General features: G+C 38.2%; 4 protein-coding genes across 5 annotated transcripts in view; all 4 read right to left on the bottom strand.

Moving 5' to 3' along the window:
* Positions 1-42,005, bottom strand: part of si:dkey-237i9.1 (SEC14-like protein 1) — a 56,878-nt gene extending 14,873 nt beyond the window's left edge. For both annotated transcript variants that reach the window (XM_036571369.1, XM_036571370.1), the window contains exons 1-6: positions 41,732-42,005; positions 35,304-35,390; positions 6,335-6,484; positions 5,200-5,331; positions 1,096-1,224; positions 313-559 (exon numbers count right to left, since the gene is read on the bottom strand). In XM_036571369.1, the coding sequence (XP_036427262.1) occupies positions 313-559; positions 1,096-1,224; positions 5,200-5,331; positions 6,335-6,484; positions 35,304-35,366 (721 nt within the window). In that variant the 5' untranslated portion in view covers positions 35,367-35,390; positions 41,732-42,005. The remainder of the gene's footprint in view (positions 1-312; positions 560-1,095; positions 1,225-5,199; positions 5,332-6,334; positions 6,485-35,303; positions 35,391-41,731) is intronic.
* Positions 42,006-80,258: 38,253 nt separating this feature from the next.
* On the bottom strand, positions 80,259-86,684 carry LOC118807656 (membrane-spanning 4-domains subfamily A member 4A-like). The gene is made up of 7 exons (XM_036569691.1): positions 86,633-86,684; positions 83,263-83,445; positions 83,070-83,180; positions 82,874-82,930; positions 82,393-82,518; positions 80,942-81,054; positions 80,259-80,265 (listed from the first exon to the last, which is right to left on the bottom strand). Exons 2-7 carry the CDS (start codon positions 83,419-83,421, stop codon positions 80,259-80,261), a joined length of 573 nt encoding a protein of 190 aa, XP_036425584.1. The 5' UTR covers positions 83,422-83,445; positions 86,633-86,684.
* Positions 86,685-87,565: 881 nt separating this feature from the next.
* Positions 87,566-112,760, bottom strand: LOC118807655. Its single transcript, XM_036569690.1, has 15 exons — positions 112,597-112,760; positions 109,672-109,848; positions 109,467-109,577; positions 109,276-109,332; positions 108,943-109,092; positions 107,658-107,779; positions 97,904-97,971; positions 97,590-97,818; positions 96,617-96,668; positions 92,994-93,137; positions 92,761-92,871; positions 91,100-91,156; positions 89,765-89,875; positions 87,851-87,994; positions 87,566-87,607 (listed from the first exon to the last, which is right to left on the bottom strand). Exons 2-15 carry the CDS (start codon positions 109,822-109,824, stop codon positions 87,566-87,568), a joined length of 1,551 nt encoding a protein of 516 aa, XP_036425583.1. The 5' UTR covers positions 109,825-109,848; positions 112,597-112,760.
* Positions 112,761-113,335: 575 nt separating this feature from the next.
* LOC118807654 (membrane-spanning 4-domains subfamily A member 15-like) lies at positions 113,336-116,578 on the bottom strand. The gene is made up of 5 exons (XM_036569689.1): positions 116,539-116,578; positions 115,761-115,913; positions 115,526-115,636; positions 114,052-114,162; positions 113,336-113,392 (listed from the first exon to the last, which is right to left on the bottom strand). Exons 2-5 carry the CDS (start codon positions 115,890-115,892, stop codon positions 113,336-113,338), a joined length of 411 nt encoding a protein of 136 aa, XP_036425582.1. The 5' UTR covers positions 115,893-115,913; positions 116,539-116,578.
* Between the last annotated feature and the right edge of the window lie 27,601 nt (positions 116,579-144,179).

Genomic DNA, 144,179 nt, shown 5'->3' with positions numbered 1-144,179 from the left:
TTAATAATGATTCTTTAGGAAACGATTCAACATAAAAGTAAAAAAAATAAATAAATATTATGTGAATATTTACGCAGCAGTGGAAAGTATACATTATATTTAAAAAATATAATAATCTGTCTTTTAGGTTTTAAAATAGCCAGAGAACTTAATTTTCGCCAAAAAAAGGTTCATACTTAATAGAAAATTATCAGAACGGATTAGACTCCAACTGATTAGACTTAATAGACTCCAAAACCGATGTAACTGAATCACCACCATCGGATCAACGTATCATGACATGTCCACGCACTTTTACACTGCAGTACTCACCATCGGGCGTGGCGGAAAGCGCCTCACTGGGGCTGCCCACCGGACTGTTGCTCTCTTTGACCCCCAGAGCCTCTTTAGAGCTCTCCGTAGGCGGTATAATAGTGATAGCGGGCGTGGTAGGCAGCGCAGGGCGGCTGACGGGCAAAACAGCCTTGACGGGCGAGGCAGGACTGGCACTCCACCGGGGCACATGGGTAATACCCTCCTCCTCCAGCTCCCGCAGGTAATACTCAATGATCTCTTTACCCTGAGGATGTATCAATTCAAAATTCAAACACACTTAATTTTTGTTCATATTATTGTCATGATTTACTACTGATTTCTATGCCCATAGCATTTATTAAAACTAGTTTTCATACATTATAAATGTAGCTTACAGCACAGTACAAATACAAACTCAAAAAACACTACAATCCCGACGCATTAGCATGACTTAAGTCCCTAAAAAGAATAATTACAATACTTCAAGCTTTGGTTTTTGCCATGTTCTAGCAAACTAGTAATTTGTGCACAAAAACCTGCAAATAGTGGCACGTGAGCCAGGAACATCATGGTGACTTGATTAATAATTAATTGAGAAATAGAGGGAAATATGGAATTCAGAGGGCAGTGAGAGCAGATGCTATAAAAAATTAACCACTACAAAGATCATTAAGACTCAACTGAAACAAGAAAACCTAATAAAATTAAAGGCTGTAACCCCTTACGAGTAAAAAGAAGAATCTGTTTATATCTTGCAAACCCTAATGAATCCTTAAACTGATCACAGACATGTTCTCGTACCTTTTTGATGCTGTTGGCGTACTGCTTCATGGCAATCTTCTCCACAGTGCTCTCGAAGCCAAAGAACGATTTGATGTCCAGGCTAGCCGACTGCTCAAAACACGTCCAGTCCTCATTCTCTGGGTGCACCTGCCATGCAACAAACACAAAAAAAGCAAACTTAAAGCTTTCGGGAGTTTTATTGGTGCAAGAAAAAGAAAAGCACAGAGAGATATCCGAACTTAGTGTATATGAAGGAAGAACTGCATTATTCATACATGAAATATACACTATTCAGGTATATAGGCCACATTTTATGCTCCATTTTTGTTAAATTGTGTAAATAAATAGTAATTGTGCATCAAAATGTGCAGACGTGTGTTCTCTGTAGAGGATGTGTTAACTTATTTTCACACAGAAAATCAACAAAACGTCATTTGAGCATAGGTGCACACACTTCTGCACACTTTTCATGGTGAATGAAGTAGCAAAAACAGTCCAAAAAAATAATTTCCCTCAGGTACATTAAGATAAAATTACATACATACATTGTATGAACGTTTAAATGACAAATGGAGCAACAGAAATAGTCCAAGTTCAATATTAAAGCTTTTTTTAGTTCCAACATAAATAATGACCAGAAGTTTTTAGAAAACAACTCAGGAACTGAGGTAATAAACCTAAAATAGGGAGCGAAGAACCGCAGACATCAGCAGAAGCAAAGAAGACAAACAGCATCTTCAGCAGACACTTCCTGCTGAAATAAAGACAATAAAACTGCACTGCAAAGTGCCAGATGCTGCATCTACTGTGTAATTGCGCAGGTTTTTAATACGAGGCCAGTTCAGGTCAGCTGCTGACCCCAGGAGCCTCACTCTGCAGCGGCGCGATGATGTGTGCTTCAGTGAAGACTATTCTTCTGCACACGTCCCAAATTAGAAACTTCTGGAAGGCCTTTAGAGGCAATGACCTTATTAACTCACTCCTCATTCATTCAGAGCACTGTGCTATTACAGCGCTGAGTGCTCACAAACACATATGAAGGTTTGAGGTGTATTTATACTACAGAAATGCAAATGTTAATGTGTTTTTCAATAAAGTTGAGTAATTTGTAGGCTGTATTTGCTGAACATACCTTAAAATGTTGTGCTTTATAAAAATCATGTATATATAAATATATTCCTGTCATCATAAAATCTGATTTCTATTAATTGCATTACACTAAATGTACAATTATAGGCAAAGAAAAAAAACAAAGGGCCTGTACTAAAAAAAATTAATTTCTCTCAATTTTTTTAATTTAAATTTTAAAGTTGAATTCATTGTTGCTGTGATGTCACAAGTACCAATTCATTTATGTATAAACGCCAATTTCACTCATACTGGAGGTTTTAAGGATAGTTAGCCCAGACAGCTTTTTGAATTGGGCACAATACAAGACAGCCAATGAGAAAAGAGCTCATTTACATACATCAATCTTAAAAGGCACAGTAATAAAAATGGCCTGTTTAATTCTAGGGAATAAAAATATTTCCACATAGTTGTGTAAAGGTGAATTATAACCACATTTGATACACAAAACCACATAAATATTATAAAAGGAAAAAAAAAAACATAGAAATTGGTCTTTTAATGTTCACATGATTTACGAGCTGACATTTTTAAACTTTGTAAAACTTATATGTTTTCTATTTGATCACTCAAAGCATTATTGACAGCAGTTATATAAAAGGTGTTATCAAAAAGAAAATGTTTTTTTATTTAAGGTAGGAAAGGCATATACTGATATTCACCTTAGATTTTAGTCATTTTAATATGAAGCCTCTTTTTCATGTGTCATTTCCTTATATTTGGTACTGTATTTCTGCTTTTCTCTGCACTCTTGAGTGCTCACAGCAGGTAGCATCTGCCCAGTACTGATTTAACAATCTGACTGGTTACTGATAGTGTTGTAGTACCGGAGTTTGCTCTTGAGAGCAAGAATAAATGTCTCGGTCTTGACATCATTTTCAATCACTTGCCTCTGTCTTGAGGTAGTGAAATTCTTTTGTACTACCACTACTATGAAAAACCCATCTAAGCAAAACAAACCTACATGCTTAAAACAAAATCTACACTCAGATTGTCAAACAGAGCTAAAAAAAGGGAACTTCTCTCCTCATTAGCATTCAAATCAATCAACATGTTTTATCTTCTATAGTTTACAGACATAAAAAACCCATGAACAGTGAAAAGGTGACGTTTAAAAACTAATCCCCTCTAGGGGGATCAGGAGTGGCATTGTCCTTAGAACACTTCAGTAATTTTAACATGAAAATTCATGCAGTTCATAAACTGTGCAACTATAATTTTTTTTTTATATATATATTTGCTAAAAATCTGTTGCTTAATGCATTAAGGTCAAGATGACAGTATTTACGAAATTTGGCATTTGACATTTTCTTCTGAGACACCACATGCATTATAAACACTGTAACAACCTGGCACATCATTTGTGCTCTATTGCTCCCATAAGATACACAGTGCTTGGACCCCTAAGGTCACCACTTGCAGTGTAATTTGTCTATCAACTCGCGGTTACAATTCACAGATATCATGTTCTACATCACTTTTAGACAAAAACTAACTAGATGGTAACGATAATCATTTGGATATGCTAACCTTGGCCACTGATTAAATGCTACTGAAGAAAGAAATCTGAATATGCAAAAAAGAAGCTTAATTCAATGCTAACGAAACATGGCTCTCTTAATTTGTTGGTATGTATTGGGTATAGTGAACGTAAAACAAATCTGAATTATTTCATATTTTAAATGAAAAAAAAACATTTAGTTTCGACAACACCACCAGTGGTGACTCTGCTATGATCACCGACTATTAGAGAAAATTTATATTTCATATTTTTGATGCCAAAGCCATGAGGAGCACTGAGGTCATGCTCAAAAAAGTGACTGTACACATTCGGAATGCTGCTTCGAAAAGCTTTATTTCCACATGCAGCAGAGATTTTTTTTCCCAAGAGGAGAGGAGGTACTGGGTTAGCAAAACTCTCTTGCTCTACTTACAGGGCAGCTGCGTGTATATAAAGTGTTTGTGTATGTGTGGGGGGGGGCACGTGGTAACTGTCAGTACCTCGCTGTGCACATGATTAGTTGCTGCGCATGTGGGAAAGATTTAGGGCTGGATGATGGAATATGAACATAAGCTGAGATCATAAAGTACCCCACTGTTACATACTGCAGACACAGTAAAAGCTCCACAGCCAAGCATTCCTGGCTGTTAGGGCCCGCCTGATAGGAAAACTGTCACCGAAACAGACACCCAACTAATAAGCATTTACCAAAAATCACTCAATGTATATTAGATGATTCACATTTTCTAAAGATTTCTGCATCTTTCAAGTCATTAAGATTTAAAAAACTGAGATATAAACAGCCATTTAGAGTGGTTTGATGAGAAATGCTCTGTTCTAGAGAAACTGACAGTATTTTTTATGGTGGTGATGACAGGAACAGGGGTCACAATTTCAACTAGACAAATATGGTCATTTTATTTACTATCCAAAACTACCAGTGAACCCAGACGTGGCTGAGTTTTTATACGTAATTTTGAAGTGATAAATCTGAAAAAATAAGATTTCCTTGGGGGATTTTGCCTCACCATGTCCTGTATGTACCCCTCCACCATAAATGTGTTTATTTTTGTTTGTTTTAAAATATGTATAAAATCAAAACCTTCTCAAAACTCTATGAGTGAGCTTTTTGAGGCATTAAGCTCTCCAAACATCAGGTTCCTATCACCACCACAACTGGATTGGATTCTATTTAACCCAGCCTATTAATTTTTTTTAACCATATAAAAATGATACTGGCAGACAGTATTGTCTATCTGAATTTTTAGCTCATTAAAATCAATAACAGTATTAGTAATCGTATTCAGAGTGGTTTGGTGTGAAATGGTTGATTGTAGACACTCAGGTTTCTTTACAGTGGTGGTGATGGGAACCAGGAGTCACCATGACTACAATGCAAATATAGACATTTACATATATACATACACACGCACGCACACGCACGCACACGCACGCACACGCACGCACATGCACGCACAGTGTGTGCATCTCACCGAGTAGCAGCAGAGCTCGTGGATGATGACTCTGTTGGAGAAGGTCTCATTGTGGGACTCGATGTGTAAGGTTCTCTCACGGCGGTTCAGAGTGTTCTTCTGGATAAAGTACACGTAGTCCACCCCAGCAATCTGCACACAGTGATAATAGCCCTAAATTAATCTCATTATTCTAACTCTGGGAGTACTGAAGTTTAACTTTATCAGCATCAGAACACGTACGCAAATAAGTGTTACATGGACACAAACGTCACTGCTGAAAGCTAAAGCTGAAAGAGCAACTATTCAACAGCTAACTGTCAGAGACACCAACAGATAGAGTCAGTGGCTTGCTGGTTGAGTTGGCACCGATCCGGTACTAGGTATTGGGCGGATATCGCCAGAAAATCAGATTTCGATTCAATCCTGTACCAAATCTATACTGAGATGGCACACATTCGACATGTCATGTTTGTGTATTTTTAGCATTCATCTTAAGTCCTTTAATTAAAAACACAATTTTAAAGCTTATTGTTTGTAAAGAAAAAAAATACATATATACAATCAGTATTGGCCATATATCACATTTCAATATCAGAATGAGTACCATAAAAGCAAACTGGTGCTGTGCAGTCTCTTCTTGTCACAATACAGACTGCTGCGTATAATAATAAATTTAATTTTACATTTGAGCATTTTTAGCCAATGGATCACGCAGTTGTGCACAGTACCGTTTTGTAAGCAGGGAAAAATTAATCACCTTGTTTTCACAACAATATTGTAAATATTACAAACAAGTGACTAAAGTGAATGCCAAAAAACTGTAGGTCACAGGTGGCAGATACAACAGGCAACCTTATTCAGGACTGTTGTAGAAGCCAAACGCTAACATTGGAATGTTGGAATTCCTAAAGCCAACTGCTGACTTTGGAATGCTGGAACTGACCCATTCATGCCCTGCCCACAAATGTACTCTGTTGTAAAGCTAAACAAAGCTGGACAAAATACCTTTCAACCCATTGAAGTTATTCATTTCAAAACTATACTGTAAGCAAACAGGTTTGCTTTGTTGATAATTGACATGGAGAAATCAACTGCTGAAGCCAGCAGCTGGCATTGAAATGTGGGAATTCTGGCCTTTAGAATGCTGCTTTACCCTTTTCAGAAGGCGCGGAGCATCAACGTCCAGCTTGCACCTCCTCTCGATCTTGTGCGTGGAATTGTCGTCACTCTTCTCCTCACTAATTACATCACTGGCCACAAACATGGGGATGAGATGACATGTAGGGAACCTTCTCTCATAGGCCTGAGACAGAGACAGACAGAGACAGAGAGACAGAGAAAGAGAGACGCAGAGAGATACTTTTAGCACATTTTCACTGTACTAGTCAAATGACTACAAAACTGATCAGTACATCAATCTAAATAACCCACTGATGTCCATTTCTAAAATTTTACATTTCCTTTGCCTGAAATGTTCTTAAAATGTTGCCTGAGCACGAAGCTTAAGATTTTTTTTCAAATCCATCAAACATACTATGGCTAAGAAGTTTAATTTATCATATTAGATTCAGTCTTTTCGTCACATGGGTCATTTTAACAAAACAGAAAATCTTTATTTTCTAAAACTGGATTTTGAATAAAACTATTAAAAAAAAAAAAAATCATTAAAAATCAACAGACTATAGCTAGATGTTTGTCCAAGGTATAACTAAACAAAATTCCACAAACATTAGACCAATCAGTCTAATCAGTCTTCACTAGAACTTTTTCTGACAATTTTTAATCTGTACAATTCAGTCACTGAAAGTATTTCTGATGTGAAACGGTGCGAGAAAGCTTACTGACTGAGATTTCTTCACAGTGGTGGTGATAGAAACCATGACTACAACAGGGTTAAACCTTCTCAAAACAATCATAAAACCATGTCTCAGACATCAGGCAGCGTATTCATAACCACCTTACATAATAACTTTCCACAAGAGCCTTTAAAGGCATTAAACGCTTCAGACATCTGGTTCCTATCACCACCACTGTGAACAATACTGACTTCTGGTTTCTCTGGCTTATTTCACACCAAACCACTCATCTTAATGATTTAATCATACATTCCCCTTTAAGTGTACGGTAGAACCCTGACAAACTTAACAGATTTGGTAATTGCTCACACTGCAAGAGATTAACTGCATGTGAAAAAAATAATGAAGTATAATAAATCTCAAATTCTTAGCTGTGTGGCAGTAGATAAATGCAGCTGATACGAGAGGAAACTGAGTGAAGCATAGAGGCGTAGGTGGGTTTCAAGGGCCTTTATTATTATCACAACTGCTGCTGGATACAAACTCGCTGGACGACCTTGAACGGGGGAGGGGGCCTTCGCGCAGGACTCAGCTGGAGAGTGTCAGTAAAGCACTTATAGAGGACTGTGTAGAGGGTCAGGTTCTTTATCTGTCATCACTCTGACTCTGATCACTGCAGCCGAGTTACGCAACATCAACATTCCCTCAGGATAGGACTTAAGGGCAGGTCTCAGATCAGCTTAAACTGCGCTCCCAGAGGAAATAACTCAATCTAAATCTGACAGCGCAGGTCTCACACCAGCTTAAAAAGCAATCCCAAAGGGGATGGCTCAAACTAGCTTTGGTTTGACCCCAAAAGTGAGAATTCATCTAATTCTAACAGCACATATCTCAGATCAGTCTAGATGGTTTTTGGCCTCTAGGACTGATCTCAGGTCAGTGAGCAGAAATGGTGACATTTGTTATTCATTATCATGATGTTGCCATTTGTAAAGGTGTAATATGCAAATGAACTCTAACCAAATCACAGTGTTGTGTGCTGTGTGCTGTGAGGGGTGGGTGATATGGCGAAAATATCATCTCTCTTGACATAAAGACTTTTGCAAGATACACAACACGCATCCCTGGTATTTTGACACACAAGACAAAATGTGCTAGTGGTGCCATATTTGATGACTGCCATCAAGAATTTTTAGTACAAATTTGATTCAACATTTCACATACTGTGCAGTACTGAACCTAATTAAATAGGAGCAATTAAGCTCCCTTAAAAAACAAGCATGAATCTTTAAGTACTGATATCTATAATACTCTCAAAAAAGCTTATTGTTTATCACAATAAAATACTGTCATGCTGCTCACCTCCAGCTGTGAGCATCCTGACCAATCAGAACTTCAGAAGAGTTTCCAACAAATATAATGGTCAAAATAAATCAGACTATGAGGCAAAATCATTTTTAAATCAATTTACACAATGTGTTTTTAAAAACATTTCAAGGAGTATCTCAGTCACAATGTGACTGTAATAATATAGTAGGGCTGGTAAATGAGACGATATTTATTGTTATTATGATAAATTGTCACAATAAGCTTTTTTGAACACACCATGGATATATATAAAAACATGATTCTTCAAGCGTTCTTTATTAAAATGTTCCATATAGAACGAAGGGTTCTCTGCATCGTGAAAATTCTTCAGTTTGATGGAGAATGTGCTGTAGATGGTTCTACATAAAACCTTTTTGGAAAAGGGTTCTATATAGCACCAAAAAGGGCTCTTTTCCAGCAAACTTGAACAATAGTAACAATAGAAAAACCCTATCTGGTGCTAAATAGAGCCCTTTTCAAAAAACAACACATTCTCTTACAACACTTACAACACATTCTCCATCAGTCTGAAGAACCATTTCAACATACAAAGAACCCCTTAACCATGCAAATCGTTTGTGTTCACAGTTCTATAAAGAACAATAATCTTTACCAAAGAAGCCTTGAAGAACCATCTTCTACAAGAGTGTACAGCATGTAAAGCATTGAACAAAATCATTGCATTCATAGTTTTAAATTAACACTCCTGGAGCATTTTTGACTGTTGCAATTATGAAACCACAAAAAAAACTGCATTTCATGATACATATTGTGTATCGTAAAATGTGTTCAAGTATTGCAATATTATACTTTTGCCATATCTCCAACCCTTCCCTACACCAGTATTTCATCCATATCCTGCAGCCCCAGTCAGCCTGAATGATTTTCAGGCCTAAGAATGTAGCAGGTAAGACTGACCTCAGGTCAGTGAATCTCTGAGGTCTACTGAACTGACCAGATTAGACATAACTGACTGATCTTAACCTTAACAGGCTACTGCAGTTCATCTTGAGGCTTAGCTTTTGCTCCTGCATGCTCTGCAAAGGTGTGAGCGCACAGAGACAGCACATAGCATTCATTCAGTTCCTCTAATAAACCCAGCTCAAAAGGTCTGTGCAATATGCATTAGAATGTATATCTCTATAGCTTTCAGTGTTGTGGAGATAAACGAGACTCATTAGGGATTTTGGGCAATTGTGGGCAGATGCCGATATCCCATATTTTTCATAATAGCACACATCACATGGAGTACACGATATCAGAACATTTAAACTGGCACTCCATCTACCTGGATTAGCATTACAGAGAAATAACATTTACTGGTGTCAAGTTACACATGCAATAAATTAATAAAATGTAGACATTTTAGTGCATTTATCCAGCTTCACCCAAACATCCTGATTTTCCAGAGTGCAATAAATATGTCATCCAAAATTGGTCAAATCTAAACAATCTATCCACTGTCAATTTTTTAGGCAATTATCTGCTAATACTGATATGAAATGACTTAAAAGTGATTTTTCCAGTTGGAAGAGCCATAATAATAGCCTTTATTAAATGCAATAACACTTAGCTAACAAATTGTTGACGAGCAGATTCAAAATGTGAACCTCAATAACGAATAATGTACAGTTTAAAAAAAATTATTATGATAATATCAAGGTCTGTTTTTCACTAAATAATTTTAGGAAACTCAATTGTGCATAAACGCGCACAGAATGGGAATAAATTGCACATGATGTATTCACAATACAAAGAAAAAAAAAATCAATCAATGTGAATATATTGCAAATGCTTGATATTTTACCCAGCAATTACATGTGTAAGATTATCAGGGACAATGAGGCTGAGAGTTGTGATTAAAGCCCTTCTAGAACAGAGGTCGTCCCTGAATGAGCAAGCATGTATCAGGCCAGATCAGGCCCTCTAACACAGAGCTAAAATAACCAGTGCTGCTCTTCCGCACACAGATTAGTGTAAGCGCACGCCAGGACAGAAGAGGATTTCAGATGCAGAATCCCCATTAACCCAGGTGGCAAAAATCTTCAGCAGTTGAAGATCACGACTAATAATATAAACACAAATAAAATCACTGTAGATCTGGCATTGTGTTACACCTCATAGAGTGCAAGACACTCACTGATTAATCCTGGATTGCTGAGTCCAGAACTGCGTACATTTGCGACTTTATACTGGATTTGACATACAGTCGCATGCACAGGTTTGTACGTCCCTGGTTAAATTTTATTTTTTGTTTAAATGAAAATCAGGTAAAAAGTTCTCTTCAGGAAACACATCTCTGCATATTTTAATGCACAATTATTCTTTGTTTACTGAATTTAACATATTGGGGCAGAAACCTGAAAATAAAACGTGGCCTGTGCAAATAATCAGAGATTGTGTATTAAAATTTGCAGAAAATGTCATATTTAAGATCCCTGTTGAGACTATGTTAACTTATTTTGACACACATAGGTGTGTGTTTGTGTTCAAGCGCATTCCTGAACAAGTCTGGACCGACACACCGGTGTCTTATGGAGCCCTGAACAGCAATTTGGCAGTCGTACCAGACCACGAGTGGGGTGTGTTTGTGAGTGCAGAGTACAATATTTCCTCAGTCACAATCAGTCCGGCTACGAGGGTAAAGCCTCCTGCTGTTTTCAATAATGGAGTTTGCGCCTGCCAGTTCAGTCTCAGCTAAAAGCAATGCTCACACTTTCCCCATTAGACTCCAAACAAACAAAAACAAAGAATAAACAAACACAGGAAAACCGGGAAGAGGAAAAGGGCTTCCGAGGAACATGACACAGGCTTCTGGAATGCCGCGTCTGCGCTGAAGGGGAAATACCAGGGCTGGAACGATTTCGGTATGTGAGCCCTCGAGGGCTGCTGTTAGAACAGTTTTGCATGCCAGTGTGACAGTTTGAGGAGAGCATCAACCTTGTGAGCTCCCAACTGACACCAGGACTCAGTTAATCACAGCTGTAGTCCTGATCAGCTTCCAATACTGTTAAAGTTATTAGAAAGATGCAAGGATAAACAATAACATGCTCGCCTCAAAAAGCATGGAGTAATCTCAAGACTTGCTTATGTGGTTTCAGAGAACGTATGACTCACTCTTGGCCTGAATTTTGTCTTTATACTCCATAACCGTACATCATGCACAGTGCTAGAAGTAACGTGGTACAAAGTAATGGAATAAGAGTAATGCAATTGCTTTTTCCCCTGCTAACAAATTAGTGTAACACATTACAGCTTAAATTACTGTGATCACACTACTGTTACTGACCTTGTAAGAATACTTGCATTACTTAAATCTCTAAAAAAGCAGTATTACTTAATGTCCATTGCACTGAAAACATAAATTTCCTCTATATAGACTTTCTGAGCCTGTCCTTCATAATTTGCATGTCTGTGCTACGTGCAACAGCTGACTGCAAGCGCAGGAAGCAACTCACTGAACAATCTAGTGAAGCGTCTACTCACGCTAACATAAAACTGATGGATAAAAGTGCCCGTGCTAATGAAGAGATAGACCCAATTTCACCTAAACAGACCAAATTCTTTTCATGAAGATTTATAAATGAATCCTTGTACAATGAAATCAGCGTGAAAGGGTGCAAAGGTTGAAATCACAAGAGCAGCAATTTTTATTACATCCTACATCATTTAACACTGACTTAAGCTTTAAATGAAAACATTTAAAATGATAACTTAAAATACTAATGAATGTGCTCGGCTTTCTAGAGGGAAAACTAACAGGCCCGGGGCTTAATTTATAGAAAATAACCACATTTAAAATGCGATCACAATTTTTGTTAGAAAAAACACAATTAGCTCTATGAATGTTTTATTTCGAGGTTTCTAGTGGCTAGATTTGAATGGATTTTACACAGTACTGTAAAAGTAATGAGTAACAAGATTACTCTTCCAGGAAGTCATATATAAAGTGATGATTAGATTATTAGATCTAATTAGTAATAGGTTATTTTTTTTTACCCTAAATTCACACCGGCAGCGACTTTTCGCCTCTTGTTGCCCAAATCGCTGGTCGCTCATCGCCTGTGGGCATTTCTAAACTCGAACGGACTGTTGGTTGCCATGGTTTCACTGACGCCAAGCACAAATCAGACGCGTTAACGCTAAAAACAAAAATCCTGGTGAGAAATTGCTTGTGTGCTTATTTGTTTTTAATCTTTGTGTCTGTGCAGTCAGTTTGTGAGGAAAACAGTATTTGGTCTTTGTGATTACTGTCTAATTGCGACAAATGCACCGAAGCCAGTATTCCACCTGTAGTAGCAACAATTATCTAGGAACCAAAAATGGAGCATACTGTTTCACGGTGGCGGAGATAAAGCGCGTACTACACTGCTCAGTGCTCAGTTCCTATTGGTAATCACCACATCGCTTCGCTCCTTATTTGCGTAAAATTAAACTCTGCTCAACTTTGTCGCGCTGCCTCCTGTCACTGGAAATCGCCAGCTCTCATTGCCAATGAATGACCTTCAGGCGCTTTGTCGCATCGCGTCCCTGCCGGTGTGAATGCAGGGTTAAAAACTAAACTATAGAAGCAAGCTTCAGACAAAATATCTTGGCTAATCAACTGGGGTAACAAGGAAAACTGCAGCAATCTGACTTTACACCAAACTATTCCTTTAATCAGAGCAGCAGTAAGAATGTTCTCTTGGCTTCTCTCCTGGCACCTTCTCAGGGAGATTTCCCTCACGACCTGTGCTCACTCCTCTGGGATCTGGGCCTCTTTAAAGCAACTTTGTTTTGTACAAGCCTACTGTTAACAGTGCTAAACAAACAACCAGCACCGAAATAAGAGAAGTGTGTCGCTCAGCATCCTGAACCATGATGTAGTATCTATGAGGAGCGAGGGTGGATAAGGACACATCCCAGGTGGTGCAACATTTAATGTTCAAGTTTAATCATGTCCTCAAATCTGGCATGAAATAAAAACAGCTCATTACAAAACAGGCTCGTACAGAAGCCGCCCACACATCACAACATTCCTCAGTGTGCAGCCAGCAAAAGATACGATACAATCTCACAAAATCATAAAAACCTGAAAAACAAACCAAATGCCTAACTCCTATAAACAGCCTCATCATATGACAGACCCATATCTGATAGAGTTTACAAGTTATGACTGTTATAAAATTGCAACAGTGCAATGTTCTAAACCAAAAATAATGATTAAAAAGGTGCACAATCTGGAAGAGAATGTTGATGCATAACTGTCTTCACTACATTACATTAGCCGTAGTATCTTTATGTTTACACTATCGTTCAGAAGTTTGGAATCCCTGTTTTCAGCAATACAAATCCAATTTAGTCGCTGATACACGTGTAAAAGTGTGTAACCGGCACTGATGGCTGCAGTGGCCGTGCAGCAACTTGGCCACACAGCTTCCTTTCCTTACATATTATGGGATTATTATCTTACTACTCTACAAAGCGCCCACTTTGGTCTGGACCACTAGAGGTCTGCACTCCCACGGGACCCGCCACAATATCTTGTGGCACTAAGTTTCTAATTTTCAGTGCTGTGCACAGGAGCGGGCGGGAAACCAACCCACTGCAGGAGCAGGACAAATGATTCCCATTTTCTGCGGGAGCAGGGCTGAAAAAACCCACCCAGACCTCTTCATACCAAATACAAGAACGTTATTAGCATTATTCAGCTTATAAAAGACCTCTTAAAAACCTGTTGCTGTTTACAAACAGCCCCACTGTTTGTTAAAGTCCATACTGTTCAAACAGCTTATTTATAGGCAGCAGTGGCAAGTTCTTTACTCCATTTGGTATTGGTCATTGTTTGTGATAAAGTCCGGAACATCTATTAGCCTCAGCAGAAGTAGCTATAAACATTTTAATGGACGTTTTCTACACTTGAACGTGCATTTTTCTGGATTTAACAAACGCTTAAATGTCAAATTTTAGGATTTATGTAGTTATTATTCCTATTATTATTCCTATTATCATTATTATTATTATTATTATTATTATTGAATAACAATTATTATATGACCGGTGACTCCTGTCTCAGCTCAGTTCACACATCAGAATCTGGGAGAGAAAAAGTTGGATAATTTCTGAATGTCATTGTGAAACATCTCTACTCCTCTTTAATAGTGGCTGTGTTTTGATCCACTGTGCTCTGGCTGAATGTGTGTCAGCTACAGAACAGCCTGCAGGCCTGGTCGAGCTCCCAGTTGGTGGTTCCCACACTTCCACAGCATGTGAATGGGGCCAGTAGAGCAGACCAGTCGTCCCAGCAGAATAAATATTGATTCTGCAGGCTGGCACTGGTTTGGCAAAGGAGGATGCCGCTTGAGGATGATTATCGAAGAACTGACGATTGCAGATTCAAATAGTGGCGGGATCAGTTAGGACAGCAACAATACGTTGTTGAAGATGGTTATATGTCGACAATGTTGATTATGAAATCTTGTTTACTTGAGAACCAACAGTGCTTTAGAAAGCTCACCTCAGAAAAAGAACCTGCTGAGATAAGCTCACAATTTTAATTAACATGCTCAGTAATATCAATTATGGAAAAATGTCTGTGTATTTTTTATTTTAAAAATAAAAACGCTGTCAGGCACACATCCTAATCAGTAACATCACATGAATGAATCACGTGCGTCATGAACAGCAAACTAACTAACGAGCAGAACAAGCCTTAATTGCGAAGATAATTAACTCTGAACAGCTCTCAGCTGTTCATTATTAGAGCGAGATATGTTGCTTTTTCAACGTTTACAGGCTTTAAGTTCTGTTCGGTGCTGCTGCCATGGTAACGCTGAATGATGGCACACGCCGCAGTGGAACGAAAGCTCATGAATACGAATCTGAGCGTTTTCATTCAGGTCGCCTGGCCACGAATTGGATACGTATCCAATCTAGGACCACATATCAAAGTGGCTCATGTCGGATTTGAAAAGATCAGATGTGTCCACACAGCTCTGAAAAACATCAGATCCGAGTAACACAAGGGTAAATTCAGATTTGTGCCATTTCAAACTGGTAACGTGAACGTAGCCAAAATCACATCAGCAAGTCTACTTCAGATTAGATGTGGTTTGAGGCAAGTATGTGATGATTTAGGCATGCAGTCTGCAACACTAACTGGGGTATGTGTAAATTTGGTTTTAAATCACAAAATTTTGCTGCAAAGTCTTTGTCTGCACACACACACACACACATCCTTGCATACATGTTTTACATATTACACTTTCATTCTGGTCCCAAAATGCCTCCATATAACTGCCTGTATTTGAACTGTACAATTTAAGAACCACCCGATTTCTCCAATGCTTTTGGAATCGAGTCAAATCTTCAGCTTTGGCATGGGCTACAAGTTTTCCCTACCGTGAGAAAACGTGCTTTATAGAGCGATCAGCTGTTCTCCACAGGGCCAGAGCACACTGAAACGATCGCTATGGAAACGAAACAGCGGGACAGACTGAACACAACAACATCACACCAACGCAGGGCAACACCTCCAGGAACAGCAGCTTGAGGCCAGCTGAGAACCTAACCAAAGTATATAAGACTTGTTCCTCCAACTTCTGTAAACATGCTTAAGAACTGGTTTGCTTCAGGACGTTCAAAAAGACAACCAGCTTACACATTATGCTGTAAACAAACTGAAAACGCCCAACGTCAACAAACTACCTTACGGTAGATCAGCGTATCACCCCATGAGTGTCACAAGGTTCACAAGGGGTACACAAAAACATCCCTAAATACACAAGACATGCATGCACAGACTAATTCTGGCTTTGGATACATACACACAAACATAAATGCTTACTCAAATAGTATAGGCCTAAAGTAATCCATATGCAAACAACCCCCAGACATACATACGCAAGGATTCAGATCATAGCCACACAGAAATGTGCAAACAAGTCATCAAAAAGGGAAAAAGAAATTATCAAATCAAAAGACACTCTTTACATCAAAAGGTTCTGTGTAGCGCACATATCTCCAAACTGCAGGATTCACTGGCCGAAGCAGACTGCAGATGCAATACGTTAAACTGACAACAGCAGCAGTGCCCTTGCCAAGGTCATATAGCTGCATCTCTCCCTCGTTCCTCTCGCTCTCCCTCTCCTTTGGCTACTGCTCCCACTCCTTCCCGCTTTGCCTGCATTTCTATGCTTCTGCTTTGCCTCATTTTCCTCTCTCACTGCAGATTTCTACTCATCTCTCGTGCTCTCTCCATCCTCTTTGCAAATAGTCACCACCACACTAGAGCCCTCAACATGGAAACCAGCAGAATTCAGAGATTTGGTGGACATTATGAACATATTTCACATTTTGTGCAATTTGTTGTTCTGCCATCCAAATGACATGTTCACACATATTTTATCATTATCATGATTAATTAATTTACAACATGCTTTCCTCAGCATATCATGGACACTGTTTTTGTCGTCATCACAACATTAATTCAATAATACATTTCAGTATTTATTTCATATAAACAGGATTCAAAGTGAAGATTCACTATCATTTGTTTCTTTAATATTTTTCACACCCACTTTCAAAAATCCAAAAAAACTTACATTATTAAAAAGATGAGAGAAAAACAAAAACGGGGAAAAAAGAAAAAGAATTTGGAAAATAAATAAATAAAACACATGACAGTGGCAAACGTCAAACTCTCAATTTCGCCCATGTAATCTCCCCAATATGCTCTCACACACATAAGCCTAACCCTGAAGGTCAGTGAAGCTTATCCAGAGCGGTACAAGTAGTCCTGGGATCTCCAACTGGCCTGACCTCTATCTCTAACCTTTATCACAAAGCCGGAAAAATTGACCAAAGACTGGCCAAAATCACTCCAGGACAAACGCTGCTGAGATTAGGACAACAGTTACTTAGATTAATCGATTCATCAGTCAGACAATTGTTATATAAACAATAATGTGGATTTTCTTGATCAAGAATGCAGCAGCATGGTTTCTTCCCAATTCATTTGTCACTCCACTACTGTCACTGGATTCCTGTAGCTGCTCACATCAGATTTAAAACCTTGATGCTTGCTTACAAGTCAAAAATTGACCCTAGCTTACAGCAATGGTCAAAACTCAATCTGAACCTCGAGCCCTTCAAGGTTGAAGTACAGCTCCGCCTGACCTGCCATCTTTCACGGCGCATGGAAAAACGCATCAAGACTCTTCTCTGTCCTGGCACCCAGGTGGTGGAACGAATTTCCACTGGCTGTCCGAACAGCGGATTCTCTCAAAGTCTTCAGATGCAAAATAATGATCCATCTCTTTTATGAAGCACTTACTACTACTGTAGCACCCAAATTTCCCTTTTGGGATCAATAAGGTCCATCCATCCATCCATCCATCCATCCATTTAGCTACCCCTCCACCAATCCATCCATCCATCCATCCCTCCATTTGCTACCAATCCAACCGAACCTCCATTCAGGTAGCTATCCATCCATCAATCCGGCCATTTACCCAACCACCCATGAGCCATCCATTCTGCTACCTATCCATCCATACCTCCATGAATCTACCGATTCATCCTTTTATCCACCCATCCAGACCATTCAATATCCCGCTAGCTGTCTATCCATTTACCCATCCATCCAACCGACCAAGCATTTATCCATCCACCCCTCCATCAACCATCTATTTATCAAGCCTCCATCCAACCAACTGACCATCCATCCCTCCGATTATCGATAATCGATTATATAAGTAATTTCCATCATTATTTGCAGGCCTTATTGATATTCCATATGCCTGGATTGGAATAAATAGTTTCAGAACTCTCACAGGAGACAGCGAGTGAATCGCCATTATTATCCATGCAATACTGTGAAGAAGCTACACAGCTGAAGCACACAACCGGGATTGATATGCAAAGCATTGCCGGTATTACATAACATAGCAAATGTGAGAGAGCGAGAGACCAAGAACGATCCTACTTAGGGAAATGAGAAATCAGAGCCAGCTGTGTATTCTCTCCCTCCCCAACCTGGAGCTCATCATTTCACCAGCACACTGCATGCAAACCTCACTGCCTTTAACCATTTAATATCCGACTGGTGTCAAAGTCTGACCCATTTTTGTTTAGAGGTAAGTGTTTAACATTATTTTCCACATCTACTGCATCAAAAAACATGCATTTTACAAACAGTTTTTTGACGTAAAGTTTGGCTGATATGGCCAAAAACCTCAACATATTTTTTCAAATCATTCAATATTGCTGATATTGTTTCTAAACCTATATATGAAGTTGTACTGAGCCAAAATGCCGAAGGGTCTTTATTTAGCATGGACCAGGCATATGGCTTACACAGCCCAACAGCTAAGCCCAGGAAACACCCATCACACCGACAGGAATTCAACACACTCTGAAAGCTGTCAAAGGTCAAAGACTATTTATAAGACCAGCTTCTGACCAAGAGCCAAAGACATTACTAATGGCACTTAGAAGATACAGACAGTGGGGGAAAAAAAGAGAAAAGGAGAGAAAAAAGTGGGAGTGTATGCAGCTTGTCTGTTGCTGTGAGACTGAAAAACTCAAAACAACTGAAGGAAGCACCAGAAACAGAACAGAACAGCGCGCTCAGCCTGATATCTTAAACACACGCACACACAGCTCTGTGCGTTTAGCAGATCAAGTATTACAAAAAATAGATTAGAGTGACACAGGGCAGAAAAGGGTCATTCTGGGGACCCTTACATAAGAGATTTAATTGCTGGCCCCGAGCCGGTATTTGTTTAGATATCATTTCATCATTTCAAACAAACCCAGCCTCTATCTCCGTGTTCCGGACTGTGTGCACGCTGTACAGAGAGAAAAAACAAAAAACAACTGTTCGATTCACAGCTGGACTTAAGCCTTCATTGTGTTCGGCAGGACAGAGAGACTACTGTACAGCTCACATCACGTTCCAGGAACACAGCACCACACTTAACGTTTAAATATATATATATATATATTTAGTTTCTATCTATTTATATCTATCTGTGTATCTATATCTATATAGACACACAGACACACACATGCGCGCACACACACAAAAATATAGAGAAGAGAGGACAAGAAGAGAAAGGGAAAAATAAATACGAAGAGAAAAAGGACAAGAGAAGAGAAAGAGAAGAGAATCATAAGTGAAGAAGGGAAAGAGAAGACCGAGAGAATTAGAAGAGCAAGAAGACAAGAAAAGAGGAATATTGAGTCCTTAGTGAGAATTTTAAATCGACTCTTAAAGAGTCACTCCATCCACTCCAGTCTGAGTCATGGTGAGAAAACTGAGAAAAGTCCACCCACACAGTAACCGAGCGTATTTTCCTGAATGTATCGGTACACGTCATGCTAACACCCACGCCGCTGTGGTCTGTGGGCAGGTATGCATGCATTTGTTTTACACAGATGGTAGACCACACTGCAGAGAGAAAACCCAGGAGCGTATACGAGGCTACTGAAGGCCAATGTTTGGTTCTGTATTCCAAAAACATGAAAACTGTAAGATGAAGGATTTTAAATGACAACATTTCAAACAAACCTACCTCTATTTGCGCGTTACAAAGCCGTATTATGTATGATTAATCAGAAAGAAGTATAAATAATAAAGTACTTTAATAATATTGAATATGTTCACCATATTGAGTCTTGTGTCTTAAGCTTTTAAAGCTCAGTAGTTTTTAAATGATAAAAATAGACACTTAGGGTTTCAGAATTTGTATCAAGAGTGTAAGTAGTATCTTACCATCTCTAGAGAAAGCCTAATAAAAAGGTCAAAGTAACGTTGAATTATGAAGGTTTGAAGAAAAGGGCAAAAACTGTACAAAACAGAAAATTACAACAAGCTTTTAACCAATCAGCTAGTCTTATGCCGTGTTCATTCATACTGAGAGATTACTCACACAGTGACTGGTTATACAACATGATTATTAGTGGACCGCAGCACTGGACGAGACATAAAGGAGGTCAGAGCTGGGCTTAAGTAGGTGTTCAACAGAATAACTGCACATTATGGAGAACAAAGTCTCAATTTCAGAGCTATTTTAGGCCTTCGGTGATGTAATGAATTGAGAAAGTAGGGCAATGGGAAAAATACAGCAAGTCTGCTTCACTGGAGGAATCAGGGAAACATTCTAAAGAGAGAAAGTGAAGGAATGAGGAATGTTTATGTCAGTCTGTTTGCTGGAAAAAGAACCAGCCAACCCGCAATTCATATTCATGAGTCTGTGGAATGTTTACAAGAATATGACTGGAGAAACACGTTTTAGCAGAATGCTTTTATTAATATAAACCAGGTCTGTGCTAATATGTTGGGTGTATTTAGCTTCAACAGTTTTCCCAGTCTCTTCCTCAGTATGAAGAGTAGTTCTCACCTAAATAGTGATTTTCGTTATAAAACTAGACTGAGCTTTTATCAGCTGCACCTTCAGTTTTACAGTTTACGCCAAAATATTCTGGAATTATATAGCATTATAACTACTGCTAATATTAATTTTAATGAAAATCTGTTAACATTTAATGTAAATTACTGTAAACCTAGAAAGAAAAAACATGGTCATTTAATTTCACTGTGTATTAGTGCCTTTTAGAGGGGCATAACATCAACAAATTGATTTATTATCTGGTATTGAAATTACAGCTGATTTTCAGAACTGATAATTTAGTCCCATGCTTTATAGGCATCAACCAAAACATGCTGTTAATTAGCGGCTATCGTATCAACCCAGAAAGTCCATATCGGTGCATACCTAGCACTCTTTAATAACAATTTTTAGTATGTATGAACAATTTACTGCAGTAACACTGACTAAAACTGGTCAGCAGCACGATAACTGAGCCACAAACTATGCTCAACCTTTCACAAATAAAAACAGATGTGATTGTGTTGCACTTCCAGATCCTCAGTGCTCCCGAACTGTGTGGGAAAACTCAGCTCTGAATTCAGGAAAACAATAAGTGTTTATAAAAAGAATGTTTACTGTAGGCTCAGTGTGGAGATTCCCTGCCACATGAAAATACACACATCAGTGCTGCTTAAACAGGTCAGGTAACTTCATCTCTGAATAGCTGGAGGCATGTGCTTCTGTATAATGATGCAGAAAACTACACGAAACTGTGCAGAGCAATAACAATAAAGGAAAGTGAGCCCCAGCCCATCTCTCAGTGAAAGAGACAAACCCAACCACAGAGAAAACAGCAGCAAAAAAAGTCAAGTAGAAAACGATATTACTAGAGCTGTGTAATACTGCTTCATATTACGATAGTAATAACATGAACTATTAAATAAATGTTACATGTCAAAAGTCAGTGCAATCCTGGCTACGTGCTTGTGAAATGTGTTAACGCTAGCCAGCTGGCCAATGAAGGTGCTGACCGCTGCTGAAAAAAAACCTGGAGGACACACTGATGATGCCTTTTTGCTTTCTGATATCATTTTTTACTCATCTCCAATGTTTTTCTATGTTAATAGCCCCAATAACGTGTAAATATTGTCCGTTTATTTATTTTTAATATCTTGACTGAAACTAGGTGTAAGCTGAAAATCAGCAAATGACATGATGTAGGGCAATATGTGTGAAATAATAATGTTAATTACATCACTACAAATAATAATAATAATAATAATAATAAATAAACTAGTGGATTTTAGCCATTATGCTGCTCCCCACACTCACTGCTGCTTTGCCGCAGCCCAGTATCAATCGATCCACAGGGCCTGTAGCCCGGTGGACACTCGACATGTGACTCAAGACACTCTCAAAAGAGACATGTTAAAACCAACACGTAGTGCACGTTCAGTTAAGGAAACCACATTTTGGGTTACTTTTAGGGCGTGCCAGGTTTGGTTAGCTTAAAACAAACCCTAGTGTCGCTCTATTGGTGTGTTTCATTAGAACAAGTGCGAACGTTATTGTTCAAACCCTGGAGTGGACCAAATAAGCAGTCCGAGACCCACTAAGGATGTTAGTCTCAATCTGCTTCGAAACAAACTTTGGTGCAGTTCTTTTGAAATATGATGGCAAAACAGATTAAAAATGTCAATACAGACCCAACACAGAATGAACAGTCATCTGCTCTCTACGGTCCTTCTTTGCTATGTGCAACAGACCGATTCTTGATGCTGTTCTGATACATTTTATCACCTCCTGATGAGCTCTAAATAGGTAATCCTCCAAAAAATATAGTTCCAGTTTTAAACCGTGGCTGAGGCACTGTAAAACAATCCACACCCGTGCATTTGACTGCACATATCAATTATATTATGTATTAGAAAACTGACAGTTCTGGTCCTAAAATCTGATTGGCTTGCGTTCAAAGACATTGTAAAATCCACAATATACACACATCCATGACCGCCTCACGACTGAATTGTGTGTATATATATGTATATATGTATATATATATATATATATATATACACACACACACACACACACACACACACACACACATACATATAAAAACTACACCACAGCATGGAAAAAAAAACAAAAAAAAACCTTGTGCTGTTGATGGAAGAATCTTTGACTCATGCTGCTCATGTGGACCACCAAGTATATTGATCAAGTCAGAACTATAAAAAAAGTATAATTACTACATTTCTTGGCGGAATACTTTTATGTTCATTTATTAATGATCACGTGAATTATTTTCTAAATAATTATGCATTTTGTTACATTTTATGTTGGCTGCCGTTTGATAAAAGTAATAAACCACTTAAGGCAGTGAGTCACTGCGATTCTATCACAGGGGAGGGAGTTTTAGGCATAATAATAATAATACCCTTCCTGTGATAAAATCGCAGTGATGCAAGACCTCCTGTGGCTTACAGTAAGATACTTGAGGCTGTGTTTCTCCAAAAGATCACCAAATGTAGGTCACGAATTCTGCCTAATCAGTTGTTACTTTTTCTTCATATAACTTGTTTACATCATTTGTTTCAAAGTCGAATGTCAGTGTGAATGCTAAGTGAACCTAAACTAAAATGCATTAATGTATCATGTTCTGTCTTTAGACAAAGAGAACTGATATACTACAGATATACTACAGATATAAATGCTTATTTAACAGAGTATAATACAAAAATGTGTTAAAAACAGTGATAAACAGTAAACATGAGACGTGTGTAATGTGGGGAGCCACAATATAAGTGTGTATTTGCTTGGAAAAATGTTAATGTTTAAATAAATTCAAATAATATTAATAATTAGTCATTTTATGTATGTCAATGTGTTTAACTCTTTCCAATGACAGTGCTTTAATGGCAAAGAGACACCTGCTGACAAGATAAATCATTATACATAATGTGCTTAGGCGCTTTGCACACCAAGCAGTGATCAGTTTTGAAAAAGACCGCAGCTCTACGTGAAGCAGAAATGGCTTTCAGTTGCTGACCAAAACTGTTAGCTGATCTCAGGGTAGAGCGTGATCACACCCCTGCAGCACTCTGCAGGGACGCAGTGAAGCTTGTGTCACCAACACTGACAGCCTGAGGTTTATCTGTAGCTTGATTGCAGGCTAGCATCACAAACCACCCTGTTATTGGATGTGAACACTGCAGTAATTTTATGTTTTCAGATTTAATAGTTAGTTTAGAGTGTTTAAAACGCTACTGAGCTATTAATTATCACCTTTAGACGGCAGGTTTGCTTGACACCTAATCCACAATAGCAAGTATAATCTTATAAACGTGTCAGACATACAAAGCTGGCAGGGCATGGGCAGTCCTTGGCTACAGGCATTGTTCTGGCCAAAACGTAGCCTATATTTAGCACGTCCACTGCAGCACACTCTTAAGCTGTAATAATAACCAGCGTGACTGTTTTGCCTGGTGAAGGAGGAAAAAAAAAATAAAAATAAAATGTCAGTTTGATAACAGAAGCTTTTCAGCACTTTGTTAATTCCCAAATCCTTCCTGATGCAGCAGAATAATTGAATGGTTGGTTTAGCTATAGCTGCAGAGGCATAGAGGGCTGTGGCTATACTGTGATTACGCACTTCTTTTCCTGGAAAGGAGAGTGGGCGAGAGGGCACACATAGAGAGACAGAGAGCACGAGAGAGTGAGAGAGCGCGCGAGGGAGGCATTGTTTATGGAGACTCTACAAGAGTTTATGAAACAAATGTCTAGTCTGTGAGTAACAAATCTTATTGATAGCTATTATATTGAACTTAGTCATGTTATTGAGACAGACAGACAGACATGCCCCAACCACATCTGGCATTAAAGGGTCCATATCCTACATTTTTCTTCGATTTATTTTTCCCCCTTAAGTCCTTTCAGGACTTTTGTGTTGATTTGTGTACCAAAATCAGTCTTAATTCATTTTTTTACAACCACTTTCCAGCCTCTCTTTATCCATAGAATTAAACAGATGTTTGTCACAGGGTCTTTAAGGCTGATAAATGTAAATAAGCTCTGCTCTGACTGGCTGCCCCTGTATCATTTCAGAAAGCAGCCCAGGCTAAAACAGTCCTTATAACTTGACCACGAATAGGCAGACCTTAAGTACTGCAGGCTGAATCGGTGGTAAGTGACATACACTTTACTTTTCTTAACTTCACTAAAATTTGTGGCAAACATTCAGAATTTCTGGTCAGAACAATATAACATGCTAATTGTAAGTATAGGTGAATATATAATAAATAAGTGTGCTTCAGTACCAGTACCCAGTCAGGTTTTACTTTGAAAAGGGATCTTTATCGGGATCTGTTCTAGGTTATGTCTGACCAAAGTGTAGGTGTAACGCCAGCTCATTCAAAACCTTAATTTAAGACCCTATTTCTAAAGTGATATTAGCAAATGTAACTCATGGAACAGCATCTGTGATGCCAGGTGGACCAGCTGAGCAGGAGAGGACCACCACGGTCCCTACAGCGCCACATTAGCTATTAGTGGGTAAAATTAATGAACTTCTGCAAAATCGAATATGGTTTGTCAAAAGGCAAAAAAAAATGTGTATATTCTCTCACACACACACACACACACACACACACACACACACACACACACACACACACACACTCTGTTTTGAAATGAGCTGAGAGAAAGTGAAAGCTCAAGTGTGGGACTGCATGGTGATAAGAATCACATGAAGAATCAACAGTGCTCTGTCATTTAACTCATTTTTTCTGCCTGCATGTATGTAAGGTCGCTTATGTTTCATGTGAAAGGTTAAGTCAGAGATCGCAGATGTGGGTCACACCAAGATACAAGGTCATTCAGCTCCCCCTCCCACCCTATCGAGAACGTGTGAAAGAATTATCCTCCGCAGCCTGTCGCTGACGCATCCTTCCAAACATCACCATCACATTTCTGAATCGAGCTCAGAGCTCATTGGCAGCCTGTCAGCAGCAGCCTGCCAGAACCACGACGAGACATGGAATACAGGACCGTCTGTACTATGCTACTCTACATCGCTGTTTGTGAATGAGCGGAAACAATGAACAGGCTTTAAAGAGAACAGATGCAAAGACGAGCACGTCCCACGGCAAAATTGCAGACAATTCGAAATAAAATCCATCATTAGTGTACTGTAAAAAGATACTTCATCCAAACAGTTAAGGCTGCTAATGGAGAAAGAATGCTAACCAGAAGAATGCTATATCTTTTGATATAGGCAACTGAGACTGAGAACTTTGGCAAAAAACACAAATGCATACTTTATTAGTGATTCGGTAATATTCGGTAATCATTTATATTGTTTTAAAAAAAATATGCACTCATTATGCTTTCAATAAAGTATCCACTTATAATCTATTCTAATCAATTTTAAAACAACAAAGGCTAACGTATCCGCACAAGATTTCAATCAATATTACCAACATCAACATTTTAAAGTTGAAATACTCAAATGTTAATGAATGAGTGCACAACTGTTCAGGCCACATGAAACAGTTTTTAAGGTCATACCAAAGGATTAGCCTGGGCTCTTTTGATAATGGAGCAGAAAAATATTTTACAGCACAGCAGGTTACAGGTGAAGCACACAGCACGTGCCAAAGGGATTAAACCAGAGGAGATGAAAGAACGATCAAAAAGAACAGTCCGGAACAGGGAGAGCCCAAAACATCTGCTCCAGTTCAGACACAGCAAAGGGGCAAGCGCTGCCATTATCGAACACGGGCGTGTGATGCGTTCGTCTGGAAACCCAGACAGACTGACACCTGGCACAACAAAGCAGGTCAGAGGCAGCTTTTACAAACAAAAGAGTAAACAAAACTCAAAGCCCCATCTACCAAAAAGAGAACTAAATCCTAGAACATGGAACAAAGCAATTGTGTGAAAAAAAATCCACAGGAAGGGAATCACAACACAAACAGAGCTGGTTTTTACTGGGCTAGTGCAGCGAACACTGACAAGAATGTGGAGAATGAACGTGAACTCCGCCGCTGTGCTGTTTTGTAGGACTGAAATGAAAACCTCCATTCTCGAAAATCAGACAGGATTCGGCTTAACATCAGCACTCCAGAAGAACAGACAGTGGGGGTAGCGTAGGACGCTGGAAATAACAGAGCATTTTTGGAGAACCCGTCTTGTCTTACGGCTCAAAACAACAACAGACACCATAACCACTTCCCCCACCACGCTAACCAAGGAGAGCTTCTCAACACAATCTGACTTCCTTCCATTGTACCAGGCCTGCAGACACAGTGTGATCTTATTCAAAGCAACTTGTGCAAGCCAAAAAATTTGTACTCATTTTGCATATCCAAATGTCCAGGCAAATAAACATCGGCGTCATCACGCCAATCTGTCTGTGCCCTCAGAAAACCTCCGGCGACACCAAGAGCCCTCTTTTTGGGTAAATTCATATTGCACAAGTTGTGTTTTTTTTACAATTTTTTGCCTGATTCCCACCGACCTTAAGCCAGAGCACCTCTCCCCATCTGTACGGCCTTCAGAGATGGAAGGATTTGACCGAAAGACAGGAACAGATCTTTTTTTTCCTCCCCTGATGTTTTGGGCTTGGGGCAGGCAGGCACATCCTGTGCTTGAGAGCATTAACATGGCAGCCAGCGGTGCTTTGTCCCCGCGGATTACTGCTGCCTCATTTGAATGGGTAAAGTAGGCTTAGCATGCTAATGCTCTCTCTTCTGTGGACGCCGAACAGGAGTTGAAGAGGTTGCTACAAGGGCTGCAAGTTCATATAGTTACGAGAGCACGTTTAACAGGTTCTTCATTAATAAGGTATGCCCACTGCGATCGCCACTTGCCTTCTTATATATTAAAACACAGAACATAGTAGTACAGGCTGAAGCACAGCTGCAGCGCGCTGTATGTTGCTATGACAGAATCCAATTGGAGTCCAATCGCTCAAATACAGCTTATAATAACAACGGGCCTCAATCACCAACCATTCTTAAGAAGAAATTGTTTCTTAAAACTCACCTACGCAGTTTTGCACGAAGATTCTGACATTTCACCAGTGTTTTCTTATTTGGGATAAAAACAGAATCTACACACACTAAAGAGCACAAAGGTGAGAATAATGTTGCATTTTAGACTATTTCTTAGGACCTTTCTCGAGAACACATTTAAGAAAAGAAAAAAAAACAAAACTCAAAGATATTGGTAATATCTTCAGCTACAGTGGACAGAGCCTTTGGAAAAACTATTGATAAATCAACAAGTAGCAAACTGATAAAAAAAAGCAGCTTGATGGTGCTCCAGTTCCACTGTAAGAAGAATCCATGAGCTGTATGAACGAGAGCGAGAGGCTACAATCGTGGAGGAGCTGAAGCACTGACTACATATGATATATACACTCTTACAAATGTTGCTCTCAATGGACATTAGTGACAAAAAATGGAAACAGTTCACTTTGTGGAGATTTTTTTAATGAAAATAATTTTAATTGAACTAAAGTAATGAACACAATCTGATGCAGCTTATTATGTCCACTTACATAGTCAAAACAACAACAAAATGCACTGCTTTTCAATGGAAAAATCCTGTAGAGCTCGATTAGTTGGATCAGGTGTGCTGGAGTAATGCTGCAGGATGGCCTTTCTCCACGAAAGAGCTTGGACAGGGCTACTTCAGTACATAAATTATGAACCATTGCCATTTCAGTGTTATAATGAAGCACTGAAGTGTGGTACATACTAACTTACATGACCTCTCTGAGTCTGCTCCAGCCACACTGGTTTGCATGTTGCTAAGTGATTTGGCAGATCAGGCTCTCAGTTTCCCAGACAAATAAAGGCCAGGCATAGAATAAATTACACTAGCAATGGGAAGTAACCAATAAGACTGATGATTATAAAAATAAACTTCTGCTTTTTCAGAAAGCCAGCAAGGACTTTTTACCTCTAAACCAGTACAGGCTGTCTCATTAAAGTCCCACAATTGAATGATTACTTAAAAAAAAAAAAAATCATTAAAAATGTAACTCTCAAATAATTTGAAGCAATTAGTTGGCAATTTGCATGAGAATGCATATTTTTAAGTTCTCCTACTGCTCTTTTACAATTTTCCCCACATAGTGTTTATTTTTTGTCTTTCTTTAGGTTTAGATTTGTGCCAAAAACGGCATAAATAATCAGCTTTATGAAAGAAAAAAAAATTTGACATAATAAGAGGAGACTTGAGAAAGAAAATCTACATTCTTGCAGAGTTACATAACATACGGTGATGTTTAAACTCAACACTAGTCCACCATTATTCCGAGACACAGTGGAATGTTCCACCTGGTCTAGTTGGAACATCTTATCCCAAATAGCGCAATCAGAAGAGATGTTTACACAACATACTGGGAACATTTCCATATTTCCATATAACACTAGAAATTATTTATCCGGAATAACGAATAGAAAACTGGAGAATACGTTATATCTGAATATTACTTCTGAAAAAGTGGGTTTTCTGCTAAATGTAACCATTCACACAAACTAAAGTTATTAATTTCTGAAATATAAAATTATTAAGAGTATCCAGGTTGTGATGTTGGGACACGTTAGCTAATCAATTCAAAGTCTTTTTCGCTTTGAACAAATCAAACTTTTCAATTTACAGTGTGGCTCTCAATTCAGGCTCATCACACTTTGCTTTGGTGCAAACGTCTTCATAGCCTGTCTTTTCTGTAGTATTAATATTTACATGCAGAAGTGGGCCTGGGTTCGAATCCCCGGCCGGGTGACCAGGGTCCTTTCTGTGTGGAGTTTGTATGTTCTCCCCATGTCTGTGTGGGTTTCCTCCAGGTGCTCCGGTTTCCTCCCACAGTCCAAAGACATGCAGTCAGGCTAACTGGACATGCTAAACTGCCCCTAGGTGTAAGTGTGTGTGTGTGTGTGTGTGTGTGTGTGTGTGTGTGTGTGTGTGTGTGTGTGTGTGTGAGAGAATGTATATGTCTGTCTGTCTGCCCTGCGATGTACTGGTGACCTGTCCAGGGTGTATCCTGCCTTCCACCCAATGACTGCTGGGATAGGCTCCAGCTCGCCCCGAGATCCGGAACAGTAAGCAGCTTAGAGGGTGTGTGTGTGTGTGTGTGTGTGTGTGTGTGTGTGTGTGTGTGTGTGTGTGAGTACAGAAGTGGTCTAATTTCAAGGCCTGTTCAGTTAGAGATAACCGTAACTCGTTCGTCATGCTTGTCCTCTTTAACGAATTAAAATCTGCTCCTAGAGTAGTTGATGAGTGTTCATGTTGGTCAGCAAAATGGATCAGCATGTGGAATTGGAGTTTTTATGTGCTGCCGTGTTTCCTATCATTGAATAAAAGAATATCTATGCTGTCTTTGCTGTTGGTTATAATGTGCGCACACACATTCAGATCACATTGCTATGGAAACATTTGTTATTGATTTGTTTATCAGTGTAACAATAAGTGTGAAGTATATCTCTACTGACTGCTGTTTGAGCCAATAAAAACATGCACACTTCCAGCTTTTCAGATCGTGTTTTTACATGTCAAAACAAAATGCAAAAACAAAACTGACAAATCATGCTGCCAAAGGCAAAGAGTAGATTAAAGCCATTTTCGCCTGGACATTGTGGGCTTTAACATCATAACATTCACAGTTAGGTTTGGCAAAGATTAAAGATGTTTCTGATTCCGTCAGCCTTTCAATTTTGAAGTCATGCTTCTGCTCATGGACAGTACTCTTTCTACCATAAATTCCTATGGCATTTTACACAGCGATACCAATACTGATACCATGGTATCAATATTGATTCCTAAAAGGTCCTTTTTAAATTACAAACCAAAACTAAGTGTGGCTTCAACCAGAAATGTGTGTGAGGTGCTAGAAGTGAATATATTTACTAAGTATAATGGACTGTATTAACATTAAAGGGCCCATAAGCTACATTTTCCTTGCCTTTTGTCAAAGCAAAAAACAAAGAAGGTCAAAATTAGGCCTGTCACAATGATAAACTTTGAGCTGGCAATGAATTGCCACATACAACTGCGATTAATAGTTCAGCTGTGGATTCTTTGTAGCTCTCAATTGACAGCAGAAACAGCTCAAGCCCAAGTAAACAAACATTGCTCACTGTCACCCTCTAAACATGTTGTATTACCAGAAATTTGAACTTGACATGTCTCAATAAATGCGTTTTCTGTTTTACTTTTTTGCTTTAAGCCACAGGACGAAATTCTAACCACCCAGGCAACATAAACATGAGTGTAAAAGGTAAAAATTACAGAAAATAAATCACAGTCAGCTCAAATAATTGTAATTCTGCAATAACTGATATGCATTTTCAAAATCGTTGATTTTCAATTTTGATTTAAAAAAAATTTGACGTCCTGTTTTACAGCTGTAAAAACCGACCTGTGTGTTAAGAGGAGTTCAGGGAAAAGCTTTTCGTCACTGCAGTACTGTGGTTGTGCTGCAATATTTCCCTTACTGTACCGTTATGCTGTTAACTCAGCATTTCTGTTCTCAGGAATAAGGAAGTTGCCAAATTCAGCTTCTCTGCACTCATCAGCGTCTCTGCACAGACCATTGAGTTTTAGAGCTCGCTCAAGGATAGCATAAGACAGATGGCTTTCAGACGACAGACGGCAGTCATATCCATAATCTTTTTCTCCCACACACGCTTTCTGCAAGACTTAAGAGGTGAAACAGAAAGCTGGATTCAACGGTCAGCTTAAGGTGGCCCAAGCGCAAGAGATACAAAACAGATTAGCAAAAAAAAAAAACCTGTCTGACATAACTAGTGATAGATGCTCAGATAATTATGCTGGAATGTAAGCTAGAACAACGTTCTGAACATTCCTCAGACCAGCTGACTGATAAAACATTTAGATTAAAACACTTTCACTGTTGTATACGTGTGGGGCGTGTTTAGCAGCGCATTTTCCTTAAGAAGAAGGTGGTTAGCGTGACAGCAAAGGAACGCAGTGCTTTGCCCCCTAGCCACAAAAAAAAAAAATGAAAAACCACAAACACAGCTAAAATTACTTGTGAAAGTGTTTAGTGGTCCCTTATTTAAGAGACATGGAAGCGAAACACTGACTTGTGGGTCCAGTTCTCATTGGTTTTCAAAGAACAGCTGTAAAAATGTCATTTATGGGCTCCTCATAGCAAAACACAACAGCTAAACAGAGCTAGACATCTGTGTGTTTGGTTAAGGATGACGCATTCTGCATTACTTTTAACACGTTTAAACATAAATCTGACATAAACTGTGTTAACACACCAAGAAAGAAAATGTCCTTAACTTTGACATATTGAGATCCTATTTCAAGTAATTCTGGATTATTTCTATTAGTCCATTCATCAAGAAAAGTTCATATGGTAGAGGTGGGTGACATCACAGGTATTTGATAATATGGATGTACAATCTTATCCACAAAGGGCTGGTGTGGCTGCAGGTTTTCATTCCAAACAAGCAGGAGCTCACCTGATACTAAATGCTTTGTGAGTTGGTCACGGTCTATAAACAAGATGAATAATCCTGGAAGAATGTTTTTAATAAAAAATTTTAGACTACACTGAACTAAATCTTTAGCATTTATAAGATGTAGAAACTGGGACTAAATATACCTGTATTAGCATTACAAAGAAATGTAATATTCTGTCTGTTACAAATAAAAATAAAATGAAAAAACCTAACCATTCTGCTATACCAGAGTACAATAAATCCATCAAAGTGATATTAAAATATCAGTCTACACCAATCGTCTGGCCATACTGATACGAGTCAGATATCAACATGCAAGTAAATTCAATAAAACAGGCTCTCTTTATAAAGAAACATGTAGTTGTTCTGCGTTCTTTAAGGATCAATGTCCACGATATGCCCAGAAACCCATTCTGTGATGTAACATTATCAAGATAACTATAAATATTGTACCTTTGCCCACCTCTGTGTAAAGAGCAGCTGGCATTTTCAAAAAGGAAACATAAAGCAGAAAAAACTGAGTCATGGGGTTTTAATACGAGAGTAGATACAAGCACATTTTACACATGGCCTGCAAAATACAGTAAACAACCACAGACACTCTGTCCTCCAGCTTCAGTGAGGAAGCATCTTCCATGTAATGTAACAGCTCATTAACTTCACACGTTTAGTGCCTGGGCCTACAAAAGCACTCACAACTCCAAAAGCACAGCCAAGACAGCACAGCTATAAACGTCATCATATTCCAATCAAGACCTTCCTCAGTTTAACACAGACTAACAAACTTTGCTACAGTTAGGCCCAATCCCATTTCACCCCTCACCCCTACCACTTATCCCTTAGCCCTTAACGTCTAGGGGTTGGGTACTATTCAAAGGTTTACACATATGAAAGAATAGGCTGTCATGTCATGTCACTTAAAACGATAAACTGCAATATAACAAATTTTGCTAATGAATTGGCTGAATCATTTCGATGAATTGTGATTTTAATTTTGAGCACCATAATTATTCCCCATGGTGAAGCTAATGCACAGCCTTGTATTTTTTATTTACAGTGCTTTTATTAGTTGTGCTCTCTGCCCCAGTTAGCATCTCACACAGCAGTGACCCTCCCCACAGCAAAAGCCTTGTCCTTCCTAAGCCCCTCCAGGTTACCGAGCTATTTTAGTGAACACAGATCCACACACAGGGGGTGCTGCACACATGCACACAGATATACACGCCCTACTGGTGTCGCCGGAAGGTGAGAACTTGGAGTTCGAGCTTTAACTCTGGGTGTGTTTGTGTTATGACTCTGTGATTTATTGGAACTACTGAGTCCCAACAAGACTTACGCATTACATAAACTGATTTCAAATAATATTTTCACTTTCAAGATCGGAAGATCTGTCATGAACTCACAGAGCTAATTTGCTATAATAAAAAAAGGTGAGATATCCAATTCATCTAGTTACTGTCTGAACCTGTCAAAACCTTCTATCTCCAAAATTGTAACTTTACAGAAGAAAGAAAAAAACATATTTTACTTTTAATGCAAGTCAATGTAACCAGACGTTTTCCCCAAGTAATTCTGGACCATTTTTTTTTCATCTATTCATCACGAAATTCACCATTGAGGGGCCACAGACATTTTCAAATTATGTCAAAAACTTAAAAATGTAAAAAACAAAAACAAAAATGGAGAAAAAAGTTTTTTTTTCTGACAGCAGTGATATAGTATAATATATATTCCTTTTGCATTTGGCTAAACTTTGGGTACTCCACTGTTAGTGGGTAGTCCATCTACACACAACCTACAATATCAATAGCACGAATTAGGCTGGTGCAAGCTGGTTTTACACCAGACGAACCTTGGCATCATAGCAAAACCAAACACTTTGCTTTTGACACCAGTCGTGAGTGCATGCTGTGAAAGCATTTTGTACACGCCTTGATCAGCACATCACTCACATCACCTGTAGCCAGAATAAAAAGTGACCATGTCCGAATTTTTGAGCCCAACTAAACTAGTGGTTGGCCATTAAGAACATCCCAAAGTACATACATCACATGAGTATCAGCAAAAACAGTCAATGTGATAGACAAAGGTAAAAAAATAAGATAAAAAGACAAATCAATCTGCTAAACTTCTTGGCAAAATTAAGCCTTGAGCTTAACTTGTAGAAATGGCCACATTTAAAGCACAATTGCAATATAAGTCAGAACTATTACAATTCGATGTTTCGCCCAGATCATTCAACCCCAACTTTTAGTACGTTATAACACTTTTTTCTATAAAACTTAAAAAAAAAGGACAAACATGAGATAATTAACACAAAAAACAAACCAACTTGTGAAGAATTCTGGGCAGCTCCATCCCAAGTGCTACAATATTTATATTATTTAAGATTTTAAATAATTATTTAAGAGTTTCTGCTATTTGAGGAAGTAGGACAGTGGATTGATATCAGTCAGTAAAGAACAGTTTTAACTAAAACCTCTAAAAATATACTGGAAAATGAAGACCTTAATTGTAAATATAAAATTATATTGGCCAATATTACCAGTTATCAGAATTTTAGTGTGTAAAAATCACTAAGTCGCTAAATTTTCATAGCAAAGGATTTAAACTGAGTCTGGAAATTCTTGAAAACAGGTTCCTGCTCTATATAATCAGCCACAGAGATCAGCGCAACATCAGCACTCCAAGACACATTTTTCCACCCTTTGCTCCTTCCATACAGATTTGAGGAGAGAAAAGCTAGCGTATTCACTAAGAGCATATGAGCACAATCAACTTTTAAACCTGCAAATGGAACTAGCAGGCGCTCTGCAGCCTTACTGCTGTAAAACATAATGGCAGCCCATCTCACATGCAGACAGAGTGTGAGATAACAAGGTCAGGGGTGGGACCATTAAACACATGTGCGAACGGGGTCATTCAGGGCTTTTTCAAAAGCACAATCACTTACATAAAGGTTAGGATTTACAAGAAATGGCACGCTTTCCATTTTATGGCCTCCAGCGGCCAAAAGAGACCGGTCGGCACATGACCTTTTCACTGCTTCCAAAAACACGAGGACAATAAACGGATGATTGGTTAGAAAAGGCCACACTTACCGCCATGACCAGTTCAAAGGGGTGTTTGTACACGCGTACGGGGGATTGATATTTCTGCACCATTGTGGAGCCTACGTCTGTGCCAACCTGAAAACAAAGGCAGAGAAAGAGAAAGAGAGAGCGTGAGTTAGGCGGAAAACAAAAACCTTAGCTCAGAGCTGCACAATATGGACAAAATACTAGTACTGTGATTGCTACATACTGCAACTACAGAAAATAGTTTACTTTTATGGCCTTGATTCAATAGAAACATTCACCTAGAACAGGGGTTGGCAACCCAAATGTTAAGAAAAGCCATTTTGCCCTTTCAACAAAAATGAAACCACCTTGAAAACCACAACATTTTATTTCCATTTTACCTGTAAACATGTCTCAGTATGTGCTAAAGTCCTAGTATAGGCTAAAAATATAACATAATATAAACAAAAATCCAGACCAACTTTATTCTGCTTTCAGCTTTAGCTCCGCTATAGCCGCTTTTCTCGCATTTCCAGCAGGAAACTTTTCCGCAAAGTTAAATAGCTTTTTGTCAATGTTCAATTTTTTAATGAGGCTGAAGTCAGCTTTTCATTCGCCAGCTTTTGGTTCGAATTCTCCCGTTCCACCTTCAGTGGTGGCTGAGGTGCCAGAATGTAATTGCTGCACCATTTAAGGTGTAACAGGACAATTCGTTAAGCTTCGTGACTTTAGTGTTTGACAGTTTCTCACTGCAGATTAAACGTATCAGGAAACCAGTTTAAGTGAATATAAACGATCGATGTTTGTTTTAAATCTCTCTTTGCCTTTTCATTAGCTTCTAGCTAGGCAAGAATGTTGTCTGTGTTGCTATGGTGACCAGCAGTCTGCACGCCAATCTTTAGGGTTAAAGGGTGAATTTGCAGTTCTTCAATAACCAGCATTTAAGACAATTTATTCTCAAAACCATGTTAGAACGATCAGCAGAGCTTTATTTTACTGCAAATGAGGATTATTTTATTTTTACCTAAAAACTCTAATTCTGTTGCGGAGCCTCAACAGCGCAGTGAAAGAGCCGCTTGTTGCCAACCCCTGACCCGGAACCACGATTGGACGCTCACATCACAAGGACTCTGTACCATTCCAAAAATTTCAATACAAGCACAGATATCTTTGCTGAAACTGATTCCTCAACAACACCTCTCTCCAATTCTTTCTCTTAAATTAAAGCTTGAAAGTAGATGTGGTTTAAACCAGAAATGAGAGTGAGGTGCTGGAAGTAGGTGTATTTGTTGAACGCAATGAAAGGCCCAATTTTTAACAGAGGGAAAAACAATGTTTTGAAAAATGAAAAAAATTGCATATTCATGTCATCTTCCACGGTGAGTCTGAAACTGACTGGCTGCAGAAAATTTAATTAGACGTAGCTTTATAGTCAGTGCTTTACAGAAGCGTTAAAAACCAGGCTGACCAGTCAGCAATCTGTTGTCATGGTTGCAGTCCAAGCAAATGAGGTTTGTTTGCTTCTTTTTAATGAAAGACATTATGAGCAAATCAAATCCCACCCACTGACATGAAAACACCTTTATCGCTCAGTAAAGACCTTCAACTCTTGTATAAGTTGATGGAACTCCATAATGCTGTCTTTTCTGGTAGAATGAGGTGTTCCCATCCCAATATGAGCGCATTTAGTTACAGTGCTTATAAGAAGAATTATTTGAGGACTACTATGACTGCCACAACTCCATCTTCCTCTAGAACATCTTCCACCCTTGTCCTCAAGTGTCTGGTCTAATAATGTCAGGCCTCAGGGACAATAGTTGAAAATTAGCCAGATGGCTAACACTGTCTGGCACATTCACTTTGTGTTGTGTATTTTTCCTGATAAATAAATTAACCAATTAATACTCAGGGTACACAAGCCTTAATCAAGAAGCAGTGAGGTTGACAACATGAATAAGAAATGCAATGTACACAGACAATCCAGTATCCAGAATTTGGAACAAGCATATTTATCTACTTAGATATTGAAATTTGGTCTTGAATGATACGGAAAAGTTTTTAATAGATATGGAAAATTTTTCAAATAATTAGTAGGACACTAGGGCCTTGTTCAGACTGATGACCTAGATCCAGATTTTTGGCATGTCCAGATTCAGATTGTACCCAGATAGATTTTTTTTTATAGTCTGGACAGCAAAAAACACCACCGATTTCTGCATAGCAGATCCAAACCACATGTGGAGGTGGATTGAAATGCGATTCCAGTCGTATTTTTCACAAGCGTGTTTCAGTCTGGATGCTCCAGACACTCAAAATGGATTTCAAAATGTCTTTTGCAACACTTGCAACACAACAAACAACAATGAAGTCAAATCCAGAGTGACAGAAGTGCTGGGATTCAAGAAGAGCTCCAAAGATTCATGCTTATGCCAGAGGATTTTGAAGAGTTGGGAGGGTGTATTGAAGTAATTCTTCCTGTACCATAAACATACTGAAGTCAACACCCAGCCCTACACATCACACAGTAAAACATATGCATATTATATGTTGATTCGAGAGCTCATTTACATGCAGCCTTCCAATATCAGTACTGCAATGGCTGAAATACCACAATAACAATGAACAAACAACACACTGTGCATCCCTACTTCAAGTTATGCAAGACACTACAATGGCAGATGCAGCCACGCATCTGGGAATTACAAGACTTGACGCCACGTCCTCACACAATACATTGCCAAAACAACACGCTCCCAGCAAATCATAGGAAGCCAGAGGCGGATTTGACAGGTAGTAGCAAAGGGCAGCGCTGGGAGTTTCGCAGGCGATTGAAATGCCTCTCAGGTTCAGTGGAGAGGTGGCCCGTGTCTGGCAAAGAGCCGGAGTGTCTACAGCTTAGCTGCTTCAGTGAAATACTGCAGAGAGGCAGAGGAGAGGGGGACGAAGGAGGAGTCTGTCTCATTGATAAATACAGTGCTCCTCTTCAATCAATCAACAATAAAAACAAAGTGCTCCATAAAAGAGTGACGCAGAGGCTTTCATTCTTAAAACGGCAGAAGGGAAGACTGGTGAAGGTGAATGAAAGTCAAAATGGCAAAGCAAAATGACATCAATTCAAGTGGAGGTAGAATACATGGTTACTGGAACTGTGAAGCATGAAACATGCACAGGAAAAGGAATCATCTTGTATAATGAACCAATGAATTAACCATTTATGACAATGATTATTAAAAAAGACCAAATAATAAACACGGTCTTAACTGATCAACAATAACCCATAAATGTTTACGTATCCGCATCTGCAGCTATAATGCATGCAAAATATCAGATACTGGCGTCAGCCCACAAATCCTATATCGGTGCATCCCTGGTTATTTTACATACAATAATAAGTGGACTTAATAACTATGCCAAGTTATCTGCCTTGAGGTTTGATCTCCACCATTAAAATATGATGGATTATGGCTATTCATTTTATTGTAACTTAATTCACGGTGTTACATAACTTCCTCAGAATCCTTTACAGCTATGGTCATCATTCTAGACTCACCTCTGGAAATATTTCACTATTATTTGCAGTTTCCTAGGTTGTGTTCAGATTGCAGGCAAATCAGATCTTTCGAGATGACTGTTCGCACTGTTGTTTGCAAGTGTTCAGATCGGATTTGTGTGTCCAGACATCACTAGTCTATCTGCATGGGTTGCCATGGTAACAACGTAGGCATCTGTAACTACATAGCTATGCTGGTGATGCAGTTTTCGAACACAGATTCAGGAGAGATGGAGGTGCATCATCTCTCCCTCCAAACTCTTCAAATTCTCTGGCATAAACATGAATCTTTGCCGCTCTTCTTCAATCCCAGCACTTCAGTCACTCTGGATTTGACACCATCGTTGTTTGTCGTGTTGCAAGGTACGCGAAAAGACACTCTGAAATCTAATTTGAGCAGCCAGAGCGTCCAGACTGAGACGCATCTGCAAAAATCTGATTGGAATTGTTTTTCAATCCACCTCCAAATGTGGTTTGGATCTGATTTGCTAAAAACGGACTTAATGTGTTTTTTTGGCTGTCCAGACTACCAAGAATTAATCTGGATACAATCTGCATATGCCAAAATGAACTTGTGAAGCTGCACAGGACTAACATATTAATATCATTTTATACACTTGTCTGCAAACAAAATTGGTTCTATACTAGCAAAAATACTGACAAAAATTTCTTTGTAAGATTTGTTGAGAAGCTAGTCGTTTAATTTATCCAGTAATCAGGTGAAACTGAGCAGCTGTGACAGGTATGAATTTGTATAAAATGCATAACTATGATGCTATTTGTTATAAGTACAAATGTCTAAAGTGCTGTTGAGTAATTATGACAGTTCTACTTAAAACATGGAATAAGAAACACACCAAAAATACATTACTGGAAAACACATCATACTATAAATAAAAACGGAAAGTGTGGTAGTTTCTAGTCTATGTGGAAAGAGGAAAAACATTCCAGGAATCCCACTTCCTCTTAGTGCCCTGTTTTTTTCTGGTACCTGAGTGTACAAACAGATGTGCAGCTACAGGGACATCTGGAAATATCCTCACTAGAATGTTGCTTACAAATAAATGTGGCCCCCAAAACACACTCATTTTTGCTACCCCTAGTCACTATTGAACACTGTGCACAGCTACATCAATCTACTCTAAAACTAACCTACATCTATCGCCAAACTGCACTCATTTAAAAGCAACTAGCAAATATTTTTCTCAAACAGTTCAGTTACCAGCATCGTTCAGGCAGTGTGCGCTAAAGGGCAGCAACAAAGAAAAATGAAAATATATTGATGAAACTGAAGTTACAAAAATGTTAATAGCATTCAATATAAAAACAGTTCACACAAGAGATGGTTCTTCAGCTAAGGACAAACTGCCTACATAACTAAGGCTAAAGATTGAAAAAAAAAAATGAATAACAAGTCATACTGAGTGTTTTTCTTACTCTAATAGACCCAATTTCAATCCATTGGTCCTTTCTGGGCCAAATTGGGTGCATTAGAGCAGAAAAACATAAAACCTGCAGGAACTGGACAGAGAACCGCCGTTCTAAAGCTCAGCTAAACTCCACCAGAAACATGAATGTCATTTGCTGCACAGCTAACAGTTTTTCCGCAGTTGTCTGGCATTTTAAATCAATGTTTTGTACAGCAGTGCACATTTTATTGTTTAATTCAGCTTACGAATGGCTTAAAACCTGATGAGAGAAATTAGAGAAAGGAGAAAACTTTTGTTAAGCTTGTAACAATCTTCTATTGTTACAAGCTTAACAAAAACAGCAGAACCATTTTTGGTGCTATATATTTTTTTCCAATAGGGTTCTATATAGAGCTACATACATTCTCCATCAACCTGAAGACCCATTTCACCGTGCAGAGAACCATTCGGGTATGAAATGATTCTATATATAACTCATGGTTCTAAATATTACTCTTCTCTTTACTAAAGATGCCTTGAAGAACCATATTTTAACAGTGTAGAGCTGGACACCTGCTCTGTCAACTGTGTCAGAGCAAACAAGCGCACATAACTGGAAAAACAGCTAGAAAACACTGCTAGACTGCAGTGTTTTTCTGTTATTTTGCCAGCCCTGCTCCTGCAGCCCTCCTGCACTGCACATATCAGTGTTTTTCTGCTCCAGTTCCCCAGTTTTACCCCGATGGAGCGTTTGGTAAAGAGCTAACCTAATGAGTTTAAACAAGTGTGTCAAGACTAAATTTACAGCACAAGGGGATTAATATATTTAACAAGAGTAAGACTGAGGACTTAAGGCTTACTGTTTCTCCTTTCTCTTCTGAAACATCTGATTTATCTGTATTCCCTTATAAGATAACCTGAGAGGGGTTTGTTACAGCACTAAAATGTGATTCACAGCGAAAATGTATACGTTCGGTCTTCTTGAGGAACACTGCAGTTACATTAATCTAGCTAACGTTACGTGGCTAAGCCGGCTAACGTTAATTAGCCAGCCCGCTAACACTAACAACAAGCTACAGCGCTCGCTCTCTCACATCACTAGCTAAGTAATGTCACCTAACAGGTCGTTATTGTAGTACATTTAACCCAAAATAATGCCTAATCTCACTGACAGCAGGCTATTTTATTAACTGACACAACATTATGTAGACAACTTGGTTAGCTAACGCTAGCTAAGCTAACCAGGATACAGCTGACGTTAACCCGACAAGCTGAAGTCAGCTTCTTGCTCGATTTTCCAGTTCCACCTTAAATGGTGCAGCAGTTCCCTGCTGGCTTCTGACGGGGCTGAATGTTTAACTGCCGCCATTTAAGGTGGAACGGTAAAATTCGAACAAGAAGCTGGCGAATAAGAAAAAGACTTCAGTTTCGTGTTTACCAGAACAGACTAGGGTACTAAAAGAGTCAAAAAAAAATAAATTTCGACAATTTAGTAGTCGATATTCACTTACCGGTCAAAAAACTATTAAATTAGGTTTTATATCATCCAGAACGAGGTTATTTGTGGCAGTCCGTCTTGCTTTCTCAACCGGAACGTTTTTATCGCATCTTTGCTTAGCTTTTCGACTAAAAACACATTTCAGGGGGTTTTATCGCAGCCTTTACGACTCTAAAAAGGCTAAAAAGGATATTTTACTCATAATAAAACGAAGCCCCTGCATTTTCCGCAGGGCTTTTTGAGGTATCAGACGAACTCACTGCACTGTGCTGCCTCACCAGCACAAGTTTATATTCTTCCTCTCCACCACAGAGGCGGGAGTGGGCGGGGTGGCTGTCAATCATTCGTCTGCGACAGCCAATCAAATTACAGATCTTGCCTGCGACTAAAACAGGGCAGCCAATGACGACGCAGACTGCCACAGACCCACCCCCTGTTCCCACTCCATTGAGATATTAAACAGTCTTTCATTACCAGTTTATTTATGTGCAGAAAACGCTGGCAGTTTGATGGACAGGTTGAGGCAACAAGCGATTGGCTGATGCAAAAAATGGTTGCCAGTACGCCCCACCTTCCTATTGCTGTCTCCCTGCATGCAGTATTTTTCAAATCCTTTATTAGTGCATCAACACAAACAAACAAGTGAGGGGCAACAACCATTTCAAAGAAATAACACACATACCAGGCTGCATGCAGCTTTTCTTTTCACACTTCCCCAGCCATCACAGGCCTGAGTGGTAGAAACTACGTTACTTAGTTCAGAAGATGTGTCTAATGTATGTAGACGCCTGTTCATTATAGCATTAATAAAGAGGACTTTGTCCTCCTTTGCTGGAGTAACAGCCTCTACTCTTCTGGGAAGGCTTTACACTAGATGTTTGAACATTGTTTTAAGAATTTGATTGTATTCAGCCACAAGAGCATTCGTGAGGTCAGGTACTGATGTTGGATCGTCAGTTCTGGATCACTCCAACTCATCCCAAAGGTGTTGGATGGAGCTCCATCACTCCAGAGGACACAGTTTCACTGCTTCACAGCCCAGTGCTGGGGCACTTTACACCCCTCTGGCCCATGCTTGGCATTGGATATGGTGACCTCATGTGCAGATGCTCCAGAGCATCCCGTTCTATTGGTCAGTGCTTTTCTATGGAGATCATACAAGCTGTGTGTGTGTGATTGAATGCCCATGTCAGCAATGAAAGCACTTTGAGGTAGCTGAGTTTACATATGAGAAGGGGTGTCTGGATACTGTTGGACATGAAGTGTGACGCTCTATACATTCAATCCGATCTTTATGCAAATTAACAAACGTTAGCTGAAGGTAGAGTAGCACAGTGGACAGTGCTTTTGCCTTATAGCAAGAAGAGCCTGGGTTTGATAACCAGGGTCTTTCTTTTTGCACGGTCACCCAAAGACATGCAGTGTGAATGTATGATGTTTGTGTGTTTCCTGTCTTCTGCCTAATGAATGCTGGGACAGGCTCCTGTCACCCTGGAGGATCAATGGCTTAGAAAATTAATGAATAAATGAAGGTGGTGCAATCAAAATTAGGCTAAATCACCCTTAAGTGCCTTCAAACTACTTAAACATGCTATAAATAGTATATGAAGCTGGACTTTAAAATGTCTTCCAAGATCAATTTCAATTACTTAAAAAAAAAATAAAGAAAGAAATATATAAATAAATAAATAAAAATAAATAAATAAAGAAAGTTTAATCAAGGCTAGTCACTCATCTCGGGTTTTCAAACCAGGGTCCTGAAGTGCTTCTTATTTTGGTGCTTTTATTGGTCAAAAGCACTACATTACAGTTAGCAGTGAATAATAAGGTTCAGTAAGATGTACTAGAGAAGAGAATTGCTATTGTATTGCAATAGCCATTTTTAATCATTGTATCAATGTCGATAATTGTAATGTAGTTTTTTAAAAATGGTTTTCTTTGGTTACTATTTTTTCTTACAGTGCACTGCATGAATCTCTCCATCATGAATGTATTTTAAAATGTTTTAGGCCAAAACCTTTTCAATACTATTGTAAAACAGTGTGTCAGGCAATGTATTCATAACACTTCATCTGATAACTTTCTGTGAGGGAGCTTTTAGAGGTGGACGTCCGGTTCCCATCACCACTACTGTGAACAGTTCTAACTCAATAAGTTTCTCTAGAACAGAGCATTTCACACCAAACCACTCTGAAAGACTTTGTTTGCATTACAGGAATTTCAAGAAAATGGTGGAATTCCTCCTTACAGTGCTCACAACAGTGAAAACAACTGCAGTATGCATACTTTTGTGTATTGCAGCCTTCTGCGGTATCAATATTGCAAAGGCCAATTTTGCAATAACGATTATATAATATATTTCTCAGCCCAGGCTGTAATTCTCTAGGAGACCATTGCATTAAACACTGTAAGCCACAATACACTTGTTTGTTTCTCAAATACTAATTGAGCAGTCTAAGTGGGATTTTAGTCTACAAACCTAATCTGTGCTCAAGAAACCGGCCAAACACATCATTAATCTGAATGTGAAACGTGCCGAAGCTGAGAGACTTCACAGTGTCGGCCTACCACAGCACTGCCAGAGATCAGGACAGACAGTAATCGTGCTAAATGTTATGTAACAGGCTTACACACGTATAAATGTTTATAGGACTCACAGCAGTGCTTACATTCCCGACCGCTTCACACGGAATGTACGATAATTGACCACCTTCTCAGGTAGTACCATCAAACTGGATGTCACTACTGAATGGACTACACTTTGAGAGATAGTTGGTCATTGCATTTTAAAACAGTTACACTTCAGCATATTTAAAGGGGCATTCCAGCTTAAAACTAAAGTTTAATGTTATTGTCTTGTCATGCAATATTCTAGTAGTAGATGATTTTAGCCTGCAGTGATCATATGTGGCTGCTAAATGACTAAAATACCACCAGTTTACAAAATAACTGTCACTGGGTGCTGGTGCTTTACCCACTAGTAAATTTGACATGCAATCATTTCGTAAAAATATGATATTTTCAGCACAACTTAAAGGCAGCAGTGCAATCAATCCTGACTGCTAGCCTAGCCACTGAGCTATAGGCTAAGAAGTACAACCAAGCTAGCATTAGTGTAACTTTACTTCAGATTCTATCTTTATTCAGTATAGAGAGTTTTTTACCCTTTCAGCTGGAGAAAAGAAGCCACTTTGATAAGGTTCCCTGCTGGAAAAAATGATGAATTCCATCCTGGTCTAATGCTGCTTTCAAGTGGTCTCAGAAACTGGAAAATATTCATTTTCCTACTTGTAAATTGCACTCGAATGGTTGACCTCTTCCGGCTTTAAAAAACAACTTGGCACAACTTGGCAGTGAATGGAAACACACACACACACACACACATATACAGGGAGATTCACTCGAAAGAGGCCCTGAATATTCTGTAATAACTCTCTCTAGAAAGAAGCAATCTGAACAAAACAATGTGCAATGTGCTCCTCAGTACATGGAGCTTCGAAGGAGCCAGGATGCCCCTGCGTCGGAGCGATGAGGCAGGCACCGTTGTTCAGGCAAGGAACGTTGTTCAGGCAAGGAACATTCAGGAACATGGAGCACCGGCATCGAAATGTGTCTGGCAGAAAACAGAGATCATGTCCAGCATTGTATGTAATGCAATTGATTACACATACCTCAAGGTATGTAGCGTATTTTTTTGGTTCAGATTGTTTCATCCTAACGGGACTTACAGCAGAATATTCGGGGTCTTTTTCGAGTGAATCTCCCTGTACATACATATACATATATATAATTTGAAAATGCTTGCTGTCCTTTACATTGTATGTAAATGTTGAGGTGAATGGACAAACAGAAATGACCCAAAATGACTTGGAAAATACAACGTTAAGTATTTATTTGTTAACTATTTGGTTCACACAGCGGTTTGATGAGCACCCAAACGCAGCATAAGATGATTTATGCTGGTTTAGAATCCAAAACACAATATATACATGGTTTTGCTGGTGACCAGCCGTACTGGTCCATGCTGTTTTTTTTTCTAGCAGGGTAGAGTTAGCCAGGTAAGTATTTTGCTAATTTTTCTTTTAGCTTGTTGCCTTCTTTTTTAACTATCTGCCGACCAACTATTGTAAATGTATATTTCAAAACTGTCTGCCTACAAAAAGTTCCATAAAGGCTGGAGTGTCCCTTTAAAGTAGAACAAAAACAGAACTCTCATGTATTAGAAATAAAGGTTTTTGTGACTATATATTGCTGTGAATATGAAAAATGTCCTCTCTGTGTACAAAAACATCTCTGTATGCATACTACAGTAAAGAAATAACCCTACAACTGATATGATTTTGTAACATCTCTTGCCATAAGTCACACTCTACCATGAAACTTGTTGGCTAATATTTCATTTTTATGTAATAGACCAGGAAAAGCTCATTATTTGTAAAAAAACAGGAAAAAAGATGACCAACATCTGCCTCAGCGCTCTAATCTGTTTTAAAAACATTACTGGAATTTTCAATTTCGCTGAACTACGCAAATAAGATTATCTTGCATCAGTGTGATTTCCTGTGCAGACCATGATGTTAAACATTAGCGCACACACATACATGCATATTAAATCACACCAGATTTGGTAATGAAGGCAGTAATCATGGCCTTAAGAGAGGCCAAATTCCCAGCCATTAAAAGGTCCCAGTGCTTTGGTAATCATCCTGTTTGTACTTATGAAACAGACTCCATCAAGGCCACCACATGGAAATTTCTGCTCACATTCTTACATAATGGTGGTATATCCCAACTCATAACATTGCCGGGGGTTTGTCTAGGGTTTGACAAGGGAGAAAACACACCACAATATTGGCGCCAAAGTTTTCCTGGAGAGCCACTGCCCTGCAAAATTTAATTAAACACACATGGCTCTGCAGTGGGACACCCTCAAAGACTTCTAGGCCTTTAAAGAAGGTCTATTGATTTCTGTAAAATGTATTTTTCATTATTTTTATTTAATATAATCATCATATTAGCTGTATGTAAACTATTGTTGTAGTTGAAGTGTTGTAGTAATACTTGTACTTTGTTGTTATTTTGGAAAAAAAAGGGTTAAATACTTTTAAAACTCAACAAATATTATCCAATTAGGATTTTTTTCTATCTATGTAGATACAGCCAAGCGAGCTCTCCCTTTGGTTAGGAGCTGGACTGAAGGCCTTACATGTTAGATTTGGTGTGCCCCATTTCTCTTGGTGGTTTCAAGTAGCAGCCAGGGTGGAGAAACCTGTTTAAATCTGAATGTCATATGATTAATCTTTCAGCTTTGTTTTCTTTCCTTGCCTCCTTTCCTCACATCTTAGCTCCTCTTTTTGAAAAAGTGAGAAAAAAAAGATGTAAGGATGACGTGCAAGGACAGAGGAGTCCATGTCAAACGAGACGTCCATCACTGAATCACCACTTTCATAGATCTGCCAATAATAAACGCTTCTATCCTATCAACAACTGGCCATTCACACGGGGAAGCTTTAGTAGTTCAACCTCATCAACAATTTAATTAACTTTCATCATCCTTTGGCTACTCTATTAACTGTAATCAACCAATGACCACACCAGGTGGAGGCGGAGCTATTGTAACACACACCAACATCACATTTCTTTTAAAAAAAAGGCTTCCGCACAGGATGCAGGAGGCAGTAATCAGAGATATGAGATCCAGCCATACAGTGTCGGCAGCGCTAATACATAATACTCTGACGTAAATTGCTGCATATCTACAGTTAAAAATATCTCTGTAAACTGGTGCAGCTGTCCTTATTCTTTTTTTTTACCACCTTGTCCTTTTTTGAAAACTGTAGTCAGTCCAGGTTTTGGTTAGTTGTTAGGAATGGAAAAAAGCAGCAGCAGCTCTATGCTAGTACTCTTTACTGAATCACTGCAAAACTGATACATACAAGCTCAAAAATATTGCTGCTGTCATAACAAAACCTCATATCTCTATTTTTGTAATTTTTTAGTTTTTGACATAATTTGAAAGTACCTGTTGTTATTTAGGTTGCGTGTAAATTTCATGATGAATGGACTAACAGAAATGACCCAAAATTACTTGGAAATAAGTCTGGTTCCATTGACATTAAAAGCAGAGTATGTTTTTTTCCTTGTCCCGTAAAGTTACCATTTTGGAGAAATGAGGTTTTGTTCCGACAATAGTGATATGTTAAATAAGTCTTTTAGAAGCTTTACGTAAAACAAGCAATGTCTTTTGCAAGCTTCAATTGTCCACATTTAATCTAGAATGGCCAAAAAATTTTCAGGTGAATTGTCATTAGCTAAGCGTGAACATGCCACTGGAATCCCATAGGGAAAAAAATTAGCATTGTCGCAAAAGTGTTGTTTCATCATAATTTGGTGGGAATTTTGACATTTACGGGCCAAACTGAAGGCCTAACTCTAACAGTCATAGTTTGCCACTGTGATATTCAGGTGTTCTTTAAGAACCTCTACTTCAGCCAGATTTCTGGACATATGTTAAGGATAGCCTTGGAATATGTTGAAATGCCAAATGTGAATCACCACAGAAAATCAATTTAACCTTCATTTGGAAAACTAGTCTTACATCTCAAACAGTATCCAGACACCTGCTCATCTAATGTTTCTTCCTCAAAGGGAGTTTGTCCCTTGTTTCTACAGCAACAGCCTCCACTCTTCTAGGAAGAGTTTACACTCAATATTGGAACATTCCTGTGAGGATCTGATTGAGTGAGGTCAGCTACTGATGCTGGATGGTCAGGTCTGGATCACTGCACCTCATCCCAAAGGTGTTCAGTAGACTTCCAGTTAATCTCACAGGTGTTCAATGAAGTTCCATCACTCCAACTCTTCCCAAAGGTTTTCAGTGAAGTATCATCACTAATTCATCCCAAACACTTCAATGGAGCTTCATCACCCCAAAGATTTTCAGTGATGTTTAGTCACTTCAGTGAAGGCATTCCGTGGTGCATCATCATCCCAGAAGACATATGTTCTGCTCCACAGTCTTGAGTTGAGTGTGGGGTTGCTCTAGAGGCACTAAAATTTTGAAATTCACGTTTTTTTTGTTTGTGATTTCTTGGAAAAAAAAGTTTATTTCCACAAACAGAAAAGGTTTGACTCTACATGTGTGCCAATATTGTGTGCAGTAAGCGATTGTTAATGAGTTTAGGGCCTGCTGATACTCTTGCAGAGTTTTATTGCTGTTTTAATCAGATCCACCTGATTCCTCCATTTAGAAGCTCCTGTAGGACCATAAATTCAATCACGTGTGTTACATTAGGAGAGCGGAAAGGCTCAGTGTAAAGCACTCTTCCTACAGAATACAGTAGAGAAAGAGTACAGCACTACAACACCAATGGAATATTCTAGAAAAAGTTGCTTTGATGGAAGTAAATGGAAACTGAAAATTAATTAAAAATGAAATTTTTTAAATTGCTGCTTTGGCCTGTAGTGTAGATCCCACCATGGTTTTGTCTGTGAGACACAAATGTGATACCATGTTTTTCGGGCCAGCTGTCCACTGATGAAGCTCCAGGCTGCTTATCTGTTGTTAAGATGGTGACCGCTGGTTCCTATCACCACCACTGTAAAGAGTCAAACCACTCTGAATAAGTTTCCTTACACCTCAATCAATGAATTATGGGGACATTTTGAAAGAATAACAGCTTAGGTGAACAACCCTTGACCTTGTCACCAACGTGTTTGAGGGTTCCCATTTGTTCCACGAGTAAAAGGTCATTTGGATGGAAACTACCCACGTTTACATTATTCTGACGCCATCCAGAGAATGGAAACGAACGCTGACGTTGTGTAAACAGTTGGACTAATGTAACTAGAGCGATTTCAGGCTACAACACATGGAACATTCCAGTAGTTTTCACAAAACCATAAGCAGACAAATGCTTTACTAAGAAAACTCCCTTGAAAGGAGGATTTCTGCTAACATGGTCTCCAGGAAGGCTAGAAAAGCCCATCAGTGCTGACATTTGGAGTTCAAGAAGTCACTATGCAACCTCCCACTCATAAATCCAGGGAAATCATTATGGTTGTCTATCAGAATATCACATTGTGTTGTAAATACTTCAGTATGGAATCTGATGAAGCATACTGTAATCACAGTGAAAAGTCACCATCCACACTAGCGTGAAAATTTACCTATATATTTCCTTTTTACCACAGCAAACGGGTTTTGGGCAGCAGAATTCTGGCATTACTGCTACTGAGTGCTGATTGGTTGGCTCATTGGCTGTTCTCACTCACAGACATCATGAATGTACATGAGGTGTCGTTTTAAACTCCTATAACTTATGTTTAAAAACTCTTAATAATATAACAGCAGTGTTAAAAATTATGCTGTTCTGTGATCAGGAAATGTATTCTTTTACATTAAAAATGTTTAAGCATTTATAAACTATACTCGAATTCTCCATCTTAACCCATTCATTTTGGACTCGCTCAGGAGTGCCCTCTAGTGCCCCCCTTTTCCCTTGAAAGGCACAAACAGAAAAGCAAACACATGGAGCATTTAACTCTTTATATAAAACGTCAAATCTCAATTTCACATTTAGGAGACCTATTAATGGGTTGCGAAGGTCATGATTGGGGTCATGAGTCATACAAGGGGCAAAGAGCGGGTATTTTTAGAGGGGATGTACTTGGCTTTGACTAGGCTAGCCTCAGTAAGCTAATTAGCTAGCTAGGCAAAATTGATGCAAACTGTTTTGAATAGTCAGCATATAGCATGTAAACCCAGGAAACATAGGACAGTTTCCTGGAAATTTCAATGAGCAAACTGAACCCTTGGCACATAGGGATGACCTCTAGTATCACCTCCTAGAGTGACAATGCGAAAGCCCACACAGGGTGGATGAAGCTCCTGCTTGGGTGAATGTAAAAGTTTCCATCAAAATAAAATGGTTATGGTTTCAATTAGAATTAGCTACTAATGATTAAGTTATCCAGGAAGTGACCTCTAGCAGGCTTGGGCATAAATTAAATTAGCTAATGTAGGTAGCTCACTAGCTACTTTAGCAAAAGCCTTGGTAAAGTAACTCACATTGAATGGTAGATAAATGTTTGCTTGCATATAGTTTTACTGAAGATAGGCTGTAGTTGCATAAATAAATTGCTTAACCACTCTTAAGTGCACTAGCTAGCTGACTGAAGTTGGGTGTAGCTAATCTCATCCCTCATGCCAGTTTAACTGTTTTGTTTGGACTGAGCAGTTTACTCAAGCTAATGCTAATACTATCACAGTATCTAACTACCACAGCCCTAACCAGTCAAATTTAACCAGTATTAAAATGTGAACTACTTCGATGTCTCAGTTAACACTTCAGTTTACTAGCGAACATTACTTGGCCTACATCAACCCAAACAGGGCCTTCTTCCACTCAAGCTTTGTCCCAGGCTTGGAGTTGAGTTGAGTTAAACATGATGGAAAAGGAAAAAGCATTCCATGCTGCTGTTTAAGATACAGAACCATGGCTGTAGGAGGGGTTTTGAAGTAATGCAGGTGAAACTCCAAAAGAAATGCAGGTATATGAAAACACTTGGATTCCAGGACAATGCAATTTTTCCCCCCATTTTTATTTATTTAAATAAATAAATAAATAAAAATAAATAAATAAAGAAAATAAAAAAAAAAGGGGATGGACAACCAAAATCTAGGGCGATCCAGGATAATCCTGGACAACTGGCAACCAGATCTCCTGAAACCCCATACTTTTGGGAGGTTTCCTACTCTAACTCGGTTACTGTTTCCACATGTGGCATCATTATAGAGGGAATATAGTATAAGAACAGAAACAGACATAAAAGGTAAACTGGAAATTAACAACCAAAAAAATGTATGCAGCATCATACATGAGCATCAAACTCAAATATATGCTCACACCTGAAACTGCCAGGTGAGACATCTCTGGGCCTCATCTGGTATAATCTAGGTCCCATCCAGACAAACTGCAGCATACACCAACACAGCAGCTCCTGTTTTGGACCAGACCACCAAACCTGAAATGATAAGCAGTCTCAAGTCAGAAGAGCTGGACTTTATCTTCTCAGAAGATACCAGAGACAGAAAAGCAGGTGAACCTGATCATTGGCCACCATCCTTATTTAGAAGTGCTTATTGAGAGCAGGGCGAGATTAAACAGCAGACACGTTCACACCACTTACCGTGCAGTAATCCAATCAGGAGTTAGATGATTAGGAGGCGTGGTTTCTTCCACACTGTCTCAACACATCTCTTGCGCCCAGGTGTGTCTCAGCTGACTGCAGGCCACGCCTCCACCTTGACATCACATTTTACACAACTTTTAAAGTTTCCTGAACGTTAATCCTTAGTTTATTGGCTAAATGCTACTGCAGAAGGGTGTCGCTCATCACAGCGCAATCAAGCTGAGCACAGCGCCACCTGCTGGACACACAGTAGTACCACATTCATGGCATGGATTATTATTTGCTTTTGAATATTTTGAATATTTGATTTGATTTTATAGATTAAAATGTGTGCTATAGGTCTAGAACAGCACTTAGAGAACTGGTTCTGGCACTATACAGTATTACATATTGTTTTATATGTATGCATACTCTCTTATAAAAAAAGATGGTTCTTCAAGGGCTCTTTACAGAACCATAAACACTCAATGAACCATTTGCATGCTTAAATGGTTCTTTGCATGGTGAAACTGTTCTTCAGATTGATTGAGAATGTGCTGTTTTACATAGAAACTTGAAATTGGTTCTGTATAGCACCAAAAAAGGTTCTTCTTTTGTGATAATGTCAAGCTTGTAGCAGTAGAAGAACAATTTTTGGTGCAATATAGAATCACATGTAACACATTCTCCATCAATCTAAAGAACCATGTAAGCATGCAGATGACTTTTGAGTGTTCTTGGTTCTATATAACACTGCCATCTGCTGGACATTAATAGCAAGAACATAATTAAGTCAAATGGAAAATGATTTGTTTCTGATTAATGGCACATTTTTGCAACATAAAAAAGCCTTATAATGATAGTGAGATTTAGAGATAAACCTAGTAGAGTAAATCTGGACTGCAAAGTCAAGTATGAAAGCAAAAACAGTGTTAGAAAAGGTTTCCAGCTCAGTTTTGGTTATATATTTTTAATGTGCTATGAAATTATCTAGATTGTTCTGGATTTTTTAAAATTATTATTAATCTCACCAACATTTAAACAGCAGCCTTTGGAGAGTTTAACCTTAAGTTGAAAGCTCTTAGATGAAAACTTCCTATAGCTGTTCCTTAGCCAGACATCCTGCTGCTGTGCATTATGGGAGTTGTAGTTTTTTGTCCACAGCACTGTGCCACAAACAAAATCAGAGGTGAGTCCAAAGCTTGAAAACATAAGGGCAGGGACAGATTACTGACTGAGTGAGTGGGGCCAGTGCCCAGGGGCCTCTGACTGTAAGGAGCCTCAGGGGGGTCCTCAGACCCTAAAGCCTGAGGGGGCTTAAAGGCTGGGGACGGTCCACTGCATACAAAAAATAAATCAGTGAAAATCAGTCTATGTAATCACTAAATAAATGAACTAAAGTCCTGTTAGCTCATACCTGCATACCATATGTGTAACAGTTAAAAGGACCCTTACACCAAAACCTTTTTGAAAAGGGTTCTGTATAGCACCAAGAAGGGCTCTACCATGGTTACGATGTTAAGCTTGTAACAATGGAAGAACCCTTTTTGGTGCCTTATAGAACTTTTCAAAAGGTGCTATATAGAACCATCTACAGTATGTTGTTTCTTAAGTAGCGATGATGTGAAGATGCTGAAAAAGTCTCCGCCGACACCGTATTCCTTGCACAAGATGTTTATTACAAAGTAAAACAGTATCACATCAAGCACTATAAAGTGCCTGAGAGAGGATCTGTGCCAATTCTCAAGTGTCCCCTCCAGAACAGAATATCCAACTGTTTATAAAGGGGGCTTGTTGTTGAAAAAGCAAACTGAACCTATGGCCCTTTTACATTGATCTCATCTATGTGGAACTAAGAGAGAGACCTTTGGAACAGGGGCCCCTTTAACGTAAACATTTCAAATCCTGCAGGACAGATAACACAGAGGACTTCAGACCTCACCTTATACTTATAGAAGTTTAAGAGTGTTTTTACCTTCTTCTATAAAACTATTCTTCTAAATACACCTCAAGTACATTCTCCATCACTCTGAAGAACCCTTGAATCATGTAAAGAACTCTTTAATCATGCAATGCTTTGAGTGTTCAGGGTTCTATATAGAACCATTTTCTTTACTAAAGAACACTTAAAGAACCATCTTTTTAAAGTGTGTACATACAAATAAAAATGTCAAAGCTATAATATCTGTGGTCAGCACTGATTAGAAGACTGAAATTTAGAATTTCTCCAATCTCAGTGTTTTAATAGTAGGCGAGATGTCTTTGCTGCACAGTAACTGTATGAGCTTTAGGCCTGCTGGAGCTGGAATGTGTGGTCAGTAGGTTAGAAATCCATGTGTAGTGAATGAGTGACAAGCTGCAAAGAAAAAGGTGCCAACAGATCCTCCAGTAAGAAAAATCAAATAATCAAAAACCTTAAAATCTTTCTTGCGCACCTTTTTAAAAATGCATAGAAAACTATTACGATTACAGAAATAGAAACTTCTCATGTCAACAGTTATTTATTAAGCATCTCAGGTGGACTCTCAATACTCTGCGTGTGTGTGTGTGTGTGTGTGTGCAGGTTTGGGGCCCTGAGGTCTAATGGAATGTGCTGAGTTGTTACATATTATAGGAGTTCACCAGCTACACATTTTAGTTTGCATGCAGGTTTTATCTGTGTTGCCTCAGCCTCAGCCTGGCTGGGAGATAACTAGCTAGCTTATCCTTAAGACACCCAATGTGAGGTGATCAGTTTGACCATACATGGGTTTCCTTCCTTCTTCTTTATTATGCATACATGTTAACATACTCTTGTTTACTCATGTCACAATTATTTGGAAATAATGAATTGTAACTTCTTTGCTCTCCGTGGACCAGTGAAATAGACTGAGGGGCAATTTAAACTCATGTAATTCTGGGTTTAGGTGGAGATCTCTTGGTTTTTACCAGGAGCTTCTCGCCAGCCATTATTCCCTTACGAAAAAGAAATTTATTCAAGGGTGCTATGGGTATACTTCTTTTAAACTAGAAGTAATTGAGATATACTATACAAAATTATACTTAAGTATACTTGGCTTATACTGACAAGCATACAGAAAAGTTTAAGTATATTTGGTTTGTTTTTTCACAGTAGGGGATGCACTGATGTCGACTAGTCACTGATCATGTTGTTATAACACTAACAACATGGATGCTTCAGAGAAGACAACAAGTGAGGAGCATGGCAATTCCAGGGTCCGTATCTCCGTTTACCTAAAAGCTAGCAATGTGATCCAGGGCTCGTTGGAAAGAACACTTCACGATCTATGACCTGTGCGTTTGGCCGGCATTTTTTATTTTTTTTCAAAATTGGATTTTTTGAAGTAACTTGTTGCAAAACATTCCCTTCTCCTGTGGTTTTATTCTTGACATCATCAGCAGTTAGTCGACGCCGGCTAAACTTTCATCACATAACTGTTGACTTTAAAAAATCTGAAGTTGTGCAACTCCTAGTTCACAGTACAATTGCAGTACAAAATAAAACTTACCTAAACACCTAAAGAATACTCAAAGTATACTTTTATAAACTAAAAAGTGAACTAGTGTTACATAAATGGTAAACTAACAGTATACTGGTACTTAGATCTGTTACAGTATTAACAGTTAAAAGTTTACTTGTGCTATACTTCAGAGTATACATTCATAAACTAAAAAGTGGGCTAGAAGTATATAACTGGTACCCATAAATTCACTTATAGTGTAGTTCACAGTATAGTTACAGTACAAAATAAAACTTAGATGTAAACTAGATACGTACTCAACGTTTGCTGCTATTATACCTGAAGAATACTTGAAAGTATACTTTATGAACTAAAAGGGGGCCAGTGTAGCCCCAAGACGTATTGAAATAGTACACTTACAAGTAAACCACTGGTGATTCTAGGATTTTTTTAGTTGGGCTCATGATGGGACCACATGATCTATAATACATTATATATACAAAAATGTGCCACACTCAAAATATGCTGTTTTTTACTGATGGTTTTGGCTGGTCAGAGTCCAGATTTAAACCCTATAGAGAAAATTTGGTCTCACATCAAACACAAACTAGCTCAGCAATGTTTTTCAGCTGTGTTGCAATGTTGACTCTTCTTTCTGTAAAAGTGTTCACCATTTAAAGAAATCAAAGGGAAACACCCTCCCACACTAACTTCTGCATCTATTGGTACTTTTGGTCATGTGGTGTATATACACATCTTCGGCTGGACAGGCTTGTTCTGAAGGCTAACTTTGAGATTTTAAAAGAGAAGACAAGAGATGAAACACAGCAGTAGCATTAAAACTGGCAGTATGATTGGATCCTGAAACAAAACCAAGCATTTCTAAATACTGCAATAATAATCGTGGCCAGAAATGAATAAATCTACCCAATGTCAACTTTCAATTAGTCCAAGCAGTGCCCACTCTGAATGAATCTACCCAATGCCCACTCGTGATTAATCCAACCAGAGCCCACTCTCAATCAATCTACCCAACCAGCACATAATTTAGGCTAATTGCTGAGGTATAGTGAAATGGAAACACATCTATTTACATAGTTAAAACTCATATCACAATATGGCAAAAATGAACCAACCAATACTTACAGGGTTGTGAACTCAGTAGAACGATAACAGTTACGAGGAGCACTGTACACTTGGGGAGGGGGCATGGATAGTTATTTCCAGAGACATTATAAAGGAGGAGGAGACCTGTCACTGGTTGAAATATGAAAGGGAAAGCTCATAATGCATCACCAACATGGCATCTGTTTACTAAGGAAGTCCCACCCTTCAATATAGCCAATCAGCTTGCAGTTTAAGCTGCAAGCGAGGAAAGCGCCCCCTTGTTGTGGAGATATGTGCAAGCACACTTGCCAAAACAAACTGAAGAATGGAGATTTTTAGGTGTTATCTGAGCCTAAAGCAACAAACTATTTATGCTGTTTTTGTCAGTGATTTCAAATATGTGTTGTAAACGTTAATATGGCTTTGGTTCAATTCTATACACTTGGAAATAAAGGTACTGTGCAGGTACATTTGTCATTCGTCAAGGTACAAACAATATAAATGTAGCCTCAGTGGTACAACAGTGGTTTTAAGGTCCAATTGTATACCTTAAATAAGCTTTTTCCACTGAAAAAATACATATTTGTTCCTTTTCATAACCTAATGTTTTAAACAGAACAATAAAATAAAAAGCCTGGAGATCAGATGGGGTGTGTGGAGTCAACACAGAACATATAATTTCAATGGATTATGGTACAATTATGTTCCCTGACTAAAGGTACTGAGATGTACCCTTGAGGCTCCCACCCCAGAGAGAAGAGGGGTACTGCCCCAGTGACAGTTTACTACCTTTATTTCTTAGTGTAGGTCTAAGAGACACATGCCTGATCTAGTACTGACCGCACTGCATTCTCTTAGAGAACTCCAGCTATTTACTGATTAGAAACATGCAAAGTGCAGCCAGACGCTCTTCACTGAAGTCAATGTCACGAGTAACTTTCTTAGCTTTGAGTAGCACAACACAGGCCAAAGGTTTGACAGCAACATTCACACTGTATAGAAAATAATTCCGTTTTAATTGTCAAGAATCAATGGGCAGTGATATGTTTACTATTATATTTAGTTATGTTTAGTTATGTTATAACTGTTACACTGTAAAACTACTCACATTGCAGATTCATACTTGATGAAAATGAGAGGAAATTAGAAGATCACTGTTCTAAAATAAGAGGTTGACTGTTTATCCAGTAGATGGCAGCAGTGAACTGTGGCCTGATAAATCATTTTATTAAAGAAACCTGTTGAAAGAAGAGCAATACACAAAGGACCCCCCCCCTACACCACCCCCCCAACCCCCCCCACACACACATAAAGGTATTAAATCAGATGGTGTAGCTACATAGTAGCAGAATCACTGTAGGGTTGCTAATTGGCACAGCCTGGGGAAGGAACAGGTGTTGAACCGCACAAAATAGGTGTTCTGAACAGCAGTGTATGTGTGTGTTTTTGTGTGTGTGTGTGTGTGAGGGATGGGGAAAAAGGCCAAAGCAGCAGTGCACCGAGTAGGCTGCAGCTGTCAGCGAGCTAGAACAGTGCCATTGTTCATATACAGGGCAAAGTAATATGGGTTTAATATCGCATATTAAGGGGGGCTGTGAGGGGCACGGTCTTATTTTTCTTGAACAGAGAACAGAGCTCACAATATGTCTCTCTCATATATATATATATATATATATATATATATATATATATATTATATATATATATATCAATATATTATAGCAAGCCAAACAGGAAATATTTAATGAACATTGATAGATATACAATGAACTTTGATATATATTGAATGAACACTGATATATATAAAATGAACATTGATATATATGGCTTGAACATTGATATATCTTGAATGAAAGTCGCTGTTGAAGAGTTGAGAATGGCCAAGAAAAGCTGTACATCAATAAATGGGCATTAACAAACTCCAGGTAGAGCTTAAAGGAAGGGAATTCTGATAAAGTGACCAGTAAATATACACAGTGATCCTGTGAATTTTGATATATATACAATGAACTTTGATATATATGGAGTGAACATTGATATATAAAGAACGAACCTTGATATATATAGAATGAACCTTGAGATGAAAGAAATGAATAATATAATTCATAAAATGTTTTGTTTAGACAGAGAGGGACTTTTGGGGTTGTGTGTGTTGTAGCCTTGCCCCAAACAGACTGTTTATATTGTTATTTAATGTTGCTGTGTTGTTGTTCCTCAGTTACAGTGTGTGTTTGTGTTTACTGTGTTATTTTGTGTGTAGCTCAGAGTTAGGGAGAGTGTGTTTGTGTTTGGTGACCCTCAGAAGAAAGAGTAGGGCTAGGAGTGACCTACCTCAATTTTCAGTTGCTTTTCAAGTGGCATTGTTTTCCCTTGCTCTCAATAAAAGACCATTTTTCAAACAGAAATTATGGCCTCATCTGACTCTTCTTCTGCACCATGTCAAATTATGTATATATGTGTATATATTCACAGGATCACTGTGTATAGATACTGGTCACTTTATCAGAATTCCCTTCCTTTAAGCTCTACCTGGAGTTTGTTAATGCCCATTTATTGATGTACAGTTTTTCTTGGCCATCCTCAACCCTTGAACAGCAACTTTCATTCAATATATATCAATGTTCATTCCATATATATCAATGTTCATTCCATATATATCAAAGTTCATTGTATATGTATCAATGTTCATTAAATATTTCCTGTTTGGCTTGCCATAATATATATATACAGCAGCGATATGTAGTTTAAACACTTCTACATACATGTGTCTCTCTCATATATATACACATGTATGTAGAAGTGTTTAAACTTTTACATATCGCTGCTGTCAGAACAGCCTTCTGCCCAGTGACCGCTGGCATAGGCTCCAGCTTCCCCCATGACCCAGAAGGATAAGCGGCTTAGAAAATGTGTGTGCTTTTGGAACAAAACCTTGTATTTCCATTTTTGCCATTTTTCAGTTTTTGACATAATTTGAAAATGCCTGTTGTCCCTTTACATTGCATATAAATTTATGATAATGAAAAATGATAATTGGACCAAAAGAAATGGCCCAAAAATACTTGGACAAATGTCTTACATTAAAAATAAAGTATGGCCTCCTGTAAAGTTAGCATTTGGATATACGAGGTTGTGTTCCCACAGCAGTGATATTCTCAGTTTGGCTTTAAATTGAAGTATTTACTCAAAGATTTACTGAAAACTGCAATAAGTAAAAATGGATTGCAGGCTCATATATCAGTCTGTAAAAGTCAATGTTTTAGCTTGAGCCGTATAGTATTAAACTCAGTGTGGGGAACTGAATGTAATTACTGCATTCAGCAGTGGATTTATTTCTGTTTTTGCACATCTCACATTATCTTTGCATGCCAACGCCCCTTCCCAACCCCTCCAAAAATGGTAAAATCCTATTTGCCTAGTTATGTAACAAATTAAATGTATGTTTGATTTACATTCTTCTCAGCAGATCTGTGTTTTTTTCAGCTGATTTCAATGTTAAATGATGAAAAACCTGTAAAATACAGTTTCTCTTCTGGGAAAACAAGACTGCAACTAGTAACTACTCACCAAACTCAACCTGTGATAAAATATCTCCTCTCCCACATATAGACACAGATGTGGAACATAATGAACATTCAGAATCTGCATTTTCAGTGCTGTGTTTCAATAAACTACCAGTCAGACATAACTCATATAAAACTACAGCATGCTTCTCTTATCAATGACTATACTAACAGCCCAAGAAGTAGCCCGCAGAGTTTAAAGTGCGCTTTCATTTGATAGAGTTCATCAAATTAACCTTCCCCCTATAATTTTAGGATTTTCATATATTAACCTTTACACAACTTCTTCAATAAGAGTTCTAATTTTGTCTGAAGTGGATTTGGATATAAAAAGCTGTGCTGCACAGGTTTCTGAAAGCCCTTCAACATCTCCGGCAGAATGTAAAGCCCTGTAAAGTCGCAATGCAGAAGATCAAAAGCTGCTTCCTTCATCTCCTCTCTTCCCCTGTAAGCTGAGAGTAAAAGGCCTTTTGTGTCACTTTCACACCACGGTTTCCAAATCCATCCACAGCTACACGTTCAGATCAAGTGCCTGCACTGGAGACGTCATGCAGAAGACCTTGTGTGCTGTTTGCTGCGTGTGCAAGTGAAAGGAACTTTCCCTTTCAGACATGTTTTGGAGTGTGTGCTGCAGGGGGCAGTAGTAAACAAGGTTTTTATGTATCTTTTAGTCACCACGCTTATAGAAGATCTATCAGAAATAAACCAATACACACTAAATAGATAAATCACCCTTACAGAACACATGCATTACATTAAATGTAATGTAAACAATGCAAACAGAGTCATTCAGAGCGGTTTGGTGTGAAGTGGTTCAGATTTCTTTACAGCAGTGGTGATAGGAACCAGGGGTCGCCATGACAACAACACAAATATAGACATTTTACTTACTATCCAAAACCACCAGTGAACCTACACGTGTCTTCTGTGTTTTATATGAAACGTTGATGATGGCAAATTGTGGAAAATCTCCAAAAGTGTTTTCTTTGGGAACTATTTTGCCTCACGATTCCAAAAGTTTTAGGCCAAAAACTTCTTCTCAAAACATAAAACAACGTCTCAGGCTTTAAGCAGTGTGTTCATAAACATTTCACGTAATAACTTTCTGTGTGGAAGCTTTTGGAGATATTAAAGGGGAAAGAATCGCCTCAAAGAGTCCTTTTCGCACAGTTAAAGGAGAATTCCACCCATTTTTCAAAGATTCTGTATTCATGAATGGTTAAGCTGTAAATAAAGTCATTAAAAGTGGTTTGATGATAGGAACCAGACATCGGAAGAGTTTACAGGGGAATTCCATGGATTTTTCAAAATTTCTTCATAACTAAGCCATTAGGATGTAAGCAAAGTCTTTCAGAATGGTTTGATGTATAATTCACTGTTTTAGAGAAACTGATGAGTCAGAATCGTTTACTGCGGTGGTGATAGGAACCAGACATCTAAAGTTTACTGAAGTGCATTTTTATTGATGGTGCGGGGTACATGCAGACCCCAAACAGTCCCCAAAATCAGATTTTTTTTTCAGATTTTCCAGAATTTTATCATCATCAAGATCATACATTAAAACTCAGACATGTGTAGGTTCACAGTGAGTAAGTTTCTCTGTGATTAATTTTTTCACATCAAACCTCTGAATGACTTTGTTTCAAAACTCCAAATGACTTTGTTTACATCTCGGTGACAGTAATATCATCTGCTGGGCCATAGCTCCTGTTTTTTTTCCCTCCAGATAGTTATTACACCCTGCTTTAGACTCATGCCATCATGCACCACAATTTCATTCTCATACATAATGTAGATTCCTGTTGTTTGCACCACCAGACACACTTACGCGTATAGAATTTTGCTTGTATATTGTGTATTATCTGTAAATAATATGTACATTGTCTGTATTTTACTTGTCCATATACACCGATCAGGCATAACATTTTATCAGCTCCACTTACTATTATAGGTGCACTTTGTAGTTCTACAATTACAGACTGTAGTCCATCTGTTTCTCTGCATACTTTGTTAGCCCCCTTTTACCCTGTTCTTCAGTGGTCAGGACCCCCATGGACCCTCACAGAGCAGGTACTATTCTCAGCACTGCAGTAACACTGGTGTGTTAGTGTGTGTTGTGCTGGTATGAGTGGATCAGACACAGCAGTGCTGCCAAACAGCATTCTTTGGAGTAAAGTCATAGAAAAAACAATTTTGTTCCCCTAAAGAGCCTTTCAGATGAGCGGTTTCATTCTGTAAAGAACCGTCCATTAAAAAGTTCTTTAGGGAATCAGATGTAATTCTTGTATAATGTCAATGCATAGTACATTTTTGGCACCATTATTTTTAGGATTGTATTAACAGCAGATCAACTCTGGTTGCATGTATGAATAATTGGCTGCTATGAAATATGTATTGAGGTATGTATTGACTTTGGCTTATGAGCCCACATCCTTGGTGTAATTCTACAAGATATAATTGGATTTTTTATTTTTATGTGAGCTAGCTGAGGCTGACACTGCTCACTGCCAGAGGCTTAGACAGCACATAAAGGAACAGTAAAAACAGTGAAAATAAATTTAAATTACTGTAATTCTACCTCTGTTAGCTGCAGTGAATTTTCAATGAGACAGCTAATCTTTAAGAATACATAATTAATGAAATGCTTCACCCACTGGTGCTACCAATGAATAAAACTGGTATGAATTGCTTTGGCATCTACTTTCATTTATTATTAAGAGCATCATCATTTTGGGGGATGTTTATCTTTGACTAAACCTAAAAGACCCAAAGTCATCCCATGGTGTCAGTCTTTATTGACCAGGATGAGGCCTGTGCTTTTCACTGATGGTCTTCTTCCACAAATGTGAATCAATAGGCGAAAGATTTTGTGCTGCGTGTCAGCCGAGATCATTACTGTAGCGAAACCTCTGCAAAACAGAATTGCATAATGACATAATTTCTTAATGTGCAGTCCATAGCAGGCCAGGAGCATCAGAGCATTGCATTATGTTCCCTGATTTAACTCATACAGGGATTCATAATTAGCTGATGGGGCAGCTCAGTAAGAATGATACATAAAGTGACACATATGATACAAAATATTCCTAAACTGGAATGCAAATGTGACCACTTGGCATAGTGGGTGCAAGAATAAATCAAATCAAATCAAATCAAATTTATTTGTATAGCGCTTTTTACAACTGATGTTGTCACAAAGCAGCTTCACAGAAATCCGTTTAGAACAAAGTTTCAACATGAACTGTAAATCCTCCAGGTGAGCAAGCCAGGGGCGACAGTGGCAAGGAAAAACTCCCTCAGTTGAGGAAGAAACCTTGGGAGGAACCAAGGCTCACATGGGGGGACCCATCCTCCTCTGGTCAAACTACCTACAAAATTATTATTCTACTAATATTAATAGTAGTAGTAGTAATAGTTAGGAGGTAGTAATAGTTAGGAGACTTCAGTGTAGAGTGGGCAGCCAGTCCAAGGCAGGTGGCGGTGACTGGGTTGTGGGTAACTGGTCTGAAGCGGGTAGCCGGAGAGCTCTACAAACAATCATCCAGCAGTGTCCGGCCGGACAGGTGGGCAGTCGTTTTCTCGGAAGAAAGGTAGGGAAATGGAGTTAGTTTAGTTCTGTAAGTTAGTTTAGTTCTGTAGTTCTGAATAACCCTTTGGTAATGTTTTACTTGAACAGTGATACTTAACATTGACATAACTATGCCTTTAACATGTCATATTGTCACTTTTGGGACAAAACCATCTCCATTTTTTTTATTTTCTGACAAAATCTGAAAAAGCCAGCTGCTCTTCATATTGTGTCAAAATTTTATGATGAATGGAACAGTAGAAATGGTCCAAAATTCCTTGGAAAAAATACTTCAACATTGATTTCCATTAAAAATTAAGAGCATTTTTCCCTTTTCTGTAAAATTACCATTTGAAGATACAAGATGCCGCAATGTTTTAAGTCATGATGGCTAACTATGCAATTAGCTGTGACATAAACTGTCATGACATCAAACATTACAGCATCTATAATGAGAATTACAGCATTAATTGAAACATGAAATCTGTCCTGATAACCTATGACATCTGCTATGACATGTTTACAACAAGGTAATGCCAATGTTAAAAAGCAGTATTCGAGTAAAGAGTTGTCAAAAATGTATTTTACTGATGTGGGGTGAGGTGGAGTCTGTAGCAATGACTGTAATAAAAGAAGTGAAATTTTAACTTAAATAAGAAAGTTAAACTGCCTGCTTATGATGATGTTATGATACCCTAACACATCACAAGAACTGCAGTACACTTCTTACCTCCATGGACATTAAGCTGATACTTATTATCGGAATAAACGTAAACTTAAACTTACCTGAGGTCCAGGGGAATCCACGTGAGGTGGGATCCAGGTTGCACGTACCTGTTAAAGAGAGAAGACGATGTTAAATAATGCTAGTTTGTCCATACTGTTTATATGGCCATAGTGTGTATGTATGTAATATATAGGGGTATTGTTTGTTTCCTTGTCACCCCTAGATCTGAACAGTGGTATGACCCAGATCCAATGTGGAAGGGGCTGCCAGTTTAAAAGGCAAAAGGGACTATAGAGGAGTAAGTTCCTTTGTGATTTGAGAAGGTCTGTGTGGCTTCACAATCTCAGATCTGTTTGAGCAGAATTGCACTAGTTCTATTTGGAGAAATGACTGCCGGATGCTGACTTAGGGGAGTGTGTGGAGTCATTTATATACAAGTTTGGTTTTAAACTTTTCCTCACCAGTGCAAATATTTTTGTGTGTGTAGTTGCAATAAACTTCAGAGCACTGGGAAATGGAGACCTGATGTCACCCCACCACAACACCATCTATAGTATATATATATATATATATATATATATGTATACTATAGATGTACATTAGTCTTGAGTGTACATCACCATGTGCATGTCTCTGACTAAGCCGGTAATTTTGGTGTTAGTCCCTCTCTCGCGTTCTGGTTTCTTGGGTATCTCTCGCCATAAGTGCCTTTTTGGTGACTGCATTCCCCTTTTGTTTTTTTAAATCTCTCTTTAGTTTGAAGATGGTGCTCTGGTGTTTCTTCTGTTTGGCCTTAATCTCCCCTCTTTTGTTTATCAACTCTCCTATGAAACTCTTATCAGCATTGCTGTGATAGCTCAGTGGTAATGCACTTGCACACCCCAACCCCCGCCCCCCCAATAAAAATGTCATGAGTTGAACTTTGAACTTGTTTATCTACTTTTCCACGTTCTCAAATCTGTACTGCTCTGCACTTGAGTCCACCCCAAAGCATTCTGCTATCTGAACAAGGGAACCGCAATTTCGATCCCAGCTGGGTGTAAACCAGCCTTCATTCTACAGTTCTAGCTATGGATGGCTGTGGCCTCAATGGGGGTTGAACTCATGCTGGATGATAGGGCCAATGCTTAGAAGGTTGTGCTGCTTGGGGGCTCATCAACAAATCGTTACTTCATTATGCCACTCATACGTCATCCTCTAATGGCCCTCGTTGTTAAAGATAAAGGTTTCTTAATGGTTCCTGGCTTATATGTTTGTAAGTGGCATCTCTCCAAAGACCTCTTTTTGGTACCCTTTACTTGTGAGAGCCCAGCTCAGAAAAAATAGACAATCCTATTGGTCTAGTTATCTCCAGCGTCTCTACAGCAATGTCCATGAAATCTGTGGTCCATGGAGAGGCTAATACTTATTGGTCTGTCTTTGTGCCACTGATCCTTTTTTCTTCTTGTGGTTAAAGGACAATTTCTACTCAGAGGGAATCAAGTGTGAAAATGTCCTTTGACATCCACTGAAAATTCAAACTCCTTTTATGAAAAGGTTGTCTGAAAGGTTTCTGTGATCAATCTGCCTGACCATCAGAGCAAGACTAAACCTTTTTTTCTGATATGAGACCTCTTGCACTTCTAAAGTCTTTCCATTATGGAAAATCGATAATCAACCACCTCCTTCAAAAACTTTTTGTGAGACAACTCTATAAGACAACCTCAAGTAACCTGTTCTTTGGCAAGTATCAATATATTCAGGAAAGTATGGAATTTAGCAGGTGCTTATCACAGATATTGTATCAGTATGCAGTGCACAGCTCTGGCCATCTCTGCCAAGCTTTGTTGTGAACTTTCTAAACCAGGTTTTCAAAAGTTGGCACTGTGAGAAGTTGGGCCCATCTGACCTGTACTAGATAAATCCTGTTCTATATAAATCACAGAGAAAGAGGATGGACATAAATACTCACAGAGAGTGGCACCCTATACACCTGTAATTTATTCAAACTCTCACAGATGGCCCAGACAAAAAGAACCCAAATATCAGCGTTATACCACAAGACTGACTCAATAACAATAACAACATTTCACATGGCCAGGTCTGATAGCAGGTTTTCTTAAAAAATATTGTTACTCTAAAAACTACACACACTGCAGATTAATACTGGATTAAAGTGATGCCAAGGCACCCTACACTATACCAATAAGAGTCCTTGGGCAAGACTCCTAACACTTCCTTCGCCTACCCGTGTAAAATGATCAGATTTTTCAAATGATGATCAAAAACTTTGGGTAAGAGCGTCTGCCAAATGCCATAAATAAATAAATAAATAAAAAAAATCAACAAATAAACAAAGAAGCCAATTTGGCCACCCCTAACTGCCCCCCTCCAAAACAAAAGGTGCACTTTTATTTTTTTTTGCCTTGAAATTCAAGCAACTTGAATTTAGCAACTTCTCATCTAAAACTCTAAGAAATATATCCATATAGTAAAGATAAATCAGTATAATTGCCATAATGAACGTTATCATAATTATCTTACATATGGTTTATTGCATTCCAATATCCCCAGCTGAGCCCGTCTGGCCGACACTATCAGCAAACACGTTGCTGGTCTTGCGGTACCAGAAGTGATCTTGTAATGAAAAAACTCTTTGAGGAAAACCTTGTAAAACTTTGGGTGCTGGATTGTGCCACCTCAAAAGGGTACACTTCCTCTAAAACCCACTCAGATATTTCCTCTAGTCTGGGCTCTTTTAACATCACAAAAACATTGGTCAGCTAAAACCTTTTTTTTTCCTCTCACAGAAGGTCATGTTTATTTTTACCACTTATAATCTGTTCTCTGCATACTTGGCACACATCTACAACCCCATTTCCAAAGAAGTTAGGACACTGTGCAAAATGTAAATAAAAACAAAATGCAATGATATGCAAATCATTAAAACCCTATATTTAATTGAAAATTCTACAAAGACAACATATCAAATGTTGAAACTAAAAAATGTCATTGTTTTTTGAAAAATATATGCCCGTTTTGAATTTGATGCCAACAACACATTCCAAAAAGTTGGGACAGGTGCATGTTTACCACTGTGTTTCATCTACTCTTCTTTTAACAACACTCTGTAAGTGTTTGGGAACTGAGGAGACCAATTGCTGTAGTTTTGAAAGTAAAATCTTTTCCCATTCTTGTTTTATATAGGATTTTAGCTGTTCATCAGTTTGGTGGCTCATTTGTTGTATTTTTCATTTCCTAATGCACCAAATGTTATCAGTGGTGACAGGTCTGGACTGCAGACAGACCAGTTTAGCAACCAGACTCTTTTAATACGGAGCCATGCTGTTGTAATACATGCAGAATGGGGTTTGACATTGTCTTGCTGAAATAATCAAGGCCTTCCCTGAAAAAGATGTTGTCTGAACGGCAGCATATGCTGCCAAAACCTGTATATATCATTCAGCATTAATGGTGACTTCACAGGTGTGCACATCACCCATGCCATGTGCACTAATGCACCCCTATACCATCATGAATACTGGCTTTTGAACTGTGCACGATAACAAGCTGAGTGGTCTTTAGCCCGGAGGACACAGTGTCCATGATTTCCAAAAAGAATTTCAAAATTTGATTTGTCGGACCACAGAACACTTTTCCACTTTGCCTTCCACTTTTAAATGAGCTCGGGCCCAGAGAAGGTGGCAGCATCTCTGGATCCTGTTTATATATGGTTTCTTCTTTGCGTTTTAGAGTTTTAACTTGCATTTGTGGATGCAGTGCTGAACTGTTTTCACAGACAGTGATTTTCAGAAGTGTTTCTGAGTCCATGCGGTGATTTCCACTACAGAATCATGTCTGTTTTTAATGCAGTGCTGCCTGAGGGCCCAAAGATCATGGCCAGCAAATACTGGTTTTTCGGCCTTGTTCCTTGCATACAGAGATTTCTCCAGATTCTCTGAATCTTTTAATGATATTATGTACTGTAGACGATTGAAAAGCAAAAGTTTTTCCTATTTTATGTTGAGAAACATTCTTCTTGAACTATTACACTATTTGCCCATGCAGTCTTTCACAGAGTGGTGAACGCCTCCTCATCTTTACTTCTGAAAGACTCAGCCTCTCTGGGATGCTTTTTATACCCAGTCATGTTACTGACCTGTTGCCAATCAACCGCCAGGTGTTTTTTTTAGCCTTACACAACTTTACCAGTCTTTTGTTGCCCTGTCCCAACTTTTTTGGAACATGTTGTTGGCATCAAATTCAAAATGGGCATATATTTTTCAAACAACAGTAAAAAAATTCTCAGTTTCAACATTTGATATGTTGTCTTTCTACCATTTTCAATGAAATACAGAGTTTAAATGATCTGCACATCATTGCATTTTGTTTTTATTTACATTTTGTGTCCCAACTTTTTTGGAAATGGGGTTGTAGACACTTAACTGTGAGAGTTAAGTTATCCATGCTAGCTTACATCACATCCATTAGCTAATGGCAGGCATGTTGAATGTTGGACAATTTTGATGAGTGCTCCAGCACCCCCTGCCTTGAGCTTCTCCCCCACAAAGCATTGGATTGGTTTAGAAATTTTACTCTTAGTTTGTTCTTGCTCTTCTAAGTCTACATTTGCACTCATAGTTTGGCCAAAATTTCTCATAGTTGGCCCCAGATGATGTCAGTTGTGCTTCTGAGGGAGTCAGGTTGGGCTTTTCTACTTTTGTTTCTTTTGTTTTGTGGAGGAAAGTTAGTTAGAGGAGGTATATCCTAAGTCTCTGTTGCTTTGGGCTGAGACCACTCCTGAACCTTTAGCTTCCACAATCTACAGTAAAGCTCATGAGACAATAATGCATGTTTGAGTGTGATTTGTCTGGCAGGTTGCTGCTGGAAAGTTGGGGAAGACATTTTTTATGTTGCCACTTACCCTAGATGGGTCATAACATAGTATAGTCCAAGAGTGTACATGCACACGTACAGGACTGCAGAGTTATGTAAACATTCTAATATATTACTATATTCTTGTTTTGACACACTGGAAAAAAGGTATTTTAAATTACTTAATAAATATATTTCAATGGAAATGAATGAATGATATGCATAACTTGAAATTTCATCTTTGATGACAAGTCAACATTTATAGAAGTGTTTTATTGTATTTAAATGCTTTATTGTGTGAGTTGTTTAGGACTGTTTGATATGCAGAAAGCTTATTTGTCCATTTTATCTTGGCACGACTGTCTTTGTGGGGAGGTGTCAATTTTTTTTTTTACAGCAGGGAGTTCTCACCCCTCCTCTTTCACCCCTCATTACTCACTAGCAACATTTCACACACAGATAGACAACAGAGGTCTAGGTCCTCTAATCACAGAGTTACAGGGAGCACATATTTATCTGATTACCTTAATTAAAAATATCAGAAATGTTTTCCGTTGTTAAAGATGGAATGGCCACTAGGGGGCTTCTAACCTCTGTCATCTACATGTTACAGGACAGTTTTTGCTTTCTGTACTGCATGCTTGACATTTTCCTTCAGTATCTCAGGTCAGCATCTGTTTTTCTGATAAGCAGGGCATCATGTCTGTTCCTGTCTAGCATAGCAGGGTTCAGAATCAAAGGTGGAATCTGGGTCTGTGCCTCCCTGTGGTGACTGCCTTGAGCACTGCACAGCTAATCAAATGACTTCAGCCTGTACTGGCCACAAATGGTGACTCAAATCATCTGTCTATTACGGCTGACACGAAAGGTTCCTAATAAGTGTGTCTGCCTGCTCCTCACTGGCTCACTGTTCTCCTTTTGATGAAACACACTTGCATCCCTCACCGACCTCCTGCTGAGCGAGAACAAGCAGAAAACTTCCTTTCCTCTGAAAGTCATGAACCATTTCTGGAGATAATGATTAAAATTCAGGGAACGCAGGGTCTTCCGCCTCTGCACTTGTCAAAGCCTGCTTCTGACACGCGTGATCAGCATGTGATGGGAGCTGATAGGCTCAGATTGAGATCGCAATCACAAGTTAGATGCTATTTTCTTCAGCACTCACAGCGAAAGCCAGAGGCTACGCCAGAAAGGCGAGAGGCAGCAGAAGCAGCGAGGGATCATCATCTGTCTACAGCTCTGTCTATCTGTCTGTTAAGCTTCTGACACAACATTCTCCAGCAAAGATTATACTCTCAGAGTTGGGCAAAAGAACTGTCAAGCCAGTTGGATTCATATGAAAGAGAAGAGCATACATTTCAATCATCACACAGGTAGGTTACACCATGATTCTCCAAAGAATCCAAGATTCTACTACAAATCCCAGTGCTCTGCAAAATACACCAACAATCATCAACAAACACACCATCAAACCCAAAGTTTCATCATTCCAGAAAACTAGCATTCTATTACAAAATTTCTTCAGTTGCCTCTTTCTGCAGTCCCTCTAGAGGTCATGTTGCTTCTAATATGGACTTAGATAGCAATGAGAGGGGTGGCACTAAAGGAGAGGGGTGAGAACCCTCTGCTCTGAAAACTATTCAAACCACTCCACAAAGACAGCTGTGTTGAGATAAAACAGATAAGAGCAGCTTTCTTCACATCAAACAATCCTGTACAACTGACACAGTAAACACACAGCATTTGAACACAATAAAAACACCTTTATGACTGTTCACTTCTTTGGTCACCTATGAAGATGGAAATCCAATTAGATTCTGGTTTCGTAAATCATACACTTTGAAATATTTAAATGTTTTCCAACAACATTATTGGAGTAAAAATGTATAGTTCAACTGAAGGAGTTCACAAACAGGTGTAAATGGCATGTTGTGGTTGATGAGATAAAAACAATCTCTAAAATTCTTAAGCTAAAATACATTCTTCCACAGTTTCCAACAAACACCATCATTCTTCTACAGTTCCCAACAAACATCAATTTTCAACAGTTCCCAGCAAACACCAACATTTTTCTATAGTTCCCAACAAACACCACCATTCTTCTACAGTTTCCCACAAACACCATCATTCTTCCACAGATTCCAACAAACACCATCATTCTTCCACAGTTCCCAACAAACACCATTTTTCTACAGTTCCCAGCAAACACCAACATTTTTCTATTGTTCCCAACAAACACCACCATTCTTCTACAGTCTCCAAAAAACACCATCATTCTTCTACAGTTCCCAACAAACACCACCATTCTTCTACAGTCTCCAAAAAACACCACCATTCTTTTACAGTTTCCAACAAACACCATCATTCTTCTACAGTTCCCAACAAACACCATAATTTTTCCACAGTTCCCAACAAACACCACCATTCTTCTACACTTCCCAACATACACCACCATTCTTCTATAGTTCCCAACAAACACCATCATTCTTCTACAGTTCCCAACAAGCACCATCATTTTCCTACAGTTCCCAACAAACACCACCATTTTTCTACAGTTCCCAACAAACATAATTCTTCTACAGTTCCCAACAAACACCATCATTCTTTCTACAGTTCACAATAGTTCCTACAGTTCCCAACAAACACCATTTTTCAACAATTCCCAGCAAACACCAACATTTTTCTATAGTTCCCAACAAACACCACCATTCTTCTACAGTTCCCAACAAACACCACCATTCTTCTACAGTTCTCAACAAACACCATCATTTTTCCATAGTTCCCAACAAACACCACCATTCTTCTACAGTTCCCAACATACACCATCATTCTTCTATAGTTCCCGACAAACACCATCATTCTTCTACAGTTCCCAACAAACACCACAATCCTTCTGTGGTTCCCAACAAACACCATCATTTTCCTATACTTCCCAACAAACATCATTAACCTTCTGCAGTTCTCAAAAAACAGTAATTTTTCTACACTTCCCAACAAACACCATCATTCTTCTACAGTTCCCAACAAACACCATTCTTCTACAGTTCCCAACAAACACTATCATTCTTTCTACAGTTCCCAATAGTTCCTACAGTTCCCAACAAACACAATTTTCAATAGTTCCCAACAAACACTATCATTTTTCTACAGTTCCCAACAAACATAATTCTTCTACAGTTCCCAACAAACATCATTAACCTTCTGCAGTTCCCAAAAAACAGTCATTTTTCTATACTTCCCAACAAACACCATCATTCTTTCTACAGTTCCCAATAGTTCCTACAGTTCCCAACAAACACTATTTTTCAACAGTTCCCAGCAAACACCAACATTTTTCTATAATTCCCCACAAACACCACCATTCTTCTATAGTTCCCAACAAACACCACCATTCTTCTACAGTTCCCAACAAACACCACCATTCTTCTACAGTTCTCAACAAACACCATCATTTTTCCATAGTTCCCAACAAACACCACCATTCTTCTACAGTTCCCAACATACACCGTCGTTCATCTATAGTTCCCGACAAACACCATCATTCTTCTACAGTTCCCAACAAACACCACAATCCTTCTGCGGTTCCCAACAAACACCATCATTTTCCTATACTTCCCAACAAACCCCACCATTTTTCTACAGTTCCCAAGAAACACCATCATTTTTCTATAGTTCCCAACAAACATCATTAACCTTCTGCAGTTCCCAAAAAACAGTAATATTTCTATACTTCCCAACAAACACCATCATTCTTCTACTATTCCCAACAAACACCATTCTTCTACAGTTCCCAACAAACACCATCATTCTTTCTACAGTTCCCAATAGTTCCTACAGTTCCCAACAAACATCAATTTTCAATAGTTCCCAGCAAACACCAACATTTTTCTATAGTTCCCAACAAACACCACCATTCTTCTACACTTCCCAACAAACACAACAATCCTTCTGCGGTTCCCAACAAGCACCATCATTCTTCTACAGTTCCCAACAAACACCATTCTTCTACAGTTCCCAACAAACATAAACATTTTCTACAGTTCCCAACAAACACTATCATTCTTTCTACAGTTCCCAATAGTTCCTACAGTTCCCAACAAACACTATTTTTCAACAGTTCCCAGCAAACACCAACATTTTTCTATAGTTCTCAACAAACACCACCATTCTTCTACAGTTTCCAACAAACACCACCATTCTTCTTCAGTTCCCAACAAACACCATCATTCTTCTACAGTTCCCAACAAACACCATCATTTTTCCACAGTTCCCAATAAACACCATCATTTTTCTTCAGTTCCCAGCAAACACCATCATGCTTCTTCAGTTCCCAACAAACACCATCATTCTTCTGCAGTTCCCAACAAACACCATCATTTTTCCACAGTTCCCAATAAACACCATCATTCTTCTACACTTACCAACATTCTTACCCAACATTCTTTTTTCTTTCTTTTTTTGTTCATTTAATTTTATTGCACTTTGATTTCATTGACTCATTGCTCAGAAACATTATTTTTTATTTATATCATTTTTTTTTCCTTCAAAAAATGCAAAATATGAATCAGCTGTTTTAGAAATATGTGTGTGGGTATCTGATGTGATGTGCAGGTCTAATACTGCTCTCTATGCTGTATAACAATGAAGTGTCTCTGTTTGTTGAGATGTTCTACATTGTGAAGTTTAGTTCTGTTCTTGTTTCACAGCTCCAGCTCTAAAATAGTGGATGTGAGGAAACACTTTCTCTAAAACTCCCATTAGGCTGCAGTCTAGTCATGTCTCAGCTGTGTGTATGTGTGTGTGTGTGTGTGTGTGTGTGTGTGTGTGTGTGTTTGGAATGTATTCAGGTAGAGAGTTTGTCCTCCTGCTGCTGTATTACTGTCTCTGCTGAAGGACTTGACCTGCTTTAAACTCAGTTTAACTTCATGCGCACAATAGAACAGCATAAATGAATGCTCGATTCTGCTGACAGTGGAGCAACAAAAATGGTAAACAAATGGAAAATAGAGGTCTCTGGACCAGGACATTATTGGTCAAGCTGCTGTGAAAAAGAATGTAAAAAGAATTTTAAATCAATAAAAAAACTTGCTTATCATTGCTGCCATAACCCAACCTCATACTGCAGAATTGGTAAGTCTGGAGGAGAAAAAAACATTCTTAACTTATGTGTTTGTTTATATAATGAGATTTTATTCCATATTTCATCCTAACTTTGGATTATTTCTGTTGTTCTTTTTGTCAAAAGATGTTTACACAAAGTAAAGAGCAACTGGTGTTTTGAAATGGTGTAAAACAAATAAAAATGAAATTCAAGGATATTAAATGAATATGACAATAATGTTCTACTCTCTAACATTGGATGTATGGTTCTAGGGAAAACAAATGAACTCATATAGAACCTGTACATTATGCCGAGGTTCTTTAAAGAGCCCATATTCTACATTTTTCTCATATTTAATTTTTCCCAGAGGCCTTGCCCTGTTTCTACATGACCTTTTTCCAGTTTCCTTTTAGCCTTTGTTACTGTGACTTCTTTATGTCTTTAAAGCTTATTCCTTTGACACTGTATTGTATTTAAAAGAAAATTGGTTGTATGTTATTGAAAACACTGATTCCAAACTTTTGAACAGCACATTCTTAAAAAAAGAAGGTTCTTCAAAGATTCTTTAGTAAAGACAATTGTTCTATATAGAACCATGCACACAAAAAGAACCACTTGCATGCTTAAATGGTTCTTTGTATGGTGAAATTGTTCTTCAGATTGATGGAGAATATTTTGTATAGGGTATATATTGTATAGAATCTTTTTGAAAATGGTTCTATATAAAAGGGTTCTGTTACTTTTGCATAGCAGTGGGTACTCCAGGTCAAAAAGTAAAAACCCTGCCCAGGATTTTGTTCCAACTGCTTGACTTCTCTAATTTGCTCAAACTAGCAGCAAAGGTGTTCAGGCAGTTGGAACAAAATCCTGGGGGGGATTTTGTTCTTAACCCTTTAAGCAAGTCAAGTCAAGTCAAGAGGCTTTTATTGTCATTCCATCTATGTACAAGTACACAATGGAGCAAAATCACGCTCCTCCAGGAACAACACGGTGCAACAAGGAACAAAAGTACAAAAGTACAAAATTACAAAGTGCGAACGTGCAGAACGTGCAGACACTGTGCAAACAAAAATTAAGCTAGAGAACAAATAAATACAATAAATTAAACAGACATTAGACACAGTAAACAGACCAGACAGTATAGCACCAATGCAGCACAGATTTCTGGACATGAGGTAGTGGAATAAGGTGCAGACATATTTAACATGCTGTGATCTGTAAGTTACGTCAGATAACGTACATATACACAGCAGTTACTGGAGTAGTAAAAACAACTACAATTACTGAGGTAGTAAAACTGTTTCTGAGGTAGTAAACAGTGTAAACACAGTATTGGCAGCAATGTTCCAGATAGATAGTGCAGGTAGAGCGTCAAAAGAGGTCGGGGTTTGTTTATGGTTCTGTGTAACATCATTCTCTTTATCAAAGAACCCTTGAAGTACCATCTTTTTAAGAGTGTAGTGTAGGTTGAATAATCTTATAATAATCTCAAGAAAAGATTAAAATCTTACAATAACCTCATAATAAGAAATATTCAGCTTACTGTCTACATTCCAGGTGTTTTCACTTGGCTGGATATGTTTTGTGTTTTGTAGAAGATACACAGTAGCCTCATACTGGTTCCACAGACTGAATGAGCAGAACACTGGGCAGAAAACACTGCTGTGGATGTAATGATGAAAATGCTAATGTTATCACACTGTTACACAGTCACTTCTGTACAATGGAGAGAGTTATCCAACATGGAGCGATGAGAGCGCACAATGCTGTGATTTCACAGCTGCCTTCAGGTGCCGCTGTCTGTGTTTATCTACAAGAGGAACATCTGCTATGACACCAAATGAGCATTACGATTCCTGTTAGCGAGAGGAACAGGCTGGCAGTCAGACGTGTAAATTATTTTTTTAATTAAACGCGAAAGTATTTTACAATCTAGCGAATGTCTGCTCAGGGGACTGATGTGTGAGTGTCATTTGAAAATGTGAAGAACTACACAATGTCTTAGTTGAGGAGAGAGAGAGAGAGCGAGAAAGACAGCAAAACACTCCATTAAAATAGCCAATACTAGGAGTGAATGAGCTCCCTGGCATGGGTCAGATACAACAGCAAAAGCAGACAACAGCAGTCAGTAATCGGGGTTATTAGTGACCCCAACACTGCAACTCATTCTGCTGCACATCCGCAATTTCGCTGGCTGGGAAGCCACAAAAATGCTCCATCAGAAAGGCTACTTACTGCGGCTTTCCCAGGAGCAGTATGGACTTATAACATACACTCTCCTTTGTAATCACAGCCACATGCCTGAGGACAGACATCATGATGAGATGAACTGGACCACATGGTGCGCAATTAAAAACATCCATTCTGGGGGGCTGCATAGCTTCACCATGACCTAATGAGATAGGCCATTGCCCCACTGTATACTTTGGCTTTTGCAGAAACCAGAACCCTGGATATTTCAATTAACCTACCCAAGCTCCACCCACAAATGCATTCTTTCAATACAGAATCCTGGTAAAATGCCATTCAATACAATGGAAACAGTAGAACATGTTCATATCACAATACCTGCATTTAGAGTCAGTTATTCATTCAAGCTAATGAGAAACTGTAGAACAGACTCAGTTTATATCACAATATCTACATTTAGAACCAGTTATTCAATCAACCTAATGAGAAACTGTAGAACAGTCTCAGTTTATATCACAATACCTACATTTAGAGCCATTTATTCATTCAACCTACTGATAAGGAGATGCTGACAAGTCTAGCATCTCCTGTAAACTCACCATGTGCTTCCGTGTGGTTTCACTGGATGCAAAATAACTGATGATGGGAACTTGTGGCTTTGAAAATACTGACAACATGGAAAAATATGGGGAAAAAAGTTTTGATCTTTTCAACGTTTCACAGGAAAAAAACATCCATGAAATGTGTGGCATTCTAATGAATAGTGTAGGGAACATTCTCGAAAGTTCTAGAAATCTTAAAAGATTTTATACCTTGATACGCAGGCTTGGTGGGCAGTCTTGGTTCATTCACTGGATCCCACAGAATGCTACTGTGTCCAGTGTTGTGTGATATTTGGACAATTTAAGAAACCAGAAACAAATCCTTTGTTAAGAATTCTCACATAAACTGAGTCTGCATTAACCCTATCAAACGTAACATTGTCAGTGTTTCATTCAGAGACTTTTTTCACCTTTGTTTAATTGAAATCTGCCCCATCTGCCTCTACAGTGTTATCTCTTACTGTATAAAAGAAGCTCAGTGCTGCCTTTATTGTGTGATGCACCAGTTTCTGAGCGAGTGTGTGTACACATACAGAATACAATTCACATTGCTATGGAAATGCTTTTCTTTGTTTTGTTTCATCAGAGTAACAATGAACACTACAAAAATGAAATCTTAGCATCTCATGGTTAGTCTATATATCTAACATAAGAAATGATGTGTGAAAAAATCTAAATTCTATGCCAGTGAAGTATCTGCCAGGTAAAATGTCTTAGAACAAGTAACAAACATCTAGGAATACACAGAATAATCTAATCTAATGTAATCTGAACCAATGTAATCAAGAAATTTAAAATGAGATATATTGGATATTTGGACTAGATTGAAGATGCTATCATTTTTGCAGTGTATTCATGTGTGGAAATTTGAAAAAAATGGCAATTTGTGACAACATAAAATAACACTTATGAAGCTATCAACATAAATGTGACAACAGCATTGAGAAATCACCTTATTATTAGAGAAAAGTGGATTTAAAGACAGAAACTGGTGCCTTTTTGGCTCACAATTAAATAGCTAAGATTATACTGAGTAATGTTGAGTACTTTATCTGAGCCATGTGAGCAGAATATGAGCACCAAGTCTATCAAAAGTAAAATCAAAAACCCAAAAGGAGTGGAAAAAGTTGAGTGTACTTAGAAACCAGCAAAAAGCAAGTACAAATGAGCTATGCTAATGATATGTTAACGAATGAGCACCTTGCATTAGCATATCTTCTTTCTTTTATGTCTGTTTTCATCCATCTGGAATTTGCAACATAATGAGAAGCAGCCAAACTTCAGGAAGCCCTGAGGTGAATGGAAGCAGAAAAGAAAACAAAGAAATACAGAGAGGTCCCCCTTCATTTTCCTCATTTTAACCTCTTCTGACCTTTGGAGCAGCCGTCCAACACTAATGAAAAAGCAAAGCTTTGGGCTTTGTTGGGTCCAGACTCGGGCCTTGGGGTCTGCTGCATTATTCAGTGTGGTAGATAAGGAGAGAGAGAGACGGAGAGAGAGAGCTGCTGAACCCTCACCATGCGGCTTAACCTTCAGCAGTGAAGGCCAGCGGAGGTGCGTCTTTGGGGATCGAGGCTGTAACTCAGCCTGCTGCACAACAATAGAAGGCTAAGGCAGCACGGATGAATGTCAATGAGGAAACAGACTGATAAAGATATGTGTATGTGTATGTGTTTGAGAGAGTGACAAGGAGAGAGAGAGAGAGAGAGAGAGAGAGAGAGAGAAGGTAAGAGAGGCAGAAAGGGAGACTGAGTCTGTTTAATATTTATTTGTATGGCACTTTTCATTTAGTTACAAAATGTCAACGTGCTGGAGCCTCTCTCTGTACGCCCCCTAGTGGCCATTCCACCACTGGAAGGGAAATTTACTCAGATTTTGTTAAGTAATGTAATCAAACAAGAATTTTTCTAGTAACTCTGCTATTACACAACTTTACCAGCCTTTTGTTGCTCCTGTCTCAACTATTTTGGAACGTGTTGGTGTCATATTCAAAATGGGCATATATTTTACAAAAAAAGAATAAAATTTCTCAGTTTCAACATTTGATATGTTATCTTTGTACTATTTTCAATGAAGTACAGGGTTTAAATGATTTGCATATCATCATATTTTTTTTATTTATGTTTTGCACAGCATCCCAACTTTTTTGGAAATGGGGTTGTATATTTATTCAAAGCACTTAAGCTTAAAGTTCAAAGTAAATCAGCAGCCTAGTTTTTTTTCTTTTTCATTCTTTTCTGAATAATATCAGGGCCAGAACAAATGTTTCCTTCATTAATAGAATTATTTCACAACAGTCACATTTTTTGCATATTAATTTTAATATGAATAATATTAATATCAGTTGAGATCACAGCCAAAATCAACTAAAACAAAAAATCTGTTTATTAGTAAGCTCATAATTTTTTACTTGTTCACACACACATGCATGTGCACATACACATCTACCCATCCACCCACCAATGTCCACACACAAGCGCACACACAGTAGATCAGCATTAGGAATGTCTTGTCTTTAGAATAATATCAGAACCAAACCACACAGAAGGAAACATAAAGAAATCTTTATTTATCAGCAGAAAACCGATGGAGGTTTTAGTGAAACTGTTTATGTGTGGCTGTGGTTGACTGACCTACATACTCTATTTGCGTCCTCTACAATATTTTGTGTGTAAATTGTGTTTGTGTTTTTCCTGACAGAATTTATGCTAAGTTAGATGTCTGTAAACTATAATTAGTTTAACTTAGAGCCTAATAAAAATAAATGTAGCGTTTAACAGACAGAAATGTAGGACTTTACCATCATTTTTTTATATATTTAGAACTTGAGTGAAAAAACATAACAAAAAATACATTTAGGATTCATCAAAAATACATTACAGGTAAGTTAAAAACTTAAAAGCAAGAAAGGAATCACATAACAGTGATTACATAAAATAGCCAAATTTAGAATTCAGGAGAAATGCATTTAGAATTTAGTAGTGAATGATGATGAATGAACAGAAATGATTTAGGCCTTGGATTTTAGGAGAAAAAATAAGACTTGTAATAAGAAATGTAACTTCAGAACATTAACCGACATAAATCTGCAACACAAAAGAAATTAATTTAGACATACTTTCCTCCTTTAAAATGTATTTTACATTTCTAAACATTTTCATCTAGATTCTGTGCTTCAGTATTGTTGATATCACTCATGACCTGTAAGAGAAAGAACATTTCATGATCATTCAGTTGTCAAATCACATGAAAACTGTGTGACTGCTCACTTACAGCACTACAGAAAGAAAAAGTAAAGTACAGGGTGATTCAAAAAGATTCATCTGATTTCATGCCATATTTTTACAACCGTGAGGCGCCTAGGAACCAATCACATACCAATTGAAAGAGGAGGGTCATAGAGTTTCTGACTGTCACTGGAAGATGGCTCTCTTCAGTCTCTTCAGAGATGGAGACCCCTGAGCAGAAAGTGTTTTGCATTCTTCACTTCACTAAGAGTGAATCCGTCATAACTGTGCAACATGATTTTCATTGATAGTGAACCTCCAACAGTTCAGAGCGTTCGTCGTTGGTTCCACAACTCTGGATGATCTCCGAAATTGCACTGAAAGAACCGTGAGTAAAGTAACACTCGACACGCTCAATCCAGTATGGAATGAATTTGACCACGGCATTGATGTTGTCTGTACAGCTGGAGGAGGTTCATATTGAGCATTTGTAAAATTACATTATAAACTTTTTGCTCAGTTAAACCATTTACAATTTACTGCATTGTTCTGCAATGATTTACAAGTGAAATAAATCATTTTGAAATCGGATGATACTTCTTTGAATCACCCTGTATTTAAAAACACAACAAATATTTAGTTTCACTGACTGGGCATTCAGTGCATCGGTGGCTTGGCAGGCGAATGCAGACGTACAGATGGAGACAATGAGCTCGAGCAGAGAGAACACCAGCAGCACGCCATTGATTCCAAGTGACTGGCCCTGAAAAACATTTACCTGTTAACTGCTGAAAGAGTCCATTTTCCACAAAGCTGAACCCAATGTTAGATGACATATCTCTCACATGAACATTAAATCTCTGATGAAAATAAGTACTTAGAACATTCTACGGCCCGGGATCAACAAAAGCTTCCAGTAAAATAAATTTAATGAAGATTTCCAATCAGCATGAAGATGATGAGTGAATATTTGTGAATTAATAAAATACCCAATGACAGTAATTTGAGTGAAAATAATATGAAATCAAGCCTTGAGTGGTGTTCAGGTTTGTGGGACCCATTATTAATGTTTACCAAAAGAGAAAATTATGTGATTTTTTATTACTTCAACCTCAGATTCCTTGGTCTTTGCTCATTTTCTGTGAACAACATATGAAACAACACATTTTTAGTGACTTCACACTGTTCACCCCCCTACACATTTATATTACACATGTAGTGTTGGGGTGAACCTGCAGGGAGTAAAAGTGTGGAGGTGCTTTGTCACTTAACTCTGTTTTCCTCCTACATGGCCTGCTGCTAGTGTGTGTGTGTGTGTGTGTGTGTGTGTGTGTGTGTGTGTGTGTGTGTGTGTGGACAACATGGACAGGCTGCTGACTGGCTACAGCTGCTAAAGGAGAACCTTACGCTGACCACTTGTGATATTTTACCTTTATCTGGCATTTATACCTAAATTGTTATGGCTGTATTGATTTAAATTAAACCAATAATGCGGTGGGCCCACCAGACCACTGATTAACAAAAACACAAACACCACACAAGGCTTAAGAAACATGGCTGAGTGAATTATCTGGTGGCTCACTGCACTCAGAAATAAGATATAATGGCAGGCAAAAGTTTGAACATCCCTTTATTTTTTAATTAAATAAAATTTTAAATACTTTTAACATGTTACATGTGTTAACGTATTTAATTTAAAATAAGTTCACACACCCTCTAAAGAGAACAGCCTTAAATATGGCCTTTAATTTCTTGCTGTGTTTAAAATATTTGGAAAAAAATGCACAGCCCACATTATAATGTGTTAAATTCAGCAAATAAACAGTAATTGTGCCTTAAAATGTGTAAAAGTGTGTTCTCTGTAGAGAATGTGTTCACTTAGAAAATAATAAGGGCTGTTCAAATTTTGCAGACGACTGTACATTGAGATTCTCAATTCAAAATATGTACATCACTTTCAGATGAATAAAGAATATTACATCGACACAATTTGGCAGTTAAACTATAGGACTAATATACACTATTGAATTGGATCAGATCAATACTGCACATCTAGAGCAATTTTACTTAAGAGACACCACCAGATGGAAACTTCACACACTTCGTGGTCTCTGTAGAAACATCTGTAACAATATCGATGAGTTATGGCAATGTCAAACGACAGCAGAACGATGGCTGCTGCTGCAGCCACAGCGCTGATTGTATTCATCGCCAGGGAGCTTCTCACCTACACAAGAGGAGAAACAGACAACAGCATAACATGTGGCAAAGTTACGACAGAGTATAAGCATTCCTATTAACTACTAGAACATTAAAATTCATTTTACATGTTTAAATCACACTCACTGGCCACGTTATTAGAAACACAGTGGGCATCAACAGATGAGCTACAGTCTAACCAGCAAGGTGGGGCTACAATAGAGGGGTTTCTGATAAAGTGGCCATTGAGTAATTGAGTACAAACTTATCATGGAATTTTGTTTTTATTTTTAAGAATTAGACATTGTCTTTCTGAGCACAGTAATTAACAATGAAATGTCACTAATATGTTCAAAAATACACTACATTCTCTGTTTACTTACTAAAGAGGGTTTAGCTTTCTTGTCTGCAGCAATAGACAAAGCACCTGAGGTGATATACTGGCATAAAGAAGAAGAAGAAGAAGAAGAAGAGGAAGAAGAAGAAGAAGGTCGGAAAATGAGAATTTTTCTGTTTTTGTCAAGTTTGAATGAAAAACACAATCCTACAGGAATACAAAGGCTACAAATGATAACCTACAAGACACGATCCCCAGTAAGTGACACCACTATAGGCACCCACACCTGGAAAAAAGACCGTTTTAATAATACCAAACAAGAACGTCATGATCCCGATCATTATCTGGACAGTCTGTGGAGAACAAGAGACAATCAGAGCAAAGTAAACATACCCAGTGTAAATATTAAAGAAAACTAGACCAGAACAGTTTTACCCCCAGTGCCTTTGGCTCTCCTTTCAGAAGTTTTTTAACTGGGCCTCCAGTGGAGACTCCAGTCCCGAGGCCATATTGCTCTGTTCCTCCTGGAACCACTTGGGTTACAATGGTGAAGCCATTTCTTGTGTTTGCAACAGGTACAAAACTGGAGGCCATCCTGAACACAGACCTGTATGAAATCTAATGACAATAAAAAAGAAAGATAAAAGAATCATTTCTTGTGGAAATTTACTGAATTGAATCTGATTTTCCAGCACTGAAAGATGGAAATTTCCCAAATATGAACAGTGAATATTCTCACTTGTTCTGTGATAAATATGGTACTGGAAGAAATAAAATTCCAGAAAGTATGTTTCTTTAGTGACAGTATCTAATGTTTCACACATTTAGGGGTTAGGGTTTGGGGCAGACACCTGCCAATAGAAAGAATCCTATAAATGATGATTTTGTATATATTTAACTTATTACTATCTCCATTCATGCCTTGTGTTTAAATAGATCATAACATAATGCTTGTAAATATCTGAAGTCAGAATACATGTCAAATTATTCTTCATTTATTTTGAGGAAAATACCTTTCACACACATAGGGGACGGGTTGGGAAACACTGAGTTTGATGCATGAAGAAGGGCCATTTTAAATACAGTGTCAGCTGAAAGTGTGAGATGAAACTGTTGATAATGTCTTACCTAAATTTGCATTTCGTACAACAAAATTACCAAAAATTTAGAAAGTTTAATGTTCAATCCACCCAGACCAAAACATGCAGCAGTACATCAGCTAACAAACATGCGATTTGTTGATTATTTGCAAGCATTTTAAGAAACATTGTTGAAAATCAAATTTCATTCAGTTCAGTTCAGCTGTGCTGCCATCTCTTTAGATGCAGAGAAAGCATTCAACAGACTACAATGGGGTATTTTATGGTCTGTGCTTGAAATAATGGAACTGGGTCTTAATTTTTATTAAATTGGTCAAATCTCTGAACGCCAATCCTTCTGCTGTAGTAATAACAGGTAATAAATGCTCACCTACATTTTTAGTTTCTCGTGGCTCTAGGCAAGGCTGTCCACTCTCTCCTCTCTTATTTGCTTTGTCATTTGAGGCCCTGGCCCAAGCAATTTGGCTATCCCCACTTTATGCCAATCACCATTAATAACATTCATCACAACATTTCTTTAGATGCTGAAAACACTTTGCTTTACATTAATAACGTTCCTTAAACACTTTCTTATGTGCTCTCCGTTTTGGATATGTTTTGCAGTCCCTCTGGCTATGAGGTCAATATGAGGTGCGCTTCTCCCTTTAAATGATACCATGAGAGACACAAATCTATCTTTAACTTTTCCTGTAGTACATCACTTTAGGAACCTTGGGGTTGAAATTTATTCATCCCTCCAATTTACAGTTAAGAAAACCTTTACCCAGATATTTACTAGAATGATTTGAGGGAGAGGAGTCATTTACCTAATACTCCTTAAACTCAGTATTAATAACTAATATTCTTCCTAGAGACAATTTTATAAGTTCTATGATTCCATCATCTCTTTTTTTAAGTTTCTGGGACAAACTCTAATCTAGTATCTCAGCCTATTTATGGAAAGGCAAGAGATCTCAAATTAAACTTGCTACCCTTCAGTGTAATAAAACAGATGGAGGACTTTCTCATCCTAATTTCACATTGTATTCTTACTCCTTTGCTCTTCATCCTTTTTCAGTTTGGATCAATTCAGATACTCAAACCCCCTGGTGGCCTGTTGAAGAAAGCCTGGCTGTTTCACGCAGATTACGAGATCTCATTCCTATAAAGCGACATAAACTGAGGCAAGGTCCACTCATTAGCAATGTACTCTTAACATGGTGGATAATAGAAAAACTAACCAAAACCACAATCAGTATCACAAGTGTTCCCCAATTTTTCAGAATTTTAAATTACTTACTGCCAACAAGCCTTTCTTCTTTCCACAATGGCAACAAAAGGGAATACATGTTCTGGATGATATTTTTATTGATTCAGGTCTTCAGACATTCCAAGACTTACAAGCATTTTATAGAATACTGGGTTTTTCATTGTTTCTCTAACTTTGCCTTTGCTTTGTCATGAAGGCATGCAGCGTTCCTCGGGGCTCCACTTTACCTTTACACCCATTAAATAAACTATTTTCTGCTAGCACAGGAACTAGAGGAAGAACTAACTACTAAATGGGAAAAAGAGCTAAAAAGTGCTCAGGGTCAGATCAATTGACAAACTGTATGGGAGAACATCACATCGGCCTCTAAAAGTCCTAACCACCAGCTTATTCATCTTAATTTTATCCACATATCCTATTTAACTCCCAATGCTACCATATGCACCTTATTCCATCTCCTCTTTGTATTTTTTGTCCTGATGGTAGATATGGTACATTTTTACATATGTACTGTAAGTGTTTAAATGTGCATAGGTTTTGGACTAAAGTTTCTTTTACATTATCAGACATTCTCAATAAAACTATTCCAAGGACAGTCCAAAGTTCTAAATGTAACTTAAAATATGCTGAAAAGTGTTTGTGGTTGTCTGGTCTCGCGGCCACAGAAAAATATTAGGTAAATTATTGTGAAATCTGTTTTATTTCTAGCAGCGTCACTGTATGATTACAGCTAGTATTATTTTTGTTATACTGTATTGGTTTGATTTGTATTACTTGTCAAATATTACTTATCAAGGGATTTTTTTAATCAATGGTAAATTAATGTGTAGGGAGTAGTCGGGGGCTGACGCTCCATTTTGTTGCTACTTTTTTCAGCCCATTGTATTTGATATTAAATTGGAGCTTATCTTAAAAATAAAAGCATTTGATCAGAAAAACTATGCGGACATGAGCAGAGGAGGTGTCACTTACAAAATCAACAAAAAATTAAATTTGACCGGTGTGCCCAAATTCTTGCATAAGACGATATGAACAAAATTAATTTGATGAATGTAGTTGGATGTTGATGTTTTTCTGTTGAAACTTTGACATAAATAGGCATTAAAAAAGATTAAAAACATTTTTGGGAGACTTTTCTGAACAAGAATATCTTTTTTTTGATCTCATAGTAGAGTTAAAGGAAATATCTTTAGGATTTGGATTTTTAAAATTATAAATATAAATGTGTTTCACAACATTTTTTCAATCAATTTCAAAATGAAATCACTTTATAACTATAGTTTGCTGGCTTAAATAATAAAGACATTTGTTAGCAAAATAGTATTTTGATCTGATACACACACACACACACACACACACACACACACACACACACACACAAATGCAGTAAATCAGCACTAGAAACTTTTTTGAATAATATTAGAACCAAAACAAAACATACTAAAATACTGTTTACCTGGAGTTGAAGTCTGCTGCTCTTAGTTCAGTGCTCTGCATCTGGAAGAAACCACTGCAGGGTTTGGAAAGGAAATACAGAGCGGTTTTTGTGGGAGGGGGCTGTGGCTGACTGACCTAAATGTGGCTAGCCAGGCCTCCCCCAATCAAACACTGATATTTGTTTTTTTTAGGCAGTGACAATATACAACATGTACGGAGTAAGCAGTGTAAACAGTGAATATACAGCACTGTGCAGAAGTGTGAAGAAAATGATGTGTAAAGCTATTTATCTGGACAGTAAGTGTTTATTTGTACACAAAAACACTAACAGTACAATAAATACAAATAAACAAATAAATAATTCACTAAGGAACCAAACCTGCGTTCTTCTGGCTGTATTCTCTTAATATATTTGTAACTTTACTAAATACAGCACATTTTACTGCATTTACATTTATTTGTATTTATTCTAATGTTATGTTATAAAAAAATGTAGGGCAGAAATTTATTCAAAAGTTAACAGAGTTACATTTAAAATTTAACACAAATATATTTAGGATTTTAACAAAAATAACTTTGGAACTTAACAGAAAAATAAAATTAGACCTGAATAAAAACAAATTTAGAACTTAAGAGAAATACATTTAGAACTAAACAGAAATACATTGAGGACTTAACAGCAAAATGAAATTAGGACTTAACAGAACAATAAAATTAGGACTTTATAGAAATAGATTTAGGACTAAACCAAAATAAATGTAGAGCTTACATTTAGAACTTAAAAGAGATGCATTTTGGACTAAATAGAATTTTTTTGCCAAAAATACATTTAGAACTTAAGAGAAATAAAGTTTTGTACTAAACATAAATTCATTTGTAATTGAACAGAGAACCTTACAGTATTCAATTTAGATTTTTTTTTTTCAAATTTATGGTGAGTTAAGCGTTTTCCTCAGCCAGATTGTGTTTCAGGATTGCTGATGATAAACACGGCCTGTAACGGAAAGAACATCTCATCATCATTCAGTCATCAGATCACATTCACTCACATCACAGTGCACTCAGATCTGTGATAAATAATCATTTAATAATGTGTGGCTGCTCACTTACAGCACTAAAGGAAGAAAAGTCAAATATCTGAGAACACGTGGTGTTGAGTGAACAAGAGAACAACAGACATTCACACTGTATTTATTTCATATTATGTAGTATATATTGGAGGCAGCATCTTACTGACCGGCGCTCCAGCACAGCAGGCAGTGCAGGTGGCTTTGCAGGCGAATACAGAAGTGAAGATGGAGACAATGAACTGAAGCACAGAGAAAACCAGCAGCACTCCACTGATTCCACGCGACACACTCCAAACACCATAAGACAGTGCCTTGAAAAAGTATTCATACCCTTGAATTTTTCCACATTTTTTCATGTTACACCAACAAACTTAAATGCATTTTATTGGGATTTTATGTGATAGACCAACACAAAGTAGCAGGTATTGGTGAAGTGAAAAGAAAATTATACATGGGTTTCAAAATTCTTTACAAATAAAATTCTGGAAAGTGTGGTGTGCATTTGTATTTAGCCCCCCTGAGTCAATACTTTGTAGGACCACCTTTCGCTGCAGTTACAGCTGCAAGTCTTTTGGGGTATGTCTCTACCAGCTTTGCACATCTAGAGGCTGAAATTTTTGCCCATTCTTCTTTGCAAAATAGCTCAAGCTCAGTCAGATTGGATGGAGAGCAATTTTCAAGTCTTGCCACAGATTCTCAATGGAATTTAGGTCTGGACTTTGACTGGGCCATTCTAACACATGAATATGCTTTGATCTAAACCATTCCATTGTAGCTATGGCTGTATGGCTGTATGTATAGGGTCGTTGTCCTATTGGATGGAAGGTGAACCTCCGTCCCAGTCTCAAGTCTTGCACCCTCTAACAGGTTTTCCTCCAGGATTGCCCTGTATTTAACTCCACCCATCTTCCCATCAACTCTGACCAGCTTCCATGTCCCTGCTGAAGAGAAGCATCGCCACAGCATGATGCTGCCACCACCATGTTCCACGGTGGGAATGGTGTGTTCAGGGTGATGTGTGGTGTTAGTTTTTAGGTCAAAAAGTTCGGTCTCATCTGACCAGAGGACCGTCTTCCACATGTTTGCTGTGTCCTCTACATGGCTTGTGGCAAACTGCAAATGGATTCTTATGGCTTGATTTCAAAAATGGCTTTCTTCTTGCCACTCTTCCATAGAGGCCAGATTTGTGGAGTACACGACTAATAGTTGTCCTGTGGACAGATCCTCCCATCTGAGCTGTGGATCTCTGCAGTTCCTCCAGAGTGACCATGGGCCTCTTGACTGCCTCTCTAATTAGTGCTCTCCTTGCCTGGGCTGTCAGTTTAGGTGGACGGCCATGTCTTGGTAGGTTTGCCATACTCCTTACATTTTCGGATGATGGACTGAACAGTGCTCCGTGAGATGTTCATAGCTTGGGATATTTTTTTTTATAACCTAACCCTGCTTTACACTTCTCCACAACTTTCCCTGACCTGTCTTGTGTGTTCCTTGGTTTTTTATGATGCTGTTTGATCACTAATGTTCTTCACAGAACAGCTCCAGTTATACTGAGAATAAATTACACACAGGTGGACTCTATTTACTAATTAGGTGACTTCTGAAGGCAATTGGTCTCACTGGATTTTAATTAGGGGTATCCGAGTACAGGGGGCTGAATACAAATACATGCCACACTTTTCAAATTTTTATTTATTAAAAATTTTGAAAACTATGTATAATTTTCTTTTCAGTTCACAATTACTTGCTACTTTGTGTTGGTCTATCACATAAAATCCCAATAAAATACATTTAAGTTCGTGGGTGTTACGTGAAAAAATGTGGAAAAGTTCAAGGGGTATGAACACTTTTTCAAGGCACTGTACATTCCTGGGACCCTCCTTGAGGAAAAGCAGGGCCAACTGACAGGTAGCCTAATTGTTTTATCTAAAGCAATAGGTAAATGCTGTTTCCTGATGGACGCTCTAATAAACCAAATGCTAGAAAATCAGAGAAACATCAAACATAGTTGAGAAAATAAGCTCTGTTTTAGTAAACGGAAAAAAAAACATGAGAGCAGTTAAAAGTCCTCAGATTTCCCTCACCTGAAAGTTAAAGTGGTAATGCAAAAAAGGACACATGTCGATAGACAGCAGAACGATGGCTACTCCTGCAGCCACAGCACTGATTATATTCATCACCAGGGAGCTTCTCACCTACACACGAGGAGAAACAGAACAGTTCATAGAGCAGCACTGTTTATCACCCTCCTACCTCATTAATCACTGGTCAGTTCTTGACCACAAGACCACTGTTGTCCAGTTATTATTGGGGTGGTGGTCCATTCTCAGCACAGCACTGAGTCTGACATGGTAGTGTGTGTGGTGCTGGTACGAGTATATCATTTACATCAGTGCCACTGCTAGGTTAAGAGTGGACCAGCACCTCTGCGGTCAGAGCTGACCATTGATGAAGGACTAGAGAGTGGCCAAGAAAAACTGTATCAACAGATGAGTTACAGTCTCTGCTGCCAGATCTCTCACATCCCTCCTGGTTTATAATGGTGTAAATATATAGATGTATATGTGGTGTAAATTTTGTGATGGCCTTCATGCCTGTTTATCTATATTTGCTAGAGGTGTGAATCTCAGGCTGCCTCACAGTTCTGTTTTTGTTCCAGGGTGCCAAGATAAAATTCTAAAGTTACTCTCGATACAACTTCACGTTTATTTCTATACACTACACTTTGATATTTTGTATCATAACGTGATAAGGGGTACTCAAACAAACCCACCCCCCCAAAAAAAGGAACTTTACAGAAGAAGGAAAAAAGTGTTCTTAAAGTTTAATAGATGTTAATAAAGTAATTAATTATTCCATGTAATTTTGGAACATTTCTGTTGGTCGATCCATCATGATATTGTGACACAATGTAAAACTCACCTAGTTATGTCAAAAAATGAAAAAGAAAAATAAAGATACACTGTTTTGTCCCAATAATGATGATACAGTAGTAAGTCATAAAACACAACAAACACAAAAAAATCACCTGAAAGTTTTGAATGTTTGTGCCTTTGTGGCTGTTTCTTCTTTTTACGCCCCCTGCTGGAGAAATTCCAGACTGCTACACATGCTACATTTGTAAATAAGTCATTTCCCAAACCATGTCCAGTCTGCATGTAAAAAAAACCTGTTTTCTTTACCATTATAGCAAATAAACTCTTTAATCCAGCTATACAGTTGTATAAGTTATATTGTAAATAAGTATAAACAACACGTCATATACTGACAATAAACTTATATACGTTTTATATTTTGTTATTTTTTCTCCAAAGTGTTAAACTCAGCAAATAAATAGAAATTGTGCACTACAAAATAGCAGAAAATGTCATATTTAATTGTGGTCTCTGTAGGGAATTTGATAAGTTTTTTTTACATACCACAAACGGATGAGGCTGGTTTGCTGCAGCAACCGTCAGAGCACCAGAGCTGATATACTGTCATAGAAAACACAGAGGACCCCAAGAATTAGACTCTTTGTTTTTTTGGTAACACTGTACAAATGCCATTGAAAAGCCCTTATTAAGCCTCATCAAGCCAGTAGTTGGTAATTCACTGACTTCTCCTTACTACATTATTTAGCTTTATCTAAAGTGAAGTGCACATTTTTATTTGGGCATTATAATTGTAATCTTTGAACATCAGTTTCAGGGTCCATTTTTGCACCCCTATGAATCCTTATCAAGCCAATAGCTGGTGAATAGTCAATAGTCAACAAATACTGATTAACTGGCTGCTCATTACTACATTATTAAGCAGTAACTAAGCCTAATGAAGTACTTCCCAAATTGATTTTCTTCTGTACATGATAATCTTCAGCACAACACTGGAGAGGGGGAGGCATTAGGGTAGCCCACATTCACAACACAGTAACTGTTACTTCAATTTTACTGTGTGATGTCTATCACTGAACATAAAATATGAAACTGCAACAAAACAAAAGCTTGTTGTTTTAGTCTTAACACTGTTATACTATGGTTAATAACACTAATACTGTGTTATGTTTAAATGATGTAAAAATGGATCTAATTATTAAAATCAAAAACATTTTTTAAGAATGTTTGGGGGCGTTGCCTTGAGGCAACATTGTGCAACATTTTTGTATTGTCATAAAAGTGTCATAAAAAATATTTTTTTATTTAAATATTTCGAATTAAACTGACTAACTACATGTTGATCCTTAAAAACACTTGAAAAAAATGCAGATTCATTTTATTTTTGTTAGTTTCAAGGAAACCATGTTAATATGATGCAACATCATGACACAAAATTTTATGTAAAACATAAAAGTAGTCATTTTTAATTACTCAGAGATGGCTTTCTTTTTCCTGACACAACTGACGGCACTCGTAAAACACGATATATAGTAAAATTTAAGTACAAATTTGTATGCGCACCTCGTGTGGTGCAGTAAAATGTGCTTCACTTTGCAAGCAAATGTATGCAAAAGTTTGGGCTCCCCTAATCAAATTATATGTGTTGTTGATTTCTACAGAAATTCTTCACTAAAGTGTGAAGATTTTTTTTTTCACTGTAGAGGATGTTTTAACTTATTTTTTATTAGAAGGTCAAAAAAAGTAATCTAAACCTAAACAATCTAAGGGTGTTCAAACTTTAGCCATGCTCTGATGGAAATAAAAAGTCCACCAAATGACATGGTGACAGGGCATTTTGTTGGCTTATTAAAACTGTTCCTTTTTACCATTAAATCTTTTAATGTAATAACTAACTATGATGTCATTAATGTTAGTCTGTTAACCTGAGGCAACATCAGGCAATAGAGGGTTACTTTAGGGTCTTGACTTAAACAATACAACACTGTATGATATACAAATGAAAGTGCTCAGGAAAATGTTTCACCTCAGTTACTACTTAATAACTTTACTTTTTATCAAGTATTAAACAACCAATTAAATGCCAACTACTGGCTGGATAGGCCTAATAAGAGTTTTACAAGGGCATTATAATATCCCCCTATAATTTTTATACAAGTAAGAATCAAAGCATCCAGGGTCAGAAAAACAACACAAAGTGGACATACGATCATTGATCCCCAGCGGCTGATGTTACTGTAGCCAGACACAGTGTCAAAGTGGACTGCTGACACAATCCCAAACAAATAGGTCATGATCCCAATCAGTATCTGGACAGTCTGTGGAGAACAAGACGAGGTGTTCAGACAATCTTATTTGTATTTGTATGTCTTTAACAAACAAAATCATTCTTGTTTGTATCTGTATTTTCATACAAGAGCTGTGTTTGTACCCCTCTTACCCCCAGTGCTTTCGGCTCTCTGAGAGTGGAAACTTCCTGGAGCCCCCCTGGAGCTGTTTGTGGTGGGATCACATGGGTGAAGATGGTGAAGCCGTTTCCTGCATTTTCAACAGGTATAACATGGCTGGCCATCCTGAACACAAGCTGTTGAAGGGAATGAATGAGTGAATGAATGATTTTTATTGTATTGATTGTATCTTGTGATGATGGATGGACAAGTGGAAATAAAAGTCAATACAATCAAACAACATTAAGTCAAATGTACTGATCTAGTCTAATCTTACAATCCAGTTGTCTTCATTTTTCCTCAGAAAAACTCTGCGAGATGAGTAAATGATGTTTGGATAATATATGCAACGCATGAAAATGGCAAATTCACAATTAAAAATTTGACATTTACTAGCAAGGCGATATACATACATACAATTTGTACAGTGCCAATTGTACAAAACTTCATCTCAGCAGTTAGTGTTAGTAAAAACACTGTTTATCATTAGAATAAATACAAATAAACACTATTGCAGGAAAATAATAATGGCTTTCATTAAAATAGCTGAGATATTGTGAGGGGGTTCCTGATGTCTCTGTGCACTCCAGTCATCACATGGATTTGTTCAATTCCATCAGCAGAGCATTTAATATAACATAAAGTATTGATTTAAATCAGGTATTGGATACTAACAAAAACAGAAAAAAAAGTACTTCTTGTATATATTTTATTTGTATTTATGGTTGTTGTGTGCATCGTATTGTAAGCAAAAGCTTTGGTGCTCCTGGTTAAATAAAATTTTTGTTTTTTCCCAACAACGATGTTATTTCTGATTTCATTTTAGTGATTTTAGGAAATATTTTTAGGTTTTTTTTTTTTTGTATAAATTGTAAATAAGTATTTCATGACATTTTCTGTGTTCTAAAATTTAAAAATGTAATCACTTAACTGAGATTCAGACCTACAGATTGTTGGCTGAAATAATAAATACACTTATTATCAAATTTACCATGAACACACACACACACACACACACACACACACACACACACACACAAGCAAAAGCAGTTTGGCAATAGAAATGTTTTTCATCTTTTGAATAATATTAGAATCAAACCAAATAGAGGGAAACAAAACACTATTTACCTGAAGATGAACTCTGTTACTGTTAGCTCAGGGATCTTTATCTACAGGAAACCAATGCAGATTTGGAAACCAACTACAGAGCTGTTTTTGTGGGCGGGGTTGTGGCTAACTGATCTAAATGCCCCATGCCTTGTCTTATCTTCTATGTCCTTTCTTTGGTCTGGTTTTGCAACTGAACCCTTTTTTATTTTTTGAATTGTATCTTTCTATGTACATCATAGGATCATAGGATCTTCACTTCTGAATTCAGTTGCATATAAAAGCTTTAACACATTGCAACTGTATATTGTACATATGCAAAGGTTTGAACGACATGTTGATAAAATATGGCATGTTTCTGCAAATTTTACCACAAATTATATTCATTTTTTGGGGGTGGGGGGGTTCCCACCAATTTTCTCCCCAGTGTAGTAATTTCCAGTTCCACCCACTTGCTACGTCTCCCCCAGTCACACACTGATATTTGTTTTTTTCGACCATGACAATTTACAACAGGTACAGTGTTAGATATGAGCAGTGAATTCACAGCACTGTGAAGAAAATGATCTGTGAAGCTGTTCATCTGGGCACTAAGTGTTTATTTATTATTTGTACTATTTTGTGTTTATCTGGGCACTAAGTGTTTATTTACTATTTGTACTAAACACTGTGTTTATTTATTATTTGCATTTATTGTAATGCTGTACTAAGATAACTTTAGAATATATACAAATAAACATAAATAAAGTTATGAATGTGTTGGGAGCAAACAGTAAGAGGAACACAGGTTTGGTTCCTCAATGACTTGTTTACTTGTTTATTTGTATTTATTCTAATGTTGTGTTATAAAAATTTACGACAAAATATAATTTAGAACTTAACAGAGATAAATTTAGAAGCTAACACTGCCAAGCCTCCCGCTGAGGACGCCTCCTCTGCCTGTTCCCCTTTTTCCCTGCAGGATCACTTGAGTCTATGAACTGTCTAGAGGACTCCAACTCCCATGAGTCAGTGGGAGATCACATGACTCTTCTCACATTGCCATCTACCAATGAATGGAATGAATTCATTCCAGTGTTCCTCCTCTCTGGAATTCTAAGTTGTCCCACCTGTTAGTCATTACATTTTATACAATTACTCAAGCTGATTGGTTGAGAAGGGTTCTAACCGTGCTGTTATTTTGCCATAACATCACATGTTTTTCCACAAACACTGTATCACTCTGCTGAGAGGCCATTGCTAAGCAACGACTTTGACAGCTGTAGGAGATGCTCAAGCCATTTGAACATTTTTACTTGTTACTTTTCGCACAAGCAGAAAATGGATACTTTTAAGATCACATTTGACCGACAGCCGATTTGGTCAGACTCTGAAGATGAGACTACACTAAATTTCCAAACTGTCATTACCACTGAGGAAGCTTCTCAGTCAGCAGCTGTGATAGAAGAACAGCTAAACAACCTGGAATCAGCCAGAAATGAACCCAATACCATTCGTCAAACAAAATGGGCTGTAAAATGCTTTACAGACTGGCTGGAACAAAACAACATTAATATTGATCTAGCAAAAATTGACAAAACTGAGCTAAACTTGATATTGCCACAGTTTTATGGCTCAGTCCGATTTGGTCAGACTCTGAAGACGAGACTACACGTTTGGCGAATGGTATTCGGTTCATTTCTGGCTAATTCCAGGTTGTTTAGGTGTTCATATAGGTAACATATTTAAGTTTGTTGCCTGTTTTCATTTAGAAGGACATCAAACATATAATTTGATCTGTGGTGTTCAAGTTTTTGTATATGACTGTAGCTGTGCTCTCATGGAAAAAAGGAAAAAGAAAATCGTAAAAGAGAAAGTCCAAACCCTTTATTCAAACCCATCCTTTTATCACTAACCCTTTTATTGTAACAGATAATTATGATGCCATTAAAATCATGGAAATTAGTCTGTTAACCTGAGGCAACAGGCAACAGACGGTTAATTTGTGATCTAGACTTAAACAATACAACACTCTATGATAGGCAAATGAAAGTGCTCAGAAAAATGTTTCACTGTAGTTACTGATTAATAACTTTTCATCATGTTATAAGCAACCAGTTCAATACCAACTACTGGCTGGATAAGGACTAATAAGAGTGTTACAAGGCCATTATAATATCCCCCTGTATCTTTTATACAAGTATGAATTATAACCACCATCATGGTGTACAGGGTCAGAAACACAAACACAATATAACAATATAACACAAAGTAACACAAAGTGAACATACAATTATTTATCCCCAGTGGCTGATGTCGCTGTAGCCAGATATGGTTTCAAAGTGGACTGCTGACACAATGCCAAACAAATAGGTCACGATCCCAATCAGTATCTGGACAGTCTGTGGAGAATAAGACGAGGTGTTCAGAAATGATCTTATTTGTATTTGTATTTCTTTGATAAACAAAATCATTTTTGTTTGTATCTCAATTTTCATAAAGGCCAGACTTGTGTTTGAACCCCTCTTACCCCCAGTGCTTTCGGATCTCTGAGAGTAGAAACTCCCTGAAGCCCCCCGGAGCTGTTTGTGGTGGGATCACATGGGTGAAGATGGTAAAGATGGACATTAATAATTAATGAATTTATAATTATAATTATATTGTGTGATGACAGATGGACTAGTGGAAATGAAAGTCAATAAAATCAGTAGTTAATTCACTAGTTAATTTTACAATCCAGTTGAAGTAATCTGTAATCTTAATCTGTGATCAGCAAAATTCTGTGAAATGAGTAAATGATGTTTGAATAGTACATGCAAGTACTAGCCAGGTTGTATACATACATACATACATAGATACATACATACCTTACTGTACAATTTACACCTAAGAGAACTGTGTAAAATGTCATCTTAGCAGTTAGTGTGTTTTTGCTAGTATTAGAATAAATACAAATAAACATTATTGCAGGAAAATAACTCTTTTCATGAAAGTAGTTAATATCAGTATCATTATATCATTAGTCCATGTATCATATCATATCATGTCACCTATAATATAATGTTTTGTACTGTAGCATCAGCAGTAGAAGAAACACCGAGGAGGCCATGTTTCTGCTGCAAGCAGTGCTCTTTTTTAAACACACCAGCAGGAAGGCATATACAGAGCACTGAAACCTTGGGGGAAGTCACCACTAGCCACACACTTCACCCTGATGGTGACTCCCTGCTTACATGCAAAACACACTGACAACCCACATCCCATTTGTGCTTTGTGTGTGAAAATAAAATGAAAATGTATGCCTTCAGTTTCCTTCTATCTCCCAGGGTTACGATTATCTACTTATTGCTGTCTCTTTATTGTTTTTTATGCTTATTATATATATATATATATATATATATATATATATATATATATATATATATATATATTGTCTGTTATCCTATTATTACATGCGCACTCATGTCTTTGTCTTAATGTTTATCCATGGGAGAAGCTGCCACCTTAGGAGCAACTGAACACCAGCACAAGTGCCAGTGGAGGATCCCTGGGGGCCTTGGGTGATGCACATGAACAGCACCCTCACTGACATCGACAATGCAGTGAACAACAGAGAAAGTAGAAGGCGGCTGAAAGAAGTGCTGCTGCTGTTGCCCCCAGTAGCTCTAGACTTGATGGTGTGAGCTGTGACTTGCTGAGTGCAGTGCATGTAACGGCTGGCATGGAGCACTTCTGCATGGACAAGACCAGTACTCAACAAAAAAGAGACTGTGCTGAGCCAGGAGGTGTCATCTTGCTGAGAGAGGACTGGAGGCACCTGTTGTGGAGGAGTAGGAACTCTGTGGCACTTGGGCGGGACCAGGATGGTAGAAAGGCCTGGGGCTCCTGCAGCACACAGGCCGCAGCATGGGTCACACTTGGAGGCACATATTAGAGATTTTATTCAGGCTGTGTGGGTTGCCAGGACAGCTGACCATGCCACATGCTGGGGGGCTGGGGGGTGTTGCCCACTATGAACAACTGAATCGACTAGATCTGTACACAGACTGTTGACAAATATTTAATTAAGAGACAAAATCAAAATAGAACGAAGAGAATAAAGAGGGAGGGTAGAAAATAGAAAAAAAAAAAACAATGTGAAAGATACTAAAAGAGATTGAATAGAAGAAAGAGAGTGAATAGAAGCCTTGATGTCTGTACACATGCAGGTCTGAAGAGACATATAATATCATGCCAGTATGTTCATTACCTGAAAAGACAAAACAATATGCAAATAAAGAAGGTATGTATGTGTCATGCCTCCCTCCGGCTCTGTAGTCATTAGCACTCTGAACACTGATCCTATCCCAGATCTCAACTCCCAGAATCCTCTGGGAGAGCATGTGACACTCACCTTACCTGTATTAGCCAGTCATTGAGCAGCCTTCAGATCCCGGTCACCTGAATTCTTACCGACTGCACCTGACTGTCATCACTGTACCCTAAAAAGATTGGTTCACTTTGCTCACTTTGTTTGTTCTAGTGCACACCAAGCATTCTTTCTCTACTGCTACTCTGTGTTTGACCTGGCTTGTTTCTTTTGACCTTGTTTTTTATCTTGTCCTTTTTGGCTTAGTCTAATGTTTCTTATTTTTTTGTCTCTCAGTTTTGACCTGAACTATCCGTTTAATATCTATAATGATTGTTAATAGCCTCTGTCTGGTTTTGACCCTCGCCTGTTTTACTACTTTGTGTTTGATTGGTCCTCGTTACACTAAAAAAACAAAATAACTCTTACTTTTACTGTGAGCATCTGGTCTTCTCAGCCACATAACTCCAAAAACATAATAAAAAAGAAAGGGTTGGGATGTGACCTAGCCCACGCTTGTGGGAGAATAGCCCCATATTGGTATTTTATGACCAGCTCCAACTGTGTAATGTTAACATGTCCCACATTTTACCCCAATTGTTCTGCTCTTTCCGCCAGATATATATTGTAATGTTGTTAGAGAGAGAGGCCATTAAAGAGAGAGAGAGAGAGAGAGAGAGAGAGAGAGAGGGAGAGGGAGCAACAGTACGCAACAGTGCACATTTCTCACACATTTATGTAAAAAATGCAAATCTCCTGCATAAACTTGCACTCATTAGAAAAGACAGCCAATCCTTACCTAATGTTCTAAATGCAAAATTGGCCTTTACATGGCCCAAAACCATAATTAGTGCTTTATATCTGTATTAATATGAATGATTCTTACACTTAGAAGCTGAGAAGAAGGTATGTCAAGTCAGTGTCATTGTCTACCTTTTCTCAATTAATGAATTAAGTATATTTCTTTAGTTAAAAAAACAGATGTAGTCAGGCAGGCAGGTTTGGAGGAATCAAATTGCAAGTCATTTATCTGGACAAAATATTTTATAAAATTCTGGTCGTCTGTTGGTTGCTGGTTGTGAAATTGTGGTTTTAAGTCAAAGATATCTAAAGTTTCTTGGCAGTTTGAGGTGCACCCAAGCTTTAAGCTTCTTCAGTTTTTAAACCAAAGTGACATGGCTTGGTGTGCTACTTTGTAAGGTTATGTCATGAATTCCTGCAAATGACTTTAGCTTATCCAGGGGGAGAAGTCTTTTGTTAAAAATCTAGAAAAGAGAACAGCCACCTCGTGTGAGGACATTACTTTTATTTTCATAAAAGAAAAAGGAAATAATACAGATCCCTTTCCTCTTTATGGAAGGCTGTGACCTGCTCAGCCCCCTCTTTAATTATCTGCTAATCACAAAGGTTCACATACTTTTGCCATTCACAGATATCAATCAATCTATCAGTCAACCTTTATTTATGTTGAAGGAAGTTTGCGCCTGTCCACCAGTCATTTGCATGTTCAGCAACTGGTGGTTGAGTCTGACCACAGTGGCGACTTGACTAGTTTGCTTTGTATTATGACTCTGATATTTAGTCTAGCCCCTTCTGGCCTGATTAGCCTCATGCAGACATTAAGACTTGTCCCGCCCTGCTGTATGTGCAATAAGATCATGATTAATTTGTTTTTGTTATTAATTCAACAGCTAATTATTCAATTTTACTTTCATTGGCCACTTTATTAGAAACACCTACCTTGTACTTCCATTAACTGGCTACTTTATTAGAAACACCTACCTTGTGCTTCCACTCATTGGCCACATTATTAGAAACACCTATCTTGTACTTCCACTTACTGGCCACTTTATTAGAAACACTTACCTTGTACTTCCACTTATTGGCCACTTTATTAGAAACACCTACTTTGTACTTCCACTCATTGGCCACTTTATTAGAAACACCTACTTTGTACTTCCGCTCACTGGCCACGTTATTAGAAACACCTACCTTGTACTTCCACTAACTGGACACTTTATTAGAAACACCTACCTTGTACTTCCACTCACTGGCCACTTTATCAAGATCTCATTCCTTATAGCTCCGCTACACTATAAGAATTAAACAAATATTGAGGAACCCTTGATAGTCTACAAGTTCTTGCACCTGAAACCTTACTGGGTTTTTTCAAGGCCCATTCTTCAGTTCTAGATTCCTGGAGGAACTGTCTTCTTTTGAGTGAGCCCTTTGGGGATTCTTCGAAGAGCTGATAATCCTAAAGGGCCTATTTTAAGAACGCTAGATTTTTAAATCCTCTTGTATTCCAACAAGTTCCTTGAGGAACCAAAAAGTTTGCTGATGCTGGTCAGTAATAGACCTCAAACCTCAAAATAAATGAAAGTTCCTTGAAGAACCTAGCACTTTAAAAATGATTCCTTCAACCATACAAAGAGATTACAGGCTTTGCTGGATAAAGCTGAACCTTGTACATTACTGTAGGTTCCTCAGAGAACTGCCCTTTTCAAGAAGGTTCCTCGAGGCTCCCTAAAGGGTTCTGCCAGTGTGGCAAGCTGAGGAACCCCAAAAGGTGCCTTGACTGTCCTTTCAATTTTACAGTGTACATGGACCGACCATTTCATTAAAACCACCTCCTTGTTTCTGCACTCATTGTCCATTTTATCAGTGTCTCTGACCATATAGGAGCACTTGGACCTTTTCGCCCTGTTTTCACCCTGTTCTTCAGTGGTCAGGACCTGAGCAAGACCACCACAGAGCAGGCATTATTTGGGTGGTGGTCTATTCTCAGCACTGCAGTGACACAGACATAGTAGTGTGTATGGTGCTGGTATGAGTGCATCAGAGACAGCGGTGTTGCTGGGGTTGTTACACACATCGGTATCACTGCTGGGTCAAGAGTTACAAAAGAGCAGCTCTGTGCTCAGAAACTGACCATTCATTAAGGGTTAGAGGCTGGCCAAAACAAAATGTGCATCAAAGTTTAGGGATTCAGTAAAAGGGGGTTGTTATAAAGTGGTCACTGAGTTTATGACAGCATTGACCCAAATTACACTGCCTTGCCAAACATGTTAATTTATATAAAGTTTTATTGGAAATGCAGCACAACTTGTGTTTACTTACCACACAGGGATGAGTTTGGTTGATTGAAACTATACACAGAGCACCAGAGGCGATATACTGGTATAAAAAATGGAAACAAAACAAGAAGCTTTGTTTTATCAATTATGAATGAAGATCACCATTTAAAATCAAGAGGAAATGAAGACAACGTAAAGTGAACCTACACTACATGATCCCCAAAAGGTGACACCACTGAAGACGGACACTGATTCAAAGTAAACAACTGACACAATTCCAAACAAGAGCGTCATGATCCCGATCATTATCTGGACAGTCTGTGGAGAACAAGAGACAATCAGAGCAAAGTGTAAACATGCCCAGTGTAAATATTAAAGAAAACTAGGCCAGAACTGTTTTACCCCCAGTGGCTTTGGCTCTCTATTCAGAAGTTTTTAAGTGGGCCTCCAGTGGAGACTCCGGCTCCAGTCCCAGGGCCATATTGCTCTGTTCCTCCTGGTACCACATGGGTCACAATGGTGAAGCCATTTCTTGCATGGTCAACAGATACAACACTGGCGGCCATCCTGAACACAAGGTACTGTATACAATGTGAAGGCAGTGAAAAAATATTTTAAACAATCAAAAAAGATTAAACAAAGAATTCTTGTAATACTTACTGAATTATTTCAAAATTTCCAACAGAGAAATAGACACAAGTTTTTAACTAAGAGAGAGAGAGACAGAGAGAGACAGAGAGAGAGAGAGAGAGAGGGAGAAAGAGAGAGAGATTCAGTCTTTATAGGATCTACATTGTCATGTTAGTGCTAAGCTAACGGTGATGTACATTCAATTTTCTATACTGTAGATTTTTTCAATTTTCTAATACTATAAAGATCAAGCTTAAACACTCAGATTATTGGACATGCATGTAACATATTTTTACTTTGTTTATTGCAGTATTCAGTGAATCTAGTAGAAAGTTTACTACTTAAGTTGAAGTGTCAGTAAATACTTTAACTTAAAGCCTAATTGTGAGTATTGATTAGCTGTTGAAATGATCACATTTCTGAAAAAACTGAAATTCCTCTGTTCGGACTTGACTCCTTAAAAAGTATTTAAGATACAATTTAACTGCAATTTAAAAACTGCTATTTTAACCCTTAGAACCTGAAACATGCCAGTAATGTCATAAAGCTGTGACGTCAGCATCAGTGAGTAATTCGGCTAGGAAAATCACCCAAATTCCTGATATTATTGCTCTGTTTTTCGGCCTTCATATTTCAACAAACAGTTACAAAAGCACAACAACATGATTCACACACCAAATCACTCATCAGACTCTGCCCTCACCATCCAGAGTGATTTCATCCACCTATGACCATCCATCAGCAGCAGTCCCGCTCCAAAATCACCCACAACCCAGTTGGCATTGTCCCAATCCACTACACCACTGCACTTTCCCTCTTTCCCTCAAAATCACACTAAAACACATTTTAACAGATAACAATAAATATGACACTGTTTATTATAAAATTAAGAATATTTAGGTCTGTCTTTCAGTTTACATTGATTATGAGTGCTAAACTCTATTTGTACTTGAAAATTGTAAATAAAATCTTGCTAAGTTTCACAGTTTTAGCACTCAGCATGAGTCCATGAGGACAGAAAATCAATAAAAACATGGCCGCCTTGTGCTAAACGTTTATTTTTACTTATAATAACCAGTAGAATGAACCATTAGAAACTAACGATTTCTGAAAAGCTATCTGAGGTGCCACTTGTTTTCAAGATCTCAATAAGCAAAAAAATAAGAAAATTTGCAGGTGCTAGGTAAATTCTTGATCAAAAATAAGCCAAATTCATCAAGATATCAAATTTCTGTTAGCATTTCCATTTCAAATAATGGCATATCTGAGTAGCCCAGGATCCTCTGAAAATAACAACATATGGTATGTACTTTATAATTGCAATTGTAGTTGTAATTGACCCAAAATACCATTCTAGGCTTCTAAGGGTTAACTCTTTCATTCCCTAATATTTGCGTACACATATACATTATTCAGAAAAGAGAACATTGTTGATTACAGTAATATACCACTGTCAAAATATGTAGTCATGAAAAAAATCTAAAAATGCAGCATAATATGTCATTACTCTAAACAAACATTACTGAATGAGTGCTGTAAATATTCAACCAACATTGCTGCTAGTAAGTTTTTGATGTGTGGTTAATCTGTTTCTGGGAAAATCTGTGTGATGTGAGCAGATAACGTGAGTCATACAATGGAAAAATTGATGACATTGTAGCTCCTTTCACACACTGTGGTCATTCAAAGAGCTTTACAAATGATAAAATACAAAGATAATTCAAAATTTAAAACAATGGACAAAATATAAACAGGATTAAAACATGAGTAAACAATAGATTTTAAAAGAGAAGAAATTAGTCATTAAATTAGAATCAAATTAAAAACTGCATTAGGATAATAAAGTGCCCTTACAGGACTGATGCACAGTACAGCTAATATTTGTGCACAAATACACTATTCAGAAAAGCAAACTTTGGGCCTTATTCACTGATCATTCTTGAGAAGAAATTTCTTCTCAAAACCCACTTGTGCAGTTTTCATGAAGTGTCCGACATTCACTCGTGTTTTCTTATTTAGGGTTTGTTCTTTGGTAAGAACAGAATCTACACACACTCATGAGCACGAAGGTGAGAACAGTTCCGCGCTTTAAGAACACGTCATGAATCAGATGTACACTTTTTCTTAGGACGCTTCTCAAGGACATATTTAAGAAAACTTACTGGTGAATGAATGTAAATGTAATTTTTTAAAAGCATATAATGTAAAATGTACTGTTGCATTTGTATTTTTTAAGTTGTATTGACTTCATACACACTTGCTTTTATCTAAGCGCTATCACTAATGCTAACACTAACTATACACTACTGGGATTCCAAGGGGTGATATAAATGAGCACTTAATGTAGAGTTTTGACTGAGTTTTTACATTCATGGCCTGAATGTCTAGTTCCAATAGTCTCAGTTCCCCAATGGATTTTAACACTTAGAGTTCTGGTATTACTATCAGCATTTTACTACCATATTAAGATGTCACTATATAGTCAGTTGCATAGTTAGTTATACAATGAATTAAATTTATATTTGGTTTGCATTCTGAACAGATTGTTTTTTATTTTTTTAAGTTGCACATATGCACAAATTTGAAAAAGACAATAAATAAATAAATAAATAAATAAATAAGTAAATAAGTAAATAAATAAATAGGTTAGGAATTAACAGAAATATAAAGATTGGCTTTCTTTTCTAACTAAGGTTAGCCTAAGGCCTTTTTTTTGCGTCACATTAACCCAAAGTTAGCTAGCTAATAAGCAACCAAGTAAACACAAAGATTATGGTAAAAAAAAAAACTCAACAGCCAGCTATACTGAACATAACTGGCCACAAATCCACATTGTATCTTCACTCTAAAAGCTCTTTGTGAGCTTTTAGTGAAAAACCTGTTTTCAGCTTCAGAGGTTGCCATCTTTTGTTACTTTGCAGAGCAAGTAAAATCAGAGCCCCAAGGTCTGATATGTTTGGCTTACAATTTGGAGGGTCTGATTGGATTAGATGAACCAGGAGCTCCACTGTTCATGTTATTTTAGTCAGTATATTGTGAATCTGGAGAGGTGGTTGCTTGGCTGAATATTGAAGAATGAATGAAAATAAACAATAGATGATTTGAGCCAAAAATTTATTTGGGAAGGGTGAGCTAAATAACATTTAGGGGGAGGGCTAAACCCCCTAAAACTGGCCTAGCGAGACCCCTGCTGTACATGCAACACTAACTTTAAAAACGAATTATTATTGTTATTGTTGTTACTGCAGCTCTTAAGGAAGACAAATATAAGCCTATTCTTTATGAAGGGTGTTCATTCAGTTAATCAACTCATAAATAATATTCTGTACCTTTATTCAAGATTGTTGATTCAGATTGAGAGACACATCTCTGTTTATAATGGGGTTTTAGTAAAAGTTATATACATCTGCAGTGAGGAATAATTCATCAAATGTGCATGATGGTTTTCGATTGCATGCAGTATGGCTGTGACTGGCTAGAAAAAGGAATGACTGAATGATTGATGTCCTTCAGGAAAGAGGCTTGATTCCAGCAGTAGTTCTGTAAATCCAGATTGTTCGAGGCTAAGTTGAAGCTAAATTTTGCAGGCTAGTAGCTGTGGTGATGAAACAGCATTAGATAAAAAGGAAACATGATAAAAATGATAATAGTTACTCACAGTGTCAATAGAGTTGGCTCTGCTAAATTTATCACCAAACTTAATTTGCTTAAAGGCTGTTGGCAAGTTCCATTGACTCCCCGCACATCTGACATTTTAGCATATGTGACGCCTGACAGTTTTCTACAGTATACAGTTCTTCTGTTTGGTTTACAAAATGCTCCTGCCACTTTTCAAAGATTAATGAACCTAGTACTTACTGGAGTTTATAACTGTAAAGCATACTTGGATGATATACTATTCACATACTTGGGCTGACCATCTGCGGACTCTTTCTGAGACTCTTTTTCTTGTTTACAAACAGCATCATTCACACTATATCTGGCAAAATGTGAATTTGCAGAAGCTGTGGTTACTTATCTAGATCGGAAAATGGGTCAAGGTCAAGGTTGTCCACTGAATGCCAAAATCTCTGCTATTTTGGATTTTCCCATGCCTACGAATCAGCTTGAGTTAAGGCGATTTCTAGGTATGGCAGCATATTACTGTGCCTTATGTCGTAACTTCCAGCTTTGTTTCTCCTCTTACTGCTCTGGATTGGTTATTTGTGTGGTCAGAAGAGCATAAACTGTCCTCTGATTCTGTTAAAGCTCTCTTTTGTAGTTCTTCAGTTCTTGCTGCGCTAGACAACACGGATGTGCTCTTTAAACTTAAAGTGGATGCAAGTGGAAAAGGTGCTAGTGCTGTATTGTTGCAGGAGGACCAAAACAGAGTGAAACATTCTGTTTGTTATTTTTCTAAGAAATTTAATAAATATCAGGTAAACTATCGTACAATTGAGAAATACTTTGTGACAGAGCAGGTGTTATTGGGGTGGTGGATTATTCTCAGCAATGCAGTGACACTGATGTGGTGGTGGTGGTGTGTTAGTGTGTGTTGCACACAGTGCTGCTGGTGTTTGTAAACAAATCAGTGTCACTGCTGGACTGAGAACCAAATCATCCAGCCAACAGCATCCTGTGGGCAATGTCCTATGACCACTGATGAGGGACTAGAGGATGACCGACACAGTGTTTAAAAACTAATGAATTAATGATAATAGGCAGTGAATTTAGAAACAGGGAGATGTTTGTAATAAAGTGCTCAGTGAATGTATAGTTAAACTTTAGAACTTAACAAAAATAAATGTAGACGTTAACAGACTGAAATGTAGAAAATTAACCACAATCAATTTAGAACTTAAGAGAGAAAAATAGGAGTTAACAAAAAAATTTATTTAGGATATTACAAAGATAAATTTAAGACATAGCAACAACAAATTTAGAACATCACAGAAATTTATTTAGAACTAGAAGCAAGAAATTTATATATTATCAGTGAAAAAATTAAGACAAAAATGAATTTACAACTTAAAAAAATATTTCTGAGGAAGAAAATATCAGTTTAGAACTTAAAGTAGCAATTTGTAAGATTTTTAGTTTATTCCAAAATTAACAAAAATTATTAATAGAATGTGAAGAAATAACAGTTTTGACATTACGTCAAAGATGTCTATGTACCATGATGCAGAGATATCTATTGAAGTAAGCATGCAAACCAGATAGCCCCAGCCTGTCCTGTCCTGTAATACCACTTTGTAACTCAGGGGTGATAGTGAGTCACTGTAGCGATTTCTCTTGGTAAGAAAAGGGGTAAAGTTTGTAGAGTGTGAAGAGAAATATAATTTAATATTTTCCTCTTTTGAAAATCTTAAAATTTGAAGCATTGTCAGCCAGATTGGGTGTTTCAGGAGTGTTGCCTATGAAGAGAAAGAGCATTTCATAATCATTCAGGCATCAGATCAGATGAAAATTGTGTGACTGCTCACTGACAGCACCAAAGAAAGAAAAAGTCAAATATTTAAAAACCCAGTTAATACAGCATCTGACTGATCGGAGCTCCAGCACAGTGGGTGGCTTTGTAGGTAAACACAGAAGTGCAGATGGAGATGATGAACTCGAGCAGAGAGAACACCAGGAGAACTCCACTGATTCCACCTGACTGGCCATGAAAAACATTCATCTGTTAACTGCAGAAAAGTGTAAATTGTCCACTGAAAAAGCTGATGATAATGATAAAAGATCTCTCACATGAACATTAAAACTCTGATAAGTACCACAAACATTCTGCAACTCAGGATCGATGAACATTTTCTGTAAAATATATTCTCTGAACAGAATAGGTTAACTTATCTACATTTCACAAATAGTAGGGCTTTTCAAACTTTTGCAGATGTTTCTCTGCATACTTTCTTACCCTGTTCTTCAGTGGTCAGGACCCCATGGACCCTCACAGAGCAGGTACTATTTGTGTGGTGGATCATTCTCATTCTTAGTGTGTTAGTATGTGTTATGCTGGTCTGAGTGGATCAGACACAGCAGTGCTGCTGGAGTTTTTAAACACCTTAGTGTCACTGCTAGACTGAGAATAGTCCACCAACCAAAAATATCCAGACAACAGCGTCCTGTGGGCAGCGTGACCACTGATGAAAAACTAGAGGATGACCAACACAAACTGTGCAGCAGCAGATGAGCTATCATCTCTGACTTTACATCTACAAGGTGGACTGACAAAGTGGGAGTGTCTAAAAGTGTAGACAGTGAGTGTACACACCACCTCATCAGTGTTACTGCAGTGCTGAGAATGATCCACCACCCAAATAGTACCTGCTCTGTGAGGGTCCATGGGGGTCCTGACCACTGAAGAACAGGGTAAAAGGTGGCTAACAAAGTATGCAGAGAAACAGATGGACTACAGTCTGTAATTGTAGAACTACAAAGTGCACCTATATAGTAAGTGGAGCTGATAAAATGGACAATGAGCATAGAAACAAGGAGGTGGTCATAATGTTATGCCTGATCAGTGTATATACTAGCACACAAGACAAGGAACACCCGGGATTCATGAGAGGGTAGGGCTAGGAAACAAGGAAGATGTAAAGGCTGAACTCAGGGCAGGACAGGGGAGGAGCTGACAACAAAAGCACATGGCACTAGAATACAAAGACACATGGTAGATGTAAGCAAAAGCAGATGTCACAGAGAAACTAGGAAACAAAGGCAAAAACAAAGAAAGACAGGGACAGAGAGAGAGAGAGAGAGAGAGAGAGAGAGAGAAAATGTTACAGCAGCACATCCAGAGCAATTTAATCAAGAGATACACACCAACATTTCACAGTAGTCTTCATAAGAATCTTGATCGGAACAGAAATAAAGTGAACGTTTTAGCTGACAGAACATGTCAAATGACAGCAGAACAATGGCTACTCCTGCAGTCACAGCACTGATTATATTCATCACCAGGGAGCTTCTCACCTACACAAGAGGAGAAACAAAGATGGAGGTGGAGCAACAAATGAGGGGTTTCAGATAAAGTGGACATTGCGCATTAACTTATGATAACATTTTTTATATATCCATTATCTTTCCAAACATATTAATTTACAATAAAATCTCACTAATATAATCAAAAATACACTACATGCTGTGTTTACTTACCACACAGGTATCAGCTCTATTGCCTGCAGCAACAGACAAAGATCCTGAGGTGATATACTGAAGAAGAAGAAGAAGTAGAAGCAGAAGAAGAAGAAGAAATTGAAAATGAAATTCGTTTTGTTTTTGTCACATTTGGATAAAAACATAATCAGGAAATACAGGAATATAAAAGCAGCACAAAGAGAACCTACAAAACATGATCCCCAGTAGGTGACGCCAGTATAGGCACCCACATGTGGAACATAGACCGTTTTAATAATGCCAAACAAGAGTGTCATGATCCCGATCATTATCTGGACAGTCTGTGGAGAAGATAATCAGAGATAATCAAGCAAAGTAGACATGTAAACATGCCCAGTGTAAATATTAACGAAAACTAGACCAGATCAGTCTTACCCCCAGTGCCTTTGGCTCTCCTTCCAGAAGTTTTTTAACTGAGACTCCGCCTCCAGCCCCGAGGCCATATTGCTCTGTTCCTCCTGGTACCACTTGGGTCACGATGGTGAAGCCATTTCTTGTGTTCGTGACAGGTACAAAACTGGAGGCCATCCTGATCACCAGCCTGTATAAAATCTAATGACAATAAAAAGAATAATTTCTTGTTTTAAATTTTCTGAAATGAATGTGATTTTCCAGCACTGAAAAATGAAAATTTTGTCGAATATGATAAAAAAATATTCTCACTTGTTCTATGATTAATCTTGTAGTACTGGAAGAAATCTAATGTCTATAAAGAACAACTGTGTGTGTGAAATGTGTGAAGTCCAGGACTACAAGACTGACGAACAGTTTCTATTCACAGGCCATCAGGCTTGTGAACACCTCTCTCACTACCTCTTCCCCCCCTCCCACTGACTGTACCTTAGATACACTGTACTGCTTCTGTCAGAATACTACTGTTTACATCTGTTACTTGCACAGAACACTACTGTTTACATCTGTTACTTGCAACACGCACTTTATGAACCGCTGCTCTACAAACTTGCACATACGCACACTTAACTTTTCTTTCAACTTTGCACATATAATTGTATTTTTTTACTTTAGTTTTTAGTGTATTTCTACTTATTCAGTGTATATAATATGTTCTTATACTTTCTATTTTTTCTAAGATTATATTGGTGAATGGAGGAACAGCAAAGTAAGAATTTCACTGTACAGTATAACTGCCTGTTTCTGCTGTGAATATGACAAGAAAACTCTTGAACTGTACACCAATGTCAATTAATTCTCAGGAAATTCATGCAATGTAGTCTGATCTCATAACTATTCAGTTTGATTTATAATTCTCTAAGAAACGATTCAGTGCATTTTGGAATAACATTTGATGCAATAATTGTATCCAATAATTTGGTACTATTACTACTGAATATTATTTCAGTAATAAAAAAAATTGAAATATATAGATTATTCTACCATACTGGTCCAATGTCAGAGCTGAAAACTAAATGACTTGGACTTATAGTCATTCGACTAAAACTTAGTCACACTATACCTTAATGATGTTTATTATATTAAAACAAATGATTTAACGTTCCATTATGTACTTTCCAGTATGAAAATACTTACATGGCATCTACAGAGGAAATTTTTCTAACACTTACTACTTCAATAGTTGTTGTAATTCAATTACCACATTAATACAATAGTATTACAAGATAAACTGTTTGCAATAAAATCTTTTCGAACAGAATCTCAACACGTCAGATAACTCTTCACTTATTACAAGCTAAACCTGCTTTCCACACATGAAGCCAGGGGGGGGCGGGAGGGGTTGGGATTTTGAGAAACACTGAATTTGATGCAGGAAGAAGAGCTGTTTTAAGTACAGGGTCAGCTGAAAATGTGAGAGGAATTTGTCAACAACATTTTCCTCCGTAAAAATTAAATTTGCTTTTCTAACAGAAAAATCAGTCAGAAAGTCCAAACAAATCAAAACATGACTTTTAAATGCAGCTGTAAATCGGCTGTGTGGGTGAACGTGGATTTTATACATGTTAAGAAACATTGTTGAAAATCCAGTTTCATCCACTTCAGTGCATTTTATAAATATGCCCCAGTTTCTTCAATATTATTCTTGATATTTACATTTTAACCTGAAACCAAAATGCCTTTTGGAGAAAGAAATTATTCTTCGTTTTGATTCACTTAAATCCTGTTATAACTGTCTATCAGGTAATAACATTGTTAATCGTCTTATATATACACAGGAAGCAGCTACTTTTAAATACATTTAAATACATTCTTCTCTCATGTATATGCCTAAATGTGGTATTTCCTTTGATATGTAAAGAACATGATCTGATAAAATACATTTTAAACAAACACATGAATAAAAATATTCGTGCTTCAGTGGCCTTTTGTTATTTTAATTTATTTTACTGAAAAATAGGCATTTCCATAGTGATATGAAAGGCATTCTAAAACTATCGCAGTGCATCCAACAATAAATGCAGCATGGATCTTCTTTTATACAGTGACAGGAAACGCAGCTCACAAAATGCTCCAGTCCTGCATGCTAATCCAATCTTCACTTTTTCAATGATAAGAAAATGCGCTGAAATATGATGGAGGCTTATTTCCAATATCAACAAGGTGATTTTCAGTAAAGAAGAATATAGTTGTACGCAAAAGTTGGAAAACCCCAGTTTGCATGTTTGGTGGCTTTTCTTCGTTAAAGTAAGTTAACATATCCTGTACATTAAATACACTTAGGTATGTAATTATATTTTGATGTTAAATTGAATGTTACATTCAGTAAATAAACAGTAATTGTGCCTTAAAGTAGGCAAAAATGTGCTCCCTGTAGAGGATGTGGTAACTTACTTACACTTACAAAATCAACATAACATGCAGTTTGACCAGGGCACACAAATACTTACAAAAATCAACTGGACTAATGTTGTTGGATGTTAAAAAAGAAACATTTTTGAAAAAGTAAAGCAATTTTGAGACAAAATTTTTAAAACATTTCTAATTTAGTTTTATAGTGGACATTTTAATTTCATAGTGGAGTTAAAGGATATATTTTTATATTTTTATTTTTTAAAAATAGTAAATACATATTTTGTGTCATTTCTTGAGTTCTACAAATGAAAATTAAATCACTTAACTGAGATTTACAGCTACAGTTTGTTGGCTGAAATAATAGATACACTTATAAGCAAATTACTACTTTGATTATATTTTAACACACACGCACACACACACACACACACACACACACACACACACACACACACACACACATAAAAGCAGTAGATCGGCATTAGAAATGTTTTTATCTTTAGAATAATAGAAGGAAACAAAAATACTATTTACCTGAAGATGAACTCTGTTACTGTTGTGGCTCAGTGACGTTCGTCTACAAGAAACCACTGCAGATTTGGAAACCAACTACGGAGTTCTTTAGGGGGGCGGGGTTGTGGTGAACTGACCAAATGCCCCATTTCTTGCCTTCTCTTCTATGTCCTTTTTTAACCACACCTGTGTTCTTAAAAACAGATTCTTTTACAGTATGTTTTTTCATGTATATTTATTCTAATGTTATATTGTGCAAATTTTGGGCAGAAATTAAATTAGTAGTTAACAGAAAAAAATAGGACTTAACAAAAATAAATTTAAAATTTAAAAGTGACTCATTTAGTACTTGGCAGTATTTAACAACAATTCATTTAGGACTCAACAGAAAAATAAAATTAGGACTTCATAGATATAAATTTAGGATTTAACAGAACTATATTTAGAACTTAACAGAAATACATTTAAGACTTGATAGAAAAATAAAATTTGGACTTTTTTTGGAATTAAAATTTTTTTGGACTTAAAAGAAGCAAATTTAGAACTTAACAAAAAACAAATTTAGAAGTTAATAAAATACATGTAAGACTTAACAAAAATAAATTCAGAGCTCAAAAAATAAATTTAGGACTTGAAAAATTTAGAAATTAAAAGAAATAAAGTTTTGTGCTAAACATAAATAAACTGGGAATTGAACAGAGATGAACTTAGAACTTAACAACATTGAATTTAGAACTTAACAGGTATAATTTATGGTGAGTTAAGCGTTTTCCTCAGCCAGATTGTGTGTTTCAGGATTGCTGATAATAAACACGGCCTGTAAAAGAAAGAACATCTCATCATCATTCAGTCATCAGATCACATTCACTCACATTACAGTGCACTCAGATCAGTGATAAATAATCATTAAATAATGTGTGGCTGCTCACTTACAGCACTAAATGAAGAAAAGTTAAATATCTGACAGCACGTAGTGTTACGTGAACAAAAGAACAACAGACATTCACACTGTATTTATTTCATATTATGTAGTATATATTGGAGGCAGCATCTTACTGACCGGCGCTCCAGCGCAGCAGGCTACAAGAAACCACTGCAGATTTGGAAACCTGTGCAGGTGGCTTTGCAGGCGGATACAGAAGTGCAGATGGAGACAATGAACTAAAGCACAGAGAAAACCAGCAGCACTCCACTGATTCCACGTGACATTCTCCAAACACCATAAGACTATAAATTGCACAAAAGATTTTATTCCATTCCAGGGACCCTCCTTGAGGAAAAGCAGGGCCAACTGACAGGTAGCCTAATTGTTTTATCTGAAACAATAGGTAAATGCTGTTTCCTGATGGACGCTCTAATAAACCAAATGCTAGAAAAACAGAGAAGCATCAAACCTAGTCAGAAAATCAGCTCTGTTTTAGTAAAGGGAATTAAAAAAAACATGACAGCAGTTAAAAGTCCTCAGATTTCCCTCACCTGATAGGTAAAGTGGTAATATAAATAAGGAGTCATGTCGATAGACAGCAGAACGATGGCTACTCCTGCAGCCACAGCACTGATTATATTCATCACCAGGGAACTTCTCACCTACACAAGAGGAGAAACAGAACAGTTCATAGAGCAGCACTGTTTATCACCCTCCTCTACCTCATTCATCACTGGTCAGTTCTTGACCACAAGACCACTGTTGTCTGGTTATTATTGGGGTGGTGGTCCTTTCTCAGCACAGCACTGAGTCTGACATGGTAGTGTGTGTGGTGCTGGTACGAGTATATCATGTACATCAGTGCCACTGCTAGGCTAAGAGTGGACCAGCACCTCTGTGGTCAGAGCTGACCATTGATGAAGGACTAGAGAGTGGCCAAGAAAAACTGTATCAACAGATGAGTTACAGTCTCTGCTGCCAGATCTCTCACACCCCTCCTGGTTTATAATGGTGTAAATATATAGATGTATATGTGGTGTAAATTTTGAGATGGCCTTCATGCCTGTTTATCTATATTTGCTAGAGGTGTGAATCTCAGGCTGCCTCACAGTTCTGTTTTTGTTCCAGGGTGCCAAGATAAAATTCTAAAGTTACTCTCGATACAACTTCACGTTTATTTCTATACACTACACTTTGATATTTTGTATCATATCGTGATAAGGGGTACTGAAACAACCAAAAAAAAAAGGAACTTTACAGAAGAAGGAAAAAAGTGTTCTTAAAGTTTAATAGATGTTAATAAAGTAATCAACTATTCCATGTAATTTTGGAACATTTCTGTTGGTTGATCCATAATGATTTTCCAAGTAGAAATTTGTATGCGCACCTCATGTGGTGCAGTAATCACTTTGGTTTAAAATGTGCTTCGCTTGTATGCAAGCACAGGTATGCAAAAGTTTGGCCTCCCCTAATCAAATTACATGTGTTGTTGATTTCTACAGAAATTCTTCACTAAACTTCACTTCGCTGTAGAGGATGTGTAAACTTATTTTTTATTAGAAGGTCAAAAAAAAACATGTAATCTAAATGTGGGTGTTCAAACTTTAGCCATGCTCTCATGGAAATAAAAAGTCCACCAAATGACATGGTGACAGGGCATTTTGTTGGCTTATTAAAACTATTCCATTTTACCATTAACTCTTTTATTGTAATAACTAATTATGTCATTAATGTTAGTCTGTTAACCTGAGGCAACATCAGGCAATAGCGGGTTAATTTAGGGTCTTGACTTAAACAATACAACACTGTATGATATTCAAATGAAAGTGCTCAGGAAAATGTTTCACCTCAGTTACTACTTAATAACTTTACTTTTTATCAAGTATTAAACAACCAATTAAATACCAGCTACTAGCTGGATAGGCCTAATAAGAGTTTTACAAGGGCATTATAATATCCCCCTATAATTTTTATACAAGTAAGAATCAAAGCATCCAGGGCCAGAAAAACACAAAGTGGACATACGATCATTGATCCCCAGCGGCTGATGTCACTGCAGCCGGACACAGTGTTAAAGTGGACTGCTGACACAATCCCAAACAAATAGGTCACAATCCCAATCAGTATCTGGACAGTCTGTGGAGAACAAGACGAGGTGTTCAGAGACAATCTTATTTGTATTTGTATGTCTTTAACAAACAAAATCATTCTTGTTTGTATCTGTATTTTCATACCAGAGCTGTTAAGGTACCCCTCTTACCCCCAGTGCTTTTGGCTCTCTGAGAGTGGAAACTTCCTGGAGCCCCCCTGGAGCTGTTTGTGGTGGGATCACATGGATGAAGATGGTGAAGCCGCTTCCTACGTTTTCAACAGGTATAACATGGCTGGCCATCCTGAACACAAGCTGTTGAAGCTGTTAATGATCAAAAGTGAATGAATGAATGAATTAATGATTTTTATTGTATTGATTGTATCTTGTGATGACGGATGGACAAATGGAAATAAAAGTCAATACAATCAAACAAAATTTAGTCAAATGTAGTGATCTAATCTAATCTTACAATCCAGTTGTTTTCATTTTTCCTCAGAAAAACTGTGAAATGAGTAAATTTTTCAATAATATATGTAATGCATGAAAATGGCAAATTCACAATTAAAAATTTATATATATATATATATTGTATGGTTCAATTTGTACCTATGCCAATTGTATAAAACTTCATCTCAGCAGTTAGTGTTAGTAAAAACACTGTTTATCATTAGAATAAATACATTGCAGGAAAATAATCACTGCTATCATTAAAGTAGCTGAGATATTATGAGTGGGTTCCTGACGTCTCTCTGCACTCAAGTCATCACATGGATTTCAATTCCATCAGCAGAGCAAATTAGTAAGCTGATTATATTTTACCATGAACACACACACACACACACACACACGCACACACAAGCAAAAGCAGTTTGGCAATAGAAATGTTTTTCATCTTTTGAATAATATTAGAATCAAACCAAATAGAGAGAAACAAAACACTATTTACCTGATGATGAACTCTGTTACTGTTAGCTCAGGGATCTTTATCTACAGGAAACCACTGCAGATTTGGAAACCAACTACAGAGCTGTTTTTTGTGGGCGGGGTTGTGGCTAACTGATCTAAATGCCCCATGCCTTGTCTTATCTTCTATGTCCTTTCTTTGGTCTGGTTTTGCAACTGAACCCTTTTTTATTTTTTGAATTGTATCTTTCTATGTACATCATAGGATCATAGGATCTTCACTTCTGAATTCAGTTGCATATAAAAGCTTTAACATATTGCAACTGTACATTGTACATATGCAAAAGGTTTGAACGACATGTTGATAAAATATGGCATGTTTCTGCAAATTTTACCACACATTTTATTATTTTTTGGGGGGTGGGGGGGTTCCCACCAATTTTCTCCCCAGTGTAGTCATTTCCAGTTCCACCCATTTCGTTACGTCTCCCCCAGTCACACACTGATATTTGTTTTTTTCGACCGCAACAATATACAACAGGTACAGTGTTAGATATGAGCAGTGAATTCACAGCACTGTGAAGAAAATGATCTGTAAAGCTGTTCATCTGGGCATGCTATTCTAAGATAACATTAGAATATATACAAATAAACATAAATACAATAAAACATGCTGTTTTAGTAAAGTTATGAATGTGTTGGGAGAAAACAATAAGAGGAACACAGGTTTGGTTCCTCAATGACTTGTTTATTTGTTTATTTGTATTCATTCTAATGTTGTGTTATAAAAATTTAGGACAAAATATAATTTAGAACTTAACAGAGATAAATTTAGAAGCTAACACTGTCAAGCCTCCCGCTGAGGACGCCTCCTCTGCCTGTTCCCTTTTCCCCTGCAGGATCACTTGAGTCTATGAACTGTCTAGAGGACTCCAACTCCCATGAGTCAATGGGAGATCATATGACTCTTCTCACATGGCCATCTACACTATATTGCCAAAAGTATTCGCTCGTCTGCCTTCACACGCATATGAACTTGAGTGACATCCCATTCTTAATCCATAGGGTTTAATATGAGGTTGGCCCACCCTTTGCAGCTATAACAGCTTCAGCTCTTCTGGGAAAGCTTTCTACAAGGTTTAGGAGTGTGTTTATAGTAATTTTTGACCATTCTTCCAGAAGCGCATTTGTGAGGTCAGATACTGATGTTGAACGAGAAGGCCTGGCTCACACTCTTCGCTCTAATTCATCCCAAACGAGTTCTAACAGGTTGAGGTCAGGACTCTGTGCAGACCAGTCAAGTTCTTCCATACCAAACTCACTCATCCATGTCTTTATGGACCTTGCTTTGTGCACTGGTGTGCAGTCATGTTGGAACAGGAAGGGGTCATGCCCAAACTGTTCCCACAAAGTTGGGAGCATGAAATTGTCCAAAATTGATTGGTTTGCTGAAGCATTAAGGGTTCCTTTCACTGGAACTAAGGGGCCGAGCCCAACTCCTGAAAAACAACCCCACACCATAATCCCCCCTCCACCAAACTTTACACTTGGCACAATGCAGTCAGACAAACACCGTTCTCCTGGCAACTGCCAAACCCAGACTCGTCCATCGGATTGCCAGACGGAGAAGCGTGATTAGTCACTCCAGAGAACACGTCTCCACTGCTCTAGAGTCCAGTGGCGGCATGCTTTACGCCACTGCATTCAACACTTTGCATTGCGCTTGGTGATGTAAGGCTTGGATGCAGCTGCTCGGCCATGGAAACCCATTCCATTAAGCTCTCTATGCTGTTCTTGAGCTAATCTGAAGGCCACATGAAGTTTGGAGGTCTGTAGCGATTGACTCTGCAGACAGTTGGTGACCTCTGCGCACTATGCGCCTCAGCATCCGCTGACCCCGCTAATATTGCAATCCAGTTGAAGTCTTAACCTGTGCTCAGCAAAACTCTGTGAAATGAGTAAATGATGTTTGAATAGTACGTGCAATGCACATGAATGGAGAATTCACAACTAAAAATTTTACATGTACTAGCCAGGTGATATACATACATACATACATACCTTACTGTACAATTTACACCTAAGAGAACTGTATAAAACATCATCTTAGCAGTTAGTGTGTTTTTGCTAGTAAAACACTATATGTCATTAGAATAAATACAAATAAACGTTATTGCAGGAAAATAACTGTTTTCATGAAAGTAGTTAATACCTTGTGAGTTCATAAGAGGAACAACAAATATCTGTGTCACCGGAAGACATGCCATAAACAAACAAACAAACAAACAGAGAAGCATCCATCCATGTACACAGGATTAGTCCATGTATCATATCATGTCACCTATAATATAATGTTTTGTACTGTAGCATCAGCAGTAGAAGAAACACCGAGGAGGCCATGTTTCTGCTGCAAGCAGTGCTCTTTGTTAAACACACCAGCAGGAAGGCATATACAGAGCACTGAAACCTTGGGGGAAGTCACCACTAGCCACACACTTCACCCTGATGGTGACTCCCTGCTTACATGCAAAACACACTGACAACCCACATCCCATTTGTGCTTTGTGTGTGAAAATAAAATGAACATGTATGCTCATTATGCGTATACATATTGTCTGTCGTCCTTCTATTACATGTGCACTCATGTCTTTGTCTTAATGTTTAGGCAGAGAGCTGGGGCTCCCTGGCAGTGTGGCTTTCATTCCCCATGGGAGAAGCTGCCACCTTGGAAGCAACTGAACACCAGCACAAGTGCCAGTGGAGGATCCCTGGGGGCCTTGGGTGGTGCACATGAGCAGCACCCTCGCTGACATTAACAATGCAGTGAACAACAGAGAAAGTGGAAGGCGGCTGAGAGAAGTGCCGCCGCTGCTGCTGCTGTTGCCCCCAGTAGCTCCAGACTTGATGGTGTGAGCTGTGACTTGCTGAGTGCAGTGCATGTAGCGGCTGGCAAGGGGCACTTCCACATGGGCAAGACCAGTACTCAACAAAAAAGAGACTGCATTAGACCAGGAGAGAGGACTGGAGGCCCTCGTTGTGGAGGAGTGGCTTTTGGACGGGGCCAGGATGGTAGAAAGGCTTGTTCATTAGAGATGAGTATTAGGTCTCTAATGAACAAGTCCTATTTCATTAATACTTTTATTACAGCCCATGGGCTTGATTTTATGCTTTTAGACCCTGGGCTACTCAGATATGCCATTATTTGACATGTAAATGCTCACAGAAATGTGATATCTTGATGAATTGGGCTGATTTTTGATCAAAAATTTACCTAGCGCCTGCTAAGTTTGTAATTTTTTGGCTTATAGAGATCTTGAAAACAAGTTGCACCTCAGATAGCTTTTTTTCAGAAATTGTTAGTCTGGAGTTTCTGTGAGCTGAAAGAGAAATAGTTTTGATGGCCAGGTGCAATACCTGCCCTTGTCACCAGAGGTCAGCCTCACCTGAGTACTGACTTGCTTCCTAGTAACACTTAACCTCTCTTACCTGCAGCTCATTTACCTCCCTCTATAAGGACCTTCACTAACGCTGGATCTCTGTGAAGTATTGCCAGTTCATCTGCATACCAAGCCTTGTTTCTTCATGACTGTTGGATTTTTTTTGGATTACCTGGACCTTTTGCTGAACTCCTTGACTCTGCTTTTTAGAACTCCCTTTTGGTACCTTTGCTGTGTTGTGATTCTTTCTGGTTTTTTGACTTTTTGTGATCTTTATACTGTGTTTTTGGGTAAACAGGAATTATGGATTCAAATTCATCTGGAGAGTCTTCCTTACAATTGGTTATTATGAGTAAAAATAAAGATTTAGCATAAGGTGGATATGTTTTTTTTATTGATCTTCTGTCCTCTTGGATTCATGCTCAGTGCTAAAACTCTGATACACAGCAAGACAGGCTTTATTTTTAATTACAAATGGAGTTGCATATTTAATATCAGATATTTTAATACTCAAAATCAAAGTAAACTGAAAGACAGAGCTAGTCATAAGTTAACACTCAAATTTTGGTACACATTTTGTTTTGGCCAGCCTCTAGCCCTTAATGAACGGTCAGTTTCTGAGCACAGAGCTGCTAGTGTCTGCATATTTTTGTGTGGTGGTCCACTCTTGACACAGCAGTGATACTGATATGTGTAACAACCCCAGCAACACCACTGTGTCTGATACACTTATACCAGCACCACACACACTACCATGTCAGTGTCACTGCTGTGCTGAGAATAGACCACCACCCAAATGATACCTGCTCTGTGGTGATCCTGTGGGGGTCCTGACCATTAAAGAACAGGGTGAAAGGGGGCTAACAAAGTATGCAGAGAAACGAATGGACTACAGTCTGTAATTGTTGAGCTACAAAGTGCTCCTATATGGTCAGTGGAGCTGATAAAATGGATAACGAGTGTAGAAACAAAGAGGTGGTTTTAGTGAAGTGGTCAGTCAGTGTACACTGTAAAACTGAAAGGACACATAAAGCACCTTTTGGGGTTCCTCAGCTTGACACAATGGCAGAACATTTAGGGAGCCTCCAGGAACCTTTTTAAAGGGCAGTTTTCAGTGATTTATGAGGTTCAGCTTTATCCAGCATAGCCTGTGAACTCTCTGCATGGTTCACAGAGCCATTTTTAAAATGCCACGTTCTTCAAGGAACTCTAATTTATTTTGAAGTTTGAGGTCTACTACTGACCAGCATCAGCAAACCTTTTGGTTACTCAAGCAACCTGCTGGAATACAAAAACATCTAGCGTTCTCAAAATAGGCCCTTTTAGGATTATAGGTTCTACTAAGAACCACCAAAGGTGTTTGAAGGCTCACTCAAAAGAAGACAGTTCCTCCAGGAACTGCTTGATGCAACATTCTGCAAGAGCTTGTAGACTATCAAGGGTTCCTCATTATATGTTGTTCCTCATTTTATAATGATTAAAGGACATTTAATTTTTACAGTGTAGTGGAGCTATAAGGAGTGAGATCTTGATAAAGTGTCCAGTGAGTAGAAACACAAGGTAGGTGTTTCTAGTAAAGTGGCCAGTGAGTGGATGTACAAGATAGGTGTTTCTAATAAAGTGGCCAGTGAGTGGAAACACAAGGTAGGTGTTTCTAATAACGTGGCCAATGAAAATTAAATTTAATGGTCAGCTCTTGTGCTGCTATCCTGTAAACTTTGTGATGTGCTTTTGTGTTTCTCTCCTTATGTAGGTGAAAGGCTACCTGGTGATGGATGTGTTCAGTGCTGTATCTGCAGGAGTAGCCATGATTCTGCTGTCTATTGACAAATCTGGTCCTCTAGATTTCCCCAGTTACATGTTACAATGATAATCCATATCGAGAAGGGAATCTGTGTGCCGCTTCCGTCATGTTTTTGGTTTGTATTTCTTTAATAAACATACACTAGAGCTGTCTACTTTGAGACGGAGGGACGTTTGACATGCATAATGTCTAACCACAGATATTTGATTCTGTTTAAATATTTATGATAAACTGTCATGTATGCCACTCTGTGGATTGTTTCAGGTGTATATTTCAGCTTGTTTGTTTTTGTATACTCCCATGCCAATAAATAAATAAATAAATAAAAATGAGCCAAAATAGCAAAAAAAGACCAAAATAGCAAAAGCTTTTAATCATCTTAACAACAAATCATTAGTCAATAAATTAGCAAGAATTAAACAAATAAATGCAGTAAGTTAGTGTGGGAGGGCTTTTCTCTTTGATTTCTTTAAAAGTTGAAGTCTTACAGACAGTCATTACTGTTCCACTCAGCATTGACGGCTTCAAACAGCTGAAAAACATTCTCTAGCTAGTTTGTGTTTAATGTGAGATGAAATATTTTACTATAGGGTTTAAATCTGGACTCTGACCAGCCAAAACCCATCAATAAAAGCCATAAGTATTTTGGCCTTGGTCTATTTTTCATATCAGTGTAGAATTGGGAGCATTTTGATTTTTGCACAATAACCAGCACATGACCATAATTTTATACAGTTGTCCAGCAAGCTGAACTATGCTTTGGTTTTAGTCCAGTTTAGAATCCACCACATCTGCCTGCTGATGACTAAATCTATTTTTGTCTCCTCAAGTAATATAATTAACTGAGAACTAAATAATCTTTTCTGAGATTGACTGAGAAAGGAAGGGTGGACTGCTACATCCACATGCCGTGCCTTCGCCTCAGCTTTTAAGAGTAACAATCTTTCATATTGATAAGATATGAAGCAATAATCCTTGTTAAAAGAATACAGGGATAAACTTTACATGTATATATCCTGAAAACAATGTTCATCAATAGATAGGTAAGGTGAATTGTCAGACCTTCCACCAGGGGACGCCCCAAGACCTCTGCCACAATTGAAACTCTGTTGTAAAGTGCATTAGTTAATCAGAAATTACAGTTGTGCTGACAAACATGTAAAATATCTCAATAACTAGATTTGAAGTGCTTTATTAAAAATTCATTAAAACTTTTTAACCCTCCTTCTATCCTTGGGATCAATTTGACACCAGCAATTTAAACCTGCAGGAAATGTCAGAGTTCTGGTAGGAATTCTGTTCTCCCTTCCCCCATGTGGTGTGAACTATCTGTGGTTCTCGCTCTACTACAAGTGGTTATGTTAGGTTAGCGCCCTAAAGCAGAGGGACGTTTTTGAAGATTATAAAATTGCATGTTATAGTGACCTCAGTATCATCTAAAACAACCAAAACAAAAATGTGGAAAAAAATTATATTTTTTATGTTTTATACAGTTAAAACAACCTGGGATTAAACTAACCCCAAAGAACACTGATGATGTGTACAAAATGTGTAGGATGTTGAAAACATATCATGTTCATTTTACCCAGTTTTTCCCATTAAATCAGGAAAAGTCATTAAATATGAAGCAAAAATGATGTGAACCATTTGTTTTGAGATGTTAACCATTGACTGGGGTCAAAGACAGAATGCCGTGATCTTCACAAAAAGTTTACTGAACTGCTGCACATAAATGTGTACACGCAGATATGCGGATAGCCAATTTTCTTTTTTGGTAGGTGTGTAAAATCAGATGAATTTAACTGTTCATGTTCATGATTCATGTTCAACTATGAATAATTGGAAAGGCTACAGAGAACCGATGAAACATTCAGCTGGCTTCACTACATCCCTCGTCTCCTCCACTTATGTGAATTTGCATTGTTTTCCATATGATTTAATATATTAGTTGTTTTCTTTAGTGTCATTTGTGAGCATTCATACATTTTTGATTCACATTCATTCATCATGTTTACATACTTGTCCAAAAGGTACAGTCTTAAGAGTAAAGATGCCTCATTGAATTTTTGAAAAAGCCTACGTCAGATTTATGATGTTTTCTTTAACCACAGACCTGTTCTCACCTTTGTGCTCTTGATTGTGTGTAGATTCTGTTCTTACCTAAAACAAATCTCAAATAAGAAGGCATTGGTGAAAGTCAGAATCTTCATAAAAACTGCGTAAGTAGGTTTTAAGAAGAAATTTCAGTAACACTTTCTATGAATGTCACCTTTGTAAGCATCTATAAACACATTTATAACATGTTATAATGCCTTCATACGGCATTATAAACATGATTATAAACATTTATAAAAATGAATTACACTGGATTACACTTTATAGCCATGTTTATTATACATTATGAATTGTTAATATAATGCATTACATGTTGATAACATGTTATACTGTCAGTGCCAAAGAAGTCAGTCCCAGCTTGGAGACTGCAAAGTAAAGACAAATACCAAGCTAATGGTGGTGTACACTAGTTTAAACTCTGACATTTGAAGCCTGTAATGAGCTTTATTGTGTATGTTTTAGTGTTTCAGTAAATTCTTCAGTAAATACTTCAACTTGAAGCCTCACACTTAACACTGGAGGAGGCTTTAGTACAGTACGCTTCACTTTACTTAGAGCAGACAAATACGACTTATGAGCTCTTATAATTTGTTATGAACAGTACTTATAATGTATTATGTTAACAATTCATAATGCATAATAAGCATGGGTATAATGTATAATGCATTTTTATAAATATTTATAGCCTTGTTTATAATGCCTTATGAATGCATTATAACATGTTATGAATGTGTTTATAGATGCTTACAAAGATGACATTCATAGAAAGTGTTACCGAAATTTCTTCTTAAGAACGGTTGGTCAGTGAGGCCCCATGATTGTAAATGAGATGTTTTAGAGTTAAGAGCCTTCTTTTAAAGAATTTCCACATAATAGAAAAAGTCAGCACAGATTCTTACTGTTTTCAAGTACCATATCAAGCGAATCATTTCTGTACAGGAGCTGTATTTCGAGTTACCTTTATTAAGAGTGTACAATGTTACAATTAAAGAAGACTCTATTCTCATGACATTTTCTTTCCATTACAGGTGCTGTCTCTCATCAACAATCTTGAACTGAACAATCCAGAAGGAGAAAATGCTTGACTCTCTTTGAATCCTTTCCTCTGAATGCTTTTTTGATGCTGAGTGTCGTGCGTTGGGTGGGAAAAAGCTGTAGAACATCTGCTCTGCATTGTTTTGTTACTGTGTGATCCACCAGACTCTGTATGTTCATCTGAATCTCTGAATTATGTCATGAAATCCTGAAAGAAAGTGCTTAATACATTCACATTTGTATATGTAACAACCTGATTGGTACATACATTGGTACTTATTAATACATAAATTACAAGTGTTTCTAGGCTTATTAGCTGCTCATGCAAAAATCCAGGCTCAGCCCAGCTTACTGTAGGTATGTTTTGGGGTATTAATCTGTAAAATGTGCATTTTTTATTATTAGTTTTAATTTTAATATGAGGATCCACACATCCACAGAAACTGCAGGAATTCAGTATTTATTGTATTCTGTATCTGGAAAACAAAATAATAAACCAATTGCCATCCTCAAAGTCTACTCAAGGGTTCTTCAGTAAAGGCAGTGGTTCTATTTAGCCCATGCCCTTCGCTTTTATTGTGTTTTTGAAGTATTTTAGTATAAAACATATTTATATTCTTTATTTGCATATTGTTTTGGCACTTGGTCAACCACATGCATTGCCCATTGGTCCCCTCAAAAAGTTTCAGAGGGATTGAATTATGGGAAACTATGTTCCTAAAATCAGTTAATGAATTAATAACAAAAACAAATTAATCATGATCTTATTGCACATATTGCAGGGCAGGACAAGTCTTAATGGGATGAAAAATCTCAGTCTGCAAAAAAATCAGGCCAGAAGAGGCTAGACTAAATATCAGAGTCATAATACAAAGCAAAGTAGTCAAGGGCCAAACAGTCCATCAAGGAATCAGAAGTGATCTGAAGCTGGTGATTATGTGGACACAGCCCCTTTTGTTCTTTCCCACTAGATGGCATAGCACTCAGAAGTGTGTGTCACCACTGTGGTCAGACTCATAACCAACAGTGATAAGTCTACAGAAAAATAGTTGAGCAGCTAGTCTCCTAGAGTAGGAACAACCACCTGTTGCTGAACATGCAAATGACTGGTGGACAGGCACAAACTTTCTTCAACATAAATAAAGGTTGATTTATTGATTGACTTATATCTGTGAATGGCAAAACTATGTGATCTTTGTGATTAGCAGATAAATTAAATATGCAATTAAAGTCATGTGTTTGGGATGACAATTAGGTGTGAGTGACTACCTTGTTTTATTTAAAGAACAGGGATCTATAACTGTCTGATCTTCACAACACATGTTTTTGGAAGTTATGGCACAAATAAAGATTTCTGAGGACCTCAGAAGAAGATATTATAATGCTCATCAGGCTGGAAAAGCTTACAAAACTCAAAAGAGTTTGGACTCCAACAATCCACAGTCAGAAAGATTGTGTACAAATGGGGAAAATTCATGACCACTGTTATGCTCCCCAGGAGAGGTCGCCCAACAAAGATGACACCAAGACCAAGACATGTAATAGTCCCTGAGGTCACAAAGGAACCCAGGGTAACTTCTAAGCAACTAAAGGCCTGCCTCACAGTGGTTCATGCTATTGTTCTTGAGTCCACCATCAGGAGAACTTTGAACAACAATGGTGTGCATGGCAGGGCTGCAAGGAGAAAGCCGCTGCTCTCCAAAAAGAACATTGCTGCCCGTCTGCAGTTTAAAAGATCTCATGAGCCTGAAGGCTACTGGAATAAAGTTTTGTGGACAGATAAGACCAAATGTTATCTTTTTGGTTTAACTGAGAAGCGTTATGTTTGGAAAATGAAAAACATTGCATTCCAGCATAAAAACCTTATCCCATCTGTGAAACATGGTGGTGGTAGTATCATGGTTTGGGCCCATTTTGCTGCATCTGGGCCAGGATAGCTTACCATCATTGATGCAACAGTGAACTCAGACACCAGAAAAATTCTAAAGGAAAATGTCAGGACATCTGTCTGTGAACTGAAACTCAGGAAAACGTGGGGCATGCAGCTAGACATCCACCCTAAGCACACATGTAGTTCTACCAAAGAATGGTTAAAGAAGAATAAATTAATGTTTGGAATATGAAAAAAAATGTTATATATATATATATATATATATATATATATATATATATATATACATATATATGTTAGTAGGGCTCTCGAATCCAGATAGGGAGCTAGTCTGTGCCTTAGGTCAACTGCAGAAAGTTTTGTCCAATCTAGTTAGTGACGCGCTCAAGTCACATACAAAATGAATCAAGGGGGCCATAGTTGTTTGAGGAAAAGGCCAAGTAAATCTGAGTATCATCTGCATAGCTACGGTAAGATATCCAATAGTTTTGTAGGATTTGGCCAAGAGGAAGCATGAATATGAAGATTGAATAAGGAGTATGAACTTAACAATCTTAGGAGAGTTCCTGTGAGTCCAACCCAGTTTTCTGTCTATTAATAAGAATTTTCTGGTCAAGTTTATTTGTCATTTGCACAACATGTCAGGAAATGTATGCGTTGAAATGCTTGTGGTGAGGCTCAGCTAATCACTCCACAGAAGTAAATAAGTAAAAATAAAAATACAAGAAAAACAAACTGAAATATATCAAATATACACAAAATATACACTAGATATACACTAAATATAGAGACAATATACATTTTAAAGTGACTTAAGTGACTTAGTGTTATTGTTATTTAAAGTGACTTAGTGTTAAAGTGTTATCGTCCATAGCAGAGATATGATATAATAATAATGCTGACAAAGTGACTGAGTGAAGTTGTAGTTGGGGAAGGACCCCCAGCTTCACAGCTTGTTAAGAAGCCTGACAGTCTGTGGGTAGAAACTGTTCATTAACCAGCTTGTTCTAGCCTGCATGCTATGAAATCTCCTGCCTGATAGCAGGATGGTGAACAGGCCGTGTGCTGGGTGACTGCTGTCTGACCGGATCTGTTTGATTTTCCTGAGGCAGCAGGACTGGCAGATGTCCTGTAAGGCTGGTAGTTTGTTGCCTATGATGGCTTCTGCCATCCTCACCACTCCTTTAAGGGCCTTGTGGTTGCAGGCGGTGCAGCTGCTGTACCTGACAGTGATGCAGCCCATGGGGATGCTCTCTATGGTGCATCTGTAGAAGTTGGTGAGGATCTGAAGAGGCAGACCAAACTTCCTGAGCCTACGCAGTAAGAAGAAATGCTGATGGGCAGATCTCACAATAGTGTTGGTGTGGATGGACCAGATGAGGTCATCAGTGAGGTGTACGCAGAGAAACTTCACACTGCTGACTCTCTCCATTGATGAATAAGGGAGAATGACCACCCCTCTGCTGCTTCCAGTAGTCCACGATCATCTCCTTTGTTTTGCTGATGTTGAGACAGAGATTGCTGTCATGGCACCATTCTGACAGACCGCTGACCTCGTCTCTGTGGGCTGTTTCATCTCCATCAGTGATGAGGCCTAGGATGGCAGTGTCATCAGCAAACTTGAAGACGATGTTAGATGTGTGTTTGGCTACACAGTCATGTGTATACAGGGAGTACAAGAGGGGGCTGAGCACACATCCTTGGGGAGCCCATGTGCTCAGAGTCAGTGTGGAAGAGAAGCTGTTCCCAATTTCACCACCTGGGGTCTGCTCGTCAGGAAGTCCAGTATCCAGTTGCAGAGATAAGAGTTCAAACCCAAGTCTGTGAGCTTAGGATGGATTGTGTTGAATGCTGAGCTGTAATCTATGAACAGCATTCTTACATATGTGTTCTTTCTGTCCAGGTGTGTGACAGCAGTGTATATTGTTAGTGCAATGGCGTCGTCTGTGGATCTGTTGGAGCGGTATGCAAATTGGTCCATGGTAGCTGGAAGTGTTGAGCAGATGTGAGCTTTGACCAGCATAACTGCTCATGTCAGTGCAAGGTGACATTCCAGCAGGTGACAGACGATTTCTGGGGCACTGGAACAATTGTGGGAATCACTGACAGTCTTAAGGAGAGGTTAAAGATGTCAGTGAAAACCTCAGCCAGCTCGTTGGCACATGCTTTAAGTACATGACTGTGGACGCCATCGGGACCTGGTGCCTTGTGTGGGTTAACTGCCCTGAAGGATCTCACTACCTCCGACAGGGGAATGGCTAGAGCGCAGCTCTCCTCATCTAATGGGAGTTTCTCAGCAGGTGAGGTGTTAGTTACCTCAAAACGACCATAAATGAGCATTAAGTTCATTAACTTCATCTGCAAATGAGGAGGAAGAGCCCCTATCACAGATCACACCTTCTTTGTAGTCAATGATGGTGCGCAGGCCACTCCACATATGTCTGAGATCAGAGCCAAGATAGTTGGATTCCACTCTGTCCCTGTAACTCCTTTTGACCAGCATGATAGTCCTCTAAAGGTCATGTCTGGCCTTCTTGTAGCTAGCCGGGTCACCAGAGTTGTAGGCAGCAGCCTGAGCTCTTAGTTTGGCTCGAACCTCAGCATTGATCCAGGGTTTCTGGTTGGGAAATGTTCTGACATTGATTTTTGGTGCAATGTCTTCAGTGCATTTATTGACGTAGCTTGTGATGGAGTCAGTGTATTCATTGATGTCTGTGCCAGCTGCATCATGGAACATCTCCGTGGGCTGGAGGTTAGGGAACCAGCCTTGTGACCGGAAGGTCGCCGGTTCAATCCCCTCAGCTGACAGTATGTGACTGAAGCGTTCACATAACCCATTGATAGACTGATCTGAGAACTGGTTTCACCTGTTTCAGTCTTTGTTTGTATGCAGGCAGGAGAAGAATGGAGGTGTGATCAGCTTTGCCGAAGGCAGGGCAGGGGAGGGGTTTGTAACTGTCCTTGAGTGCAGTGTAGCAGTGGTCAAGAGTCTGTTCTCCTCAGGTGGGAAATTTAATGTGCTGGTAGTATTTGGGCAGAACCTTCTTTAAGTTTGCCCTGTTAAAATCCCCAACTACGATAAAAACAGCCTCAGGGTGAATGTTCTCAAGTCAATTAATGGTCTCATACAAAACTTCCAATGTATGTGACTTATCGGCCTGAGGTGGGATGTAGACTGTAGTGAGAATGACTGAGCTAAAGTCCCTGGGCAAAAAAAGGGTCAAACTTTGATTGTTATGAGTTCAATGTCTGGAGAGCAGTGACTGGCTAGAGCCTCTACATCTGTTCCCCATCGAGAGTTCACCATAACACATACCCCGCCGCCTCTGCCCTTACAGTCCAGAGTTCCATCCTGGCGGTAGATGGAGAAGCCAGCTGGTGTGATGCCATTGTTTGGTGTTGCCGTGGACAGCCACGTCTCTGTGATCGCTAAAACGCAGCAGCTCTTGGTGTCGCTCTGAAACTTCAGTGCGTGCTGCTTGTCTATTTTGTTCTCCAGCGATTGAACATTTGCAAGCAAAATACTTGGGAGCGGAGGGCTGAGGAACCTTTTCCTTGTCCCACATAATATCCCAGCACATCTGCCCCTCTTGCACCTCCGCCAGCGTGCACATGTTGGTAAACAAAGAGGCAGAGAAGCCGCAGAGGGACAGCTGCTCGCGTCCGAGCGCGTGCTTGTGTTAAAGTCCATCTTGAGCGATGATCAGATGTTCAAAAGAGTTTGTCGATCATATTGAATGGATTTGAAATGGATCTGCAATTAGTTAATAATAATTACTTAATGCCACACATGAATGAGGTGTTTACTATCTGAAGCATGTCTGCTACTACAGTGTGAAACACATTCTTTAAAACGTTGGTAGTGTTGAATATAGATGTTGGATTGGATATAGATGTTGGCACATTGGTGGGTATAGACGTACTAATGACTTGTCTGATAAACATTTTAGTGTCAAAGTCTGCAAACTTATTATTACTTATCTCTTGGTTAATATTAATTCAGAGGACATATATGTAAGGAACTTTGTTAGTAGTATTTTTCTATCGTTACTGTTATTGTTGATAATGCTGGAATAAAAGGATTGTCTAGCTTCACACATTATTACAGTGTAAAACGTTACATTAACACTATCAAGTTCTGGGTTAAGGCTATCCAGCAAAGTGTCAGAAGAATCAGCTTGGTGCAATGCACAGTTTGCTCATGAAAAGTGTAGCTGTGTTGTCATCTATCAATTTCTTTAAAGCAAATGTGTCTGGTCTTGATGTTTAGCGAGGTCCACATTTCTAAGAAAACACAGTGATGACCTGACAAAGCGAAACCCTTAACAGTGGCTGAGCACCTTTGACACAACATGTAGAGTGTGACTGTAACAACGTGTGCTCCCGGTCTCATGCTGAGAGAGTCAATGTGAATATGTAAAAATCACCAGCAATAACAAAGTGATCAAAACCAGTGGAAATAAAAGATAACATCATCAATAAAGTGATTGTACTTCAGAGGCCTGTAGAAAATTACAAGTAATATTCTTAATGTCTCTTTGAGCAGTGTACAGAGATACTCAAGGGATGTGAAGTCATTAAATGACAAATGCTTGCATCATCAAAAGAATCATCAGATAGACCAGCTATACCTCCACTTTCTTGCTCTAAGCACTTATCAATTAGTAATTAAGTACACTGTTAGTTGATAAGTTAGTTTGTCGTTAGTTTGTGGCTTACTTACTCATTATCTGTGTGCTAATTGCTGCTTATTACATTGTTAATTAACTAATAAGTATTTTTCTTCATATAAAGAAGTAACGTGATAACTTACTAGCACTTATATGTTAATCCCGCTAATTATCTGTTAATTAACTTTCCATCACCTCCATATATTCAGTTTTCACTTTTCTCACTTTGGTTCTTGTTCATTAAAGATGCTTATGGTCACATCTGACCGTAAGATGAGCGCACACAAATTCACTGACGGTTTTGTTATTCATCACGTTCATCTTGGCTTATCTGTACTCATATCTGGTAGGAGTGCATGTAAATTTGGGCATAAATGCTGGATATGTGGCTAATTAACCAAAACTATTATCAACATAATCTGTAACAGCAAAAATAAAAACAACAATAGAAAATATCAATAATACTAATTTGTGTTCATGACAGTCCAGTACAAAAGTGGATGTACTTACTTTACATGCACATTGATATAAACAAGTGCTGCAACTATTTTATGTTCCATTTAAAGACACATTACACTGTGCTTTTGTTTCATACTACTGACTCACAAACACAGCTTCAGTCATACACTGCAATAATACAGCGTTTATTTTAGGGAATTAACTACACTAAACAATCACTCTACTATGTTAACAACACTGAGTGTTTTGTTTTATTTCACATTTTATTTTTTTCCAGTTGTTTTCATTTTAATACTATTAAGTTTGGTCAGCAGGGGAGGAGTGCACTCACTGCTGGACATCAAACTCCACCCACGAGCACAGCCATTAGCTTTCATGCCAAACACTGCCGTTTTATTGGCTGGCTACTGAAACATCTGCATGAATTAGGGTGTGCTTCATGTAAATGATATGTAAATGAGGTGCTGGTCGGCTGGTTTCATGCACTGAAGCTGATTTATCATTTACGCTCAAATCTCCACTTGTTTCCACATCGTACAAAGTTGTTATGAATCAGACGCAGAGCAGTTCAAACCTTATAAAAGGCAAAAAAACTTGTTTTTTTTACATAACTTTGATGATTAATGGTCATTAGATCTTTACATTTTGGCCATTAATTACTTCTTAAACTCTACTTAATCAACCATTCATTGCTTCTTAAATTCCTCTTACTTAATCATTAATTACTGCTTTTGTGTCCCTCCAAGTAGTGACAACACAAAATCAGTAATTAATGGTTAAGTAAGAGGAATTTAAGAAGTAATTAATGGTCAAAATGTAAAGATCTAATGGCCATTTTGTCATGGTAGTGCACGAAAACCAACATACGTCTGTTGTAGCTCAGGGAAAGGAAGTGAATGGAAGCACCGATTTAACTGTAAACACAGCTAAAATGCTGTGTGTGATGCAGCCCTGCTTACTGCTGCTGCAGCTGCTCACATCAAGCAGTGTCTCTGTAGTTGTACAACATGCCAGCGATTTCTGTAATATTTTTATTTTCAAAAGAAATTAAAGTTCTTCTATGTAGTATGAATTTGGTAGACGTTGTTTAGCTGTAGCTAGCTAGCAACGCTAGAAGCCATTTCTAACTGTAGCTGTGTTCCCAAAATAAGGAAGCTAGCTTTCATCAGTTGCTGCCACCAGCCGGCTAACGTGGAGCAGGATCTGTGACACGTTTAGCTACAGGATGGCAGTGACTTCTGACATAAACGCAAACAAACACTTTTACATGTAAAGTCTGTTTGATAGACATCGTTTAAACGGTATTAGCTTACGGTCGGCTAGCAGGCTACAGTCGCTAATTAGCTAGCCTACCATTAGCAGTTTGAGGAACACCAGCTTCGCATGAGCAGCAAACTTTAAAGCTAAGTTAGCTCTAACGCTAGCTTAGCTATGTTAGCGATCTGCCAAACAGCATTATTCTGACAGTTCCATGGCAATTTTTCAAACAGCACTTCAGAAAACATCCACCTTTCACTGCTCAGTAAAAAACGAGACTCCTATCTGAAAAAAAAAACATCTGAAAAAGCTGCTTTATGTTAGCCGGGCTAGTTTGGTTAGCAGTGGCTTCTAGCCAGTATAGCTAGCTTAATATAAACAAAGTCTACAACATTCATGCTACATGTAAAAGTTCTTCTTTCTCTTGAAAACAGAATATTACTGAAATCGCTGGCGTGCTGTACAAAGACACAGAGGCTGCTTGATGTGAAGCAGCTGCAGCAGAACTGCAGTAAAAACAACATACAGCATCTCAGCTCTGTTTACAGTTAAATCAGAGCTTCCGTTCACTTCTTACTCTCACTGTCACAACCGTGCCGGAACTCTATAATACAGCTGTTGTAGCTCAGTGTTTGAGCATTACAGTTCACTACTAAACATTCTGACATCGCGTCTGCAGGAAGTGAATTTTACCCTGCTAATGCTTAAACCGGAAGTAGTCACGAATCTTGTGAAAAGTGCCCATTAATCATCAAAGTTACGTAAAAAAGAACAAGTTTTTTTGCCTTTTATAAGGTTTGAACTGCTCTGCGTCTGATTCATAGCAACTTTGTACGATGTGGAAACAAGTGGAGATTTGAGCATAAATGATAAATCAGCTTCAGTGCATGAAACCAGCCGACCAGCACCTCATTTACATATCATTTACATGAAGCACACCCTAATTCATGCAGCTGTTTCAGTAGCCAGCCAATAAAACGGCAGTGTTTGGCATGAAAGCTAATGGCTGTGCTCGTGGGTGGAGTTTGATGTCCAGCAGTGGGTGCACTCCTCCCCTGCTGACCAAACTTAATAGTATTAAAATGAAAACAACTGGAAAAAAATAAAATGTGAAATAAAACAAAACACTCAGTGTTGTTAACATAGTAGAGTGATTGTTTAGTGTAGTTAATTCCCTAAAATAGACGCTGTATTATTGCAGTGTATGACCGAAGCTGTGTTTGTGAGTCAGTAGTATGAAACAAAAGCACAGTGTAATGTGTCTTTAAATGGAACATGAAATAGTTGCAGCACTTGTTTATATCAATGTGCATGTAAAGTAAGTACATCCACTTTTGTACTGGACTGTCATGAACACAAATTAGTATTATTGATATTTTCTATTGTTGTTTTTATTTTTGCTGTTACAGATTATGTTGATAATAGTTTTGGTTAATTAGCCACATATCCAGCATTTATGCCCAAATTTACATGCTCTCCTTCCAGATATGAGTACAGATAAGCCAAGATGAACGTGATGAATAACAAAGCCGTCCATGTATTTGTGTGCGCTCATCTTACGGTCAGATGTGACCATAAGCATCTTTAATGAACAAGAACCAAAGTGAGAAAAGTGAAGCAACTGAATATATGGAGGTGATGGAAAGTTAATTAACAGATAATTAGCGGGATTAACATATAAGTGCTAGTAAGTAATCACGTTACTTCTTTATATGAAGAAAAATACTTATTAGTTAATTAACAATGTAATAAGCAGCAATTAGCACACAGATAAGGAGTAAGTAAGCCATAAACTAACGACAAACTAACTTATGACCTAACAGTGTACTTAATTACTAATTGATAAGTGCTTAATCAATTACTAAGTAATAGCTAATGCTTAATGAAGAGTTAACTAATAATTGAATAATGGGAAACTAATAGTTGATTATTATATATTTAATGATTGATTAGCGACCCTTAATGTAAAGTATTACCCAAACATTTGTTCCTTGGAGAACAAACTGGACTACCTCCGGATTCAGCGGGCTACCCAGCGTGAGTTCAGAGACTGCTGTGTTTTCGTTTTTACGGAGACATGGATGACGAGCTCAACTCCGGACTTAGCCGTTCAGACGCTCAGCTGTGCGGTAAGATTCGAGGTGGGGGTCTGTGTGTTTACATCAACACTGAATGGTGTAAAAACACGGCGCTAGTCTGTAGTCACTGCTCACCGCTGGTGGAGTTTGCGATTGTCAGAGCCAGGCCTTTTTACTTGCCAAGAGAGCTAAATACGCTGTACATAGTAGCGGTGTACATAGCTCCCAGTGCTAATGCTAACGCCGCAGTGAATGAGCTGTACAGCACTATCAGTGATCTCCAAAACATGCACCCAGACGGACTGTTTATTGTTTCTGGAGATTTCAATCATGCTAATCTGAAGTCAGTGCTCCCCAAATTTCACCAGTATGTGGACTTTGCAACCCGGGGGGGCTAACGTGTTGGATCTTGTTTACACAAACATCCCCGGCGCATACAGGGCTGAGCCCCGCCCCCACTACGGCTACTCAGACCACATCTCTGTGATGCTCTTTCCAACATACAGACTGCTCATCAGACGTGCCAAACCAGACCAGAAGCAAGTGAGAACCTGGCTGCCAGGAGGTATCTCTGCTCTTCAGGACTGTTTTGAGCACACTGACTGGGAAATGTTCAGAAAAGCAGCAACCTCCGGTGACTCCATCAACCTGGAGGAGTATACAGAATCAGTGACTGGCTACATCAGCAAGTGCATTGATGATGTTACTGTCTCCAAACTTGTCACCTTGTCACCCCAACCAGAAACCATGGATGACTGCAGAGGTGCGCACGCTGCTGAGAACCCGTGACAAGGCTTTCAAGTCAAGGGACAGAGCAAGCCTCAGGACAGCAAGAGCCAAGCTTTCCCGGGCCATCAAAGAGGCTAAGCGTGCCTACTCAGAGAAAATCCACAATCACTTTCAAAACACTGCTGACACACGGCGCATGTGGCAGGGCATCCAGGCCATCACCAACTACAAGCCAACTCCACCTGCTTGTGACAGCGATGCCTCCCTTCCAGACACGCTAAATAACTTCTATGCTCGGTTTGAAGCACAGAACGGCACGATGGCGAGGAAAACCACTCCTCCTCCAAGTGAACAGGTACTGTGTCTGTCCACAGCTGATGTGCGGAAAACTCTACACAGAGTTAATCCACGGAAAGCACCAGGATCTGACAGGATACCGGGCAGAGTGCTCAGAGAATGCGCCGTACAGCTGGCTGATGTTCTCACGGACATATTCAACATCTCTCTGAGCACTGCAGCCGTTCCAATGTGTTCCAAGTCCACAATCATCATCCCTGTGCTGAAGAAGTCTCCAGTGTCCTGCCTCAATGACTACCGTCCCGTTGCACTCACTCCAATCATCATGAAGTGCTTTGAGAGGCTTGTCATGAGGCACATTAAAGACCAGCTTCCTCCTTCACTGGACCCACTGCAATTTGCATATCGCCCCAACCGCTCAACAGACAACGCCATCTTCACCACACTCCACCTGGCTCTCACCTACCTGGACAATAAAGACACGTACGTCAGAATGCTGTTCATAGACTTCAGTTCAGCATTCAACACCATCATCCCCAAGCAGCTGATTGGAAAGCTGAGCCTGCTGGGCCTGAACACCTCCCTCTGTAACTGGGTCCTGGACTTCCTGACTGAGAGACCTCAGTTAGTCAGGATAGGTAATAAGTTCTCCAGCACCACCACACTGAGCACCGGTGGCCCTCAGGGCTGTGTGCTTAGTCCGCTGCTGTTTACCCTGCTGACTCTTGACTGTTCTGCAAAGTACAGCTCAAACCACATCATCAAGTTTGCTGATGACACGACTGTGGTGGGTCCGATCAGCAAGAATAAGCAAGAGTCAGCGTACAGAGAGGAGGTGCAGCAGTTAACAGACTGGTGCGGAACCAACAACCTGTCTCTGAATGTAGACAAAACTAAGGAGATGGTTGTTGACTTCTGAAGAGTGCGAGGTGACCACCGCCCACTTAACATCACTGGCTCTGCTGTGGAAATCGTCCAGAGCACCATGTTCCTTGGTGTCCACATCACAGAGAACCTCACCTGGTCCCTCAACACCTACTCCATAGCCATGAGAGCCCAGCAGCGCCTCTACTTCCTGCGGAGACTGAAGAAGGCTCATCTGCCCCCCTCCCATCCTCACCATGTTCTACAGGAGGACTGTGGAGAGCATCCTGAGCAGCTGCGTCACCGCCTGGTTTGGGAATTGCACCACCTCTGACTGCAAGACCCTACAGCGCATAGTGAGGACAGCTGAGAGGATCATCGGGGTCTCTCTCCCCTCCATCATGGACATCTACACCACACGTTGTATCCGGAAAGCCACCAGCATCGTGAACGACCCCACCCATCCCTCACACAGACTTTTTTCACTGCTGCCGTCTGGCAGAAGGTACCAGAGCATCCGTGCCATCACTGCCAGACTCTGCAACAGCTTTGTTCCTCAAGCAATCAGGTTTTTAAATTCACAAGGGCTGAACTAACCCCCCCAACACCCCTCTTTTGATGCACTACTTGCACTATCTGGAACATTGCTGCTAATGCTGTGTTTACACTGTTTTACTACCTCAGTAACTGCTGTGCTCACGTATGTTATCTGACTGTTTAAACTCGCAGATCACAGCATGTTAAATACCTCTGCACCTTATTCCACTACCTCATGTCCAGAAAACTGTGCTGTGTCGGTGCTGCACTGTCCTGTCTGTTTACTGTGTGTTTAATTTATTGTATTTATTGTATTGTTTCTAGCTTAATTTTTTGTTTGCACACTTATATCTGCACGTTCGCACTTTGTACTTTTTGTACCTTGTTGCACCTTGTTGTTCCTGGAGGAACGTAATTTCGCTCCACTGTGTACTTGTACATAGATGGAATGACAATAAAAGCCTCTTGACCTCTTGACCTCTTGACTTGACCAATTCCACTAGAAATAAAGGCATGGTTGAGTTTATCCAGGTCTGCTTTAGTCAAAACATCTCGGATCTTGTTGATGTTCTTAAGGTGTTAAAATGCTGATTCAGAGACTGCTTTGACATGACTGCTAAACCTGAGATCCAAATCCATTAGTACACCAAGCTTAAGTGCTAGTTCTTTAGATTTTAGAGCTGTAAAAGTAAATCTGCGTGTCATCTGCATAGTTGTGGTAAGACATTGCATAATCTTGCAGTGTTTGGCCAAGATGAATCATGTACAAAATAAATAAGAGTGGCCCAAGAATTGAACCCTGGGGGACACCACAGGTCACTGGCACTCTCTCAGAAACATTATTTTCTATTTTAACAAAGTAGCTCCTTCCTTGCAGGTATGAACTGAACCATTTAGGACAGGAAGTCCAACCTAGTTCTCAAGTCTATATATGAGAATTTTATGGTCAGTGGTTTTAAAGGCAGCACTGAGTTTGAGCAGTAATGGAACAGATATTTTTCCATAGTCTATATTTAAATGAATGTCACTAGAACAGTCTCAGTACTATGATTAGGCCAGAATCTTGATTGAGATTTGTCTAGACAGCTATTTAAGGACAGAAAGCCAGTGAGTTGCCTGAAGACAATTTTCTCAATTGTTTTTCCAGTGAAAGATTATATTTGAAATTAGTTAATAGACTTCTAGATTTTTCTTTTTTTAGGAGAGACCTTACAGCTGTAGTTTTTAATATGTTAGGAAAAACACCTGACATGAGTGAGTGTTTACTATCTGCAGGGGTGCAAAGAGTACTGAAAATCCCTACTTAAGTACAAATACTGTTACTGTTGTGAAAATTTACTCAAGTACAAGTAAAAATATTAGTAAATAAAATTACCCAAGCAAGAGTAAATGAGTAGTTTATTGTAGAACTACTTAAGTACTGAGTTACTTAGTTACTTTTTTATATTTTCGCTGTCACAACCTAAAAATATTTCTGTGCTAACTTGGCTGCGTCATTGGAAACAATCTCTACAGAAAAACACTAAAGCAAAACATGATATTATGTGGGAAAAAAAGTTCAGAGAGCTGAGACTGATCACAGTTCGCTCTGCTTGTGCACATTTACACACCTTTCTGTGAACTGAGTAAGGAACTGTGTAAGGTTTACATTAGACTGCGTGCATTTCATGGTTAGATAATTCTATAAGACTTTCTAGTTTATCTGTTTCCAATAATGTATTTTAGAAACCCTGAAAGACTGTGCAGAGGTTGTTACTGTATAATTAATATATAGTTAATTTAAGAGAAAAACAATTATTATTATTATTACTATAATTATGATTATAGTCAAAATTATGAGTAGATTGCTTAATTAATACTGTAATTTTAGTGAGTCCTGGACTCTAGCTTACATTAACAGGTATAAACCTCTACAGACAGAGAGAGAGAGAGAGAGAGACACACACACACACACACACACACACACACACACACACACACACACACACACACACAGAGGGCAGGGAGATGGGGAGGGATCAGATCAGGCCAGTCAGCTTAAACAGTGACAGCGCGAGAGAATCACTGTCCAGAGTTTTTGAAGAACCTGTATCAGACTAGATTTTTTGTATCACAGCCGTTCACAACTGTTTATCTCCAAACCAGCAGCTACGCTAGGCTTTATTTAAAAGGGTAAACTGTAGGCTATGGGCGACACCTGTTAACAGTCGGCAGCGTTTCTGATGTTGTTGATATATGACTTCCACTGTGCATAGTCCAATCTTAACTCGCATTTGTGCATGCAGCGATGAACAGTGTTTATTAATAACAATTTGTTAATAAATTCCTGAGCCCATGTGCTGATATGCAACACAGAAACATACCTGTTTTTAGTGCAGTGTCATCTGAGAAGTGGTTTTTGGCCTTGTTCTTTACACATAGAGATTCCACCAGACTCACTGTAAGCTTGTATGATCTTCTGCATTGTTGAGGGTGAAATAGAAAAATATATGCAGTTTCTCACTGAGGAATGTTATATGTAGACTATTGGATTTTTTGCATTTTTCACAAAATGGCAAGCCTCAACCATCCTTGATCATAAAGGACTCAGACTGTCTTGGATGCTTCTTTCATTTCCAGGCTGATATCAACACCTGTTTAAGATGTTTTTGAATGTGTTGCAGGGATCAACTTCAGAATGAACGCATTTCATAATGAACACGAAGCAAAAAACAAGTTGATAAGATAAACCATGAAATATATCGTTTTTGTATTGTTTTTGTTCAAATACAAGTCAAAGTAGATTTATAAATCTCTGCTTCCTGTCTTTATTTGCATCTCACCTATTGTCCCAACTTTTTTGGAATCTGATTTGTACTAAAACATATGATTGAACATTCCATCTTGTCACTATCAAAACTTTACAAAATATTTCAGTAGTAAAAAATTTCACTCATTTTTAGCAAAACTCAAAAGCAAGTTAATGACCAGCAAACACTGCTTTGAACAGTTTAACACATATAATCACTCCTGATTACCAACAATGTCCACAAAGAACGGTTACTCGCACCAGGACCTTCAATTTCCTTTGGGATCAATAAAGTATCTATCTGTCTGTCTATTTATCTATCTATCTATCTATCTATCTATCTATTTGTCCATCCGTCCATCTGTCCGTCCATCCATCCATCCATCTCTTTGGGCCCAGTACCACAAGGTGATCCGGATGGAATGTTGTGCCCTGCAGCTTTGTGTTTGTGTTTTTTGTCCCGCAAATTAGACCTTATTTTTATTTATTTTTCTAAGGAATCATATTATAAAGTGATTCTAGTTACGTCTGCATTTAAATATATTTTTGTCCATGACTTCTCAGTGTGAAATCCTATTTACTTTGATATAAAACAAATATGAGCTACCAAAGCTGAAAATTCCTCCATTTTTATTTAGTTTGCATCAAAATTATCACTTTAAACAAGCATTTACATAGAACTGTACTGTGCTGCCGCTTCAGTGACCTTTTATTGTTACTTCGGTATAGCAGGTCATTAAGCATTTCGGTAGTGATGTGAAAGGCAATCTGAAACTATCACAGTGCATCCAGCATGGAGATTCTTTTATACTGTCATAGAAAATACAGTAGCTTTTTGCTGATATGTTCAATTCAGAAAAAAACAACAATTAATTACATTAATTAATATTTTCTTTTGAAGTTAATCTTTTATTTTGAAGTTTATATTTTGCACATAGAAAATCAACAAAACCTTAATTCAACCAAGGCTGCCCAGAGATGACTGTATGAACGTCACTAATAGTGCTGGCTGCTGGAAGGAACACATTACTTTGACATTGTATTAAAAAATTTGAGAGACAAAAAAATTCTGCCTAAACTTTTAATATATTTCCCCAATAATATCATTTATATTTTCATTTTAGTATCATCTTAATTCCACAGTGCAGGTGAAGAATATCCTTTGTCTTTAGCAGGATATTTTTGTCCAAATTACAAACATTGTAAAGATGTATGTCTTGACATTTGGTAAATTTTAAAGTACAAATTAAGCCACTCATCTGAGATTTACAGCTACAGTCTGTTCACTGCATTAATTAATACATTAGTAAGCTAAACATTTTAGTATTTTTAACACGCACACACACACACACACACACACACACACACACCACACACACACACACACACAATTAGTTAAGCATTAGAAATGTTTTTATTTTAGAATAATGTCAGAACCAAACTAAATAAAGGGAAACTAAATACTATTTAGCTGAAGATGAACTCTGCTCCTGTTGGTTTAGCGCTCTTCATCTGCAGGAAACCACTGCAGGTTTGGAAACTTTGTGGGTGGGAGATGTGGCTGACTGGCCTAAATGACCCAACTGTAGTCTTACTTTCTATGTCCTTTTTTTCCTTTACTGATTTTACTACTAGTTAATTGTTTTTCTTTTACTCGTACCTTCATAATGATCCCTTTCACAACCAACAGCAAAACAGCCTCTAAAACATTCTTTATTGCTCATCCATTTGAGATTTCGTTCAAATATTAGAACAAGACCAGTTGAGCCTAGTTTTGCAGACCTTCAGGCCGGCCAAATTCTCCTCTGCACCTCTCGGTAAATAATGCCAGGGGCAAAACAGTCATTTTAAAAATGAGGGGGGGCACAGTTGTCAGTACATGACACCCCTGAAACCTCACACTCATAGGTTCAGTATTACTTTTGTAGTGTGTGCATTTTTACATTGAAGCCAATTTTAGTGTTTGGGGAAGCAATAAACAAACACACCCCTCAGGGAGGTTAACAAACTCACACAGGGTCCAAAACAGGCCTTTTAAAGTTTCAGCTGGACAAAAAATCTGCTCTAAAACACAAAACTAAGGTTATGCTCCAAAATAAGAAGCTGACCCATCACTGACCGGTAGCAAAAATATTCCATTACAAATCACTAATTCTCTGAGATCACTTTACTTATTACTTCAAACTTGTAATTACATTTACTTCTGATTTCTTTAACTAATGCTGGCCCTAAATGAGGTGAGAAATATACATTAAATTTGTCAAATATTTGCTCATTTTACAAATAATACCTAATATGATATTTGTTCTGACAGTTGGTACTATACGTATTAGAAAAATGTTATATATATATATATATATATATATATATATATATATATATATATATATATACATATATACATATATATATATATATATATATATGTGTGTGTGTTATATGTATTATGTGTATATGTATATGAGTGTATGTTATACACAACATAATATGTAATATATAATAATATATGTAATATATATAATATTTGAAAGTTGTATTTTTACTGATATAGTTTACAACTTCACATCATCCATCAAAGCAAAATAATCTTTTATGTTTTCAATGCAGTGGTCACTCACAGAGCAGGTACTATTTGGGTGGAGGATCATTCTCAGCACTGCAGTAACCCTGACGTGGCAATGGTGTGTTAATATGTGTTGTGCTGGTACGAGTGGATCAGACACAGCAGTGCTGATGGAGTTTTTAAAACACTATGTCCACTCACTGTCCACTATTAGACACTCCTACCTTGTCAGTCCACCGTGTAGATGTAAAGTCAGAGACGATAGCTCATCTGCTGCTGCACAGTTTGTGTTAATCATCCTCTAGTCTTTCATCAGTGGTCACAGGATGCTGCCCACAGGACGCTGTTGGCTGGATATTTTTGGTTGGTGGACTATTCTCAGTCCAGCAGTGACACTGAGGTGTTTAAAAACTCCAGCAGCACTGCTGTGTCTGATCCACTCACACCAGCGCAACACACACTAACACACCACCACCACATCAGTGTTACTGCAGTGCTGAGAATGATCCACCACCCAAATAGTACCTGCTCTGTGGAGGTCCTGTGGTGGTCCTGACCATTGAAGAACAGAGTGAAAGGGGTGTATTGTTAGGTGTATGTATATATATTCCAAGCGCTTAACCTTAAAGTTCGAAGTTAACTCACTCAACTAAAATCCATTGACTGATATTAGCCAGCTGACATTATTGTTATTTATTTTAAATAATATCAGGGCCAAAACAAATATTTTCATCTTAAAATAATTTCATGAGAGTCATATTTTTTGCATATTAATTTGCAAAATGAAATGAAAATGAAATCACTCAGCTATGATGTACAGCCAAAGTTCATCAACTAAAAGAAAAATCTGTTTATTAGCAAACACATCATTTTTTTTTACTTTGTCACACACACACACACACACACACACACACACACACACACACACACACACAGTAGATCAGCAGTAGAAATGTTTTATCTTGACAATAATACCAGAACAAAACCACACAGAAGGAGACACACAAAAAAAAACGCTGGAGGTTTTGATAGACCTGTTTATGTGTGGGCAGCTGTGACTGACTGACCTAAATACCCCACACACGATTCTACATTATTTTGTGTGTAAGTGGTGTGGGTGTTTTTCCTGCCACAATGCATGCTAAGCTAAATATCTTTAA

The sequence above is a fragment of the Colossoma macropomum genome, unplaced genomic scaffold, assembly GCF_904425465.1.
Source record: "Colossoma macropomum unplaced genomic scaffold, Colossoma_macropomum, whole genome shotgun sequence".
Classification (NCBI taxonomy): Eukaryota; Metazoa; Chordata; class Actinopteri; order Characiformes; family Serrasalmidae; genus Colossoma; species Colossoma macropomum.
This window is presented reverse-complemented; position numbering and strand designations above follow the sequence as displayed.

Excerpts from the sequence above, each read along its gene's own strand:
- LOC118807656 (XM_036569691.1), bottom strand. The coding sequence starts at position 83,421 with ATGGCCTCCAGTTTTGTACCTGTTGCAAACACAAGAAATGGCTTCACC. Across the intron at positions 83,181-83,262 it reads GAGAGCCAAAGGCACTGGGG|ACTGTCCAGATAATGATCGG; the intron begins GTAAAACTGTTC and ends TGTTCTCCACAG. Across the intron at positions 81,055-82,392 it reads GTTTCTACAGAGACCACGAA|GGCCAGTCACTTGGAATCAA; the intron begins GTGTGTGAAGTT and ends AATGTTTTTCAG.
- LOC118807655 (XM_036569690.1), bottom strand. The coding sequence starts at position 109,824 with ATGGCCTCCAGTTTTGTACCTGTCACGAACACAAGAAATGGCTTCACC. Across the intron at positions 97,819-97,903 it reads TTCCTACTCCTCCACAACAG|AAGTGCTCCATGCCAGCCGT; the intron begins GTGCCTCCAGTC and ends TTGTCCATGCAG. Across the intron at positions 91,157-92,760 it reads GCCGCTGGGGATCAATGATC|TATATCAGCTCTGGTGCTCT; the intron begins GTATGTCCACTT and ends TTTCTATGACAG.
- LOC118807654 (XM_036569689.1), bottom strand. The coding sequence starts at position 115,892 with ATGGCCAGCCATGTTATACCTGTTGAAAACGTAGGAAGCGGCTTCACC. Across the intron at positions 115,637-115,760 it reads GAGAGCCAAAAGCACTGGGG|ACTGTCCAGATACTGATTGG; the intron begins GTAAGAGGGGTA and ends TGTTCTCCACAG. Across the intron at positions 113,393-114,051 it reads ATTACCACTTTACCTATCAG|GCCGTGTTTATTATCAGCAA; the intron begins GTGAGGGAAATC and ends TTTCTTTTACAG.